The following is a 143,359-nucleotide window of genomic DNA, read 5'->3' as shown; positions in this document are numbered from 1 at the left end:
TGGCTAAGTGAAGAAAGGTAAATAAAAAGTAAAAAAAAAAAATTAAAAAATAAACTATCACTGGATGTAGAGTAGAAAGGAAAAACAATGTTTAAAAAGGTTCTGAGGTTAAACACAAAATATGTTTCCCACCTGCGTTACCCCTCATTCGATGGGATCACCTCTGTCCTCCACTCATTACGTTTCAAAAACGGCAGACGAGCATTGATTTCGTACTTAACATCAAAATCTGGACTGAATTTATAAAAACTGCTGTGAAATCCATGATTCAAAAAAGTCAATCTTCTCTTTAAGTAATCTGGTGCAGTCCCCTGCTGAAAGCCATCCCACAGACTGGAAACTGAATAATGTCACTGGTTAAATGAGGTATCATTATACATCCTGAGTCATTATGTGCGGCACACATCATGTTCAGGTTAGACCCCAGTAACTCAAACCCACTTTGATATGCATTCTATGGCGTGGATTCATGAAGACCAAGCTGGAAGCTTGTTGTCTCAAAGTGCACCACCTGTCTGCCTGGGACAATGTCCACCAGGACACATCCAAAGGGACAGGAGCACAAAGCACATCTGTATGTGGATGCTGCATTGGTTTCAGTGTGTCCTGTTTTTTTTTTATTTTGTTCCACACATCCTTTCGAAAGATACCACTGATAATACATTCCTCCATAACTGCCACCAGACGACAGGTGACACCACATCGGAGCTCAATTATCAGTCCTCATCAGAGAGGAGGTACAAGAAGGGAACAGTGTGGCCAGTATGTGTCAGCAAAAAAATTCCCCTTTTTGTATCACCCGGCCCCAGATAACAGGAGAAAGATTTGTCCATGCTGGATGTGAGTGACAAGGTTTCTAAAGCAAACACATGCACCTAAACATGACAACTACCTGAACAAATGGTTGTTTGGGCACAACAGACAGACCTCCAACACTTGATGACACTAATATTTCCCAGCTTTGAAGAAACGATGCCATGAAAGAGGGATAACTTCCTCCTGGCAACCGCTATCAGGGTACTAAATCTCCCGTTTCTCTTTAAGTGGGAAAGATACATAGCGTGGGAATTGGTATACTCTACTTATATCAGTCGTATGGTTTCTCTCTTCAAATGCAGAGCTAAACAGGTCACTGCTGAGCTGTCATGACTAATCTGATGGTGCAGCAATCACACAAATGTGGAGACCTTAGCTGATACATGGTTTGATCCATTTCTTTCATTTTCATGAATTTAGTTTTTTGTTGTTTTTTTGCTCTGTGTAGAAGGCAAAAATTGATCTGTTTGCTTGGAGGATTTGATCAATAAATTACAGGAGGTCCAACCAAAAATATGCTGCACAAAAAACAACATACACAAAAGCAAAGCCACAGCGTACTGTATGCATACAAATAAGATGAAGGCGCAAAGTGTGCAGGGATTTGGCAGGGATTCATAGGTTTGAAATTAATTTTTTGTCATTTCCTTTGTGGCTTTTTCCATTCAAAATGAACAACTAAATGGAAACTCATTCGCATTTCATTCTAAAGTAGGTTTTAATAAAACTATTATCACCACAACTCTTTCATCCTTCAGTGAAGTTGGATGAAGGTTCTGTGCTCATTCTGTTACATTTGTCTGAAGGAAAATTATGAGGAAAATCATTTTTCCTGGAAAACATCCTGTGATGTTGCTGTTAAAGAAAACTAATCATACATTTTAGTATCACTCTGGCGGGAAAATCCAAGTAAATACCTGTGCAGAATACATCCTAATAAAAAATGGCTAAAAGCCTATTTTTCTGTGCTTCCCACACAGCTTTTCTAATCTTTCAGTACAGGTTCAGCTTCATAGACATGTTCATCTATTTGTAGGACTTTTTGTGGTAAGAATATTAACCCCTTCTATCTGCTTCAGTTAAGAAAACAAAAAAGTGGCAAATGTAAAAGGTCAGTTCTAAAAACCAGAAACCGGGGCTTTTCAAGCCATTTGAACAAACGTATCTCTCTTTTCCAAAGCATTTTTTTAAAGGCACCATCCAGTATTGGGCTTCAAGGAGCAGGTAGGATAATACGTTGTGTTTGGAGTCTGGTATTTTTCAGCTTCCTTCAAGGACGGAGATTTCAAATATCCTGAAAATAACTGCAATTCATGATGTTGTTGAAAATATTAATTAACTTCATAGAATAGCTTTTAAAACATTTGGTCAGGAACAAATATTTAATCTATTTTTAGTGAAAAGTCTCAATATTAAATTTTTTCATTCAGGCTCAAACACTTTCACAGAACAGGATTATCCTTTTATGAGAATAAAGTCTAGATGGTACAATGTCATTGAAGCAAGCTGAAATTATTTTAATATTAGGGCTGTCCTAACAAGTTACTACCACTTGAATGGTATTTAGCTAAAATTATTTCCAAGAAAGCCAAAAGATATTTGGTAGTAATAAGAGAAATGTAGAAAGTTATTAAATTGTCACTTAAAAAGTTAAAATTATGTTATATTTTCCAAGAGAGAGCTGCAAAAAAAGGATATTTATCCTTGCATTATCAAGTGAAATAGCACACAGTGACCCCTTAAACTAGATAGATTTATTTTTTGATTACAGATTAAACATGTGAGATGCATTGGCGGGTGTTTTGAACTTGAGGTCAGTGGTGTCCTTCTGCTACTAGTCTTCATTCTAAGATCATTTTAGCTCCTAAATCAATACTGACTGTAGAAGAAGATGATCTACAGTATTATTGCACCGTTATCTCTGAAAAATGACTTTTGAAAAGCACACAGCTTCATTGTATTAGAAGTATTATACATTTCGTGCATTGTGTGCCATGGATTGCATGTGTTAACGTGTTTACATGACTGGATTACTGGATTTGTAAATTCAGGATAAAATGCTCCTAATTATCCACTTAAAGTAATGACACGCTTGCACTTTACAGTTGTGGAGCTTTTCTTCCAATCAATGCAAAGCAATGAGCTGTGTTACCTCAAAACAAGAGCTATTTACAAAGTTGTGGATCTACCAGTTTCAAAGATGGGGGGCAGATTAATGTTATGTAAATGAGGACACCACATAAATACTGACTTGATCAAAGCAAAACACGTGAGATACATAAAAGAAAGTTGGATTTTGAATGTGAAGTAGTGTTTAGGTTCAATCAGCAGACATTACAATATGTGCTCATACAATTTATTTTGAATATTTCTGACACTAATCATCGACCTTAAAGCGCTCTTGTTGCCTTAACCTACTCAATATACTACACAATAAACAATATTTATCTATATGCCTATGTGAAAAATTAAACAAAATCAGGTCTCTCCACTTTGACCCACATTGACCCATTCAAACACACCAATAGTGGTGGAGGTGCCATGCCATGTGAGATGATGGCCAAGTTTGACGTCCAGTGTCTTATTCAATGACAACCATTGTTCCTTGTGCAACCATTCAAAAGATACAAAACACCATCCTGACAATAGAGCCTGATACGCTTTTTCTTCTGTGGTCAACCAGGAAACAACAATGCTATCACTGGGCAAGCATGTTTTTGTGGTCAAGGATGCTTTTCCTGCAAAAAAAAACAAAAAAAAAAAAAACAGTTGCACGTCATCCCTTGAAGGGTAAGACGAAGCATGCTGCATAGGGGAGCAAAAAAAAAATGTTCAAAAGGCAGCAGAAATCTGAGGAGTAAAATAAGCTGTGTAAAAACCACATTATTTTACTTCTCCAGGTAGAGAAGAAAAAAGAAAAATGAGATTAAGGATCAGAGTAAATATATGAAAATTTGCTGAGTGCCATTATGGATTTTCCATCATTGCTTGTATTAACTTGAACATTTTAAGACTAGACATAGGCAGGCCATTTTCTTTTTAAATCTATTCAAAGCAAAAAAAGTTATACTTGCAGCAAGAGAATATGTTAAAGCTGTTCTGTTCATAAACCTTTCTTTCGTCATATAAGAAGCTAAATCATTATCTTTTCACTGCTATTCTAATACATTTAAGTTTGTTTTTATTCACTCCTGGTCTTCCTGTGATGTTAAAAACTTGCATATCTATATTGTCTCTACCCCAATGATAATTGAAAACAGTGTATCTTTAGCTGAGATTTGGCTGAGATGGATTTAATGAGTGTATATGGCACAGTTGGAAAAGATCATACATAAACCTGTTTAAGACGGACTTGTGCTCTTCCTGCTAAAACTACCATCCCTCCAGGAAAATTAAATATTTGCATGTCCTTCATCTTTTGTGATGCACTTTATTTGGTCCCAGAAGCGAGATATATTCAGCAAACATCTCATTTTCAATATTTACTAAGGTTAAATCACCACGGATATGATATTTGTGAAATTTGCTGTTGCAAACAAACATCTGAGATGTAAGATCCAAACTCTGACATCTCTCCCATGTTGTGATCTGTAAAGTCGGCTCTGCTTTCACTGGCCAAGTCTTGTAAGCAGCCAGCTGGTACCTAAGAGTGGCCCAAAACTTTCTCAGCCAACCAGCTTTCTATGCCATGGCTGAACAGGAGAGCCAAAACAAACATCTGATAACTTCTGCCAACCCAGAAACAAAAAGAGACGAAAAGCTAAACTGCATATTATCATGAAATACAGTCTGCTTGCATGGAAGTGATTTTTTTTCCTATAGATTTTCAGTTTAATGGTCGAGCCTTTTATTGCTCTTTCTGCGATACAGCACCTTTAGCTTCTGTTAGTTTTTCTTGAATTATTATTGGCCTAATAATTTGTCTATGCAGAAGTTTTCCATTATCTTATTTTATGGAAAATTTCACACTTGCGCCTGCTGTGAAATAATCTCAGTAATCTCATGACGACATAAATTTTATCTCACCAAATCCCCATTTGGCTCAGAAAAAAAGACCATAAAATCCATCTCAAACCTGCAAGAGATGCAAAGAATCTGCTTTAATCTCCAGAACATGTTGGGACTCTTTCAAGACAGTGGGTGAGGTGTTAATGTGATTTATAACAAGACAGTGTAATTGGCTGGTAACATGGGTCTTTCAGGAAGCAATCAGTTTCTACCAGGTAACCTGTACTCAATTAGCCCAAATCTACATGTCAATCTCTCCCCTGCAACCTATAAAAATCCTGTTCATCTTTAATGAGACCTGGGGTTCATGTATCGTCTTTGGATATCACCGGCTACTCGCACACACAAGCACACATTGCACTTTTAAAACAGAATGGAAAATTCAAATGGAATCAACCATTTAAAGTCCATTTAAAATTAACATGATTCTTCCACTTTCAGGAGAAGTATTTTCAATGTGAACTTTCGAAAAGTGTAAATATTCATGTCAGGTGTTTTGTCAGTCCATGTATCTTATCTATCCTAATAATCCGGAGCGCAGTGCAGGCAGACAAACAGAGAGTCAAACTTTAATTTTGCATCAGGTCATCATCCGAACCCACGGGCACAGGCATGTTAGAAGATCGAGGACTGTAATCACTGTCTAACTGCAATCTGGGGATGACTCAGGTTGAGTTGAGCATGTGCTGCTTCTATGCCCTCAGCTGAGCTTCCAAGGCAACAGATGAAGAACGAGGAAGTAATGACAAATAGATGAAAACACATTTTTGCAAGTGTTAGATAGACCCTGGGCAGTCACGGTAGATGGTGCAAAGCATTTTAAGACATTATATGATCTGCACATGGTTAGACCTTTGGGAAAAAAAAAGATTCTGGCAGCTTCATCCCTTTTGTAAACTGATCAGGCTGCCTGATCACTATGTTTAGTCCATACTAAATTGGTATTATGTCTAAAACTTTACTTGACTAAAAAGTGACTTGCCACTTTTAATTCTACCATAAAGGCTGCAGAGTTAATGAAGAGGAAAAATGTCCTTTTTCAGACTTAAAACCTTGTCTTATTAAAGTATGATTTGTGGGCTTGTTAGAATCAGAGCTGTCTTTCTCCTCAGTCTAACTTACATTATTCTCCAAGGATTCTGCATCACTTTTCTTATTCCCTTTCAGCTTTCATTCTTTGCACCTTGATAAAAGCTAAACACTAGACTGACTGCATAGGATCACAAAAGCTTAAAGGTACTGCATAGCAGAAAGCAAAAATGAATCCAGCCTTCACCTGGGACTGAGAGAAACAAATGCTCACATAATATGCTCTGCTGTTGATCCCCAATCAAAGCATTTAGATAATCAAACACTCAAATGAAAAAGTAATTGTGTGTAAAGCGCATTCCACTCATTCCATTCATGTAATGAAGGCATTGAGCATGCAGTTTGGAGGTCGACAATCTAAATTGAATCTCGTATTTCCCCTTTAACGCTTTCCTTGCAGCTTTGCTCTCAATGGGGCATTTGATATAGATCAGAATAGAAAAGGATAGAGTTCAGCAATGACACTTTTTTCCCTCTCTAACTCACAATTCATGGTGATTCTCTCATTCATACATGGTTCCAAATAATATATCCTTTTATGTCAACAAAGAGCTGGAAATATAATGGATGAAAACAATAACAGAGGGTTAAATATGAATACAAAGAGAAAACTGAAAAACTCAAATAATCATAAAATAATCAGTTTCTCAACCTAAACCACAACAAAAACTGATATTTCATCTTTTGGCCTCCTGCAAAAATCAATGCATCTTTAAAAAGAATAATCCCCTTTTTTTGGGAGGGATTGTTATTTTGGCCCTTTATGTAACCTTCATAGGGGGAAAAAATATAATTATAACTTAAAAAAAAAAAAGTGACATATTGTCCATTTTAATCAGCTTTACTACTTGGTGTGTCTGTCACAAATGGAAGCACAGAGTGCCAGAAGACAGACAGTGGTTCCCTATTAACGTCCCCTGCAAGCGCTGTGGTCGAGCTCTGAAGCAATGATCCATGACACAAATGATTCATGGGAGCATGACATGTAATGTTTTATATTGCTGCAATGAAACTTTTATAAATGTCACCCAAAAAAAAAAAAGGCGGGGTGGGGGGACAGGATTGCCAAGCCGAGCAGTGCTATTCTTAGATGTAGATACTAGAGCCAGAGCCAATTATTATTGAGTAATTACTATAATCCACAGGGCAATTTGATGTAAAGGAATATTCCCTGTAGCAGCATATTAAGAACAAGACACAGGGTCAAATATCTATTTCAGTGTCATCTGGCAACACATCAGTTACATTTAATTAAAAAAGCGAATCCATGCTGCCCTGTCGGTCTCTCAACTTGGCCTGTTTTCTTTAATGTTGGCACTGAAAACTCAGAAAAGAGAGCAGTGGTGGCGGCTGGGAGGAGCAAGAAGTAATGCCAATCTGGCAAAAGCAAAAATGTGTCACAATCACCTTTTACGATAAAAATCATGCGTATCATCTGTAGATGTAGCACAAATTTGACCCACCATTGACTTTTAAGCACAATTCTAGATTCAACATGAGACAAATTATCACATTCATTTAAACCAAATAGGGAGGTGATAAGAAAAGAAATTTAAAGAACTACACAAATGATGCTGACTCAAAACGCTTCATCCACAAGAACTGATGACTCACAGATTGATGTTCTGTATTCTGAAAGGCTCTTCCATCCAAAATGAGCTTTTCCTTAAATAAACTGCCATCAGGTTTATTTTTATTTAAAAAAAATATGTTGCCTCTAAAATTCTCCTCAGGAAAATTCACTGTATCCTCTAAAGTTGGTTTGCCTTCTTCAGACGCCACAGAAGAGCAGCTCTGTTTTGTTTTGGGGTTTGTTTGTTTGTTTGTTTTTTTGTTGCTGTTGTTTGTTTGTTTGTTTTTGTTTTTTCTTTTGATGATTTCTTGGCTCTGATACTTGTGTTTCCAAATCTAGGCTAAGATTACAAAAAAAAAACAAAAACAAGCACACTAATTCTGCTGTATGACAGCTTTTCTTTCACGCTTATACGCTCTGAAATATATGCATATCGGCATTTATTATTGCTCAAATGTGGAATATGCTTGTGCCAGTTTATCTGTGCGAGAAACTGAAGCTTTATCTGGTGACAATAAACACATTTTGGAATTAAAAAAAAAAAAAAGAAAAGTTTATTATTTTCAGTCAGTCAGTAAGACCCCCTCCCCTCCCTATTTCTAGGCAATTCTTACACTGACTCTGTCCTGTGAACTCAATGTGAGTGTAAAGAGCAGTGCTTGTTTGTGCCACTGCATATCTCCAATTATTTATCATTAGAGTGTCAATGACACTGATTACAATGAAAACTCCTCTTAAAAGAAAAAAATCTCCCAACTACCTCAGTGCTGCAGCTGAGATCAGGCCTTTAAAGCCTCTGCAGAGGTTGGTATTTCTCACACGTCCCACATCCCCACACATTGACTATCTTTCTTTGTTGCTTGATCCAAAGATGAATGAGATTAAATCGAGCAAAACTTAAACTTAAACCAACCAATTATGGATGACACTGAAGCTTTCATGAACTTGATAGAAAGAAAATAGAAAGACCACAAGTCTACGCAAGTCACAGCAATACCCCCAGCAGCTCATCAATCTGTTATCTATATCACTGCTTCATGCATGCAAGAGGGGGGTTGCCAGTCCAGCGCAGGGCCGACATATTGATTCATAACCACTCGGTGACCAATTCACCTGCATGAGTTTGTACTGTGGGATGAAGCCTGAGCTGGAGAGCATGCAACTTCCACAGGCATTGCTGACTGCACAACCCTGCCTACATCTCCTTCAGAGTAAATTCATTTTAGAAATGCTTGACAGCGACTAGTATGAAGGCAATCAGCTAACCTAATTATAATTTGTACAAAAACGTCTAATTATTCCAATTAGGTGAGTGCACATGAGGACTCGTTGATGGAAGAGTGAGGATTTCCTCTGAACATATGGAATCAATGGAAAGAAGCCAATCTGGGGGGATTTTGTCTCTCCTGTAAGCAGTATGGGCTCCCAACAATAACACCATTTAAATAATTCAAAGACATGGGGCATGAAAACACTGTTAAAATATTGAAGTACTCACACAAGTTGGTGTAGTCAAGAATTTTCCTTGGCTCAATTGCCACCACTAACCCATTTAGCTAAAATTCAAGCTTTACTCTTCAAAAACCAACTTAGAGCAATCAAGTAAAGTTCCTCCTCATCATGGGAGAGCTGCGATTGGTGCCAAATTAAACTACTTTAAATCCATCTTCATGTTTTCTCTGTCAGTTTTTCAATCTGACATGCTGCCAATTATCCAAAACTAAGCGATGCTGTAGACTTGTGGGAAAGGGGGGGTGGGCTTCCTACAGATCCCAGCTGACAACTGACATTAAAAGATCATGTCAGCTGCCTTGCTTGTTTTGTTTCACACTGCTCTGCATTAATGATGCAGGAGTTTGTTGTCTTTGTGTTAATAAATGTTGCAAAAAAGTTCTGCACCCCCGCCTTGTCTGGCTGTGCAGCAAGAGGCCAAAAGAGCATGATCGACAAGTTGCCGTGTCCATGTGCCACAGCAGCCTTACTAGGTACAACCCATCTTGTCTCTTTTGTCAATGTTTCTTTCATTTCTTGCCTTTTGAGCAAATTCTATCCCTCATATGTTTGAGTATCTATATGATCTAAGTAGTAGTAGAGTACTGTCGATCTAAGTCTAATCCATACAGAACAAGAAGCAGATGGTGGCTTCTGAAACCTTGTCCACAAACCTCACCTCCAGCTCATACAACACAGCTTCAACCATAGAACCATTGATGAAACAGCAAACTGTCCAATCTGTGAAGCTAGACAAACAGATACAAAGCTAAGAGCTTCTCCTGTTTGAAGAGTCTCCTCGTCTCGGGCAAAAATACCAGCTCTGTAGATGTGGAAGATTCAATGTTGGATTACAATGCACAAGTAACTTGGCAACAGAGGCTGGACTTTTTCACTAAACAGTGCCGTGCCTGTGGATGAGCTGATTCTTACCATGACAAAAGGCTGGTAATGTGTCTTTCTGATTGGCACTGGAACCAAATGAAATAAAAATATCTTTAAAAAAGCAATTTTACCCCAATCAACCCGACACTTGTCATTTAGACAGTGTTGCAGAAGTTCTCACTGGCTCTGAGGGCCTTTGTCAGCATCCTTCTTGCAATCCAAACTGCCAGTCAAGTCAAGGTCACCCTCAGATTGAGTCCTCAACAAGCCTGTGGACTCCCTGCTGGGCTCCACAGCGTCCAGCATTCCTCAGATTACCTCTAAAAGTCAACTTGTTGGAAAAAGAAAAAAGTAAAAAGGAAAAAAAAAATAACCCAAACCAGACCTTTTCTTGCGATGCCATACAGTAGATGATTTAAAGTGAATCCAAAAATCCTCAAACCGATGATTAACTGCTCTGAACATCAGTTGTTTCTGGTAAGCTGCCCTTTGCTGACTCGTCAAAAACATTGCTTATGGCAGTGCCAGTCATTTTACAAGTGCTGATCCTCCTCCTTTTAAGCGGATCCGGGGGATGCTTGGACGTTTTGCCAGCCTTGGTCAGCGATAAAGATGACCCGGTCATCTCACAGCAAGCGTCTACACAACACTGCCTTTTCTTTGGGGAATAAGACAACACACTCTGGATGCCCTCGCACAGAGACCAACAGCATCACGTGACAACTGCGCCAGAGGAGAAGAATATAAAACAATTTTTTCAAGCGTCTTTTGGCTTTTGTCTGGCTGTTGAAAAGTGGAATAAAGTTTAAAGCTCTTTGGCTTTTCTTTGTTACATCAATAAAAGCTACTGGTAGCAGATGAAAGAGGAAGAAGTGAAACCTGTGAAACACATATTCCACCATCCAAAGACAAACTATATACAAGCTGAGAAACCTAAAGTGAACTAGTTTTTTATTTTAGTTTTTTCTAAAGCTTGGCGACTTGCTTAGGGCTTTGAGGTACAGCAAATTGTCAGCCCTGGTCAAATGTCAGGCAGCAGCAAGATTTTTCAACCCTATTTCTGGTAAATTGGTCCTGTTTACAGTCATTTGTTCTTTGGATTAGTATGTGAAACAAAATGGAAGAAAAATTTATGATCTGAAATCAAGCACCAGAGAGCAAGTGCCCTTGTGCTTTCAGATTTTAATAAATAGAAATGTGAACAGAAAAAACAGAGCATTTCAGTGCACATCAGTAAGGTCCGTGACAAAATGACATTAATAACGGGTTTGTGCCATGACGTCTGTCAACCCTGTGTTCTCGGCAATGAAATAAATTCTTGACAAAAGACCACGTCTCCTGCTGTGTGAATGTAGCCAGCAGCATCTAATCTGTTTTTCCCCAATGAAAGGGTACCAATTTGTTAAGCCAGGAGAAGCATTTTGCAGAAATCACAACCAGCGCCAGCCTCAGACACAACGTGGTGACCCCACATCAGGTGAGTGATGCAGACCATGGGATGAAGTAGGAGAAAAACCTGATTCAATTGGGCCAAGTAAATTATGTGAACTTAATATTATCAACAGGAAAAGGTACATCAGCCAGTTTGAGCTTTTTTTTTTTTTTCTTTTTGAAAGTATTTTATTTTTGACCTTAGGAATAATAGTTAGATCAAAAATCGATAAAGAACTTACTACTACAGAGGAAGACTAAAATACAATTGCAAGTTTGTATTGAATCAGATTTTTGGGCTTGCTTTTTTAAAACATAGAGTGAGCCAGAAGTATTTGAAAAGAGAAAAATAATCTTCGCCACTGTTACAGCCTGCAATTTCCACTTGTCTGGTTCAAAAGTCACAATTTTGGCATTTTTAATTCTGACATAACTGGAAGAAGCAGAATAAAATGCTGCTGACTTTACTATTAGTTTTCTGTGCTTTAACTTTTTTATTATTGCTCTATTGTTTGATTATACTTTTTTCAGCCCTTTTGTTGAACTTGACATGGGAATTCAAAAACTCTTTTTAACTCAAAGCTGCAAATGTAGACTGACATTAATAAAACTGGCCTTTTTAACCGTTAAAATTAAACAGTGACTAATCGTAACTCCCCCATCTATGTCAAATAGGTTTTGCAGAGTTAATTTCTGTAAAATGTAACAAATAAATTCACAGGTAAACATGTTTTATTATTCTTCTTTGTGCCGTTAATCCTTCAAACCTTACCTTCGAGGTGCAGAGATGACTTGATCAGACAAGGAAAAAAAGAAAGATAAGAAATGCACTTAAACTTTGCACATGATACTGTCACAATGTAGCTACAGGATCACAGCCTTCATCCATAATAATAAAATAACAAAAGCACGCTCCAAATTCCACACCTTGGCGAATACACATGACCTAGAAAATGCTTTCTTGTTAAAAATAAACAAATATTTGCCTCATGTTCTTGCAATGACTGGTGACTGCAGTCAAGGTAACCTGATAAATGAGTTGAATAGTACAGAGAGCCCATGTCCTTGGTGGGCGCAGCTTGTGTTAGTCTTTCTCGGCGCTGATTGATAGTGGCGGATGCTAATTCCATGGCAAATGATGCTATTATTCAGGGGCTCAAATTGAATTACTTCATCCATTGGATCTGCTTAACATTTTCCCCATGGAGAGTTTAGCGACCAGTGTAATCTCCCTTACTTATTTACAAGTCCCGTTTGTCTTGCACAGTCTGTGTCTATCTGCCCCAAATGGATGTTTTCATTACAGGAGAAAACACATTTTGTTCAATCGCACTCTCCCAGTTAAATATGCTAATACCTGACGTGTGTTTGTAGCCCATCATTTATTCTTTCAGTCAAGATCACCAGGGAAACTGTACCAACCCGTAGCTCTTTGTTATTGGTACCACTGGATGTAGAGAATTTGGCAAAGGTTGGAAAGTTAAGTTGTTTCATTCTTAATTCATTTTCTGAGTTGAGCACCAGAGAAAAACTCTGTCCTAGGGAGGTAATGATGCTTTTTGAGGGATGGCTCTTTATTCTTGAAGGATTATAACAGAAAATAGGGCCATTGCTGTGTAAAGCCAATGTTCCACAAGAGTTTTGAGACTGAGCTCACGGACACAATGTAAATAAAAATTACTTCAACGCAGACCTCATGGTCAGGGCATTTACTTAACATACAACTAACAGATCATTACTATTCATGTTCTGATGAATCACCAACTTCTGAGTTTTGCAGGTTATCCTCGGTTATCACACTTCTTCACTCTGTAGACGAAGATGATGATGATTGAGTATGTAATTCAGTAAATGTTCTGGTTACAAAGTCATGTTAGGGATGAGACTGGTTTGAACTGTATTCAAGCCAATGATCGCAATAATCTAGACATGTTGGAAGGGAAGCTTGTTTGCCTGTCATTCTTGATCCTTGGTAATTCCCAGGCTGTATTAATCCATTAATCACTTTCTGCATCATTTCACCACGTGATGGGGGAGTGTGGCGTTTTTAGAGATGTCTGGAGTAACAGAATTGCCCAAAAGAAGTGCATTTCATGTAGAGAGATCTTAAAGTGAAGCAGTGCATAGCCTGAAAGTTGTCAAGTTGTATAAAAGTCGACATCTCACCAGTACCGCAAACACAGCTACAAACAAAGCAATTCAGTCTACTCTCTTGACTAAACTTGCTGACAGGATTTACCTATAATGCTTGTATTACTGTTACAGTTGCTCTCCACTAGCTCTGTGTCTAAGGGGACTCCAGCTCGCCTACCGCTGACACCTGCAGGGCCTATTTGGGTGCAGAGTATCCGAGAGTGATGAGCTAGGACGGTTGAAAAAAGCCAGAGAAACCAGACGTTTCTGCTCCCAAATGGGAATCCCAGAGCGAAAAGCAGGCTGTCAGCTCCATCAACACCGGGATAACCCCAGAGAGGAGATGCTGGGGTTTTTGTTGGCCTGTGTCTCGCTCCAGCGCCAAAACCACCCGACTAATAAGCCAGTGATGCCTATTTCTTCCTCTCTTCTCATTTTCTCTAGATTTGAAGCATTATTTCCCTTATAAAATTGTTTCTTTTCCTTTTTTGAGGGTTTCTGACCTCAGGCAGAGGTTTTCCTTTATGAACAGAAGTGTCCAGTAAATGACAGATAGGAAATGATGGCAAAAGGCATATCAGCCCCTTGGTATCTGACTGCTCTCAAATGTCACATCCTCACAGGAGGAGAAGAAGTAAATGGCAATAAATGTAATTATTTCTTCAATAATTACATTTTTGTGTCACTGGTGGAGATATAATTGCCTGACATAAGTTTCATTATCATTAGTTTCAAGTCCAGCACTTCATTCCCCTCATCAACATATAGCTAAAAATCCAAAATGGCTAGTATCTATCCCCTGTTGAGAATATTGCTCCAGCTCTCACAACTTGTCCTGGACTGTGGATCCGAGGCCAAGGGAGGAAAAAATAACTAAGCACCAGCAATGAAAAAAGAATGAAAAGGAGTTTCTGCAAACAAGACTAATTAAACATTTTGTGTTCTTTGTTGGTTTTTCCATGTAGGAAACTTCTTCTCACAGAAGTAAATCTGAGAAAGTAGAAAAAAAAACAAGTCAATGCAAGATCGACACTTTGTGTCAATCACTGCAGTCACCAAGTAGATGTGTAATTTCAGGTACTAAAATCAAAACACTGCCAGAAGACTGTAATATTATAAAGTAAGAAAACTGGCGACCAAGACAGAGACAAAGTGCTATTATCCATCTGAATGCTTTGTCACTGGGAACAAATGGCCGACAACATTGTACAGTATATTCACCTGAGTTTGCCACTTTTTCTGCCAGTGTAACAGTGGAAACAAACAATCAGAGTTCCTGCAGGCTTCATTAGCAAGATGTCAGAGTCCAATTAAAACTAATGTCTGAAGAAGAACTGGGAGAAGTGTTAAAAGTTTCAGATCACTGACAGGTGACAGAGCTTCATATTGTGCAACGAAGCAAGAAAAAGACAATAACAAAGAATCCTGCAAAATGATTGATGGGATAAGATCACATTTCATTTCTCCACAAAGATTTAGTCAGGCAAATTACAATATGGGTTTATAAAGTACATTCTAATCGATTAAGATCAATAAGGCTTTGAGATGTGCATGCGTTTATGGTGTAAATAACCCCGGAGGAGGAGCGCGAACATTTGTTCACTTTAACCTGATATGTCCAGGTATGAGGCTTCTATCATACCGTATATTTCTCCAGATGAAAGCAGCTTACACACCCACTTACACAACTTGCTGATCAAAACAAATAAAATCAGCAGCTAAATTAACCTACAAAGTTAAAAATGAAAAGCTGATCATGTGACAGCATTTAATCACCATCTGTGGTTAACGCTTAACAAGGTGTACCTGCTCTTCTGCTTTACAATGATCAGAAAATATTTCATGTGCAAAATGAAAACAAATAAATATATAAAATATTGAAATGAACCACACAAAGGCAAATTGGACCTCTTAATGTTTAACAGCTGGTGCTTCGTTCAGAGTGAACGGTGACTAATTGGTCAGTCACCAAACCACACGCAGGAGGAAGTACCTGGAGTCACCGTGATTTCCAACACCCACTTCGAAATCTCATGACATGAAAAGAGTCTGTTTGGAAACGGCAGAAAAAGTGCCTGACAGACATAATAACCCCAATAAAGCCTTCCATGAAGAAAATAGTGAAATATATTTTCTGTGCTGATTGGTTCACACTTCAGCTTGAGGCTATTGACAAGTATTGTCTATTTATCTTGGCCCACCTGCGCAGGAGAGCTCCAAGGACAACTGACTGGAAGGAAAACTGAACATCTTACACGCTGTCCATCACTTATCCCCATTTCATTAACATCATCTCGATCCTCAGACTTTCATCAGACGAGGTTCATGATGAATTCACTGACATCCCTTGTCTCACGCCACCCACTCTCCGGTATTTGATGCTACACACTTCTCACCAAGACTTTTTTGGGTGTGCAAGATCTCAATTGAAACTGTCTAAAAGCATCACTGCTGCTGAGCTGGCTGACATGCTCCTTCACTATCAGGAGCACGTTCCCACTGTCATTTTACCTTAATGCCATTCGCACCCTGCTGCTGTAAATATTATCATTTGCGACAGATAATAGTCCCTGGCAAATTAACTATTTATTGTTGCTTTGCTGCAAAACAGAGTGATAAGCTGTTCTCAGAAGGTTTTTTTATTTTAGTTTTGACTGTTTTCAAGGACACAGATTTTCATTTGGACCTTTTTTTCTTTTTCTTTTTTTTTTTTTTTTCAAGATTTTGTCCTTGCCTTTTTCTGGCTCTATTTGATGGGACAGCTCAAACAGTGACAGAAAATGGGGAGAGAGAGAGAGAGAGTTGGAAGAGAAATCAGCCGGAACTGGACCAGCGTCCCTGACAAAGACCCCATACCTTCCTGTCCATAGGATGTGCGCTGCACTCACAGCACCACCACAGGAATTGATCCTTTAATTTCCAATGGTACAATGAGGGAAGTCAAGGAACAGCAAGTAATGTTGACAGTATTTTAGGATGCGTGACAAACACAGGATGAGGTCTTTGTATGAACAAAAATGAACTATCTTATCTTGTTTTCATCACTGTTGATGAATTGTGGCTGCAGCTTTTAGTTTTATTAAAGAAATTACAATAAATGCTTGAAAAAAAGTTTCCTTCCAATTTTCCACTGTTGTCTTGATGGATTTTTAACGGGTATTTCACAGGATCGTAGAAAGGTTGTACTCATCTAACTTGAGTCACAGTGAACAGATGGCGTTCAAGGCATGAAAAAGGAAAGAAATCAAAGAGTTCATTGATCCAGAAGCTTAATTTAACAAGACAGTGTCAGCGCTTGGACCTCATGGTGTGTGAACTTCATATATCCATACCAGAGAGAAAGGAGCTGACAAAGAAAGAGCAGCGAGCCACAATAAACCTGAAAAAAGCAATGCTGCTGTAGGTGACCACAAACACATAAACACACAGCTAGCTGTATGGCTCGAGTCTCAGCATAGTTACGATCTGTGCAAAGCAGCTGAGGAGTGGAAGGCAAGTGTAGGAGGAGATTGACAACAATAGCTGTACACACTCCCAGAAGATTGCAGGTCATACGCTGCAGATTTATAACCCAGGTTGCTTTGACATTACTTCTTGCTATGCATGTTGATTTTTGTAGCTTGATTTCCGGCCAAAAAAAAAGTACAAGATGTGAGCACTAAAAGCCAAAATTTTTGCACTAGGACACATCCTTGACAGCACTTTTACAAATGGAGATGTCATTTTCAACTGCATTTGGGGTCAACTTTTCAAAGCAGGTATGTTGTTATGTGCTTTTTAAAAAAATAAGCAAGTCAGTCATTCAAAAGACAGCACACACACAATCCCACACGGACACATGCATGTACACACACAAGCACACACGCACACACGCAGACACAAATACACCTAAGCAGGCCAATATCGAGGCTGGGCTCTATTCAGGGAGGCTGTCGAATGGAGACTGATGGAAGCTGGCAGACAGGCGTTCAGGGAGGAGTCCGTCTGTTCCACAGTTTGGCAGAGCCAGCCACCATCCATCTCCATTATACACATCCACATGCCACTGGGCAGGGGACAATTCTTCTGAGAATGACCAGCATCACAGGGAGGGGGTGGGGGGGTAACTGTCAAACTCCTGTTATGTCGTTGTTCACAGCTCCAGCTTCTACATGTGTAAATCACTGATAGAGAAAGTACAGCAGCCAGTGGAGGGACACTATTTATTTCCCTATATACATTGTCTTTAATAGTTTCTCTCTTTTTATTGATTCATTTAGTCATGCTTGCTTATCCCCACTAAGGTTGACAAAAAAGAAGAATACAACCCCATTGTTATCCTCAGTATATGCAGGCATTTAGCCAAAGACTCACTAATAAAAACCTCATTGGATGCATCATAAAAATAAATAATTAACACTTTTGGCAGATGCCATTTTTGTATTGTATCTGCCACCGGAAGGGAAGGTAGTTAAAGAAAAGTTAAGCAATCACTTTAAGCAGAAGGAGAAAACCACATGCATTTATCATCATCTCTATTCCCTGCAGTAAGCAAAACCTCCAAACTAAACAGAAAAATAAGGAATTGGCCAAAAAGGGTACAAGGTCAGCAAATTATAATTTTTAGGGGTCAATTTTGAAGGCTATCCACAATTATTCACCTCTGAAATGTTACATTTTCACTAAGTTAAATGAGCAAACTATCATATGTTAAAATCATACTCTAGTTCTGGTATCTTCAGTCTCAGCCCATCTGTGCGTGTTATAATCTGAGTTTATCAGTATTCGGCTTCGGCAACTGATCTGAGAAAGCTGTTTGTAATTAAATCTGAAGAAGGCAACCGATCCAACAGGAGGGACTGAAACTCACAAAAGGCACCATCCCCAAGCTGATGGTCCAGCATGCAGACCTTTCAGACTTCCTTCCACTGGAAGACAGACAAAGTGAGACGAGACCAATCGGCAGCAGTGACCACTGGCTCAAATCCCAACAGACATTTGTGCAACGGCGGATAAAACTAAGACAGAATTTATTTCTTAGTCAGACTGCAGTTGAGTCCTGTTGGGCGGTTAAAACATCCACAGTTTTTTAAAGTCAGCCCCATCTCATCTGCACTGATAGATCTAAGGCTGTTGTGCTGCCTGTTCTCTCTCAGTTGGGCTTTTTATTGTGGCAGAAAATTACGATTTACCACTTCAAATCTCAAGTCTAAATCTAAACAAATTATCCCTGGCCTAATGAAGTAAGCAAGCCAGCCAGACATGCTAATAATTAAACCAGTTAAATGACATTTAAGTGATTTCTCACACTTTTTCTCATTTGTAAACCTAAAAAAAAAAGCTTCATAGACGTGATTTGCATGCTTATTGTTGGTAAACAATAATTGAATAATTGCCTTGAGAGGGATCCTGTCCGAGCACAGAGTAAAACAAATTTTTCCCTTCTTTTTCATCCAGCCATCTCACTTTCCCTGTCTCTACAAGTTCCAAGAGACTGAGAGATAGATTTCCCCCCAGACACAGGTGAAGATGGGCTGATTTTAAAAGTGGAGGCATGCCAGCTGGTGTGTAATCACTGTTTTAACCTCCCTCTCGGTCATTAATCACAGTCAACAAACTCAGGCGGCGATGTTATCCTCTAGTCTCAGCCACCTCATCCATACGCAGGGCTGACGTCCAGGAGGTCTGAGACAGGCAGCTAATAAGGTGGCCTGCGGTGGAAAAACCTGCAGACGGGGATAAAGTGCATCTATTTGAATAAATAGCCCATGGGTTATCCTGTTGCATTAGGTTTCAACTCCTTTTTTGTAATATGAGAACAATTACACATTGAACTCCTTTTTAATCATGTCACAGTCTAATCAGATGGTCCATCTTGAAGAAATGTCTGCACGAGTTTCACCAGAGTGACAACAGTAACAACTGTTACTGTTTAGAAACTGCACGTGGGTATCAAACTCAATATGATAGGCAATAAAAATGCCAAAACAAAGCTAATTCATAAAATGACGGTTCCTCTATAGCAAAAACATTTGGGTTACATTAACATGCTGTTTTCGCTATTTCCTTCTTTTGTAAATCATGTTGTATGGGGTTAAATTTAAACAAGACAAGCAGTTTGTGGTTTGGTTAAAGTTGTGTCTTGTGCACTGATCATTTACTCAGGGGACAACAACTCAATGAAAAAAAGCTGTACTGCTGTAAATGTCAATGTAGGATTAATGTGACAGGTATCACTGTATAGGCTTATGGACTACTCTTATTAATTAATTGGATAACCGAAGTAGCAATTAAGCATTTACCAAGAAATTATTGGTATAGCGGTAACACATGGAACACTCCAGCGTTTAACTCATATCTGTCGGGAGATTATCAGATGGTGTTTCTGGAATTATGACAATTTTCAGATGTGGATTATCAGATGGTATTAGGAGCCAGTGTTTGCAATATTTCATAATTTGTTCTTGTTTGTAGCTGTGAACATTGTAAAGATCCAGAGAGAGGAGAGAAACCTCTTTTTTTTTCCTCCAGATGATGATTTACATAATGTCAGCCGCAATATCCCCCGAACATTTATAACTTCCCATCTTTGCTCTGATACTCAACAAGCCCCATTTCCACCCCAGTCAGTTCTGATTTGCATCATATTTCGCTGTAGTATTGGAACCAGAAACTTATTAGCTTCTCTTAAATCTAGAGGATCTGGGTTCAAGAACCTGTGACCTCAGAAAAACATACACTTGATGGTCCTCCATATAATTCAGTTTGGCTCCCAAGTCATCATTTATAATTTATGTTCATTAGGCACAGAACTGCTGTTGTGCAATTCATTCTCCTCAATAAACAGGAGCTGTGAGACGAGATGCAGCTTCATAAAAGGCCACAAGCATCTTTCTTGATTAGCAGCTGTGGGAAACGCAGCTAACGGGCTTCAGCTGTTGTCCTTGCTGCCTCCCTGCTACGGTTCTAAGTATGTAAGTGCATTAGTGAGATAACGCTTCTAGTACTTTTAACAATATTGCTGTTCCTCAGTGAATACCTGCTGTTGGTTGTTAGTCACACATATCAAATCAAAGCAAGCACAACTTCAAAAAGGTGCTTAGATCTGTGCCAAGCAGGCTGCCATTAGAAAAGAAACAACGTATTAGCTTTGCTGTGTTTGGCTTTTTTATCCAGCTTCCAGTTAATTAATGTGAAATTGGACTAAACTGATCTGGAGCCGACCTTGAGAGTTCATCCTCAGTGCAGCGGGTTAGCTTGATATTTTTTTGAACCTTGGTTCAATTGGAATTTATGTTCGACAAATAGACCTGTTTGTTCATTGAAAACAAGAATAGCTCTTTTTTTCCTTTGTATATATTTCTACATTAACCCTTTTACACTCAAATCGACCTTTTCTGGAGTTTTTTTTTTTTTTTTTTCTTTTCCCCAGAATTAGCACAACCTCAGCTAATTACAAGTCACTCAACAAAGGCTCAGGAAGAAACAAACATTGAATTTTTGTGTTTCTTAGAATGATAACCAAAGTAAATTTCAACAGCGAAAGAAACAAACATTTTTTGGTTTTTCAAAAGCTGATTTGAAGTTTTTATCTCTATCTGATTAGGAGTTCTGCTCATTCTTTTGAGCATTAATCATGTAAAATCAGCCCCAAAGCCTCTAATGCGCTAAATATCTCATTATCCATTACTCTGTCTTTTTCCCATCAATACAAACTCAGACAATTTTCTTCATGCTTTGAGATTAGAGAAAAACAGGACTGATCCCATTTACTTTGGGTCTAAGTCTCATGAACACCAAATAAGAAAGATCAACAACAAGTTCAAATAGAAAGGAGCATTTGCATTAACTATGCTTCATCACATTTTTGGCTGCATCAAACTGAGCTGGCATCTCATTTAACTCTCCATCATGTGATCTATTGTTCATTCTCCAAATATCTCCAGGCCTATGACACATATTTACCCCATGTCCATCCAGATCACTACAAAAGGACTGAAAAATAATCAGCCAAACTGGAATTTTGACTATTGTAGATTCACTTTGTAATTGATAATTTGCTGCTTATATTTAGTTTCTTCCAGGTACACAGAGCTAATTTAGAAGTTTCCTGCAGTGTGCTGGATAAGAAACACACACCGTAATGATATGTCAACATGTCCACTGTTTGATTACTTGTCAGGGACCGCGGTTGGAGAAGTTTAGCTCAATGCATTGTTGTGCACCTGAGAAGAGAAGAGCTTGAACTAAGGGAAGCATTCAATATGTAAAATTAAAACTAATGTAACATTTGATTTACTGAGTTCATGTATGACGTTAGCCATATTTTTTCCAGCCATAACTGACGTAAACAAATCTGTCACAGCATCAGACTGTATCAATATTGTAGTCATTTAGTTTTTCTCACCCATCAAGCATCAGGAAAAAAACAGGCACCTCCTGTCTCTGGTCTACGCATTTGTTGCAACTAAGCTGGGTTATTGCACTTCCTGATTATCAGGATAACCCAAAGAGTCTGGGGATCATTTTCCTCCCATGGTAGTTTCTCTGTACAGGGTCCAGAATAGAATTTAAAATGTTCCTCCTTACCAACAAAGCCCTTAATGGCAAACACTATTGTCTCTTCAAAAGCTCATATAACCCTATTATCCCAGTAGAGCACAGCGCTCCCAGAATTGAGACTTACATCACGGTTCCTTCAGGCAGAAAAGGAGACGACGCCTCCAACAATCAGCCAGCTCTCCATTGAAACTATCTTCTGGTCACCTCCATGTCTAAGCTGCCTTAAAACTCTCCTGTTTGAAAAACCTTCCAGTCAAGGTTTGCCTTTGAATATGCTACAGTCAGCATAGACTGCTGTGGGACTTCCCATGATGCACTGAGCGCCTCACTACTCTTTCCCCCCTCCACTTCTGTGCACATTTATATCCTACTACCACATATTGTTAACTTGGCTTTTTCTCTCTCCTGCTCCAGCTTTCTGTAGGTATTTCTGCCTCCAGAGCTGCAGAGCATGAATTTATGGTTGCAGGCTACCCACTGCTACAATTATTATTATTATTATTACCACCATTAATGTCATTACATTCATTATTTTATTTTTTATTGTTATAATGATGATTAGTGTGGTTCTGCTCACTGTTTCTTCCTGTGAAGATGGTAGTGTTTTCTCAAATCAATTCAAATGGCTCAGGAAACATCTGCTATGATGTGGCAATATATAAATAAAACAACCTCACTTGTCTGTAAAAAAAAAATAACTGCAAAACAGTGAGGTAAAGGTCACTGGTGCTTGTTACAAGGCAACAAAAAAAGGCCATGATTCATATCTACAGCATGTCAGTAGTCTATCGTGTGAACAACCTGACAATATTTGGTGTTAGGCAACGTCTCATGTCCCAATTTCTTTTGTGTGACAAGTTTTTTTGGTTGTTGTTCTTTTTAGCAATCACAACAAAACAAAACATTCTCCTGCATCCAATACATACATGCTCTCCTGCTAAGAATCCAAACTGATGTGGACAACTCCAGCCTAAAGCATGCTCGGAAAAACAAGACTCACTCAAACAAATGGTCAAACGAAAGTGACAAAATAAAATAAACTGTGGGTCAAAACAAAATTGAGTTACAATGTGCGTTAGTCATTCAGCCACTCAAAGCAGAAACGCTGTTGTTTTAAGCTTTTTCATTAGACCTTTGACGGCATGTCTGCAGCAGGTAATAGCCCCCCTATTAGAGTTGTTCAATTTTCAACCTTACTTTCAATTTTGTATTCATAAGAGAGATGTTACTCTACATGTCTCCAACTCTCCTGTTCCTTGTCTGTCTTGTCTGTATAACTGGTCCTACTGTGACAGACGAGTTTACCTCCACGAGGCACAAACATCAAAATGTTATGGAGGGCAATATTTGGTGATTGGTTTGTTTGGGTCCTGGGGAGCTAAGAGGAGGACAGGGCTGTCAGAGCAGTGTGGGGCATTTCAAACACAGGTTGTTGTTTTGACAGGATTAAACAATCAATTAGAGGGTTATTTATTTTCTACATTTAACATCTCAAATCAAAGAATACTTGTGTTTTTCTTCTTTTATATAATTGTTATCTATATTACAAAGATGTTAACCTAGGAACAAAAGACAAAGCGTCTCAGACTCAGTCTGTTTTGGCAGCCACAAAGTGAAGTGTTCTCACAGTCTCTCCATCTCCTATGAACTTATTATCACAAATAACCTAATAACCTGATAACCCAAGACAATAATGGGAAAATCTGGCATTAGCTATTGGCAAGTGCTTCTATTAACATTGACCACCAAGATCATCATCCAATAACACAACCCTATAAAGCCGTTAGTGTTATATAGTCTAACCTGAATATTAAATGTTGGTGTTGCTCAGTTTTTGGACCACAAGGAACTCCTGAAATAAGTTTAAGTTCAATCAGTCTTCAAATTCAATTTAAATGGCTGTAGAAATTAAGGTCAACTATATAGAGGGACAACTGACTGAAAATAACAGGACTGAAACTCATTATGAACAATAATGAGTTAGAAACTTCTCAGATGGGCTCTCAAAAGACAACATGCTGATTTTTCAAGAGCTTTTACCACAATTGGCCAGATACCTAGGAGTCATTTCCTAACTAATGACAAATCTCAGTATTTTCACATGGCAGCAATCACGGCTCATCAAAAGAAAAAAAATAATAATAATAAAAATTCAGCGCCCCAGGCAGTCTGGCCTCAGCCCAAGACTTTCCTGGCCGACCCATTTGTTCAGCATTTGGTTGGGTTTTTCCTAGACCACAAATAATTAAATTCATACGTTTTCAGTGGAGTCGATTTATTTTGCTGTTAAATCATTTTACGCACTCACATGTGTACCAATTCAAATGGGAATGTGACTTTTTGCTCTATCCACTGTGGTGCTGCAAAAAAAAGTACAAAAAAAATGTGGAAACTGTACAAATCCTCACTTATAATGGCATTCTTAAGGATTCCTGTGGCTCTGGGAGGCCAAAGCCTCTGCAGAAATAGGCTCTTTTGCACCCAAACCTTCTGCATTAGTCGCCAGAGGGGACTTTTGTGAAGTGACAGTGGAGAAGATGGCCTAGGTCATTATTGTATTTTTCTGTGAAATTGCTACATCAATGAGGGCAGGTAGGTTGGGAGTGGAGAGGCTTATTAAATCTGTTCTAGTATTTCTGATATTAAAATGTGTTTTTGGGATGTTTTTTTGTTTTTGTTTTTTTTTTTTTTTGCTTTCCTCGACTACAATGGTGATGAAAAACAGATGGTGCTTGTTTGATTATGCAGCAGGAGAGTTTAAGTTTGGAGGACAGGATAGACTGGAAGTAAGTCAGTCGAAACAAGCATTAATTTCTTCTGTAGAACTCATATTAGTCCTGCTGATCTTGCTTTCATGCAAGTGGTGAGAAATTAATTCATATTTATGCTCAAACTGCTTGTACTACAACAGAAGAGAAGATTTGTAATGATAAAAATGTGTTCAGTTTTTTGTTGTTTTTTTTTCTGGGAGGGTTAAACACCAAACAAAAGTCTTACCTGTACACTGCACACTGTACACACTGTAGCTACACCACCTAATGCAAGCTTGACAGTCTATTTTGCCTAAAATGAGACCATCTTCTAAAAAAATCATTTTTACTTGGCTAATAAATCAAGTAAGAAATAGGGACATTTACACATGGACTTCAATACAATCTCACTTCTTTCTGGACTCAGCCCCTGACAGTCCTGATGGCCTGAAGCAGGTTCAAGGCACTTAGCCCCCATGTCATCATCCGGTTTAAAACTGACAGTGACAGACTAAATGACCAAAATCGTGCGCACCACTGTGATGAAATTCATTGCTCTCTCAAATCACCACAATTTGTCCAGTCCAACACAGTTTATTTTACTCTGTAATTTTTCTCCTCTTTTGAAGAAAAATATATCTGTAAAAGGCTACGCCCATTCGCTGGATGTATATGGTAGAATGAGGCATCCATTGATCTTTAGCGGAATTACCACAGCATTTACAGCTCTTGGGATTTCACGTTGTCTTTTTTTACACTGCCTTTACAACATCCTTATCCTCAGACTACGGACTGATGATTACCACTCACGCTAAACCATTTCAGGAGACACACGCATTTTCTCCGGTGGATGGTGAACTTAAAAGGACATATTTGTGTGACAAAGGCTCAAAATGAGACAGTGGGAGACAGGTTTTGAATTGTTTTGTTGCTGGCAGCATCTGTGGTTTTGCTGGTAAAAAATTCCTGACTAGATCAAGGATGTTGGAGTCCGTCAGCAATGTCCATTATCTAGGCTTCATCAGGTCAAAATCCTGTTCTCAAGATCAAAACAATCTTTGAAGTCTGTGATGGTCTTTTGATGCTACTAAGAAATTGGGATGACCGAAAGTTAACCACTCAGGTCTTCAATTGAATGGTAGAAGCAGAAAAAGGCTTCTTTTTTGGGGGGGTTTTAGTCTGGGGACAAAGTACGTCTTTGCAGCTTCTTGTTTCATTGAAAGATGTCAAGAAGCTGTCATTCCTCATGAAAAAATAAAACTGACTTAATAAAAAGGACAGCTGAAGGTTGCTGCTTGAGAGTGTTTCTCTTACTTTTCAGTAGGAAATGCCAAAATGCGACAGAATCAACTCAACTCCTGGTATGGCTGAGAAACCAAGTAATTTCTTTCAGTTCAATTGTTAAAAAAATAAAAAATCTCCGGGACACTAATGAACACACTATTAAATGAAATTGATCAATCAGATTTAATCATAGCAAATTATTGATGCCCCAGGTAAAAAATACAGCTCTTACTAGCCTTGGGGCTCAACAACACTTTGATTACAGGGGCACTTTATCTTGAGGATGCTTTTAGTTTGGCGGTATCATGTTTGAAAAGCTTTCGATATCAGCCTGGCATTGTACATTTCCATCCTTCAGCTTCATGTGACCTTCCCGTAACCTTGCAGCAACCAGCTATAATACTGAACACCTTCTTTTTTTTTTTTTTTTCTTATTACATCTGAATTACAGTACAGGATGACAGCTGGCAAGAAGACGAGGCAGTAATGATCCTGCACGCTCAACTTCCTGCGCCCTTTCAACTGATCTGTCCTCTCCACTGCTATCTTATGCAACATGTCTCAAATCCGCAGAGTGTAGACTCAAAAGAAAAGGCTGCAGGGCACATGAATTATCTCGGTCAAAAAGATCAGGCAAAAAATAAAATTGCTTCAACACGGTTTAGCTACCTTTCATGAAAGAACGACAGACCAATTTCAGCTAATTATATATGTCTGACTTTAAACTGTTGCTTAATTTTAACAATGTAAATCACAATGAGCAAATAAAATTTAAACACATGTTTGGTTGTTATAGAGTGAACTGAAGTTTCTATCTCTATCTGATTATCAGTTCTGCCCGCTCGTTTTAGCAGTAATCATGAAAAATCTGATCCAAAGCATCAAATTCTCTAAATATCTTACTGTCCATGTATCTTTGTCTTTATTTCATCACCACAATAAACTCAGACCAAATTCTCCTCAGAGAAGATCAGACAAACCCAGAATTGATCCCATTTACTTTGACTGTTCAAGCAGCTGACAGCTCATTTATTTCATGAGTTATGATACTTGCATGTGTTTGACTTTTTAAGCTTTTGTCCACTTTTTCATCTGTTCTCTCACTATTCTCTGGATTTCCTTTACTTTCATTAAAAGCACATAATCTATAGAATTAGCAGCTGGACTTTCAATGAACCACAAAAGTGTGTCTGCATCATAAATCCAGATAACAGGGACATTTCTCTGCCACATGGGTCCACATAAAAGTTCTACATGACAGACAAACAAAATGAATTGCCCTCTCGCTCTCCTCAAGTTAATTGCCTTTGCGTGTTTCATTCGTCATCTTAGCTCAGTATTTTTTTAATTATTTAATCATATAGTATATTATTCTTGACCCCATTCTTCCCTTCTCTGTGTTTTCCTGGCAAGCTCTCGCAAATTTCCCTATTAAATGTCTCCAACCTTAAAATAAAGTTAAAGAATGTTTCTCATTTATTTAAGATTTATCTGGCTCCTGACTGCACCTCATGCAAAACAAATGGACACTCTTTGCATTCTTGCCATGTAGCAACAATATACAGTCATTTCAAGTTTTTGCTATGCTGGCTTATGGATGTTTCTGTCAGACGCTATGAAAACAACAGCTCAAGGTTTAAAAATAAACCTGGAAGTGAGATGTGATTGTTCATAATTGCTCAAGGAAACGGGTGTGCCTCTTCAATTTTCAGTTTTGGGTTAGGGGTCAAAAAAGCCTTTGAACACGTTTCAAGGCAAAAAAAAAAATGCAGCTTTTGAGCACAGTTCATGGAAAACGTTTTTCAGTGACTATCTATTGTTGCAACCAAACTTGAAGTGGATCAACTTTTCAAGGCAATGATTTTTAAAGTTCAGTGTCAGGGTTTACTTTGTGCCATTCAGGTCTGTTGGGTTTTTGGTTTTCTTTTTTGTTTTTTAAGGCAGAAAACTTTTCCTTTCAGCTGAATTATACTTTATCTGTATTCCTCAAATGCTGCTTCTTCCAGCGGAGGGAGATGAAAAGGCCAGTTAAAGAGAGACATACTGTACACGTGGGAAGATCATAAAAACATTGGGGCTAGTTGTGAGTGGGAAAAATAAAATGAGATTTTACGTTTCTAAACAGAAACCCCTCAAATGAGAAGTAAATAAAGAAACTGCTCATGAGAAACAAGGAAGAGACTGCAATTTTACACACGAATTACAAGACATCTCAATGTAAAAGCCTTTACAGTAACCCCCAACTCCCCTGAAATGTGCCCTGGAAGCCATGTTAATTCCTACTGGCAGATCACTCCAACATGTTGCTGTTGATCTGGTCCTGATATGCTCAATGCCCACAACAGATTCTGGAGATGCTAGAGACCAAACTTCAACTGCATTGGCTTTCATGCATGATGACAGCACAATTACTCATGTTTCTGTCTCTTAATCCCTATAGTTAAAGCCAGTGACAAAGCAGGACAGAGCATGCAGCCAACCTGTGCTTTCAGATCTTAAAACTGTCACACACTTCATTCATCCCTCTGCTTTGAGGAACTCCCATCCGGAATGAATGACTTTAATTTGAATAATCTTTAGAGGCTTAAAGGCAGAAATATCATTTCAGCATTTCACATAAAAAAACACAGGAAGATGTATGTAATCTACTGTAGCTGAAATGCTAAGTGCTCTTTTTTCTTCTCACCCACGATGAATCCATCGATCCCACATATAACGTTCAGGTTACTTGACATGGGGAGTATTATTCACTCAGGCTTTGAAGGGAGGTATCTGAAGTCTAAGAAAATAACCCTGATGGGGGCGTGGGGCTCAGCTTGTAGACTACAAATTTCCAGACAGAAAGCCTGCGTTAATAGCTGGAGGTGTGGAGTTTGTGTGATGTGGCTGTTTACCAGCAGATATTTCAGCCGAAGTTATGTGAAGGACAGAAACCAGAGCTTTGCAGCAGAGATTTTCACAAACACATCTCTTATCACGCACATTTCTTCACACTAAGTTGCTGCAGGGCCTTTTTTCTGCAGTTAATTCAATCCTGCCCATCCAACACTGTGTAGATAAATTAGCTTGTTGTTTCCCAACTTCTTTTTGGTTCACTCTGTTCAACTTTTCATCGAGCATCACTGCAACCTTTAACCAAAGAAGTGGGATTTGCACTCAGATGAAAAAACAAAAAACAACCTGGACTAAATTGAGAAAATGCCCACTACCTACTACCTACCTACTATCTCCGACACGCAAGTGTTCATATATTCACAGTACTTAAACCTCCACTCACCAACCCACCCACCTAGGTTGCATGTGTCAGGATGATTAATGGGTCCTCATTGCACCTCACACTCACCTGCACTCAGCTGTTTGATTGATGGGTCTGTACACGTGACAGATGGGCAGATGTGTCATGGTGGAGCACCCAGGCATGGAGAGACAACTTGGTCCTGGATCATTCTACTTAGTGAGGACAGAGAGAGGAGATCATGAGATAAAGAGAGAGAGAGAGAGAGAGAGAGGGGGAGAGAAAGAGAGTTTTCAAAGCGAAAATGGGCACTATTTTGTTTAGTCTGCTTCGCACTGGTCAAAACAGCAAATGGTTGGCATTTTGGGAAAATGTCATTGAGAAAACATGAAACACAAGTGACAGGTGACCAAATTCACATAGCCTGTGAGGGCATGTGAGGTGTTTTGACTGAAAAAATAAGCAGCACCTCAGGGGGCTTCCTGAGCTGGGTTTTTAAATAAATAGATTAAATACCTTTCATTAGAAATTATACACTTTTTCATGAGTCTCAGTTGGCAGAGATGGGCAATTTAGGGCAAGAAGGTAGCACGTATATGATGCTCATAGACAGAAAGCACTGAAGCTAGAGAACTATGCCACAGCCCTGGGCACAGCGGCGTAGTGGTTAGCGCTGTCACCCCACAATAAGAACGTTGTGGGTTCGGTTCCCGGCCTGGGTCCTTTCTGTGCTTGTGTGTCTGCATGGGTTTGCTCCCAACGTCCAAAAACATGCATGTATAGGTTAACTGGAGACTCTAAATTCACTGTAGAGGTGAATGCAAATTATTTTTCTTTTGTTGGCCCAGCGATGGACTGGCAACCTGTCCAGGGAGTACCCCACCCCGCCCCTCACCCAAAGTGAGCTGGGATTGGCTCCAGCAACCCCATGACCTGTAAATGGAAAAAGCAGTTGAAGATGAATGAATGAATGCCACAGCCCAGATGTGTGCAGGTGAGAAGGTCAGCTGGCACCCACTGGTGGCCATGAGAGGATGCCCACTGGCACCTACAGCTTCATTCTCATCCCTTTGTGCAAATGCAGTATTACATCAATACCTGTTTGTATTTTAGATAAGAAATCAATGCACTTTACTAATTTATACTAAGTGGAAAAGCAGTAGCTCATTTTGCAGCACATACTGGATATAAGGACAAAGGGAATTTGGGAGTAATTCAAATCTGTCTTCATTTCCACAAAGAAAACAAAAGCAAAAACAACAGTAAAAGCACTTTAGAAAACATTTGCATTTATTAAACTATTATCTGGTCCCCGTTTTGGAGTGGGTTTTTTTGTTTTGTTATGTAAGCATATTAAAAGAGAAATAAGTAGGCCTGCAGAAAGCAGAACAAAGTTGGAACTGAGTGACAGGCATCATGATGACACGATAATCTGAGGTCATCATTAATTTCTCACACGTCCCACTTATGACTTGTTTGGGAGTTTAATTCACAGATTATATAACCAAACTCAATTGTGCTGACTGTCACAGAGGTCATGGAGAAATGTTATGATTTTATCACCACATTTTGACTCAATTTTGAGTTATTTCTTTTTCATATTATCTGCTTTGTGATGTTATCTTTGTTGTTGCTCTGGTTTAAAGGAAAGCCTTCTTTTTAAAATGCAGTCAACACATATTTATTATCTTTAAAGAAAAAAGGACATTGAATGAACAGCTTCCTCAGCGGTATAAACTAATACGGGATATTTGCACTATTGTTTTTATTTTCACTGAGGTCTACTTCAGTTACATGCAACACCTTTTCTCTACTGTCCAGCCACATTACTGCTGCATTTGAGCAACAAGGAAGAGGAGGAGGCAGACTGAGACTCTATTCTGGGTGAATGTTGCTCAAGTGAAAGGAGTGGTTTCTGAAAGAGGAGCAGACAGAGCCATAAATCATATGTCTACTAATGGCAGTTCCAAATGAGCCCTCTCATCAGACAAGACAAGTGTCTTGCTTTGTGTGCTACTTCAGGCTCCACTACAACATCTGTGCACTCTCAAGCTACTATGCATGTGATGCGTCTCGCTGTTGTATTCATTAGGAATTGTCTACTGAGCCCTAACAGTTCAATTTAGTGTAATTTAGCCTATATCTGAAAAACAAGCTGTGACGATCACATTCCTCCCTCCCAACTGTGAGTTATTCCTTCTGCAGAAAGTGACACATTTTTAACCAAAATGCAAACATTTCTCCCCTTTCTTGTAATGAAAACAGAGAGTGGGTGCTGCTCTGCTTTCTGCAAGACATGGGAGAATTTGGTTTCGTTTTTTGTTTTTTTAAATAAAAACTAACCTCACAAGCAATGGTAACATAACATGTCACCTAGCCATGCTTTTTATTGAATCTGCAAAACAGCTGCTATAAGACAACCAGAGAGAGAACAGCCACCCTTAAGTGCTGCAGGACTATAAAACTCAAAGTGACCAGTCAGAGCACAATTGAGCGCTTTCAAGTGCACTTGTGCCAAAATGAGGATAATCCAGTGGGTGGTCCAACACCCTGCTCTGAAACCATAAATTAAAAGTCTTAGTCCACAGCCTGGAAGAGCATGACACAGTTTGATGTCTAACCGCAGAGGGGGGGGTCAATGTTTCTTTTTGAGTGCCACAACCATTGAATATTGGGACTTTTGTTCCATTTGGCAAGCATATAATGGAGTTTGAGAGGGGTATGCTGGTGCTGCACAGAGATACGGGCTGAACGGAGGAAAATGTAATTACTATACCTGTCTATGCAACAATGGCTAACCACCTTTGTCGCCCCTCACTCCACTTGAAGAAGCCAGACAGCAAGTGCTGTTGGATTTTGAAAGCACAAAAGCTGCCCTTGCTACAACTTCCAAATCAGTGTCTCACACACGTGCTCACAGAGACTAGACACACACAGACATGTCACAGTCGTCCTTAAAACGTAAATGGGTCCATCTGGATGTAACCGTTCACCTTTCTTCCCATTTTTTTTTATCAGCACTGGCAATGTATGTTTTCTTATTTATTGATGCTTCTTATTTGTGACTGTAACTTGTGATTGTTTGTGATGCGTTCCATTAAATAAAAAACATTTTGAATTTCTAAGATGAGACATAACCCTGAAATGATGCAGACATAAACATAAGACCTTCAAACATAAAAAATAATGTGTGATTAAAAAAAATAATCATATCTACCATTTGGCAGCAAAACTAAAATCAAAACCACTTAACATCCCCTTATTTCTTTAGACTTTAGTAGACTATTTAGTAGACATTTACATTCACTGTCAGTTTGTCTTTATATTCCAATATTTTGTATATTAAATTCATCATTTGCAGAGAATATGATGTTCCAGAGCATAATTTTATCAGACTGATTCGGCAAGTTAAAAACTCATTATTCCCCTGAATGATGGCAGGTGGTTTCCTCTTGTCTTGCCCTGAAGACTTTTGGGAACTTCTACCCCAAAGTAGGAGATACGTTATTCAGTTTCTCTTCAATAAAATCATTCAGCAGAGATGGGCGGAGGTTCTACGTGATCTGTTAATATTGAGGGAGACATTAAACTGTAGCTGACTGTAAGTGAGTCAACAGCAGAAAAAGCAATTAGCAATTTTGAGCCACCATTTATATTTATGTTTAATATTTCTTTTATAAAAATGAGAATATTTTGGCTCTCCATGAGACATTTCAAATAAAGTTGGCTGAACAGGATGAGAACTGATCTACCCATGTGTAAGTCAATGACCCCCCAACCCTTGTCATGCCAGTGAATTCAAGCTGTTTCTCAAATAACTCTTCCATTTCTGTTTTGTCTTGAGAAAAAAGTATTGCCCTCAGGGCTACAGCAACTGTTGCGGTATATTATTAATAATATACAGCATAACAAATGCAAATATTCACCTTAAAAATATAATATTGCATCATTTACGACAACAACAGTCCTCTGACAGATAAGACAAGCTGCTCAGAGTGCAGCAGCCTCCCACGGACTGCAAGCAGCTTGTTTGAAACATCGTCATCTCCTCTGGGTTATCATGTGGCCTGAGCATGCCAATTATTGGGCTTATTCTCTGTCAGTGCAAGATGATGTCACTGAGGGATGAACTAAAATGATGAGGATGAGCAGAAAACATGTTGTTCAAGCTCACTATTTTTTTACCTTCTGTCTTTATGACACTGTACATCATTTAAACTATATATTTCAAGAGTAACAAATGCTCTCTGGAGACTGCAGCATGTTTTCTTCTTTGCTGCTTGGTTTTGAGAATATAAATAGAGCATAGGATGCAAAAGGAGAAACTTGTTGCTTTATGTGTGAGAAGGCAGATCAGAGATCATGATTGGCAGCACATTAGCACCCACGTTCTGGGTGTTATCATAAACAGATGAACACTGTGCCTGTGATAACATCCTAAAGAGATGCACTGAAGGCAGGACAGACAGAGGATGTACCACTTACCACTGATCGTTTTCCAGAGCCAGAAAAACCGCATCTATAGTGGAATCTGGGTGGAAATGAAGAAGGAGGAGTGGAGTAAACACCATCACTACTGAGCTTGGCTGGATGGTTTACCTGGCAATGAAATAAATATATATCATCAACCCTCAAAGATTTTAGAAAAGATTTTAGAAATTCTCATCTTTAAATTTGCACAATACTACATTACTTCAATGCCTTCTTGTGAGAAATATTAAATAAACCCATTTTATGATCTAAAAATACACCAATCTTCCAAAATTCAGACATCTCTGTAATATTGTAATGCTTTGCACATTTCAGTCACGACCAAAAGGATTCTAATGGATGATAATAAACTTTGAGAATAGGAAGAATAAACTAATCGGTTCCAAACTCCTGATGCCAAAAAACTGCTGACTTTCTATATTTGATAGAGTTTCAAGCACCATCTAACAGCCATCTGTAGTTAGATGTAATGATTCTTGCAGCAGCTGGTTATTCAGTTTGTTTCTCAAAGACACTTTAGCAGTGTAGACACTTTCTGATTCTCATATGAAGACGCATGAGTCTGTTTACACATAGGGACACGCTGCCACCCCATTGTTTTTTGGCGTTCTTGCAACTTGAAACATGTCAAAAAAGAGCAGACTCCTTTTCATATTATGGCGTTGCTCACTTTTAGGTGACAGCTGCTGAGTTAGCACATGTGGATCATTCTCTTAACCACAAGCTTAGCAAAGACAGCAGCGCTGACGGTGCACAGGCTCAGAGGTGTGCCGTGGATCTGTGTGACTCTTTGTGATTGGCAAAAGATATCATACGGAGAGACCAAAGCAAAAGTAATTTTCAGGAGCTGGAAGGGTATATATTGAGGTCAAGTGAACTTCATTTCTCCTTCATATTCACTTTACATGAAATCTGCTCTCTAACACATTCATTATGTCTGAACATTGGCCCCGTAACATCTCGTGGCAGTCCTGAATCCTGATTTCCTAATAAATTTTATATAGTAATAGTAATAATAGTTATATAATGTGTGGAAAAAAGCCATTAAGGTATATATTTCCTGATTGTTGTTGTTTTCTGTTCAGGTTTCGAGCTAAATTTAAAGAAAATCTTAAATGGCACATCTGAAGTGTTGGGCTTAGGGTCAATAAAAACAGGTATATTTTAAATGCACATCCCTGCGTGTCTGGAAAATGCTGTGAAGGGGAAAAAAAACTTTCCAACTTTCAAAAAGAAAAACAAAAAAAGGCAGAAAACTGCTCATATTCTGAGCCACAGGAGCTAATTTTAACACAAATGTTGAGCTATCCTTGATGAGCTCTGGAGAGCACTCACACACCCAAACACACTCACACACAGAGTGACAGACCCAGGGCAAAAGGTAAAATGTGTTGTGGTTGCATGGTTTTATGGGGCCTGCTTTAATGTGTGTCTGCAAGAAAAGGCGTCTCACTCTCTGAGTTTATTGAGCGGGTGCTTTCAGCCTCAGCTGCAGTGACCATCAGATCAACCATCCTTTGCTTCACAGTTTATGAACTTCAAAGCCATGTGGCCAGAAGTGAGCACATGACAGAGTACACGGAACTGAGGAGAGATAGCAAAGGAACCAAGGCTCTGCTCCCGGCTGTTTCATTTCACATAAAGGGGAAGGGGGAGCATATGGGTGAGCTGACAGGTAGTAAATAAATCAGAGCAGGAGTAAACAAAGTCACAAGGCCCTGTGACGATTTGCAATTATTAAATAGAAGTTTCAGATCAATACACAAACTGTGTGCTACTTCCCAGCTGTCAGGGAGTCGATACTGGATGCCACTGACAGTCAGTCTGGTGATATTTTTCATTAGTTAGATATATGCCCTCTGCACAAACTTTTACATCTCCAGATTAAAGCTGAATTTGTCTTTATGTATGAACTCTCTTTCACCTTTAAAAACTATTCTCCTCTCTGGCAGCACCCATGTCCAGTTTTGGAGTAGATTGAATTTATTTGACCACATTTATGCTCTCTGTCATTATAAATTAGTTTATATTATTAATATTGTTTTATTATTTAATCTGAAAATGGAGTTTTATGTCCAAGTTAAAACAGCAACAAAATAACTTTTCAACCTTTCCAAATTCTCAAATTTTGAGCAGAGTGCTTTCATAAAAATATGCTGTGATGCATGGGAGATACCGAAAATCCCATCACCTCTAAACCTGATAAAACTGGCATCTCAGCGGGAAAGACTGAAGATAGGGTTTTATAACTATAACACAAATTTCCAGCATACAAAGATCTGAATGTGTAATTTTCTCTTTTATTTTTGCCTGAATGAATGAACTTTGTCTTAAGATCTGCTAATTTCAGTCAGACAATTGGAAGTGGGGGCCTGTTGCCCATGCCTGGACTAAGCCGCTAACAGTTTGTGTCTGTATTATGAATTTAATGAGTTTAGTCTTTGTAAAGAAAGATGACCTTCTGAAATGACACAGCCAGATAAAGAGTTTGTCTCCGCTCAAACAAAATGACAGCAAATGTCCCCCGAGGTCCAGCAGCTGATGCGCAACCCTTTGATTTGGACTGGTTCTGATTAGAGGTGTTATTTGACAACACATCTGCTGTAAAAACACCTAGATGCACCTGATGATGGCAGACAGACACATACAGGTGCAAACAACCAAAGTGATGCTTTTCATGGCTCCTTCACATCTCCATCTCATCAGCAATTTTTTGTTGCATGATTTTTTTAACATGATACACTGACTGCACATGTATTTGAATGCAAAAGAAAAGTCAACGACCCCCACCCATCATGTAAGGTATTGGACTGGACAGTTTACTTTCCAACCTTCACTGTAAAAGCCGATCAGGATAATATTTAGTGAGGAGACACAAGTGATTGCAGTATGTTTAGGGCTAAAAGCCTTTTAAGATGACTTACAACTCTGACAACTAAACTAAGGGACCCAGTGAGCCGGACAAGAGCGTCTGCAAAGCGATACTCTGATGAGAGAACCTTTTCCCAATCCTAATGAATGCCAAATGACAACACTGTCTTGTCTAGATTTCATTCTTTCTACCAGCAGTATGATTGCTGGTCACATAAAAACACATGGAGCAAATGCACTGTCAGATTCCTGGATGAGGAGGACGTTTGATGGGTTGAGATTTCCACCCACGCTGCTTCACTTTCTCCTCTCTCCTCCTGCAGACAACAAAACACACACACACACACAAACAGATGTACACACTTCAGTCTTGCCGCTTCTTCCAAGGCGATGACTCCAGCATGGCATGACCTCTCTCCTCTCCAGATCTTCCCTGCAACACAAGTGGCCCATCACACTTTAGCCTCACTCCCCAGCAAATGTTTGGCTTTTCACAGATCTTAGTCCAGCACCGCTGTTCACTCATAAATTACTTTCGATGTGCTCATTGCACATCTGCCCCTGCAATATAGTTCACAATTGGATTGTTCAGCCTAAGTGGCTTTGTGGATTGTTGACGAGAACAGTTCCCAAAATATCACAACGTGGAACACAGGTACATATTGATCGAGATGAATTCAGCCCCGTGGTTGGAAATCCTGTCTCACTCTAAGGACAGCAGTAACAAATCCAGAACTTAAGGTACAGAATCACTTCCTCAGGAGGACCTATGATCTTCCCATTTATGAGTCTCAGTTTTTACACTGACTTGTATACTTGTGTTAAATTCTGCTGTGTGCTCTTGTTCTGTCCTCCTTTTAGCTCCTCCACAAGGATCATCCAACCAGGAGACTACAAACAAGAGCTGAATAAACACACTGTTTTAGGAAACGGTCTTAAGTTACAGGTGGACTTGCTGATGCTTTAGTGTCGGGGATAGACAGAGAAGATGTTTGCAAGTCTACATCTGTGAAGCGGCTCTATTACCTGCAGTGCCAATAGCAGGTCTGAGAAGGGCAGAAATATCAAGGCAATTCAAACCAAAAAACATGCATTTCAGTAATATTTCGTATGGGGAAATAATAAAAAATATACTACTTCTATTCCTCTATGGGCCATTACAAATCTAACTATACAATGCATTCAAGAAGGGATCCCTGAATGCGGTTTTAAAAATCTGACTCAATAACTTTTGCATAACAATTGAAGAATACCTTGTGTATATTGTATAGGAATACATAATGCAATTATTTTCATAGTGTTATAATTTAAAGGGAGTTTGATATTTAATGTTTGTGCACTGACATATTTTAATCACCCTGCTCAGGAGCCGTTGGTCCTGTTGCTGTTATTGTTTTCCGGCTGCTCCACTGAGGGGCTGCCTCAATCCAACACCATCTGCTTATTTGATTTGGCAGAGGTTTCATGTTGAACTCAGGTTCTGGTACAACCTGGATCTGAAATTGAACTGAGGAACATGAGGCCAACCTGCTCTGCCACCTGAGCCCCCCCCAACGATGATCAGGTACTGCTTCATAACAACGTAATTGAGGTGAAAGAATATTTAAACTAGGGTTTTATGGTACGATTAACTTATTGGTACAAGTTTAGATGCATTTTTTCCCCCTGCCACACTCATTCCTCTCCCTCACTATTTATTTTGCTTTTTACAACCTTGTTCCTGTTGCTGTAAATAAATCCAATTTTCAAGACCTTGAAGTGACTGCGCATCTGTGAACCTGGGAATCCTTAAGATGAAAAGCATGTTTCTTTTTTGGATGTCCTCTCCTCTTCAATGGTTTGTATCCAGGTGCTGTAATTGCTACATGTGGCTTTAATAACTTTTACAGTTCGAGAGCAAACATGGATGGTCAGATGTGAAACCAGTGAACAAGATGAATACTCCTACAGCCCGTCAGCTTTAACAAGCACACAGACAGGGTCAATCTACATGTACAGACCAGCCCTACAAAAACATACATCTCCCCTTCAGACAAAGTCGCTCTCTTCTCCATCCTGATTTTCCCCTTGGGGAGTAATCACTCCTTGGTACTTTCAATATCCTTCCAGAAAGTTGTTTTCCTCTGCACATCAACATCGGCCCTGTTCTATTCCTGGATACGTTTCTGATTTGTCCATAACTCTCCACCTACTGCTCACCAACCCCACCCCAACATGCATTCATCATGCAAAATGATTTCCTGCTTCCGAATAAATTTGCTGTCCAAAGGGGAGTATGGTAGAAATGTGACTCTGCACTGAATATATTTTGTTTCTCTTTTGGCCTGCTTTTCTGCAGTGGAGACTGCCAGCATAACAGAAATTGCTCTAATCAATACAGCAGCCTATCATTATATAAACAACCGATTTGTCTTGGAGAGCGAGGTAAAAAATATAAATAAATAAATGTTGTTTTTAGTCGTGAACTTTTAAAAAACAGACTCCTCCTTAGTTCTTACTTCTGCAGGGCACTTCATTTAATTCTTTCTGGTTTTATGGCCTGACTGAACACAAAGGGGGCGTGGCTTAGTGGTGGAGCGCAGAGGACCCGGATTCAAACCCCAGCAGGTACAAGCACGGCTTAAATTGGCACCACCTGCTAGCAAACAACCCCCCCCCCCCCCCCCCCCCCAAAAAAAAAAAAAAAAACAAAGACGGCCCAACCGGCTCGGGCAAATAAAAAGCCCCACCTAAACCGCCACATACTTCCTAAAGGTGGCGGGTAAGTGTCCGCTAGCGTTGTTAGCATCGTTAGCGCCTCCTTTCGCTCTTCAACCAACCCGAGCGTCATTAGCACGCTAAAAAAAACTCAATTAGCATACGAGTTAACCTGCTAATTAAGGATAAAGGCTCGCGTGCTGGGGGTTAATAAGTGTTGACATGCAAATAAAATAGTGCTTGGTTTCCTCTAACCTCTAAAAAAAAAAAAAAAACACACACACCAGCACTAACGTTTTGAACTTACTGCGGTGTTTCTGTCGGTGAAGCCTCCATTTTGTTAATTTGTCTTCTTCATGTCGGCGCCGCCCCCCAAACCGGAAGAAACCATAATGGGGCTGGGGGGACACGCCCATCTGTCTACGTGTGTCAAGACAGGTGTTGGCAATGTGGCCAAAGATAATCATAGAAAGAGAAACAGTTACCTGTTTTCAGGAACTTTATCTGCACGAACTCGGGACAGTAGACGTGCTGTCTGCTCTCATACATGCATCAAGGCTTCACATCTATCACTGTCTTTGTATTCAAATCCTCTCTCTCATCCTGACTGTCACTCTCTGCTGTCTGCTCTTTGGGAAAGCAGAAACGCTCCTGCCTCGCCGAGCCTGCAGAGGACTGACATTAGTGTTTTAGGTACCTGACAGCTCCCTAATGATTTCTTTTGGCTTTCCGATCTTCCACTGTCTGATAATAAGTAATTATGGCCCAACATAGCACAGATCAATCTTTCAGAATATGTGTCTGCCTGCATGCTTGCACGTTATAATGGCAAGTTGGCCAGTGACGAAAATAAACACTAACCAAAGGAAAACAGCAGGAGATTCCAAATGAGAATAACACTGATAACAAATGTGTTCAAATTCTGGTCAGGCAATAAGACAATAAGATTTTTATTCTTTTTTCCTGACAGGAAGCAGCATGAGGGGAAACAAAATGATCTGTTTTGTATTGCGTCATTTTAGCCTAATGATTAGCACAAACCCAAGTTCCCTCCTTTTCCTTGTCCAGTATTTCTCGGTTGTGCAGTATCAGTAACACATGCACACTTAAAGCGACATACAAAAAGCACCTGTTAACATCCTGCATACACAAAGATAATTCTACCACCCTGTGATAGTGTTTATTCACCTTGATTATCAGTCCTTGAACCTTGATCTGAGAGCTACTTTGAATCGTCCCCTCAAATCAGCAGCTCTGCTGGGCACACAGACCAAAGCTTTATTTCTTTATTGAGTCCAGTGAGTATTGATGCACCCACAGCTGTGCTTTAATTAAACCTGTGTGGAATTGACAACCTGCTGAGCCTCACAGTTAAATTCAGAGATGAGATATATCACATAGGGTTTGCCACCTTTAGACCTCAGGTAACTCACTGTATTATTTCCACCTACATAATATTTCAAACCTCACATCTGCTCTCCCACAGCAGAACGTGTTTTATACCTCAAGAGAAAAGCGACGCATATAATTTTATGTGAAATCTATTTGTATGAAAGGATATTGAAACTAGTCCAGAGGTTAAGTTGCCAATCATCACCATCCTTTCAGTCAAACCAAGAACCTTTGTTGTGTGTTGTTTCAAATTTGTTTTTACTTCACAAATACAGAAAATACATAATAAAAGCATATAGAAATGCTACAGACAGCTTCTCATATCCTGTCAGCGTTTGTGCTGAATCCATTAAAATCTTGCCTGCTTCACAAAGCCAAGCTGGAGAGATTTCCATCTGAGAAACACCTCCAGAAGATCAAGCTGAATTTGAACCACAGCAGCTGGTGACTTCAAAGATGAACTGCATAAATTTGCTTTTTGTTAGGCTGACTGAAGCATTACCTGACATTTGCATGGTGTTTTTCTGACCTGAAATGAAGTTCCTCCAAAGCCCAGATGAAGGACATTGCATAAAGGTAAGAACCTATGGGGAAACTAAGCCCCATGACGAATATGTGCAGGAGGTGGTTCTCTACTTTTCATCAAGATGAGTAGTATTTTCTGAGGGCATCCTGAAACATGTCTGTCTCTGCTCTTCAGCCACCTCAGACCCCTGAAAGCTTGACCAACATATGAGTCGGTATGAAGGTTAGCGATAGATTTTATTGAGTTTTCCAGTCTGTGTCAAAGTGGAAGATCTTGTACTGAATGCTCACATTTTTACTCCTCGGGGTTTCACAAATACAGGCCCTGAAGCAAAACTACTTCTAGTCCACTGAGAACCGTGTTCTTCCAATCAGGTGTAGAGAGGACTCCTGCTGGTGTTTCACCACAGAAGAAACCCCCCCAACCAAAGAAGCTCTGTGTGCTCAACAACACGTTAATGCAAAACACACGCACACTTATTCCCAGCACAACCTTTCTTATCCCCGTATTGCATCATTGTTGGCCCCTGGAGCCACCCTCAGTGGGCCCCTACAACGTCCTGCCACTGAAAGCTTCATCTGTGCCAAGCTAACCCACAGTCCTTTTACGCTCTCAGTGTGGCACCTGTCTATCCTGGCTCAGGCTTTCAGTTGCTGTTTTTCTGAGCCTGGCTGAGCCACAACCTCCCTCCGCTCCTTTCTCACCTTTATCTCCTCTCTCTCTCTTCCTCAAATTCCACTTGCTCATTATTGGTGCTTTTTCCTTTCTTTGCTCTATCACTCCTCCCATGAACACCTCATTATCCCTTATCTGCTTTTCTTATTCTCTCTCCCATCTCTCATTGCCTCCTCCCCTAATCTCCCTCTTTTTACTGCCTCTCTGCATCTCCTTTTGCCATTTGCTAACCTTCACATTTTTTTTATTTTACTGGCCTCAATCAGGCCTTGCATTGTGTTCCTATCAGATGAGCTAATGCAAAAACACAAAAAGATGTAGGAAATGAACTAACAGCAGCGTGCTTCTGGTGCAGTCGTCCATTGTTTTGGATGAGTACTTGAAGCAAGCAATAAGGAAATTGGATCAGAAATGATATTATAATGCGATATTGAAAAACATCCACAATTAACACAGCCAATTGCATTTGCAGATAAGGGCAGTATGTAGCAAAAGCTCCAGTTGAAGTGCTTTGCGGGCAGTTTCTTCGTTTACATTAACTATGTTCATTTCCCCCAGCAGGTGCAATCTAGCAAACTCACGGCGACATTTATGTGCTTTCTGGTAGTTACATGTGAGAACGCCAGCAAGTGGCAACTCTCCATCAAAAAGACAGTTAGCTTGGAAAATACAACAGCTTGATTTGTTACAAAGGCTGAATCTAGGACTGCACAAAAGGAGGATAATGAATGATTACAGTAATAATATGTCAGGCATGTCTACCACAGGCCTAAGGTGGCGTCTTTAAACTGCTTTCTCTGCGCGAGAAGAGAAATGGACCAAGTCTTCCTAATGGAGAAGGAGAATGTTTGATATTTTTACTCCAAAAGGACTTGAAGGAATTCACTGGTTTATTAATTGACATTAATATCAGCACTAGACCGCAGAGTTTTGTAATGACGTTCCAAGAAAAGGTCCTTCTAGTTCACTGTTAGATGTGTCAGTCTAATAAACTGCTGAACTCATATATGTCAAAGGAAATAGATCTCCTGAAAAGGTTTTATGTGGCAACCACTGATGGGTTTATTAATAAACATGTTGCGTCAGTCACACGTCCTTCATGTGTTCGCCTGTTCTGCATGAGCAGCTAAAGGTACAGTCAGCGTGTGGATTCAGCAGCTCCGTCAAAATCCACATCACCTCTCTCCTCTGTCCCGTTTAGACACAAAATGAGCCATTTCACGGTTTCTTTTCCAGCAAAACGTAAAAGCTTCTCAGTTAAGAACCAGCCTCCAGATCTCGGTTGGATATAGGAGTCACATTTTGTTCCTTTCCTGCCATCATGCCTAGGTGAGACATTTAATCAGCTCCACAAATATCCTAAATGACGCCATTCAGCCCAGATGAATAATACTCCCAGTTATTAATGTCAAGGTACTCCCAACTTCCTGTATCACTCTTGTCCAGCAGATCACTGGAGCTGCATTGCCCTCTGCAGTCAGTGCGATATGAGTGCACAGAGGCAACAAAGCAGCAGTGATTCTCTGTGCATTCCTTATAGGATACTGCTGTGAAAACCCCTCCAGCTCACAAGCACACTCAATTACCTATTAACGTTTCCTTCTCACTTTAAAGACAGATGCACAAACCACAAGCCAGAACATAACTTGTTCATTATTTCTCTTTATTTAACCCTCGGGGTATTGTGACAGGTGGAGGCTGGTTGAGCGTACACTGCAGGCGTTTTTTTTTTTTTTTTTTTTAACTCATTACACTGCATCACTGGGATCTACTGACTAATCTGGGTAACACGCACACACACAGAAACTCACATAGACCCACACACAGTGTGTGCCTTGTTTCCTATCCTTCACTCTGCTTTGAGACGCGAGTATGACATGAGATCAGAGGTACAGGATTGTATAGCGATGACTTATCAACATAATATGCCCTCACACTACTCTCTCCCTTCATGTGGATGATTTGTCTTTTTCACTGTCGTCTTTAATGGCGCAGGAGGGAAGAAGGAGCTTCCTGCAGTGACCAACAGCCTGCAGTGAGTATTGTTGCTGCATTAAAAAAGGTACATTATGATAAATAATGAGACGGAAATACGAACTAGCATCCCAACCATTTTAGACAGCATTACAGGGAGGATGATGGTGAATTTAATGGCCACAAGCCTGAGCTCTGCCTGCAATCAGCTGCTTCATATATAAGAGCTTTAGTGCTACTCATTCAAGGAGTGATACTGCACATACAGCCCACTGCAGGCTTCTGCTGCTCACATTTTCCCTCCTCTCCCTCAATTCAAAACAATATATACAGCCAGTGTCTTACCTGAGTGGCCTCGGGGGGGGGGAATGCAAGGGGGGGCAGGGGGCATGTATGATCATTCAAAGCTGTGCAGAAGAAAGAGGAAAAATAAACACAATAACGTCCAATGATCGCACTTAATCCTGGTTCCTCAATCGTGTTTTAGTTTTAAATATTTAATAAAGAGACTTTCAGAAAGAAGGAAAGCTTTGTGCCACCTGCGTTCTTTTGCAAATGCTCCTACAAACAACAAGAGTGTAATAAAGACAAAAACAGCAGCCAACTTGAGCTTTGCACTGACGCTGAATTTTCTTTGCAGGTCCCTATCCACTGTAGCTCTAATTGCTCTGTGGCTCTAGCTGGCACTGGGGATGGTACAGAGGGGAAAACACAGGCCACACTTTCAAGATTATATCTGAAACAAATCTATAATTATATTAATCAAATCAATCTATTTATATGCTTCAAAATCAAAACAGTTACATCAAGGCACTTAACATATAGAACACATCTAGACCAATCTCACCTTTCTCACTTTGGATTCTCTGGTTCTCTCATTTATACAAATGGTGCCATGTATTTATCATTTATACCTGCATACTGGTGGATACAGTAATAAATGACAGGTGAACCTACATATTTACTTACCATTTATTAGTTGGTAATTGATCACAATCACCCCTCAAGGATTAATAGAGGAAAGTAAAACTCATTTCATAACTCTAAAATGTTTTTCGAACCTGACGAAAGCTTTCATAGAAGATAGGACAAAATAAGGTGCTTTATATTCAGCTGAAAGGCCACGGCTAATGCAACTGCTTTGGCTTTTAGTTTAAATGGATTAGATCCATTATTTTGAACAACCTTTCACATAGGAACCTAAAGGGTTTGTCAATGAAATCCTGAAATAATGCAGATGGTGGTCTAATGTACTTATATCAATGGCAGGAAAGAAAGTACTTCCTGTTGGCTGACGATGGAATCGACAAAAGCAGACAAAATCAAGAGAGCGAGCGAGCACCACAGGGTTTATACGTGACCAAGTTCAAACAGACTACGTGTAGCATTTCCAGATGAACGGCAGCCCCTCCTGGAAACAGAATGATTTCTTGTCATGTTCACACTCCCTTTGCTGCTCACTGTAGACACTGAATGAACACAGTGGTGATTGAGCCCATGAGATCGCCTGTGTTTTAAATGTTCAACACCCAAACAAAGAAAAACAACTGTTAGGGAGGCGATGCATTTCATGTGTCTTGCTGGAGTGGTTTCATGTGAAAAAAAAAGGTGATGATTGTAAAATCAACTAAGCATTGTAAGCATCACACATGTATCAGAGGTGAGCTCCTTCAAATTTCCAACGGCGCCTGGCCTCTCATTAAAAGTGATTATTAAACGGGAGAAATCTCCAGTGTGTTCTGGGTGGTGAGGTTTAGTTGAATAAGATGGTTTACTTTCATCCTCCCGGGAGAGACATCTTCTACCACAGAGCGTACCGTACACCTTGCCCCAGTTTACGCCTCGTCTGCGTTATTATTACACTTTACATGTTTCTGCTTTAACAGGAATGAGTCTCTTTGCATGAAAATATAGACTATTAGAAATAAACTAAATAAATAAATCGACTCGGGATTTTATGGGAAGAAAAATGGTTCAAAATCCTTCACTGTTATTTATTGTGGCATGTACTGCATCATTTTTCATCTCAAGGGTTAGAGGATGTGTTGGAGGTTTTAGAAATATCTTTGCAAAAACAATATGTGGATTTTTGAAGTACTGTTTTATTTATTCTTTATTTTTTTCATATATAATCCAAAAGATGCACCCAATAGGGCTCCAAGGACACCCACTCATAAAAAGTTCAAAAACTCAGTGATTAATACGAGAAAATCTGAATTCTGGATGGTAAAATAAAGAAAAATAGACACAAAGGATGTCAGCTTGTTGGCATCCACTCTGGATGTAATCTGGATGCTGTCTGAACCTCTTTTTTCCAAAGATTTCCATTCCGTATGCAATATTTTTCACTTTATTTGTTATTTTGTATCTTCATATTGTAATCCTACTGTTTACGCAGATAATGACTATATTAAAGATGGTAATTTGGGTGAAATAATGACAACAGAATTGGCTTTGCCTGGTAATTGGGCTGCGGCCATCTCCCATTGGCTGATTGTCCCCTTTATTTTGCTTTAACAGTGTGCAGGGGAAAAAACCACAGAGCTTGATTATACTCTTTAGTGTTTTCTGATGGCTTACAGACCAAACTCCTTTTGAGTTTGATTACAGAACTTTTTTTACACTGTCAGACTACATTTGCACGATAATACAGGTAGATATCTATTGTAGAAGAAGCGGTTCCAATTTCTCCACTAACAAAACCCTTAATAGAACGAAACACAATGCAGCCTCATTATATAATCCTGCTGCTTTTGCAACATGGGGGTTTTTTCTCATTTCATCATTACACGAAAACTTTCTCTCTCCTTGCTTAACGCTCACTCTTCTTCAGTCTTTGGGGGTTTGCTGATAGGCATCCAGGGCTATCTGTAGAAAATCACTAACTTAAAGCCCAGCAGAGCACGTGGGGCGACGTGAGGTGAAGGGGGTGGGGAGGGGGAACGGGGAGCACTAAGTGTTGAAGTCATCTGCTTCAGGGCACCGGCACATTTGCCGTGCTACAGGACACAGCACTACCGCAACAATTTTGTGCTCTCTGGCGTCTTGGCATCACTCACTTAAATGAAGCCTGCCTGTGTAATGACAGCAGGGGAGAGCAGTAATGAGACAGCACATTATGGCTCTGCTCTGCTATGTGCTATAGATGCTGCAAACAGATGTCTCACAGTGTCTGAATGAGGGAACCAAAACAACTCTTTTTAAAGGAAAGCAGACAGTTCAAGCTTGTTTCCAAATTCTCACGTCTATAATTATGATTATTCATTCTTTAAAGCAACATTTGCCTTTTCTTTGCTTTAATGCAATCCTCGAGGCTGAACTGAGCTGCGACAGCTGAAGTTTTTGGGTTGTCCATCATTTCGGAGCAGGGGTGCATTTTAGCATGACTTGTTTTATTATACAGCCTAATTCCACAGTGAAAAATGCTTCGCCCTCTAGTAGTTTCATCTGTATTCGTGACAGATCAGCACTGGACTGTGTGATCAGAAACAAAAGAAATGGTGTATCCAGGCTCTGTGTGTTTATAATTGTAATGAGTTCCATCACATCATTGTCTCCAGAAACAGGGAGTCAGAAAATGTGACATTACCTATCACTTCTAGGCCTGTGAAGACAATCTATGGTTTACTAATAGAACAACAAAACAATGCTCATTTAAATGCAAAACCAGTTACCACGTCTTAGTTATTTGTCAAACCCGGCACAAAGTTTCAATATTGTTCTCTTGCGTTTCGATGTCTTGCTTTGATTCATTTTGGTCTTTTGTTCTGTCTGAAGAGCCGCGTAATGAAGCCCCTCATTCAAATATCTTTTTTCGGTTCAGTTCATCCGTCATTGTCTATGATGAAAGTCCAGGTTGGGCAGCTTGATTGTGTCACACATTTGCATATTTTCAGTCACAGCCTTGTTTCCCAATAGAAACAGTTCAAACCACTGCAGATTATCTCCATTATATTTAAACGGAGATAATTTCAGCAGCCCCCTGTAGCAAACAGCTGCTGCCAACTGCTTAAAAACTTGATAATTGTCAGCCATCGTGATTTGAATAGAATGATTGTCAGAGCAATATAATTTGCCCTGAGGTAGCCATATCAATTCCACCTTAAAAGAAAGCAAGATGCAGTGTCATCAGATTGGTTACATGCCATTTGTTTTGCACCTTAAGCCCCTGAGAAGTCTGCATCTATAGCATAAGGAAGGATCAACATTACACTGGGTACTGCAATAGTTATCTCTGGGTTACAGAAAAGATTTTAAAAATACCTGAGAAAAGACATCTGCAGACATTGTATGATTTTAATGAGCGGCGATGACAGTCAACCTGATCCTTTGCCTGTTTCTGGCCCTGGGACGAGAGCAAAAAATGTAATAGCTGACCAAAGTGTGAATAAATAAAGACAAATACATTCCAATCGGTCAAGAATATATTTTAAATATATTTAATTGTGCTGTTATAAAATTCAAACTGGGTAGAAAAAATATTTTTTCAAACATCGAACTCATGAACAAAAGATTGTGTTGCACTGCAGCTCTGAAAAATCTATGTTGTGCTTTTAAAGTGATATTTCGTGTTTGTATTTTTGCTACTGATATTCTCATATGTTCTGACCCAATACTGGCTGTTCCAGGTGTCGGTGTAACGATATTTTCTCCTCCCTCGAGGAGAAACGGCAAACTCCTCCAACACAGAACTTAACTGGGGCAATGGAATGTTCCAACTATATTTAGTTGCTTCTCCAGATTTTTGTTTGTGTTATTTGATATGCAATTTTATCTATTTCTGAAGTGAGAATGGATGCAGAAGTCAGAGTAAAAAAAAAAAAAAGCTGGAACAACAGCAGCAGCAGCAGCAGACGAAGAAGAAACAACAGTGGGGGCTCACACCTCAGGGCCACCTGAGAGGGAGCAAGTCTGACGCTGATTCCCACCTCAAGAGAAATACCACTTTAAAAACACGTGCACAGTGTGAACAGGAGAGTGCATAAAAAGTTTGTAGCCCTGTAGACAAATGTTTTCATATGTTTCCATTTCTGACTCATAAATAAAAACAGAAGATCCTTTATGATGCTGCTGGCAAGATTTTTTTTTGCATTTTTTGACAGTAAAAACTTTAGAAATGAAATTGAAATGTGAAGACATTCGCAAATAAAATTGACCAGTTAACTTTTTCATGCACAGTACACATGTTCACCTCTTTCAGTCAACGTTGACAACTGTTGTGAAAATGTACAAATTTCAGAATTTAAATGATGAAATTTGAATGAAATCCACATTCGGGTACATCCACAATATTACATGGAACTTTGTTTTCACTACAAAACTAAAGACGCAAAAATGTGTGAACGAATCCATTATTCTGGAACAGACACAAACACACATATTGTTACAAGAAACATATCTACATTCTTTGTCAATTAAATGCTTTTCATTTGGATGAACACTGACATTATCAATAAAAAATAAAGTTCACGCTTTTTCCAAGCGAAGATGAAAATCAGTCAAGTTCAGTGTTTCATCTTTGAAGACAAAATGCAGGCTTTGAGCAGGACCTCATTTTCCATGATGCTCCTGTGCCTTGTGTCCGTTGCACTTCCCCCCCCTCGCTGCCGTCCTGGGTCGTCCGTGCCTGTGTGTGTGTGTTTGTGCACGCATGCTCGTGTCAGCTCTCTACACGCCGCCCACTTGAGACAGAAAGCAGAAGGGGAGAGCAGTGATTGGTCGGGAGTCAACCTCATTCAGTAAAAGCGGTTAAAAAATGACGTCATGAGCATCGCCGTTAGGCCGCAGCCTGTTGGCAACAGGAGGGAGAGGCTTCTTGAAAAATTCTGTGGAGGGGATGAGGAAAAAAAAATAAGGTTTCACTGTGTTAGAAAGCTATATCCACTGAAACCTTAAAGAAAAACACTCAATATAAGCAATGTGGGAGGGTGGGGTGGGGGCAACTTGGATGAATGCACGGACAAGCCTCGGAGTTGATTTAGATCTCTGCCACCATGAACGATCCACACACATTCAAACACATGCCTGGTGAGATGCAAGAGAAGAAAAAGGACAGCCATGTGGGTGAGATACTAATTAAAAGTCCACACACGTCTCCAAGGCAGACAGAGTTCAGTGTATCCTCTGCACTCAGAAAACTACCACCGCTGCTGTGATTCCTTCCCAGGAAAACAACAACCTGGCGCATTTTTATGTTATGATGAAGCCGGGGGAGAGAAGACACTGACGCCTGTGCTCCGACTGGATGTGGATCCGAATTACGCTCAGCACATTATGCAGAGAGGAAACACTGATTCACTGCCACAATTGTTAGTAAGATAATCCACACAAAGACCAGGTTAGTGAGGAAAGAAATGGCTGGAGCAAAAAGAAATTATGCATGAAATTAAAAACAGAGAGGGATGAAGCATGACCACAGTTCACAGGGAGCTTTACCAGAATGCTTCGAGTCCCCCAGCGGCTCGAGTTTTGGCAGCCTAGACACTTTGGGTGTTGCCCATCCCACTATACAAAGAAATAATAATAAAAAAAATCAGCCTCCCTAATATCTCAACAGTAGTGTTGGTTGCAAAATGACACACTCGGTTCAACAATAAAAGAAACATCTGTCACCATAATTAATTTTTTCATCTCCTCCCTATGCTAAAATTTCATCATTAGGTGTCAAAATGTTTCCTTGACGTTTTCAGCTCACCGTTGTATCTTTCATGAAACCATTTCTACTGAAGTTCTGCTAACTTCCTCAGCTGCTGGACAATAAAAGCCTCCCTTGGTTTGCACTGGACTGACCTGGAGGAGGTGGAGGGGTGGGGCTCTCTGCTGGGGCGTCCTCCGTCCTCAGCGGGTCCACCCGGTGCTTCCTCTTCAGGTGCAGCTTCCTCGTCTTCTTCTTGCTTTGTTCGCCTGTCGTGGCTGAACCTACGGAAACATTTTATCCTTTACTCCACCTTAATGTTGAATCATCAGATGGAAGCGATGCCTAACAGTGGCTTTATATGGCTTTGTGGAATATGGATTGTTTGAGTCTGTGGATGTTTGTGAGATTTTTGCTTTCAGAGAGAAAACTAATTTGATAACAGGCGTTCTGTTTTTCAACAATCTCAGATTTTTTTTCTATTTGGTACAAAGTGCAAACTGAGTTTTGATTATACTTCAAGAGACGTGTGTGATGGTTTTAAAGGTGCATAACTCACCTGAACTGGAATTTTCTGGTGTTTGTCTGGACTGTTCCGGTTCTTCATCATTGTCCTCCTCGTACTCCAGGCTGTTCGTTGTTCCCTCCTGCAGCCCCTTTTGTCTCTTCCTCTCCTTATCCTCATTCTGAGAATAACATGAAAGACAACACTATCAGCTGTGAGCACTGCAGCATCAACTCCAACCAGATGTCTTAAACAATCCAGAGACATCAATAGTCACACACCACAGAGATCACGTTGCTGATTGGCTGGAATGGGCTGGGCATGTTTTCATCATCAGGGGCTTCTTCCTGGACCGGCCTGCCTTCCCGCTCTGCCTCTTCCCGTTCCTGTCGCTCTCTGCGGACAGAACAAGATCCAAGAAGTTAACCTTTCAGTATTACGACACACAAGTCCTGAGTGGCTGGAATACATTTACAAAAACCGATCTGAAGTCAGATTTAATTATAGTGTGCATTTCTACAAATTGGCTTTTCCACGATCAGCAATGGGTTTGTTCTTCAGTAATAAATGAGATATTCATTGTGCCCTTTACTGTCACTTCAGCACAGAGAAGCAAAAGGAAATGTATATTAGCAGACGGGGGGAGACCACGAATATTGCCAACATTGGCATTTTGACATTTCCATTTCTCCCTCACTTCGTTTATTATTCCACTCTGACCACCTGCTTCCCTCCTTTACATTTCCTCCCTTATCTGTCATTGACTTTTTCTATCTCCCCTACATTGTTCAACCAAAGTCATGTTTTGTTTCAGCTGAACATTTTTCTTCATCGTACAGATGATCATTTTCCGTGGTTTTGGCTCACCTCTCTTCCCGTATCCGCCGTACTCTCTCCGCCCGCTCCTTCTTGTCCTGCTCCTCCAGAGCACGCTGCTCGGCTGTGTCCTTCTGCACACGCTCTGTAATGGCTTCATAGTCTTTGGCAATGTTGCTGAGAAGCCAGTTCAGGCCCTTCTTGATGGACTTGTCAACCTTCTTGCCGTAACCAAGGACAGCAGAACAAGGCTCCTTTGTTTGAAATATAAATTGAGAGATTAGATGCTGACATTGTAAAGATTTTTTTCAGCACTTTTGGATGGAAACAGCTGCCATTTGAGAAGTCGCTGCCTCTCTTTTAGTCTATATATGGAAATAAGTGCAGTTGAATTAGGCATCCTTCATGTCATTGAGCTGCCAAGACCATAGGTGCACAAGCACTTACTATTTGACAGAGACACTTGTTCTCATTCACAAGCTTCTCCAGTGACAAGTTTTCAATGATGTCTGCCTCAGCCAGCGCTCCCTCCTGGTCCTGTTTGTTTGCAAGCCTGGAGGCAGGGAGAAATAGAGATCTATTAGTGATTGCTAAATAAATAGAGAAACTTTGCACTGCCTCTCTCTTGACAAGGCAAAACAGCTTCAAGCACATCTGCTACACTGCCTGACTTTTTTTTTCCACTTTTTGCTTGAATTTAAGTCCGTGTCAAAGCCCTGGGCGAATTCAGACTCACACCAGCACAGGTTTGCCAGCGATGCGCGGGTGCTGAAGGACCTCAGCCATGGTCTCTCGTGTTTCCTGGATCCGCTGGACATCGCTTGAGTCCACCACAAACACCACACCATGTGACTCAGAGTAGTAGTTTTTCCAGATGCCCCGGATTCTCTTCCCGCCTCCGAGATCGAAGATGGTCACCTCAAACTTTCCCTGCTTCAGGTCAACCTTGGAAAAACCTACTGTTGGAGCCACATCATTGGGATTGTCTGAAAGGAGAGAGAAAAACAGAAAGAGAAAGGCATTTCGCAGAGGAAGTCAAAAACTGCAACATTGAACACATTTATAACAGCCCAAACCTCCTTGGATTCCTCGCACTGTGGCGGTTTTCCCTGCGTTATCCAGTCCCACCATGACCAGAGTCACTTTCCTATAAGAGAAGAAAAGAAGAAAATGAAATACCTTTACACAGGCATCACTGCTGTATCAGTCAGGCCTAAAGGTCCAGATTGGAAGTGCAGCTTTAGTTCTGATGTGTCAGAGCTAAAGATGCAACCTGGCATTAGTTCCCATGACGCATATGTGGGCAAAGATAAGCCAATTAATAATGTGAATGACCAACATAAACACAAATCTGCACAGTCGGCTGCAAATAGTCACAGAGTCAGCAAACACAAATTCAACTCAGACATAAAATCAAAGTACATTATACTGGCTTCCTGATTTAAATAGGCTGTTTGTGCTGATGTACAACTAGCTGTGAAATAGCTTTTCCATTAATATATCACTGTACATGCTTTGAAAAGTAACTTTTTTTAGTCTGTTAATGGCAACAAGGCTCACAGTGACAAATAATGGATTTCATATCCACACTGATGCGGCAAAGAAATAAACAGATACACACTCAGCCATTTCTACAGGTATTCAGCAAACGCACAGCTGGGTGGCAAGATGAGAGGGTACCACATTGTATGTGCAAGGGCGACAAAAGAATAAAACAAGATTTGCCGCACAAATTGCTTTGTTTCTGCTTCAACAAAGACATGATCACAGCCTGGCAGTGCAGAAGCTGAAGCACTTTTCCAGCTGATTCTTCTTCTTAAAAAAAAAAAAAAAAAAAAAAAAAGAGCAAAACAGTTGGCACATTTAAAAAACTGTTCAGCAGATGCTTATGCCGCAATAATAACAGTAATCAACCAACACTTTAGATTTGCATTACTCCTCCTGACAGGTAGTTAGAAGAAACAAAATATAATAAGAACCAAATGCCTCAGTAAAGCAAAACTTCTTGGATCATGAAATAGGCTAAGTTGCAGCCAGCTTTGTCTCCTGGCTCTATACTTAACTTAAAAACCTGCGCCGAAAAGACATCAACCGTACAATCCATCTAACTGTCATCTGCAGCCAACTGGCCTTCATCAGGGCAGCCTCTTAATATCACCCTCCAAAAGGTTGCTGGAGCCGCTCTGCTAACCCATAACACTCGCTGAACTCGCTGTAAAACTCCTCACAGCAACACGCCAAAAGGAAAACACCGACTGAACAGACCTGGCTCTGAGATTAGGGGAGGATTTCTGACTAAGTCCAAAGGATCAGTTCCCTCACAGGTACCACGTGGGTTAAATACCATCAATTATATTTTACTGGTCCTGCTGCTCCACACTCAGACTTTTACATGCTTTTTAATCAGTCCCTCAGGAGCTACCAGCTAAAAAACCCAGAATAATGCCAGCAGGCTTATAGGAAGTTCATTAAAAGTCCAGAAGGGACACTCTGGCTGTTCTGAAACAAGCCAACTAACTTATCAGTTCACCTACTTGGAGAACTGTGCTTATGATTGATGAACCTGGAGATTATTTTATTATTTAATTCATTTTCTGGTATTTAAAATGTAATGTTACAGTAAAATATGCCCACTGTAATTGCCAATACCAAGGAAATGCATTTTTATTCAACCAGCAGCCAAAATCCCAAAGTATTTAAAGCAAGATCATTTTCAAGAGCAAATAAACAGAATGACTACACAATGAGTCTGCTGTCAAATGGCCATCATTTCCATCAGTTCAATACACGTTGATGCCCATTGACAGTTCAGCTTTTGTATTTATTTATCGTATAAATTATAATGATAATTAAAAGGCATGACACTGAATCCAACGTGTCGTTTTTTTTATTGCTGGATAATAGTCACTTAGTGACACATTTCAAAATTAAAAGTTGGTTTAAAACTGACGTGTGTGACATTTCACTTCTTTATCATTCGTTCAAATGTCAGCTGATGTGGACAGAAAGTATCCCACAGACACAAACTACTGAAACAGCAGCTGCCCCTCTCATCTCCCTCCAAACTCACCTTGCAGGCTCTCGCCAGCGTTTTAGCCAGTTGCAGCAGTTCGCCATCAGGCTAAACATCACAGTCCGAGTCCGGGTCCGCGGTCCAGCCCTGTTCAAGCCTAAATCCGCTACATACCGAGCTAACTCATGATAACTTCAACCATGGCAGCTTTTAAAACAGCTGTCCTGAACACAGAGGCGATGACTCAAGTGTGTGTCACCATGTGTGACAGATTAACTATTCGCGACAACATCGATGTCCAGATTTCCAAAATCCGTGCCCCGTTCACGGAGGCTAGCTAAAGCTAAAGCAGCTAGCGATAACGGGCTCTGGGCTGCTTGTTTGGTTTCAAACTGAGTAAGAAAGAGGTGTGATCATCGCTGCGATAGAAAAAAAACTGTTTACATGAAATAACCAAATGCTGCTTATTTGGGCATTTTACTCACGGAACATTTGCTACTTGACGCGATCTGATTTGTTGCGCTCTGCTTTTGTTTACGTCGTCTTTTCGGCTGCTAGGCTGCGAGCGCGATGACGTCATCTGGCGTCATCAACAAAGCGACGTCTGTAAAATGAGTTTTTGGATTTACACTGAAATTTAATTCACATAATTTATTTTATTTATTCTTGTGGTAACTAGTTTTCATACTCAGTTTTAAAATAAATACACCTAAAAATACATTGTTGACACATGCAGGCTCATGATTCGTGTTCATGGCCTCAAAAAGAAAGTAGTGGAATAAATCTGGTTGTGAAATCATCAAAACAAAAGTTTTCACAAAGATTTAAACTAATAAATGGATACGGTATCTACATAGAAAGAAATGGATGTCACGCAATTACATTTCACCCCCCTCATCATCCTTTCAATCTTATTTTTTAGCACCTTAGTTAGCAAAGTTTGTTATAACTGGATCTTTTTTGAAAAGATAAATCATCATAGCCTTTGAACTGAAGATTTAGTTTTCTTTTGTTTTGTTTTTAAGAAGGCAGAATCAGTGTTTTCTCTTGGATCTGCCAAAGTCAAGGTTTGTTTTTCCTTTTAACCCAAATGTCAAGTGTCTGTTAAAGCAAAGATGGATGCGCTCTAACTCCCGGCCAAGTTATTTCCCCCTTCACCTCAGGAAGAGCATACAGTTGGAGCTGCAGGGTGAGTCAGGCTGTCTTTAACAGAGTCCATTTGAGGAAACACTCTTGTCCCTTGAGACGACTTCCACTTAATTTTTATGAGATCTCTCCTCTGCTCTGTTAAGCTACAGTAATAACCTTTATGTGTTTACTGGGATCCAGTATGGACACTGAAACTGACTGAAATGGACAGTAATGAGGCGGTTGTCCTTTTGGCTCCAATTCTATCCGGCTATTAAAGAAGTACTGAGCTCAGTAATGAAATTTCAAACCTTTTGCATGATTCTTTTCAATCATTTGCTCGGCTGCAATGGTCTTGCAATATTTCAGTTCTGTTAAGTGAGGTGAGGTGTCGGATGGGAGAATCTCTTTATTCACAGCGGCCCTGCTAACAATGTGGCCAGAGACAAAAGCAAACAGAAGATGACATTCCTTTTTGTACTGAAGACAGGCTCTGTGTGTGCATTGGGAGGGAGGGCTTCATCCTGTTTCCCTGACCATTTGGCCATCACTGCTTCCAAAGAAGGGGAAAAATGTTTCTCAATTTCCCCCGTCTTGAACTCTGACCATGTTGGTTATGCGACACTATGTGTGTGTGGTGTGCTTCACTCTGCTGGTCATTCTGACCTGTTTGGTGCCAGTACAGGTTACCTGGCTCTCGTATTGATGTCTGATCAGGGCCCTTGAACCTGGACCCTGTCACTCCCCTACAAATTCACAGAATCACAGCAAACAGTGAAACAGTCTGATGTCAGTTTTTCTCCATATAATGCCACAGCCATTTTGTCACCTTTGCCTTGGTTGCTCTCAGAAAGGCAGAGCAGTGTTTTATGGAGACGCTGACTGGTGTACTCATCATCAGTTCTCCACAGCTGTGAGCTTTACAGCCAGGAAGGGGAGGAGAGGAGAGAGAACACAACTGGCTCAGACCAAATGCTTACACCAGCATTCAAATCTTTCATTAATTAAAGATTAAAAGAAAGATGCCTAAAACTACTTTGTTTACGACACTCCTTATGAAGGCCATAAAGTGGAGAAATGTTTGCCAAGTTTATGATTGGTAACAGAAATGTGACGATTATATTCCTTTTGATTGTCTGTGTTTTATTGGTCTTTCAGTGTTGAGAAACTCTTATCGGATGGACTTCAGCTCCATCTGTTCTGCAGGAGCTTCACGGTCTGCTTACTGCGCATGCGTGCAGTGATCTGCGCCTTGGAGTGTTTACCTTCCGCAGCTCTTCGCCAAAACACACTTCTCCTTTCGCTGTGCAGAACCCGTCCTGTCTTCTACAGCCTCGTCCTGGTAAGGCTGTTCTCCTCTGATCGCTTTCTGGAGCAGGATCCGGGATGTGGACCCTTTTCCCTGGGACTCTGTTTGACGGGCTCCCTCTCCTCTTCAGACTAAACTGAGCAGCTCGACTGCTTATCGCCGTGAAAACAGACCGACCTTCGTGTCTGCTACATGAGTGACTTAAACCGGAAATCATCCACATTTAGAAACGTGTCAATTCAATTTTCACATAAGAAATTGAATGTTACTAATTTTTGTTGCTGCTTTTTCCTATTTCCCCACGTTTGCTTTTGAAAATTGAGAGCTCCCAAGTTTGCACAAAATTTGCTGAAATAAGAGTAAGACTGGCCTGATCCTCATCCTTAACACCTCTTCCTTGCTTGGCATCACAGATCTGTTCGCCCTCCTGCTTCCACATGTCTCGTATCTTTGTCTATGGCACCCTGAAGAAAGGGCAGCCAAACTACTTTCGCTTGTTGAACGGGACGAACGGGAAGGCGGAGTTTCTCGCCTCAGCTCTCACGGTGGAGAAATACCCACTGGTCATCGCTGGCGAGTACAACATCCCTTTCCTGCTCAACATCCCCGGCCAAGGTCATCGAGTCCACGGGGAGATCTACAAAGTGGACGACAGGATGCTGAACTTCCTGGATGACTTTGAAAGCGTGCCTTCCCTGTATCAGAGGACTGCGGTGAGGGTGGAGGTGATGCGGTGGCTGCGGAGGACGGAGGGAGAGGAGGCGCAGCCACCGGGCAGCATCACCGAGGCCTTCCTCTACAGCACCGACACCCACCCGTCAGACTGGCCCTCCCTGCCCTGCTATGAGAGCTACGACTCATGTGGAGATCACGGCCTGCAGTATGTGGCCAGAGAAGCTCGACGCTGATGAGCTTTCCTGTTTCTCTGGATCAGACATGCAAGCTATTTTCATATAAAAACACAAAACGACAATGTAGAGAGCTTCTATTTTGTGTTTCCCACAATATGGATGACATATTTATTGTTAGAGCACCCTAAAGTGCAAATGCCCTATTTTCCTTTCTTTTAAAAACACAACATACCATTGTTAAGAAATCATCTGCAACTATTTTTTTTCTCACGGTGTTCTTGATTTAAATGAGCTCATTTGTAGTTCCTGACAGTGAAATGATAAACCAACAAAACTGTTTCAAAGAGCATGCAGATATTCATCCTTTTCAGCTGAATGCCATCAGGATCACTTGTCCCTGAACATTTTTGAACTTGTGATAATATGTAAAAAGAAAAAAAAAAACTCAAGTAAAAATGAACAGCATCACTTTCTGAGTTGTCTCATTTTTTTTCTTATGAAAACAATCTTTTTTTTCATCTTTATTTAATAGTAAAATCGAGCAACCTGGAGGGAAAAAAGAAAGACAAAGTTTTTGGCAGTGAACCAGTGAAATGTCTGTTGGCGCTGGAAGCAGTTTGGAGGAAATTCTATTCTTTGACACAAAACTTACAGGAAAACATGAAGAGACAAAGGAACAATTCACAGTGTATCAAAGTACTGTACAAATAGGCACCGTCCAAAAAGGAAAACATGGATGTTTTCTCACATTAACTCATCAAATTATATATAGATACTCACCATGAGTTTGTTCAAATGCACACAGATCTCCACATACATGTATAAATCCTGGTTTATCTTTTATTCAAGTTTATATATGTACATTTTTAAAACCACCCCGAATGGATGACGTTACAGGTTTATTTAGGACATTATCACCAAGGAAACTGAAAAGGTAACACTAAATGGTGCACACACTCATATTTCAGTGTCCCAAAAACTATGTATTTGCATGAGTCTTATGATAAATATAAAATCCTGACTGTAAACAGGGCTGTTCTTGGTGTAAAATCTGTGTGTGTGTGGACATCACTCAAAGGCACAAACATAAACACTTAGTCAGGAAAGGTCTGGCACAGAAAAAAGAAAAATGACATTTATTTCATACACCGTGGGTGACTTCCATCACGGCCTCTGATCACACACTGAGCGTGTAATAGAAGGGTGGGTGGCAACAGGCGCTGAAGTGGAAGGACCTCTGAGTGACGCGTGTGATTCAGCTTTTTAGAGGTATCAATTAGTGTTGATCTGAGTGGGTATAATAAAGAGATTGTGCTGTTTGAAGTCCAGATCCTCACCCAGAGGAGGAGGGCAAAGGGAGATAAAAGGTGCAGATTCATCAGTAAAGGTCTTTCCTGGTGGAGTGGCTGGTGGAGCAGGTTGCACTGCGGATCACCTCCATCCACCTAGAGACACGATCGATTGCACAAAATACAGTCAATGGTGAAATAAATCAAGAGCATGTGCTCATTCCAACCCAGAGAATTCTTCTTACTGAAGGTAAAACAATGTATAAGAAGGAAAGAGACCATTCCCCATCACTGGATACCTTTCAAAGGTGTACTCGCTCTCTGATCTGAAGTAGTAGACGTGGGATTTGAAGTGGAGTTTGAAGACGTAGTCTTTGTGGATGTTCTCTGACTCACACGGGACGGTGACAGAGTAGCCCAGCAGAGGAAGGCTGGCCAGCGGGTAGTCATCCTGCAGGCGGAGCAAAGAGAGCAGCAACAAAATAAAAATTCCCCCCAACACATTTCTACTGTTTACATTTCAGCACATTCCTCGGTGTCTGACCTGATGTGACTTGTAGAAGAAGAGGCTGAAGTTGGTGAAGACCACCCAGAGTTTCTGCCAGCCATTACTGTTCTTGAACTTCCTCAGCAGGTTGCCTGACAGCTGGTTCTGGAAATAAACAAGACAGAGAAGGAAAACCATGTGTCTCATTCCATGCCACAATCACTGATCCTTTGCTTGGTAGGAGGGGAACAATACAGATTTAACAGCCAATACTTCTGTTTACCAGGACTTTGTGCTAAAGTTAAATGGAAATCTATATTTCAGCATATTTTTGCAGTTAAATCTCAGGTTAACTTCCTGACAGGGATCACGAGGCAGCTGCAGTACCTCTCTACTCCAGCAGGTGCCACTAAAGGACAGAGACTCGGGGGACTGACGTCAGCTGAGAGCCTCATCAACTCACTGGCTGGACTAGTGTCCAATGTGGATGGACAGAGGTGGCAATAGAAGATTAAGAGACAGGAAGACAGAGGTAGAAAAGATGGAGGAGAAGAGAAGTCAGACAAAGGACTTTAGGTGATGGTCCTTTGCCTGTAGAGAAGAAGACCAGAGGAGACAACACAAACTGGACAACAAGAGACACGTGGAGTCCACAGCTGCAGGACAAGAGAGGGAGAACGGGACAGTGATGTGTGGAGAGAGGAGTGTGTTCGGAGACACATAGCACACAGGGTGGTACCTCCACGGCCACACTAAAGTCCACCATGGATACGCTCGTGTTGCGATGCCAGCAGACGTGAACGGTAGTGTTGCCACGGTGACCCTGGCGCTCTAGAGATGAGCGAGAGCTGCAGAGCTCCTCCTCCGACTCCTGCTCAGCTCCACTGTCCTCCAGCAGCTCTGGTAATCAAACATGAACACATTGTGGGGTTTTTATGGCATCAGCTCTACAACATTTGGAAATCAACAGGCTAATGCTTTGCATTTTAATTGGCTACAGATGGAAGTGAATATTTCCAGTCTTCTTTGTTGGATAACTTTACTGTAAAGTAAAGAAGGCCTGATTTGCTTGCTTTTTTGCAGCAGATTGCCTTCGGCATTTGTTAGATGAGTATAATCATTTGTACTTGATTAATATTTGCAGTAAAACCTGTTGTGGCATTTTTAGATTTATCATAGCTAAAAATGAAGACGCTATAAAGACGGTGCTGAAAGGTGCAAAATCACCGTTTTGTTGTCACTTGTAAATCGATACTCTTTAACTTCATGAATTAAAAATTTTCATAGCAGGTGATTCAGCAAAGGGACAATAGGGATGTCACAGTGAAAGTCACCTCATTGAACAGTGTGACAGGTATTTAAGATAAAGAATGAGGAAAAAGATGATGAGAAATGTGGGCTGACAGCTAGACAAAGGACCTACATATATCAGGTGACATTAAAAGTAAGATGAAAGACTGGCTGAAATAACTCTGTGACATCATTCATTGGGTGAGCTGAAAGCTGCTGTTTGTAAAAGTGAAAGAAGAGAATTGCGGGAATTGGACATTTATGCCTCTCTGTAGGGATGGGTCCATTTCCCTCCCTGAACAGAGGAAACGTTAGGTTAGTCACCCTCATCTGACAGAGATGAAAGCAAACTTTGGTTATTTCCAGATTATTTTCATGATGAATCCACTAGTCCAATTTCCTGGTTCCCACAGAGTCCCAGGCAATCCTGAAAGGCTCTGTTTATGACTTGGTGTTTGGCAGAATAGAGCAGCAAAACAAAGTCAGTATCCATCCCAAAGAAACAAACGCAGATGGAGAGAGAGGCTGACTTACTGTTGTCAGGGAGGCTGGTGGAGAGCAGGTCAGTGCTGGGACTGCTGCTCTGTTCTGCTAGGTCGATTGCCATCCTGATGTCTTCAACCCACCGCTCCATCTCTGACGCACAGCTGAACACAGAGAAAACAGGCAAAATAATCAATGTTCGTCTTTTCATTAATATCAATCTCATTTTGTCAATTTAATCACACAAACTTGACAGTAAATGAGAGAAATATGTCAACATTATCTCTAAATTTGAATTTTTCCCACAGTCACTGAACCGCTGAATGGAAACTAGGTCACACGGCCCAAATTAATTAGAGAACAAAAAACTGTGGCAGAGTCCTGTGGAAAGGAGATCCATCTTTAATGAGGCTGACCTGCATTAATCTTTAAAACTGTTATTCTGAGAAACATTTGCTCATTATGGATGAGCAAAAGTTTCGACAAAAGAAACAAGCATACTTTGTTGGTTGTTGTTCTTATTTTCACCCATTTCTTTTTCATTAATATCTCTTTGAATTGAGCTGTATCTGTGTTTATGGATACCTGGCTGCCACCACCACAGACTGCCGTTGTCCAAACAAGGTGAAGGAATGAGGGACTCCCCACTCCTCTTCACTTTCCCTGATCTGCAAAAGCACACAGAGCATCATGAAACCCACACACACAATGTTCACACACACATCACTCTTGAGACCTATTTTAACTTTTAAAAACTAACATTCATTTTCTGTTTCTGGGTCATGGGGGGGGTGCTGGAGCCAATCCCAGCTCACACTGGGTGAGGGTGGGGTCACCCTGGACAGGTTGCCAGTCCATCACAGGGCCAATACACACCAACAACCACTCACACTCAGACCTGCAGACAATTTAGAGTCACCAGTTTACCGAAACATGCATGTCTTTGGACGGTGGGAGGAAACTGGAGTACAGGGAGAACATACAAACTCCCCACAGAAAGCCCCCAGGCTGGGAACCAAACCTGCAACCTTCTTATTGTGAAGCAACAGTGCGAACCACTATTCCACTGTGTTGCCAAAAATGAACACAAATCTATTCTATTATAGAGGAGAAGCTGTTAAATCCATCATCGCTTCAAATCTGGAACCACTTTCAATATCAGTGCATCAAAAAGCATTTTACCGTCATGCCATAGAGGGACAGCTGGCCATGAACTTTAAACTGGTTGGATGGAGTCATCCCTCGACTGGTGTACACCAAGGAATCACTGAACTGAGGGGAAGGCAAAAGGAGGGAAGAATAGGCTTAATTTCTCGCCATCACCTATATTATATATTCTTAAATGAAAAGAGCAGCTGTAGGGTCGTACCAGGAAGAACATTCGCTGTTGAAGACCCTTCCCTGAGAGCTTGCTGAGACAGCCGAGCCTGATGAACTCCTGCAACAAAAACACCATAACAAATAATTATATCAACGATGAATACATAATTAAATGTGTCCTTCTTTGTCGGTATTGCAAAAGAACTTTAGCCAAACTTGTAATCTCTCAAAGCACACAAGGGTCCTCTCATCAGAAAATACATTTAACAAGTCTTACCCTGCCGTGGATGGCGAGGTTGTCAATGCCAGTCAGATCTTTCTTCAGCTCTAGAAGCTTCTGGAAGTTCTCCATCTTCATCATGGCACCTTGAAGCTGCAGCACCATCTCTGAGATGTCTGCCAAGGCAGCTGAAGGTGACAGGAGGGCATGAATGTGGAGATGGTGAGAGGGGTAAAACAAAGCGCCATGTTCACCCACAAATGCACCCGAGTACACCCTTTCCTGTACCTCTGCAGTCCCTGAAGTCTTCGTGGGTCGGAGGGTAGTGCTTGCAAAGCCTCTCCAGGATGAGCTTGTAGTGCAGCAGGCGATGAAGAGGACGCAGGAGGAAGATGTTAAAGGGCAGGTAGCAAACCCTCTGCTGCTCAAAGTCTCGACAGACAGTCTCCACCTTCCGACTGGACCTGAAGATCAGAGGTGAATAAGTGATGTTATGACATTTTTGCCTTCAACAACCTGGGCCACTTTTCTTAGCATTTCCACCAGCATTCATCCAAAGTTTTACTCATGAGATATATATTTGACCTTCTGTATCATCCACATACCTACAGGCCCGTTCCAGTTCAACCAGGCACTCTGAATGTTTCTGGAGATGAATTGTTAACTGCTGCAGATCCAAACAAGAGAGGAGGGACAGAGCACAAGAAATATATTAAAACTCCTCTGCCGTTATATTTTAAACTGCTGTTATCTTGAAATGAGGACAAAGCTGAAGAAAACCACAACACAAGGGAGATATTTACCCTCAGACCCTGGATGTTCTTCAGTAAAATGTCTCCAATTCGCTGGTAGTCTCCTTTAATGTGGGCATTGGAGCGACCCTCCCTGCCACACAGACCAGAGAATTTTTTTCTAAATGTTTTCATGTGCAGTAACTTTTATTCACCAGTAGATGTCAGGGCAGGATCATGTTTTGAACACCACACAGAGAACTCTTCCATTAACCCATTTATCTTCCCAGAAAGGACTTAGGCTGTTTCCATGTCACCTTGTTACTCTTGTGGACTTAAAATAGCACATGGTAATCTTGGTATGTGACATAAAATTGATTTGTACTGTTGCAAACATTTCCTGTAGAACAGAAACCTAATCTTCCTCCAGTTTCCAGGGTTTTGGTTCATCCCCAAAGTCTGATTTTGTGTCTTTGTGAAACATGATCCTTCAGATGTCCGATGAGAACAGCTGATTGAACACAATACGACTGAGAGGCCAACCCAACAATGCAGTGAGATTCTTTGTTTTTCACTCAGCCTGTATTTGCTTTTGCTCAACACTAATCAGGTTATTCTTTGTTATTTTGTTTTAGTTTTGCTGTAGAATTTGAATGACATCTGTAAGATTTTTTAAACTGAGACATATAAATTTCATGTTTTTAAAATGACAAACTGAGCTTCAGCTCGTTGTCTAAATTTAAAATGTGCCATTTAACAAATGCAAATGTCTGACGAATGTAAAGGGGCTATCTGAGCCATCAGTTTTCTGAATGGGAATTCCAGACACTGACCATTGTGCAAGCCGCTGTTCCACCTCTTTGAGGAATCCCTGATGAAATTTGTAGACTGGATCATAGTTGGCAGAAATCAGATTCTTCACAGAGTCAGGAAGTACCTCATCTTTCCCCACAAAACTCTGGAAGGACTATAGAGGACACACACAACCAAACAGAGATAGAAATAGACATTCTTAGTAATTTTTCTCATTATGGAATGAATGTTTAGTCCAGGATTATCTCATTTTACAACATATTTCAGCTTTAGGAATCCACAAGTCACTAATTAATGGTGAAGAAGTAAATTACTTGATCAATACAAATCTGCATTTTATGATAACTATTCCAATCAGCCATTTTTCTCAAATTACTAAAGTTATCTGGTTCCAGCTTCATGGTTCTGGCAATTTGCTGCTCTGCTTTGTCTGGGAAAACAAATGGGCCTTTAGAGCTTTTGGAAATTATTATGTGAAACTGTTTTCTTTTATTTATAAACAGTATTATTATTCAAATTACTGAGAATGAAAGTTAGAATAATTTATGAAAATTGTGGAAATAATTGATGGTGCCATCATTTTGAAGATGAGCTACAGTAAAATGAATTATTCCTTTAAAAAAATAAAAAAAAAACTTTAAGACAAGAAATTGTCATCATAGCTATGACGTGAATGGAGCCACACACAGTACTTGTACCTGTTGTGACCCCAGGTATGGATCAGAATGAGTGACTTGAAAGCACAACAATATTTATTTGCACCAAGGCAACCCTATCAGAGAGTACAGACACACCACGATCCTTGTTCCCCCAAGCAGGTAAACCACAACCTCTGACACAGAGGTGTTATATTCTCCTTCAGAGTCATTCCCACACAGTTCTGACGGGGTTGTCCTGCTGTTTCACAGCAGGAGTTGTTGGTAGATATGCAGGGTGACAAAGAGGAGAGGGAGGAGGGGATGGGAGGGGTTGGTGTGGGAGCTCAGGCCTCAGCAGTGCCAGCCAAAGAAAATATTTAAGAGGGTTTTTAAAAAAGTGCAGTGCACGCCTTCCTTCCACATCAAAGAGGGTGGAAACTACTGTTGAGAAGAAAAAGAGCTGAGAGGGAGAAAAAATATATACAAGAGAAAAGGAATATGATATTACTGTCCCCTTCACATTGAGGGTACAAGTTATGGTCGGCTTCAGAATATTATTGTGATGGTGCTTGAATTTTGAAAGACAAAGTCTGAACCACATTAAACTGCTCCATCATACCTGTAGTCAGGACAGCGTGTTTGTGAATGTGTTGATTTAAGAGGTTTAAAAAAAAAGTGTCTGTGGCCTTAAAGAACAAATAAGATACAATCAGAAGTTTGCTAGATTAAACTGAGAAGGGTAACAACATGGGATGCATTCTTGTGAACAAAACAAAACGCAGAACTTTGTTATGTTCAAAGTTGTATTTCCATCAGATATCTGACCAAAGTGAGAAAAATCCTCATAAAGCTTTGGATGGTGAGTCTCAGCCTCGAGTTGTGGTAACTAAACTGGCACAGTGTGCGGAAATGCGTCTAGTAACACAATATAATAATAAAATCAAATGCCAAAAACACCATCAGTTTTTGATTTTCATTTATGAAAAAAATGTAATAAATAAATGAAAAGACAGAACTCAGCTGCTTGTCCTCATGTATTTTGGCTTTTAAAAGATTCAGATGCTGATCTCAGCTCTTTTAAAAAGACCAAAAACTCCAGGCTCTGATATAACCAGTTTTGACTCTGTATTCCCATAAGTGATGCTTTAAAGAGCATAAGCTCAGCTCGCTGTCTCTTTGCGTGCTGTGATGTTCTGGGCTGTGTTCTTCAGGATATGTGTTTACACTTGGCCAGACATGCTCCTTGTCTTCACACAGTTGGAATTACGTCTATTGCACTCTGAGCCAGAGTAGCGTCTGCTGCTGTTTGCACATCTGCACAGGAGGCAGAGATGTTTCGAAAATCCTCACCTCTGTGATGACCTGTAGGTCTTTGAGGTAGGTCCGCTCTGTGGTCAACAGCTCCTTGGCGATGAAGTAGGCCTTATCTGTGGGAAACTTCTGGACACAAACCAAAATATCATCCATCAAATCTAACCTTTAGTTTTCGACAAATAAAAACCCAACATCCCAAAATATAAATCAGGAAACTAATTTGGAATGAACTTTCATGAAATGCTTAATTTTTACAATGAATGTTGGTTGATTTGAACATTTGAAGTGTGAATCAAGAGCATATGTTTTTGATTCATGTGCACAGGACATTAAAAGCTGAGGTTCCAATGCTACAATATTCACCTTTCAGATTTATATGGATAACATCAGAGTTACCAGCATCTATTAAATTCCCCATAAAGATTTGTAGTTAGGATATATGATAGATAGCCTATGAATACGTTTTTCTTGATCTATCATAATTTTTTTAAATCGAGTTTGGTGTTCATGATTAACAGGAAATGGCTCTGACGTGGGATCCTTCAAAGCCTTATACGAGCTGAGACACGGTTGATTGATGATTCACTGCAGGATCACACAAAGGATTAAGATTTCCAACATTTCCCTATCTATATACTCACCTTCCTCCTCGCCTCGTCCTCATCATCATTGCGAACGTATCCGGCCTCAGTGAGCAGCGGGCTGGTGAGTGGTGACAGCTGCCGTCCCTCAGGACTCTGACCTGGACCCAGGACACCTGTGCAACCAATCCCCTGCCCATTTACTGAGCCGCTGCCATTAACAATCACGTGGGGACTTCCCAGTGGCGAGTCGTCTGAAGCAGGGCTTCCTGGGGGCGGGAATGGAGAATAGCAAAATGGAAGGGGGAGGGAGGCGGGGACAGGAACAGAGTGAGATAATAGAGAAGATGGTTGGAGAGGATAAGAGATGGCGTTAATGCAGATTCAGGTTGTACTGTATGAAACTGTTCAGCTACTTTCATGAAATCCACTGCGACTGTGCATCCAGCTTCCTTGTCCTTTAATTCTTTCAGTGACATTTTTATTATTTCTTTGGGAAAATGTTACTCAATTTACCAAGCTGCCTTTTTCAATATTTCAAACATTTAGAGGCTGAAAATACAAGCCAACTCTAATTGTGCTCACCCAATATGGCAGTGAATTTCATGGGTAGAAGATCCTACACAATAAATCATGAACTATGAGTCAGGACCCAAAATGAGCAGCTATTATGTTCCAACAGGTCACCACATGACAAAAATGCTACAACCCCTCAAATTTGAGCAAGGCTACATCATCTATTTGGGTCGACATCTAAAATATGATGAGAGACATGAAAGATATAAGAATAAATGTTAAATACATGGTTAGTAGGGAGCTACAGATGATAAAAGTCCGTTTATTTGTGGATCTGTGTATTGTAAGGGTAGGAAAAACAAATAATGCAGTTACACATACTAAAAGGTTTTTCAATTTTGCTTGAAAAACTACAGCTACTTGATGACCTGAATTCATTTTCTGTCAATACATCTCCCAATATATTTTTCCTAGAATTCTAGACGACAGTTTATGAATGCTTTATGAAATTTTTCCATTTCCCTTGCAATGCACTATAGGCACATTGTTCTTGAGCTAAAAGATAGCTTGGTGAGTAGTGACACCTAAAATCATCTGTTTTTTAACTGGAGTCTGGTCTGTCTGTAGTTGAAATAAATTGATGCAACTTGTTCTTAATCATCTAAACAGAAGAATAAAAAGGGAAAGGGCTACTTCATAGCTAGAGTCACTACAGAGGTCTACTACAAGTTGTGACCGTATACTTGCCCAGGTGCAAAGTTTCCAAAGAGTCCACTGTTATAGACCAAACAGGATCATGGGTAAAACCATGGCAACCACTGAGTGCAGATCTGTGACGGGCGCTATAAAAAGAACTTACCACCACAGAGACAACAACTTCACGCTAAAACCACAAAAAGTGAGCTAACAGAAGCTAAAAAACATGAAACAGACAGAAACGAATGTGTACACTGAATACCAAAACACAAAATCACCACTCTACACTAACACAACACAACACAACTCATGGGTTGCAGCAGGTTCACGGTGTATTGGGTGGATGTGTGAGAGGTGGCTGGACACTGGTTCTATCTACAGAAAATTCTTGAGCCCCCTTTTCATCGAACACATAAGGTTTTTTTTTATTGACACTAGTGCTCACAATCAGTTACAGTGTTAAAAAAGAGAGATGAAGGATAAAGAAAAAACCACCAGAGAAGAAAAAAAAAATCAGTTTGTGTTTTGAGATGAAAATCACAAAGCACAGGTGTGTAGAAATACAAAGTGTTACAAGCATGTCAGAAAACAAGTGAGTGGCTATAAAATGAGTGTGCGTTAGCAGAAAAATGATCATCAGTGCCTTTCTGTTGTAAAGGAATATTAAGACTACTGGCAGTTGTTCATCAGCAGTTTGACCTCTGCATGTCCAGTGTTTAGCATCATTTTCAGCTTTAGGGCTGCTACAAAGCCCATCACACATCAAATGCTGCGTGCAACAGCTTTGGCATGCATCATGGGAAATCGAGTAAATGCTACAGGACATGCAAACCAAAACTGCCACCATTCATGAGAACGGCCGCAATGCCAGTTTATCCCTTCAAAAGAAGGCAGTCAGTCAGTCAGAGGAATGTAAACACAAAGAGAAGCAGATGTGATGCTGAAAAGCCAATGTATAGCATTTTAACAATCTGATTTTAACTGCAGGGGACAGCTGGTTAGCTTCACCTAGCATAAAGACTTAAAATGGGGAAAACAGCCAGCTATTAAAAATAGGTTTTTATTCATTCATTCAATTTCTTGATGCTAGGTGTAACTTCCTGTGGTGAGAAAAATATCTACCTATTACTTCCAGCAGCCCAATAACACCCAAACACGATCACATTTTCACAGAGTGTGTAAAAGAGAAGCAGAAAAGCTTCAGTCATTTTCACTATTTTTATAAATTTTCCAACTTTGGCTGTGAGTAACCGCAAAAACATCCAAATTACAGTACAAAACCACAATTTATAGTATGTTACTGTATGTACAGCTTGTTAACATTACAAAAAAGCCTTAATGTAAGTGACTTGCTGCAAGTGCTATTTGGTGACAGTGAAAGGGAAGACAAGGTAGACTCAAATCCAGTATTCAAGTATGTATCTTTTATGTGTATGTCCATCATCTGACTATACTCAGCCTTTCACACCTTGCAAACACCATGTCTCTCAATTATATCTTTTTTGCACTTACATTTGCATTAAGCTTAACTTTACTTATGTCTGTCTAATTTCGCCATCCCAGTCTGTGTTATATAAGAGCACTGGAGTTGAGTCTGCCATTGTTTTGTACTTGTGCTTGTCAGTGAGAAGACCTGAGGCAGAACACAAATGGACTTTAAATATATATATAAAAAAAGAAGAGTGCAGTTAATTAATCATGAGGGTGCAGCAATGAGAAAAGCGTGAAAACTGTAAGCCATCCCACAAGATGTGGATAGGAGTGTGTGTCTGGAAAAATGTAAGCCTAAACATTTTTTGTTTTACTGCACCTAAAGCCTCTCCAACATTTCAAACCATTTTGAGCGCTATGACAGAAACATTGCATGAAAAAGTGAGAAAAAGCAGAGCAGAATGACAGAAAAGCAGGGACTTGTCTGGTTAACATGCATTCAGAACAGGTAGGAGAAGGTGGTGAGAAAACAGTGTTGGGGAACACCCCTCCCAAAAAACATGCTTCAAAACAGTGCATTTACAAAGAATGAACATTTGTTTCAGGAAGAAGAAACAGCTCTGAGAAAAGATAAGGTTGCTGATGATAAAACCTTGATGACATTATGTCTGAGTTAGGCCACCTCATGACTTGGACCTCTGGGTTTTAGGGCAAAAAGTTCAGATACAGCTCCTGAAATTGGTGCACAATTTGCAGTAATGTTCATGTACAATGACAAGCTATTCAATTCAGTTCACTTAGTCCATCATTTATAAGCATCTTTAGTTTGTAAGCCATTCCAAATATAGAAAGGTGTGGAAGATATCCGCCAGCAACATATTCCTATAGGATAATTACTAAATCATTAACTCATGGCAATGTCTGTATTTCCCAACAACACAGCCAGGAGAAAAGTGAGAGAAGTTTATCGAGCTGATATTAGGATGCTGTTATTCTTATATTATGTTTGTCATAATCACAATCATACTATAGCATGTTAGGATGCCAACATTCACCGTATGAATGCCAAGAGCTTTGGAGGTATGTGCCTATAAGCCAGTGTGAGAAAGATTTTGCCCTGATGATAAAATGTCGAATCACTAGATTAGCACAATTTTACTTATAATCAAAAGGCCGAAAATCATTTCTTTTTGACTTTTGAAAAACTATTTGGAAAATACAGAAAATTCAGTTTTTGTTTTTTGAGGCAGAGCAGCCAACTGAACTTCAGTACAAAAAAAGCATCGTCCTTTCCAGGAGCTTTGTGGCCAAGCCTAAATTTAAATGTCTGTCCTTTCATTTATTTATTTATCATTTATTTTGTTTTGCAGCAAGAACAAAATAGTGTGTTGCGGTGAGTAGACAGCCAGCAAATGACAGTGATGGGAATGAGAGGCCAGCACATCTTCAATAAACAGTGTCGTAACAGAAGAGCAAACAGCTTTCAGAGAACAACAGAGAACAGCACGTTACCTTTTGTAGCTTGGAAGTAGTGCATGCCAAGGGCCAAGCCAAGCATAGCAGAGAACTATGAATGGATCACAGCTTTGTTAGGGACAACAGCTGGGTGAGTTTGATTGATTATCAGTTGTGTGCGAATGTGTAAAAGTGACAAAATCAAGAAGAAAGATAATAGAAAGAAATAAACACCCGCAGACGTGAAGTAAATAATTAATCTGAAGTAGAAATATAGATGCACAAGGAGCATCAGTTATTATCAAAAATACAAATAGAAATGTTGCTTCCCAAATAGTTAAACTTACAAATCTAGTCACCACTAATGGCGAATACAAAAGAGACTAACAGCAAAAGTTTCTACCACAAACATCCAAATTACAGTGCAAGTTGCCCACAACAGACAGACAGAAACTCTAAGTACGAAAAAGTGCTCTGAAGAAAAGGACTTCAGCTTTGCCAAAACCGAATAAAAAGGCAGACTGAACAGTAGCTTCGGTACTCCTCCCTCAACAGATCCAAATAGTTTACACATGAAACACATTGTTCTACACGTCAAGTGTATTATTCTAAGTATAATCCATCCTCTACAAATAGCATTCAATACACTGTACAATCAAAGGGAAGTAGATAATTTTTTATTATCCCTATAGGTCTGAGACAGCCTAAATTGCTTTACAAACTGTGTCCCCGTTTCCCTTTAAAACTCCATCACCTCCCATTGAAATCCCTTAATAAACACCACTTATTATCTTAAAGCCCTTCTATTGCACAAGACAAGTCAAATAATGAGAAAAGTTTGATTTCAGTGAGTATGCTACCTCAGGGAACTAAAAATAGGGAACCTTGTAACGACAAACAGTCTATTCCACAAGGCAGCAGATCCAGATAACAATCCACATCTCACCTAAAATCAATGCCACCTAGAAATCTAATTATGTCTCACTTCAGCATCGTCTAGCTCTGTAAAAGTGAGCTCCTACCTATCTCAATGCTAAACAATTACTGGGAGGAAGAACTCTGGGAATGTCTTCCTCACAAAAACTACATCTACACATTTAAATATCTATGACCAAATTCCCAACAAGAAACTGTTCCATTTCTCTGCTCCTACAGTTTTCATTTATGGCACATCGTAAAGAAGGTTTCCCTTCAAGCATGAGCCCGGCTCATTCCTCTGTCTTTTTACAGAGAGCAGGACAAATTGCCTCAAGGCTTTTAGTTGATTCTCCTTTTGATAGCTTCATCTTTCAGTCAGAAAGTGAATGTGTTTCTATTCACAGTAAACAAAAAAATCCCAAAATATGCTGTTTAATATGTTTCTTAGTGTACCGCAGCTAAATTAGTGTAAAAAGAGTCAATATTCAAATCATAGCAGGAATGGTAGGAGGATAAAACCAGCTTTATCTATTTTATGCTAAATAAAGATGTTACCATTCCTACATAACAGGATTATACTTCAGGCTCAATTAGTTGTGATACCAATCCCTCTCAACAGCTAAAAACACGACCGCCTATATCCTGCTCATTAAAGCGGTAACAACCCTCATCCTCTCCCTCACCGTCTTCCCCCTCCCCCAGCTGCAGATTCCCAAAGGAGAACTTGTGATGAGGCAGCTGGGAAGAAATCACGCCGTTGGAGTTGACTGAATTCAAGGAGCTGACAGCAGCGGGGTTGCCGTACATTAAGGGCTGGCTGTATGCGCTGCTACCAGTGTCTGACTCTGTGTCGCTGGTGTCAGTGCCACTACTGGTGGACCCGTCGATCATCTGGACTGGCTTGTTAAGATTGTTCTGTGAGTTTGGCTTTCCCTCACGGCCAAATAACTGCTGCACTGGACTAGATCTTGCCTGACCTGGTGCCATGAAGTTCCCAACATGATTTCCATTAGTTATGATCATCCTTCGCTCCATGGGAGCAGAACAGGGGGCCTGGGTGTGCAGCCCATGGTGATGAGGCTGATGGATGGGAGTAGATGTAAGCTGGCTGAGAATAAAAGGATCGGTATCAGAACGGTTCCTTATGTTGTTGTTGCTATACGGTTTGGTCATATGTGGTGGCGTGCGGTTCGAGGTGATTGGGGAGTAGCTGCCATAGTGGTTCGTTGGGTGGGATGACGGTGGGACAGTGGGAGTTTCCACTGGAACTGCTCCTGGGCGTTTAGTGAAATAATGCCCGCCGTCATCCCAACGTGAACCTGAGCGAGTCTGGGCATGACTGTTGGTCATCTCGGCGTGACTGAGCGAGTTTGTGCGGGGGTGGAAGCTGCTGATCACTGGGCTGGAGCACTGACTGCGAGTGCCGGTTCCTAATGGTCGACCTATGGCAGAAGCTCGCTGGTCACTACCCTGAAAGATCTCATCCAACAGCGTGCTGTGGAGGGGAAAGCGGCCATGAAACGAACCTCCATTTTTTAAAATTTCATCATCCTTTAGCTCGTGACTCAGATTTAACTTGTTTGCCACTGGAGCCTGATCTACATGGTTCCTGTTTCCCAGAATGCTCTGCTGTTGATGTTGCTGCATCAACCCCTGGTGATTGGTATGGTAAAACCCATTTACAGCCCCAAACAGACTCCCAACTTGTCTGCCGTTGTGAATACTACCCTCATGCTTACTATCATATGCGGCAGGCTCATCCTCATTGCTGTCATTTGCATTGCTGTGGCCCCTGATAGCTCTACCATTCTTTGTCACATCACATTCACTGTCTATATCGCTGCAGTCTATATAAGGAATAGAGGAGCTGCTGCCCTTGTGTGCCCTGCAGGATGGACCTGGGTTGAGGAGCTGCTGCTCTGGCGCTGATCCGCTGACATGGTGGTTCTGTCTGGACTGAATGGGGCCTGAGCCGAGTGCTGCTGGTATATCTTGAAAACCATTGGCGGAGGCTGTGACCAGTGGCAGCTCCTCTATACCATTGGATTCAGCTTGATGGCCTGTTTGGGCTGAATCAGCCTGGTCCACTAATGGAATAGAAATGGCATTCTGCAAATGAGAAATGAGTAAAAAGAGAAGGGAGTAATGGGTTAAGGTGGAGAGAAGGAGAGGGTTGAAGAGAAGCTGTGTGTTTTTTTTTAAAACAGCTCTTTTAACTGACTTACTGACTTTGAATCATTTGTTATTTACGGGAACAGCTTTAAAGAAAGCACACATTCACACACACTTTCTCTCCCCGGAGTTGCTCTGGAGAAAAACAGCTTTGTATTTTTGGCTGCAGAGCAGCTCTAGATTTAAATAGCGAGATAGTGAGCTATTAAAAACAGACCAAAAGTGCCTATAAATGTGTACAAATCTTCCAAGAAAAGAAAAGGGAGCATAATTGCAATAAATAAGTGAAAGAATAAAAGGGGAAACTAAAAATTGTATTACCTCTTTTGGTACTTGAGATCTAAAGGAAGCAGGTTGGGGGGACATGCTGCTGTTGGACAGGATCTTACTGTGCTTCCTGAAAAAGGCAGGGCACAAAACATGATTGCCAGTTCATTTCAATGCTGCAGCAGTAATTGCTGTAAATGTGAAGGATGCTGGCGAAGGTTGCGCCGATCTCCCACAATTGTGCTTTTGTTGCTCGAGCAGCAATTAAACAAAAATGAAGCTTCACCTTTCGAATGGGACTTTCTTGAGCTCTGAGTCTTTCACATAATCAATGATTTGCTTCTGAGTTCGCCCACTGCAGGTAGAAACACAGAAAGACATATACGTATAAAATATCAATTAAGAAGACAAGTCAAGAGTTGTTCCCGATCCTCTGCTTCGATTCTCTGACCTGAACCGGAATGAGGATCCTCTGGTGAAGAGGATGGGCTTGGGCTTGGGCTTGGGCTCCTCAAAGAGCCTGAAGAAGGCATGATACTCAACGCAGATCTTCCAGAAGATCTTACAACAATCCCTGCTGGCCATGGCGAACTCAAGTGTGTCATGGTGGGCGTTCTGCTGCAGGAAGCAAAGGCAGAAATGAACAGAGGTGAAGGGAAGAAGAGACACAAAATTTTATGTAAGGAAAGCAAAGAGAAAAAGAACAGAATACGGAAACTTACAGCTGGGTCTGCTCTCAGCTTGATCAGGAATCTTTTCCGTTTGAAGCTGAGTTTCCGAATTTTGGACCAGTTAAAAGCGTTAATCTTTGTGTACCCCTAAATGAAAGAGACAACATTGTGAAAATATGGTTATTATTCATGAAAAATTCACCATCACACAAAAGTAATGATGAGAGAGTGTGCTTAAACATGGGCCCAAAGCACACAGTTTTACATCAACTCGATTTGGTAACTTCTAATCACAAAATAATACATTCACCACTCCCAAAACAAACCTCCACACGGTACATTCTTCTTCCCTGCTCAGCTGGGTGGAGGCTTACCACAAAACTTCATGAACCAATTAACCAAGTTGTCATATCAGCTAAATTCGCAACATCTTAGCACTCTTGAAAATGCAGGAGAAAAATCAGAGAGACAACCCAAAGAGAGTTTGGGACCATTGGGAGGTAGAAAATATGCAGGTCAAGAATATAAATGTGGCACTAAAATTATTCTTGCAGGCCAAACAACCCCTTGTATAACTTTTCGAAGCAAGGTTTCACCTGGAAAACCAGAACCCCAGTGTGCGCCACAGCCAGGCTGAGTTTTGTTCCCTCTCTGTCCTTGGCCGGGTGCAGACGAACGCCGTACATTTCGAGGCGGCGAGCGATTTCCAGCAGCTGGAAGTCTGACTCTGCCGGTGTCTGCCCACTGTGGAGGAAAAAGATCAATCAGTCCAGTAATTATCCATCAATCGGCATAGTATTCAAGTAGCAACTCATCGCACTCTACCATGTAATAAATCATTCATCTTTGCTCATGTGGCTAATAAGTACCTCTCACCATGTGGTCACATGTCATTGTTTGTAGTGTATGGGCCAGATGGTGGACATGACCTTGTGCAGGACATGAAACAACAAACAGTCTTAAAATACAAGATCAGCTGGAGGTGCCCACTTTGGGAGGGAAGAAATCGACCACCAAAACAATTAGTTTCCTCAAAAAAAATCTTAAAATAGCTTCCTGTTTCCTGTATGAGCTGCTGAATTAGCCACTTCCTTCCTATGTTGGTGAGCGAGGAGGGAAAGGGAGAGCGAGTGCAGAAGCACACAGAAGGAAACGGGATGTGTGGCACAGAGTGTCACTATGAAAAATTATGAGCTTGGTCGTTCTGTGTTCACCCATGGATCTTAGTGGAATTTACAGCTCCGGCAAACATGGAAATGCATTTGACCACAACAAGGAAAACACAGCTATTGTATGAATGAAAATTCGAGTGTGTGTGTCTGTGTGTGGTGCCAGGGGTACGGAGGGAGTGCCCAGCCGTATGTTTGTTGATAGCCACCTCTGTGGGCAAGAGATTAAAAGTGTGTGTATGTGCACATGAACAATTGTTAAAGGGATAAACATCTCTGTGGGCGAGAGATGTATGCATCTGGGTGTAATTTTGTTATGGGTGTGTGTGTGTTTGCAAGTGCACTTTGAATAAACAGATTAATATCTCTCTGGGTCGGACTGGCATTACTTGCATGTACATTGAAAGTATAAAAGAAAAAAAAAGTCTCCTCACACCTTAAATCTTCATGTCACAAGAAACTGATCTCCAGTCAGGTTAAACTGCAGCTCAGTATTGTTGTCTAAGCAGTGATAATCCTGAGCAGCTATTTCCTGGTCCTGATCCTATAACCGTTGACCTGACCTTGATTGTTATTTTACTTTAATATCTATACTAAGATGATGTGAAATTCCCAGAGACATGTTTATCTTGACTGAAGACATGTCTTTGTAATAGAGACACGTGAGCATCACAGCACAGCTTCTCACATCCAAGCATTAGTTGTTTGATTCCGTTAAAATCATTGTAAAAATGTAAAATTAGCCCTTTTTCAGACACATTAAGTGCTAACAAGTGAATACTTCACATGCAAATCAATTCAATGTTTTCATCTGTACATATTCATGTGCCTGTGTCAAGACTCACACATGCTTGCGGTGGCAGTCGGTGATCTTGTCCCTGATGGCGTCCTGGTCGGGCAGGTACTTGTTGTGGAGGAGATGCTGCCAGCTCTGGGTCTCGTCGAAGTCTCCTATCTCCGCTGAAGGAGATACAGACAGAGAGGGAGAAGGAGACGTGAGTGACAGGGGAGGTCAAGAGAAGATGAAATAAAGACAAAGACAATGAGTTTTAGCAAGGAAATTATTTTTCCTCTCTGCATTTTAAGTCTTACATAGCTATTGTGACTATTCTAAGTCTCTTCTACTGTTGATGAGATGAGAAGTGCTGATGCATGCTTCTCCATTTATTCAGTAATATAGCAATAATAACCCCTTATACCAATGGCAGATACAGATGTGAGAACTGATTGTTACCATGGCAACTGGGCAATATCTTTAGCAGGCGGTGCCATAGCACACCTCTGTGTGTGAGACTGAATTTAATCCATGAATTCAATAAGTCCTCCATACACTGTGCTGAACAAGAACAGCCACGGAGGTGAACAAGCAGGTGGGAAACTTCAAATGTCATTATACTGATGATATTGATAAACAATAAGGGCTGCAGAATGGCACATTTTAAAAATATCACTTTTTGGGGCATCACATCTGCTTTACTATCCAAAACAGAAATACAGTACATGATAATTGTGTATTTGGTGATTGAGTGGCAGTCCCTCAATGAAAGCTGTCCTTCATTACACACAAACTTCACTTCAAGTTAATGAAGTGGTTCTACAGATGTATGTGGATTTATTCAAACATGACAAGACATTTAGAAAAAGAGCCATAACTCAAAGAATTGCCTTGATTAATGACTACATCACAAATTAATAAATAAATAAAAGGACTTTGATATATTGGTGCATATTCAGATGATGAGTAAATTATGTAAAATTGTGGTGTATCTGAAGGTCACACTGATGTATGCATGTACCGACCTGTGTGGTTTCCACTTACACTGAATGATGTGGGAGACCATGAGAGCAGCGCTGGTGTCGTTGCAGATGAGACGACCACAGGCAAGGTCGCGTTTAATCTGCAGGGCAAAAAAATACCTGGCAAAAGAAAAAGAGAGGGAGTGAGTGGGAGAGAAAGAAGAGAGCAAGAAGGTATAAAGCGGAAGACAGAATGAGAAAGTTAATAGGTTAATGCATGTTCCATATACCTAACAGCTGACATTGTGAAAAGCGGTTCCATTACCACCAGACTCTTGGCATTTATCCAAACACACGCACACACTGCTGATGCATTGCATTTACTGACTGCAAACAAATCCTTAATTAACAAAATGCCATTTTCTGTTAATCGTTATAAAGTCTGGACCTTAAAACATGACAGGGGCCTCATAAACAGTCACAAATGTTGACACACACACACACCCATTTATGTGTTGCCAGTTCATGCAGCTGCATTTCGATCAAGAAATCGCAGAGACAGCACTGTCGGGTAGAGAGTGTTGAAAAAATGATCCCAAAGCCAGCTATCTACCATGGTGTATAATTCCAACTGAATCCTGTTTTTACTGATGCATATTATTATGTTTTTAGTTTCTGTGTATTTGAAAAAACAAGTATGATCTGTGAGTCTGATTCACCAAGCTTCTATTTACTGAATAGGTACAATATTGGATTGGCTGCCAGAAGTACGTGTCTAGAGCCTGCGTGTGCCTGCGAGTGTGCTTAATGGCCCGCATCAGCTTTTTACGCGATACGCAATTCAGGCCTTTTAAAACTGTGTGATTACTAATAAAGTTAATGAGGCTGTCGTGAGTCTCTTTACCGTTTTATTTTCGCCTTGAGAGAAACATCAGCAGGCAATTTTACTATTTCAGAGTGCCACAACAATTATATACCGAAATATCAGTTGATATGGAGAATGCAACCTCATGATATTAACAGATCAAAGTGCTCTGTTAGTGTATATGAATATCAGAAAATGCAATGCAATGCCAGTTAAGTACACTGCACCTAACCTCCATCATAATGTGGCAGCAGTTATTGCCTAGTGTCCATTTCATAAAAGGGTAATGACAGCCTGATAAATTTCAACTGTTCTACTGTATTTATGTGCAGACACTATCCATCAGAGGAAACACTGACAACACTAAGACACTGCACAAGCCAATCAAAGGAGAAAAAAAGCCTCTGTGCCGGCTTCCTGTTTGATGATGGAGACAGCTGGCACATTTTGAGAAAATATGAGATCAGTGGCATAAACAGGCCAACTGAGAGGCCAAACATTAGAAAATATCCACAGAACTCTGAACTGAATACTGTATATTTGCAGATATTTGTGGTTAATGAGGTTAGGCGTTAACAGCAGGCGTGGTTTGACGGCCGACAGCAGGCGTGGTTTGATGGCCCACTAAACACTGGTTGAACAGCTATGACACAGCAGGAAGAGCTGGTTTATCTGCGAATAAGTCAATCACAGAAACGTGACCTGACGATTCATTTTGTCACCTTGCAGAGGCGTTGGAGGGATGCAATAGCTCTAGCAGCCCACCCTGTTTGCTCTCTCCTATTACATTACATTAAAATACAGCTATCCTGCAGATTTTAAATGCTCTTTTCAGTCCGACAAAATGATTGTATATTACAATAGATATCTTATCCAGCTTTAAGTAAATAAATTACACTCAATCAGACCCAGTGACAGTTTAATATTTCCTGTGAAGCGAAAGAGGAGGTGTGATGTCATGAAAATCTAAACAAGAGATCTAATCAAAGATGAGAGGACAAACACTTCCTGCTTTGCTCTTGTCTCAAGTGAATCCAGCTGGGCAGCTGAAGGGATCCATGGCACTATGGGAAAATGTGGAAGGTCAAAGCTCATATTTATGTTTCAGTTATGTGATTGTGTTTTATTGTCGAGGTCTTGGAAAAGCTTAAACAAAAACAAACAATGCAGTCAACTGTTTATGATCCAGGCCATATTTCATGAAATTAAACCTGAAACTGGTTCCTGAAAATGTAAACCTTGTGAATGTGACAATGTCCAACATCATATAACAGTTTAGTGTTAACAAGCCAAAAGTCCATCTCCAGACGAACCTTGGGGTCTGAGATTCCTTTCAGATTAAACTAAGTCAACCACATGAACAAAAAGTAAAACTGCTTTTTCCCAAATGTGGCCATGGCATTGTCTCCTTTCATCTCACGGATTGGAACAACAAATGTTTTCCTGAGGCTGGTTCCCAGATGAGAGATTAAAGTTTGACATTTTTTAGATGTTGGGGCATGTACATATAAATTTGTAACCGAAGCCAAACTGCTGGACTGAGAACAAGAGAAACAATAAAAAAAAATACAAACATATTGTATAGTAACACAGCGTCATGGATACAGCAGTGAACCATAACTGATATTTAAAACCCACCCTGAAGGTCTGAGAGCCATGTGATCGAAGCTTAACAACACATCTATTAATTTAAGGAGTTCTTCTCCCCAAAGGTGTGGTTTCAGCATTGAGAGGACCTACCGAGTCAGCTCCTCCATGAGCTGTGTGTGGTCAGGGGGGAAAAACTTCACCACAAAGCGAAGGATGGTGTTTTTAGGGCCTGGAGGAGGGAAATGATGGGATATGGTTAAGTAGGGAGAGATTGGGGGAGCGACAAAAATACAGAAGAGAGCCAGACAGAAATAATTTTACTACCACTGTTGTCCTAAATGGTCACACAGAATTGGCAGAGTTTTATTCTCAATAATATCTTTGCATGTGTTTGATGGTTAAAGGATACTTACGTCTGATCTGTTTCAGCGTCGGCTTCAGCAGGTCCAGCCACACCTGTGGACCACAAATGTCGCTATATTAAAGGTTCTGTAAAACATTGGTTAAGAACTGATTCACAATTTGGATAAGTATGACTGCTTTGACCAAAACATGTGGATGGATTTTAGCTGTGTTACTCAGAACGTCATTCATTTTGATGATTGATTTGGTTTCCATGAAAGATTCACTTAAAATCAGCAGCGGTTGATAACAACTGGAAACAATTTCTTCCCATTTGCTAAAGTGCCTATTTTTTTAAATACATAGATGGAATTAGTTAGGACCAATTTACTAAATCTTTCCTGACTGACCTTGTGTTATTCCTAGAAAAAGATTTTTGACAAAATAGTCTGAAACTAGAGAACAATTCAACACTGTTTGTATGAAGACAAAAACCAGTCAGTACAAAACAACCAGGATATTTTACTGAGTGACTTCTGATATATATCTTTATCTAGGTTATTGATAACACATAAAAAGCTCGATGTATTATGCTGAAGTATTTGAATGTGTGTAATGATAGATGAATGGGTAGGCTACACTGGAGCAGCAGAAGAAACAACAGTATTTGCAAATTACACAAAGGCAGGCATTTACACCAAGTGTGTAAACAATGACAACCAGCTCCTCCTTGTACGGGGCAGGTAGGAAAACTGAGTCTCGGTGATGTCTGTACTACACACTTGCAGATGAGAGGAAGATAGGCTCACTACATCAGGCCCTAATCACATCCTCTGAGTGTGGAGTGTGCAGACATGTGATTTGAGCTAAAATAAACTCGTGGGAAGGAGAGAAGGAGACCTTCCTTCAGGCACTTAGCAAAGTGAAGATTATCTCAAGCACAGTGAAAAAGGTTTACTGTAAAAAAAACATTTTAGATATTAAATGTAAAGCTGTGCAAGTCGTGTGGTAAGTCAAATAACCATCCTCTTAAAGTTTCCTTTTGGGTTTGACCTACAGGCTCATGAAACAACTACTATTTATGATTTCAAGTTTAACCATAAAGCAGCAAAATTTGGCTTTTGAGCTAAAGTGACACCACGCTTGCAAAAGAAACCACAACCAGGATAGTGTGCGGGTGTGTGTGTCTCTTACTGTCATCTTTCGTTGGTCCTGGTACTCCAGTCCAAAGTAGTCTCCCTCCGTCAGGTTAAGATGGACACACACAAGGTCAAACAGGACTTTGCCGGGGGATCGTTGCTATGAAAGGTAAAGAGAGGTGCAAAGGAATATATGAAATAAAAATAAAGATTCGAGAATGTCATAAAGCATCTCATCGTAGGAAGTTCTTTTCTTTACCTAAGTTTGTTTTGTTTTTTAATTTAACCTCATGAAAAGAATAGCAAAAAAATCAAAACAACAATGGTGCCATTTTGTCTAATGAGTCTCCTTTCATTTAACAACCTGCTGACCTTTGATGTGATCTGATGTGAGGTCTCGGCTTCAGGTTTGGCTCTAATGAATAGCTGGAGGCCAAGGCTAAGATGGGAGTGTTCAGAAACAACCAAGATGCCTGAGGAAAGGTGTGTGCATGCTTTGCGTGAGTATCAGCTGTGCTCTGTTTAATGATGCTGCTGAAGCTACTGCTGGTATGCTTGCATGTGCACCATTTTTTTCTCCAGCTCTATTCAACAGCAGGGAGATTCTAAACATCAAACAATCGCCTCTCCAGAATCCAGGATTTCTTTGATTTAATCAGCAAATATGAAGACTACAACTGAGGCCAGTCCCGACAAATGCATAGAAGGTAATTTTCCCAGGGCAGTTCAAGCTGAATGGTTAACGCCCTGTATTCTGATGATATACCCTAGTATTACACATTCAGTGAATCTGATGAGAGGTTAGCCTAATGAACATGTAGTTACCAAGACATGCAGTTATACGTTTGTCAGTTTGCTTTGTCTCAGATGTTGGTTTTGTATAAGTGTACTTGTTGGTGCAGAAAAAGGATGGAGGAAGAAGCTTCACAATAGAAGCTCAGACTAGAGAGAGTGCTGAGAGGAATCAGAGCAGAGAAGACCAAGGTGCAAGCCAAGTCTGTCACCATCTGGCTACCGTATGTGTGTGTGTGTCCATCTGTTTCTGTGTGGTCTGACTGTCTGTAGAGACACTCCCACATGCTGCATTCGCACACATACACACGTTGCCCAGTCCTCTAAAACCACTGGTAACTGACCGACTGTCAACCTGCGTGACATCTATGGCTGAGCAACTGAGAGCTTGGCTGACAGATGTCAAGCTTGGGGATCTCTGGAGTTTGGATGAGATCCAGTTCTGGGCCACGTTAATCTTGGTTTAAAGGAGGTCAAGAGGGGAGAGGAGAAGAAGCAGACCGGCTTAAAAGATACGAAGAAGAAAACCAAGAAATCCTTAATAAATCCACATTCCTCATTAACATAAATGGACGGAAACTCCTCCACAAAAAATCTAATTGTCTGCAGGGAAAAACAAGGCCAGGCTTTGAAAAGATATGGGAGTTTTAGATTGTGACCCGCAAAAAGTAATCTTTAATAATCAGACATATTTCTCACAAACTCTGCTTTAAATTATACAGCTATTTTCAAAGTAACTCTCACAAAACACAGAAGACATACAAGTGAGAAGACTTATTTTGTCAATGTAGTCCCTCTCCTTTTGTCAACAATGTTGGTGAAGGTTGGGAACAGGTCTATTGAAAGAGACTCAATCCAAACAGAAGAGAGAAAAGAAGAATTCTGAAATGTTCGGAAACCCTGCACCTCATACAAAACAACTTAATGAGATTGCTGCTGAATTCCAAGAAGGCAAAAGCAATTTCCTTCAATATCAGCAAACCCTTCTCCAATAACTAGAGAAATCCCTGAGTGCATGCATTGGGGAGCTATCCCATATCACATGCAAGTAATGTAAGACACTGGAATGCAGAGGGGAGAGTCACTGAGGGAACGTGGGGACCAGTAATCATAACAAAGGCTTCACATGAGCATGACGTTGCCACATGCTTGTTAAACCTTAAAGCATTTGTTATTTCAGGTAAGACACTTGCAGCAGCTTCCACAGTTTGATACCAAACCCAAACCCTTGTGTTGTGTGATGGAGGGAAAACAGAAAACATGATTGAAGTCAAAAGCTAAATTTAAGCAGCCTAATGATGAGGTGGGAGAAGAAGTACAAGGATGACAATGCATACAAGCCGGAATCTGGTCAAAAGAAACATATGACTCAAATGTCAATGCTAACAATGTCATATTATCTCAGAGAGAGTACATGTTTGGGGTTTATTCCAAATTATAGCTGCAGCACTTTCATTTTGGTTGAAAGAAACGACTGAGGGAAGTGATGATGTGAAAGAAAATATCCTGAGCTGATTATATAGCCTAAAAGCCTGTGTCAACCTTACTGCAGAAAAGCGCTAACTTTCAGTAAGAGGTACAGCTTCCAGTCATCTGAGATAAACATTGTTCTTACCAGCCAGATCATTTGGGTCTATGCCCTTCATTGGCCATGGCCGCAACATAGCACTATACTGATGTGCTGTCCTGTTTTCAGGAGGCTCCTCCCACCACGTCCTTGCAGTAAACAGCAGTACTCCTTACTTAAGGAAAGTGGCACTTAAAAATCAGTCCAGGCCATTCTCAGGATCTGTTCTCATCTTGGCAACAGTTTCAGCAGAGGAAATGGACACCAGGTCGAGGTCAAACATGATATATATAGGTTGTGTTTATCATGAAATAGGAGACTAAAAATAGGCTTAGTGCTGCACTTACTGGGGAGGGGATAAGGATTGAGAAAGTGAAGATATTTATGAGAAAGCTTCTGTGCAAGTTTCACATTTTAGATGTTTGACAGCCTAAAAATACATGATGCATGTGTGTTGAACTCTTTCAGCTGAACAGAGCTGACTGGGCCCTGTGGATCTCAGACTGGGGTCCTTTCAGTTCAAATCACAATCCCTTCATTCAGCAGCTTCCATCAATGAGCCTTTCTTAGTCTGCCAAATACGCACATTCACTTACACACCGGAGACAGATTTTTGGAGCATGATTATTGTCTTATCTCGATGTTTGAAGCTTTAAGAATGCAGTGCTTTTTCTGTTGTATATAGTGAAGCATTCACTGGCGTGTGTGCTGTCATGCAGATGCACAATAAAGAGACTAAAAAAAAGTAGTGAAGTCAGATTTTCCCGCTGCAACTCCAGGCTGTAAAAGTAACCTGCAAAGGCCAAGGTCACATCCTTAAAGGCAGGGTCCAGTTTCACACAGCTGTCCTTTACAGCCGTACACCAAAATATTTTTCTCGCTCTCTCTCTCTTTTTTTTAAAGATAATTAAAAGGCTAGCAGGTTGAGCAGTGAGCCTTAACAACCAATGCTCCATCGGCAGGCTGTGCTGGAATCTGGCTTCAAGCCTGGCAAATATCATCCAAACAGAGAGGACAAGTGGAGTCATCCAAATAGCGCCAGACATGGGAGGGGGAACAAAAAGCTTCTGCTTGCACTGCATCTTTTCCATGTGCTCTTGCAGCATTTCAGCTTTTAAAATTCAATCCTCTCATTTGTGACAAAGCTAATGAGGAAAACAGCACATTTTTATAGATGGGACAGTACTTTTTCCAGCAAATAAGATTCACCAAAATAAGAATTTTTAAAAATCCAAGTAAATGGAGAGAGCTGTCTGCAGCTGTGGCAACTGCTTCCTGTTTCTGTTTGTCTTTCAGAAAATGACTCATGCCCGTTTTTGCTGTGAACCGGACTCAAATTATAGAGGTGGCCCTGATACAAAATGCATGTTAGGGGGTTGTGTGTCACAACCAAGTATAAAAATATCTATTACAGTCATCTGGCAGTTGTTTGTAGTAGATCCCATGTTTTCAGTGTTTCTGGGTTTTGTTACAGACAAGAAACAAGGCTGAAGCAGCTTGTCGCAGCAAAAGCACAAATCAATTATCAACGCACATACAACGCACACTGCTCCATAGATTGGGGAATCTATGGCTTCTCGCTCACACTGTCTTTCTCCAGTAGTCTCCTTTGGACTCCCTCCATCCCTCATGCGGTCCTTTGCCTGTCAGAGACACTTGACATTAAGCTGTCAGCATATCTGATTCTCATCAGACAGCCTTTTCCACCAAACCCATCTCAGTGTTACTCTACAGAATCACCAGCCAGAAAAAATATGCACACACAAACTTCTTTTACTCCTTTAAATCCACTCCTCTCCTGCTGCAAGGTCATGGCCTGGCTAAACTGGGATGTGGTATATCAAAGTAATTGCCCACTATTTTCTGCAGTCCTCCTCGTTTTGATCGTGGAGGCCAATGGCTAAGAAAACTAGTTTATATTTCACTTGGTGGCTTCTCTTTATTCTCTCCCTTTGTTCCTGCTTCACTGCACCCAAAGCTCCATTAAACTTAACGATGAGCAGTTAATGAAAACACATCAATCAATGCATCCCAGCCTCATTTACATCCCAGAAGCCATATTAAAGTCTTCTTCGATATATTTTTACCTTTTAATTTCTTTGTTTATCATCCAGCATGATATCACCACATTTTTTCAGATAACGTCTTCCCCTGCTGCTCGCGGCCAAGTGAAATATTCTCACCATCTGGAGTGATGGTGCTGAGGGTTTAGAGATAGTCCCACAGCATCACTCATGCAAATGTCCGATGAAATCCGAAACAATGAAAGGACATAGCAGCTGAAATGCTCATACCTGGGGTTCAGATGGATTACATTTAGGCGTGGGGCTTTGGACTGATAAGCTTTTTCTGGTCTCTAAAAGCTCCAAATGTGTTAGCTACTTAGTTCTCTTGTTTCTTATATTAAGATCCCCCCCCCACCCCCACCCCAAAATGGCATAACGCATTATTTCAGAAAGAATTAACAAAGATCTGTGAAAGGTACCCCTCCCCTCTATTCCTGCTCTGGTCTGCAGCACTCTTAGTAATGTAAAATGGGATAGAAACCAGATGGAGAACACTGACGATAAGAACGCTTCACAAGGGAAACGACAGGAGAAAGAAAAACACCTCAAAGCTGTTCAGATTCTTTCCTCAGTCCCCTGCTATGCATTCCACCGTGGGTCTTTGCCATGCACAGGGTATCAGTGTGTAACATGGCTTTGAGATATTACATTAAAAATGGTGGTCCTCTCTGGATGCTTTCCGAATGCAGCAATGTCCTGGAAATGTTCTTTTCTCCAGAAAGAAACAAAGGAAATCATGAGCTTGTTAAAATATACAGACACAAATTCCCAAATGTGCGATTTAAGACAGCAAGGTGTATGAAAAAGTGAGGAGATGTGGAGAGATAAGGCCAAACTTATTACATGAGAAAATATCAGAACTTCATACCAGAGAGCATGGTGTGTCCTGTTGTAAAACTTCAGGCCAGTGGGCCAAAAATCAACAGAGGGCCCGGCTTGCATTACTTCACTGTAAGACATCATGTATATTTTGAGTATATTCAGAGTCCGTGCTATGTTCAATCGCCTAAACATAGTAAGTTTTTCTGGAAGGGCCAAGCACAGTTGCCCCATTAAAATGGTGGTGTTGTGTTAAAGTAGTTCTTCAGCTTTAGAGTTAAAGGTACTTCATTCTTTGACCTGATGAAGATCCAAGTAGAATGCAATTTTTCACTTGCAGAAGCTGTATTAATGCAAGACGAATACAGAAGACTAGGTCAAACAGATTGAAGAACAGTTTTTTCCCCAAAGCAATAACCACCCTGAACTGTCACATGCACCGACTCTCATACGCTGTGCAATTGATCAAACCTTCCATGTGCAATATTCCATGTGTGCAATGCATTTATATATTTATATCTAATTACTCATATTCATTATACTTACTTCAAGCTACGTCCTAGGAACTTTGTACCTTACTTCTATGTTTATACTGTATATTGCTTAAATTTCTCATATTTTTTTGCACGGATACTAGTGATGCTCTGATTTCATTGTACTGATGTATAATGACAATAAAGGCATTCTATTCTATTCTATTCTATTCTATAACTTGTGTCACTGAATGAAATGAAGCACGTGTATGGCCCTTTGAATTTAAGCGATTTAGTGCAGTGATTTTGTATGATTTTCTCCTGGGATAAGGTTACAGGATGTCACAACAATCTTCTCTCACGGAGAAAGGGTGAAATAAAATATAACACTCAGCAGCAGGACAGCTTGGTGAGGCCTCCTCCCTCCTCGACTGTCCACCAATCATGTACTCTACTTAGGATTAGGTTAAACAGCTTAGTCCACTGGGCAGACGTCATGGCCAGGTTTCCCTCATGGCCAGAAGGGAAAGGACTCAATTTCCACACAGACACACATATGTCAAACCAGACTGTTGAATAAACAGCAAAATACTGGCGAGCATTGTCTGCAGCCACAGCAAGGCAATGTGGGAAATTAAATTGACAACACCCCTCATGGGGAGGTTGCTGCAAATGCCTACAGGCTGCTATGAAGACAGTGGTGTGTCTTAGTAAGCAATACAAATAAGTGGGTGTGTGTGTGTGTGCATGTTACAGCACACAGTACAGTTGAGGCAGATAATTAAATTGAGCAGCAAAGGGGAATACAAGCACAATGTTGTAGCATTAAAAAAAGCAATTAGTGTCTTGAGCAAGATTGCACTGGGTCGTTTGTGCGGCATCTCGTACAATTACGAGGCCTGTAAATCTCGCAACAGGGCTATTTTGTTTCCTGAAAGCCTCCAGAGCTGCATCTAGAAACAGGATGATAAAATAAAGCCAGTTGGTCCAAGCTTCAGAAGTGAAACAAGCTTCCTCAAAACCAGAGCGTGATTTTTTCTTGGGTTAGGGATACAATGTAGATGAAGGGACTTCACTTCAATGACAACAGCTCAAAAGCATCAATAATGGTGTTTATAATCTTTTAATCTCACAAGAAAGACCCAGCATTAAAAGCAACTCAGATGAAGTATGTGTGTGTGTGTGTGTGTGTGTGTGAGGGCGTGCATGTTTTATTGAAACAGATCATTTGGAATAAAAAAAAAAAGTGTGTGTGTGTTGTGTGTGGTTATGTGACTATGAAAATTTATTAGTGAGGAACAGCAATTTGACAATGCCACAGCTCAAAAACCTTCAATGTAGTTAAAATTGGATTTCACGGTTACATTAAATCTTCACTCTAAATCATAAAGTGCAATTTTTAATCTTAAAAAAAAAGTATCTTTTTCAACTTCGGCAGCCATTTAACTGCAAATCAGGAAGAGGATAATCAATCAAATTAATCAATTATAGTTCATCTGATTTGGGCATTTAAAGGAACAGTCCCTTCAAGTGTGAATTATCTGAGATCAGACACCTCAGTGAAAAAGGAGAGAAAAGCAAAAAGAAGTGACAACCAAAACTAGTTTTTCTCTCCAAACATCACATTTCAGCTTACATTCCTCTGCTAGTCTCCCAGAGAAACAAATGGCTGGAGACTAGGGGACACGGCAGGGGAGACGCCATTGAATTCCACTGGGGCTTCTGGAAAACATCCAAACGGAGATGAGAGCGGGGAGTGAGCGAAGAGATTTAGAAACACATTGCCTACACACTCACTAAACAGCCAAAGACCGGAAGAATGAAGTTGCAGAGCCTGGTCCAGATTTTTGACTGAGATTAAGCGAGGCAACTCTGCAGCCTTTCATCAGGAGCCATGGCTCAAACTTAGCAAGGGGGGAAAATCTCATTTGGGATATTGGAGCTGACACTAGGGGTTTAAACCGGTTGTTAAACTCTTAGCAAGTCCACTTGTGGATTTCTCTTTTAATCGTAAGCACTGATTCCTGTACTAGCTCAACATGCAACCTTGAAAATTAAAAACAAAGCAATCTACAAAAGAGGCTGTGCAATGAAAAATGGTGTGGTGATGGTGTGGTCATGCGGAAAAGTCCCTGTCACAATCTACCTTACCTGAGACTTTATCACTGGTGTCAAGGGAAAACCCTGACACAAGCTAAGTCTTCTTCTATATCATTGAGCGGAGATTTACAGCTTGCCCAACCCTAAAACTACCCACATACATCTGCTGAGTTCACAGAGGAAAAAAGAGGAAAAGGTTCATTTAAGTTGCAGAGATTTCATAAATAAAATTTATATCAGATTAATGAAAGCAGATCTGTTGCCTGAAGCTGTCAGGTCCAGCAGAAACTGTAAAGCCTCTATTTTTCTGCCTCAGCCAGAATAATTTGTCAAACACAACTGGTCTCCAAATGAGCTCTGGCTACCTGCCAGGGGGTCTGGTGGTGACGATAAACCTCCTGGTTAGCAGATGATGTTAATTTTTCCATTGTGTTTAAAACAAAAACACTGAGGTATTACCACGTCAAAAGGGAGCAGTGGCCATGATGACATCGAGGCTGAGATATTATTACGGCATGTTCAGCATCAAAGTACAGCAAGCATTTTCAAATACAGGAAATAATCTACATCCCACTTGCAGCGACAGGATGAACTTGTAGCAACAACAGTGAAAATTTCTCAACAAGCCCACCTCCACAACTACAGCAGCCTGCTCCAAACCAATGGTTGTAATTCATAAACGCTACCAAATTGGTGGTTTTGTGTAGTGGGGGTTTAGTGATTACCCTAAATGGGGCCCAGCTCTTCCACTGTTGGCTTGACTTGCCTCCTCACTGGGGAGCTCATTCACTGCAATTACAAGAGGAAAAAAAAAAAAAACAAGGCAAAGCGGACACTCTTGGCTCATTCGCTGGCTGCCAGGATAATGCAAAAGGCTTCTGTGGGAGACGGATGTATGTCTGTATGCGCTGCTCTCTCCCTCCTGTGCAGCAATCTCTCTTTTTCGTCATCACAGGGAATTGAACACTGTCTTTTTTCTCCCCCCCTCTCCATGAAGCCTTTTCTTTTCTACCCCCATCCTGCTGCCTTTCAGAGACAATCTTTCAATAATTGTCTCTCCATTAGCAATCGTCTTCCACTCAGCGTAATAATCTGTCTTGTTCCCTCATTCCTTCCTTCCTAGCTCTGAGGCAGCTTTGTCTGTAGCCCTGTCTTTGAACTCAGCAGGTCTAAATGCTTCCACGTGGCTCCATCTGCACACACCCACCCAAAAACTAAAATAACAAAATGCACTGTAACTCTTCCTCTGCTGCATGGCACGGGGGGTCAAAGTTTAGGGTCAGCCACAGATGAGAAAATAAGGAAAAGAAGTAGCAGAGAGGAAAGTAGTCCACAGTCAAGTCCCTCTCTGAGGTCTGTGGCCACAGGAATGAGACAGTCAATGCCAAACATTACATAATATAGAACAGTTCTTCTGTGTGCAAGCATGCTGCATCCACATGTTTCTAAAGCTCCTCATCGGGACACCACACAGACTCCCAGAAAATTTTTTATTTCTTTTATTTCTATTTGTTTAATCATACAGTTATTTATAGGAAAGATTGAAATCCTGGTTCTACGAATGATCTTCAGGTCTGTCTATTCATGTTTTTTTATGAAGGCTACACCTGTTAAACTTCCCAATCTTTCACTGCACATAGTCACTTAAACATTATCAGTGTCCAATTTAAAACTCAAAATGTATTTATTTTTTTAAACAATGGCTCAAAAACTTCATCAACATTTTTTTTATATATTTTGAGCTTTCATGTTTTAAAATGACTGTCAAAGTGTTGCAGCATTGCTCTTTTAATGAAAAACTGACCAGTAATGCATTTTACTTTCATTCTCCAAGGATGATATTCACATATTTAAATGATTATCAAAACAATACATTTTTTAGTCATTGAGCATTCCTCGTGAAGGGGGCGATTATTACTGCAACTCTAATGAAATACTTATTTTAATAGGACTGTAATTAACTGGCCCTAAGAGTCTGGCAAACTACCGGACAGGTTTTAGCTGGTACACATGCACCCATTGTATATAGCTTCATGAATGTGGACCTACAAAAAAACAAAAAACAAAAAAACACACACCCATGGAACACAGACTAATGTGGCCCCATGAGCTCTGTAAATAGCATCATATAACTTTGGTGTGTTCTGGTAGTGTATTGAACAGGACTGGTGGGGTTTAACACACAGAACAAGTCTGAATGATGATGAATGCCCTGCCAAAGATACTGTTAGTTCTGTCAGCACAAAAAAGTAGAAAGTTAAAAAAAAAAAAAAAAGAGATTATTTGGGAGAACAGATGGGGGATGAAGAAGAGAAGAGATCAGAAAGCCATAACAGTATTTCAGCCTCACCCTGAAATAAATTACCTTCAAACACCACCTTGATACTGGTCAAACATCCAAATCATAGCAATGTAACTGTCATTTCTGACATCTTTAGATCAGAAACACAATCATAATTTTGCTCCAAGCTTCAAAAGGCAAACCCTCTTATCTCTTAGTACTCTTTACTTGTCTGGCAGAATAATTGAGTCAGCTTCAGTGCAAAACACATCAGTGAATCACATGAAGACATCTCAACCTTATTTGAGGATTCTAACCAAATTAGAGTTTGTTTTTTTTTTTTAAACTTAATGTCTTCTTCTGTTTTTGTAAAGGCCAAACGGACATGGCCTCAGTCACTCAAGTACAACAGTGTCAAGTCAGTGCTGCCTCAGCATTGGAGGAAAGATGAGTGTTTTCAGAATAGCAGAGGGCTCAGTCAGGAAGCATTTGGGCTTCACGATGAGGAGACTCTGCAATTAAAATGCTAATTAAATGCATTCAGACTATCAGACAGCACAATGAAAACGTCATTGAGAAAAAAATGGATGATAATATATCTTTCTATGACTTAATTGCTCCTGTTGTCCTTTGAGACACTTCTTAAAGGTGTGACTGACTCACTGTCTTTCTGAGTCCTTTCTTATCTACTCCTGAGGTAGCTGACAGCTCAAAGGCCATCCATTTGAAATGTCAACTGCACCAGATAGAAGGTAAGGAGTGAGCATGTGTGTATTTGTGCATAACGTGGCATGGGAATTGTAGCTCATTTATCAAAGGCCTTGGGGGAATGCTAGTCGATCAAATTATGTCTATAAAGCAGATCTGTCATCTTAATCCTCATCATCCTCCCCTCTGTAGTCTTGTATCTTTCCTCAGCTCTCTTTCAGACAAAAGATCAGGAACCATGCAGATGATAATGCTGCAATTATGAAGCCAAAATGTGATCTTGTTGCACCCAGGCATGCTCAACTCCCACACACAAACACACACCCCAGTCTGACCTTAGATATCAGACAAAATGGTTTCAAAGATTCTGCCATCCACAGTGAGTCTATCTTGATGTGGATATGTTTTGTGGACCTGCATGGATTAAGGTCAATGTGCAAGACAAGACAAGAAAAGGAAAACTATGAACCAATCTGAAAGGAGGAACAAAAAGATTACAGGTTTTTTTTTTTTGCATTATGCCACCTTTATGAAAAGCAGAAGATGGAGATGAGAAATGGGAAGTTGGAGTGAAAGGGCACACGTTCCTTCATATGCAGTCCTTAATCACATGTATTATATGCACCATCTGATATTTCAAGCGACAGCAGGCCTATGGGGGACAGACTTCACTTGCCAGAGGAATGGAGCTGCATGTGCCATCAATTAGGCTGCACAGGAGTATAACATTATGACAAATCAGGGATAAATGGGAAAAACAAGACAATGGATGCTGTTTCAAATATTTCCAGAGCTGAAAGTATCAAAACATTCCTTGTTTTCACTCTGTTACTGGCGTCCCTCTATCTATTTATTTTGTTCCGCTTCAGATCCAGTCCAAGGATTCGTGGAGTAGTATTCAAAACCATTGATGCATTAGGCCATCAATCTGAACTTTAAAAATTTCAGAACATCCATCACGTCTGATGAAGGAAGTAAACCCTTACCAACAGCAACATGATGTCAATGTCAAAAGGGCAAAATATTTCCGTAAAACCACAGGGGGACTATTTTCAGCTGTGTCTTGGTCTTTCATGGGATCTGTCTACGAAAAGAAAAACAAAGATGTCATCTGCTTTATCGTTTAATATGGTGGGAAAAGTCTGACACATAAGTGGACAAGCTAATTCCTTCGCATTTACCTTAGATTGCAAGATTTCTTAAGATATTGTTTTACTTTGCTCACTGTATTTAATCCAGTTCTTTGTTGGACATACTTCGGAGAAAGGGAAATTTCTGTTGTTCTATGCTAAGTTCCATTTCTGTGCATAAAATGAAAATGAATGCTGAACATGTTAGCCCTTACTTCCATTTAGAAACAGGTGAGGTCAGAGAAAGTCTGATCACCTTTTGCTTGTTTCCATTAATCTCCACCATACAAACCAAAATGGTTTCCCTTTGGAAAATCCTGCTGTGCTGTGACCTGACAGTAAACTTGATGCTTGGGGGCAATGTTCTGAGCAATAGCCAGCACACAGTGAACACTAATGTCTGACTTTTTGTCTGACTTAGAGATTACCTGATACTCAATTAGATGAAAACTAACTCAAAGCAAATTATCAACAAGGTTCCTACATTATTCACCAGGCATGCAAATATGCACATGGATAAAACCACATACAGAGCACATCCGCCGCACCTTCAATTATTTACCAAAGGGGAGTGACTGACAATATTCTGCACTCACACTCCTCCTCCATGTTGATTTCACTCCAAATTAATAATGAATCCTCTTGGTGAGTGTGTGTTGCCATACGGGGTACTACTGCAGTATGTGCTAATTTCTTGTGATGGTTTACTCATAAAATGTACACTCAAACAATGTACACTAGTTCAGATGGAAAAATGATAATGACAGAAAACAAAGAAAAATATTAGCTTGGAATAAACAAATATTTTACCCTGTGCCATAAGCCGAACGTGACATGACTAGTGTAAGTCTGGGAGGAAAAAGCTGCATCAGATATAAAAGGCATTCAGGCTGAATGCACCGAAGAACAGAGTGCAGTTAAAAGTCTGGAGGACCTCGTTCTGATTGAACGTGTTTCACGTTACTCCACAGGAGAATCTGGATAATAGAAACTTTTCATGGCGCCGAGGGGTGGGTGGCACATTCCCAGCCAAAAGCCTGAGGACACAGCTGATTTTATTAGTGCTAGAAACATCAATAGGGCTTTTAAGATGAAGGCCTGAGCTCTCAATGTCAAACAAAAAAATGTAACCCATTGAAGATGCATGCTGCACTACACTCTTTTTTTTAATGATAGATAATTAAATATTGTGTTTGACGCTGAGTGTGTACTAAACCTATTAAAGCTCTGAAGAAGCTCATGAAGTTTTCTTTGCCATGTCATAGAAATTTTCTTAATGACCCTGTTAGAGATGAAAGTCAAATATTAAGTACTAGAACCTCAAGTTATTGTGATAACAGTACCACAGAGTGCCAAGAGTCTTTGACATTTATTGCTCTTATTCTGCAGAATCCCAGCTGATGTTTACGACTATTTCATTCCCAACATTAGTGTAAGCTGCAGGCTGTATTGATTTACATGTCAGTGCACACTGACTACACAAACACACTGTAAGAGGAAAAAAATGTGTTAGGTAGGTCAAGCTTAAACAACAATGCCTCCCTTATTTCACTCAACCTGTGATAAGCTGTTAAACCAACTGTTGCTCACTTCTCTTGCGTTTCCTCTTTCTCATGGTCTGTTGTCTCTTCCATCCATCCTCATTTTCCCTTTATTATTATTTCCAGTCCTTTGTTGTGCTGCTGCTGTCAGCTGATGCGTTCTGTCCTGCTGTGGTCTGTGACGTCCACATGTTCCACAGTGACAAAACATTTCCTCTATATTTGAAAGATTTAGAATAGAGGGGTAGATCCCTTTCTGAGCATCCTGGACTGCTGCTGCAGAACCACAAGCTCTGAGTTCATGCAAAAACAAAAAATTGCAGACGACATCCCCTTACACAGACAGAGATTTCTGTCAAACAGTCCACCCAGCCAGAGACACGTCCTCAGGCACTGACACACTAAACAACCACATACATTCTTGGCATTTTTGCAAGAGCCAATTACGGCTCCCTGAACCGGCAGCTCTGGATGTTCAACAAGCCAGCTGAGACAGTGACTCTTTTCTGGATTCTTTCTTAATTATAATCATAAAAAACTCCCTGAATCTTAAGCTGATAATACAGCAGCTTGGGGCTTTTCCAATGGCACACAAATCAATGCTGAGGGCATGAAACTAAGCTCCATGTCAGATTGCAATAAGCATTAATTCAGAAACCGCGACAACACCAACCCAGAGGATGACATACCAGAGCACCATGGCATGGATGTCATTAAAGCTGCTGGCAATGCAGCCTCTCAGAGGATCTCTCTCTAAACAGCATTAGGAAGTCTGAGGGCCGCTGCGGACAGACTCACAGTTTATATGCAAGCACACACTCTTGAAATGCTTGAGCTCATAGACAAATTCTCATTGATTCAAAACGAATACACTTTAGTTTCCTGATCAGGGTGAAAAACAACTGGAATGATGGAAGTACATGAATGGGCACAAGTATATAATGATGGGAAAGACAAAAGTTGGTGACAACAAATATTGTCAGATAAAGAGAGAAAGACAGCAAAGGCTGCTGTGCGTTTCTGTCTATGAGGAATAATCTGGGGTCTGTAGGGGTGGTGTGCTTAGACAGGAAGTTGGCTTCTAACCTTCTTCCTGTGTATCTCCAGGAAGTAGAGACAGGAGATAACAATCAAAGTAAAGGGAAGATATTGTGCCTTTGTCTTCCAATCATAAAAAGCTGGTGGATGCCATAGAGGGAGAAAGGAAAGTATTTGAATATTCCCCTTGATAAACCACAACTGAACAGAAAGAGGTCCGGGTTTGAGTTCTTTCCAGGGTGTACCCCGCCCTTGCCCAGAGTGAGCTGGGATTGGCTCCAGCACTCCCCGCGACCCGGAAACGGAAAAGCGGTTGAAGATCAACGGATGGATGGAACATGGCCACTGATATATTAATTGCTATTAAAAGAGACTAATTCCTTTCCCATCATGAGGAACACAGTGATCAGACACTGAATGCCTCTTACATAGTCACTTCAAATAATTCATTGGGAAACTCCCCAAATTATGTCTTCAATCATCTAATGACTCAGAACCAGATGCTCAAAAAGCATTCCTTACCGATATCTGGAAGACTTCCTGTGTGTCATCGAGCATCTGCACCCGAATGGAGACCTGTCTCCCTGGAGGCTGAGCAGGAGGGCGTAGACCTGGCTCCAGGGTGGACACCCCAAAACTTTCGGGGGCACCAAGCCTTTGTCCGGCTGTAGATGGCCTGTCGGCTGGTTCGACCATGGTGGCAGACACACGGTGAGGTGCTCTTGTGCTGTAGGGGCCTCTGTTCACGTCTGGATTTGAAAAAGAAAATTTCAGGTTGCAGTTTTTGTCTTTTTATGAGCAAAGCCAACAATCTTTTCAGCCTGTGATTTGGGGCATTTTTGAGGGCTAAAAAGGGGTTAATTCATACCTCATGAGATGTTTCAGTGTTCAATAAAGTTAAAAGTTGCTTTCTGCAATAAATGTAAAAAAATAAAGATTTTAAAGAAAGTAAGAGATTGTGGCAATGGATGGACACTGTGTCAAATTACTTTAAGTAATGTCTGTAAAAGTCTTGCCACATTTATTGAGTCTAGGTTTAATTGGCCTGACACAAAAAACACAGAAGGGATTTAGTCAATGAGAGCAAAGAAACAGACAGACATGTCTCACACATTGCTAGACACTCACAATTCCCTCAATGGTTCCAACTACAGCACATGCAGGTGGGATTTAGTGTATTTTCCTACAAACCAAACGCATCGTTCTGTTTAAGACCAGTTCAGACTTGAATCAAAGCTCCACAAGTGGGACAGATGAGATACAGTCTGAAAACACTCAAGACACCCCCCTCCCCCACTCTTCTTTCACGCTCAAACAGTGCACCCCTCCTCCCTGCCACCTACACTTGATAAAATTCAGCCTCAGACAAGAAATATCCTCTCAGACACTTGGTGACATCAGGGGTGAGGAATGTTTTAGAGGATAGTCAGGGGGGTAAAGTGTGGATGAGCGTTACACCAATGCAGCTGAACTAGGCTGACACACATACAGTCTTATTTAGAAATCAATAAACCAATATTTTCAACCTTCCTCAACAGCTCCCATTGTCTTACTGCAATGGTCATGTATGAGACAAGAGCAAGGGTCAGCTGCTGCTTCTCCTTGACGGACTTACCATATCCTCCAAACATAATTTCTGAACAATAAATCAACAGATACACTTTCCATTGGGACCTATAGGCCCAATGATTGTTGATGAACAAGTCCTTAGGTAACATCTTCATTGAATAGGGCCACCTCAGGAATACTACATTTATAAACATACAGTGTTGGTATGTCAAACATTGGATATGAAGTTTCATATTTGTTTATCTTGTATGTTTAAATAAAAAGAAAACTTTAGCCTGAGCAGTCATGATCACAAAACTGAATGTTTAGGAGCAGACGGGTGGAGTGGTGAACTGGGATGAACCACATGATGGCAAACATCCACTCTGCATAAGAGCCGTCAGCATGGCATTCACTGAGTCCATATTTCAAGAACATTTAGTATATTACCAGTTTGATGGGGTTGTCAGAGTCCATTGCCTGAGAAACACGACTTTCTTTTGCCCAAATTTGGAGAACAAGCCCAGTGTATAATTTGTGGTCTTCTGCAGACTAAATCCACCAACTCTGGACAACTTTCTCTTTAAGGCTAAGATGGGAAGATTGTGGGAATGTAGATGCACACCATCTACTGCAGGAAGTAGATGCTGAAACATTTCAAAACTGATATGCTGCTCTTAATGCGATGATACATTAACTAAAAAAAAATAATAATAATAATAAAAAAAAGAAAAGAACAACAAACAATCATTAGCTGGTTTTATATAATCAAATTGACCACCAGAGAGGAGGATGATGACATTTCACAACTCAAATGTCTTCTTGATTGATTAATAAAGAAAAAATTTATGCAACATTCTGAACTTGCATCTTATTGGTTCCCTTCTCACTGCTAATCAGATCTTTCACAGGAAGGTTATAGAAGACACATAGAAAAAACATTATCTTTTACTAATCTTTCCACCTGCGCACACAAATGAGCAGCTCACTTTACCCCAGTGACAAAAGCTGAAGCTGGAAACTGGATCACAGCCAAGGAAGTGATCTGACAATAAAGGGATCTGACCATCAGGTTACTCATTACACCTGTGGGAGCATTTACTTCTCTGCTGCTCTGAAATGAAAGCTCTGCTCGGTTGTTTATTAGCACCTATGTTTACTAAGTTTAGGAACTTCGATGCTTGAATGGGTTCTTCAAAGCCTACAATCATTAACTGAAATACTTGTCTCACCCTGTGCCACACTGCACACACAAGCAAAACCAGTGACAATTCAGAGCCTGCATTTCAGCTCTACCTAATTGTCCACTAACAGGCAGGTGCCATGGACCCAGACAAACATTAGTTCGATCAATTTTGTAACAACATAAATCTAAGGAAAGGAAGCAGAAGTTTCCTCATGTACTCCATCGGGGCTGAGGCAGATTAAACACGGGGTTAGCTGAACAAGAGAGGAATACTGAACGAACTGCTCGCCCAGACACAAAGAAGGCTACTGTGGGAGCTTCCAGTAGTGGGAACCAAGGCCTCTAAAGCAGCCTTTGAACTGGTGCTAGTTGAAAGTTTCCCAAGAGTTTGTGAGGGGGAGGCCGGGGACTGGGAATCGGATGTGAACGTGTGTGCATTTATCGAGAAAACAGTCTGGTCTGTTGAACTATAGGTTACATAGGTTTTGTTTTGTTTTTTTTTTGGATAAATATGTTAGAGTGCAAATGACCCACATTAATCAACATAACATGAAAAGCTAAGGATTGAAATGTATGTATGGCTTTCACAGCTTCTTTTATGCTGTAATGTTGCAAAGAAATGTATTTTTCAGCATTTATCTGCTGATTATTTTGCCAATTGATCAATGAGTCAATGAAATATTGGAAACACGTCACAATCAATAATAATTTATCTCCTGAATTAGTTGCTGCTACACATTGCAATCTTTGAAAATTACACTCGGACATGTTTTATCATGAAAGATATGATGAAGCCAAAATTGCTGGTATGCATTTAATCCCTGATGCTATGTTGTACAATGAAACCAATGCTATTCAGTCGTATAGCCCACCATAACAAAAGACAAAATAATCTAAGACCATCCAAGACCAGATTGTGTTTCCTGTTGCCATTTTTACAACAGGAGGATTTGGACTGACCTACGCCCTGTCAATAACCTGACGAACACAGGTGAGGGCTAGATCAAAGCTACAACAAAGCACACTTACAGCCGTAGTCCTTGTCAGATCAATGGCTGTGCCTGGAACCATGTTTTATCAAGGTGACACTCACGACTGGTGAAACCATTAAGCTGGTCTACTGGCCTCAGGAGAATTTCCACTATGAGGCCGTGTATCCGTGCAAAAAGAGAGCGTAAAACCAATTCTAGTGGCATTGTGGGTGCGATATTGATTGTAAAAGTGAATAGACAGCAGGGCAGGTGTCGCTCTGACCTCAACACCCAAGCTGCACCAAACCATTAGCAAAATGCATGAAGACAACACTGATCACGGCTGCTGCTTCCACACTGACCCCACGCTCTGAACTTTGACCAATGGGAGGAGGTGCAGTGAGAACATGTACTCCCCAGAGATCTATAGAGGATGGCAATTTGTTTTTCAATTGATGCTGACACCCAAGAGATGCCATGCATATATTCTCCAGAGGATGGGTGGTGGGTCCAGGTTTGCCTCTGACAATACAAAGCAGTGGGTGCAACATATTGCAGGAAATGCACTGAGCTTTTTTTCAGTGAAACTCCATGATAAGCCACATTTAAAGACGCACACACGAAGAGTACAGTTGGCAAAGTGCATACGCCTAAATGTAGGTTAGCAGAGTAATCCTTCAGGCCACTGTTAAGGTGTCAGTAGGCTAAGGCAAACTGCCAATACTCAAGCTACTGCATTGGTTGTGTTTAAATATTTGTGCAATGCCCAATATGAATGTGCGGGGACAGGCCACAGCAGGGTTTGGTGAATGAAGACGCAGTACTACTACAAAACACAAGGGAGTAACTGAGGGCAGAAGCTGGAAAACACACGAACACACACACACACACACACAATATTAACATTACACTAAAGTCTTTGCCTGTTAGAAGAATAAAAAATGTAAACAATGGGAAACATCAAAACAAAGATGCAGTATATGAAGCACTTCATGGTGAAGACTATTCCTGTCTTACATTGAGCTTACAGTCAGAGAAGCTCTGCTGGACCTCCTGAAGCTCAGCCGATTAGGAAAATGAACAGACTGCTTGCAGGCGAAGCTCTCACATAAAATATCTGCTCATGCTTCCCGTGGAAGCCGATGCGTTGTGGCTTTCATCTGGAAGTCGCAAATCTGTTTATTCGTCTACACATATGATCACTATGTACGGAATACCAGAGAGGCTACGCGTAAGTCGCTTTTATAATCCGGATAGCGTGATTTCCTTACCCCCTGTTTCCTCGGGATCCACAGATTGTCCGTCAACAAGATCTTTTATTTGCAGGTCAGACGGTAAATCCCACACAGTGCGGCGCTGTGGTTAACTTTGGAGACGGGGGTCCCTCTCTCTGTCTCTCTCTCTCCTCCAAAACCGCTCCCTCTCAGGTGGGACGCGCTTTCTGTGTGGCAGCCATTGAAACAAATGTGGGAAATCGAGCAGTGATCTTTCCACTCAAACAATGAAGAGCGAAACACACCGCCTCCAGTCTCCGCAGGCAGCCCGGCTCTGCGGGCAGGCGGAGAGAAAGCGTGGCCGCGGCGCAGCGAGAGCGCCATCACACGGCCAGAGGGGTGTGAGTCCGTTACACATCTCCAGCCCTGCCATTGACTGACAGTGTTAGACTGGGACATTTCATGATGCTTTGTTTTTACTGAAAAAACAAGGACCACAAGATGCTGCTTTATTTCCAGGCTTCCATACTAAAAGACTCACTGCTTTTGCGAATTCAAGTCTCTTATCTATTATCTGGTTTAATACAAATAACACTTTTCATTCTGATTATAGAAGTTGTAGAAATATCAACAGGCTGAAAGTGGAAACAAATAAAGCTTCACATATTTTGTGCTACCTACCTAACCACGCAATTTAGCATCGCATATATATTTATCATGTATATCAGGAGAAAAATGCAGAAAAAGAAAATTTGCTGGCCCGTACGGGGATCGAACCCGCGACCTTGGCGTTATTAGCACCACGCTCTAACCAACTGAGCTAACCGGCCATGTTGTACGAAAAAAACCCCGTCCATTTTATACAAAAACACACCTGCTCATTTTCATTCAAATTCGGCATTTCGTCGATTTACCTTACCTGAGTGACGTCCATTTTCTTTGAGCCGAAGCTGTCAAACGACGCCTCTTCCTTTGTCGCTTTGTATTTTTTTCTATATTTCGGTTAAATGTCTAACAATTAGCAACAAAACTTTAAACCCAAAATAACCAACAATGTCGAGCGGGCAGCAGCAAGGTCCGGTTGCCATAGCTACCCAGGAGAGAGGGCGAGACGGCTCACGTGACCCAGCAAGATGGCGACCACAATGCAGAATGGATGTGACTGTGAGTTCTGCGTATTATTAGCTCACCGTTAGATTAATAAACCAGTGCATGATTTCACATTGTTATAAATCGGTCGTATTCGCTTTTTCATAGCGTCACTGTGCATATGGTTTCCTTTCTCTTTTTTTCTATTTTTTTTTTTTACAGTGTTGGGTCGGTTCCGTTTTATCCTCGGCTCAACCTGGCAACTAAAGTGCCGCTGAGCGACTTCGTTAACGCTAGCTCTCCTAATCTGATCTGAAGCTTGCATTGTTTATCGTTACTCAGCAGTTTTTTTCCCCCGTCAGGCCCCTCATCACTGCCAGCGACTGGGTCGTTGAACCTTCATCAGTTTTTGGGTGTATGTGTTTTCTCTCACAGGACTTAAGCTAGCCTGGAAATCTGGATCTGGTGGTTCATCATCATCATCACATCAGCGAGTCAAGATGGCCCTAAATGTCTTTGGTAAGCAGCATCAGATACCGTCCACTGATCACCTATATAACTCTATTAACTGCTTTTTTTATTACTGTTTTCTAATTATATCAATTTCTCACACATAAATGCCTTATTACCTGGATATAATACTGTATATCCAGTAGTCATTGAGCGTAGTTAGAAGTCCACGAATTCAAATACTCTGCACAGGTTCATTTGAATAATTTCCACATTGTGAAACTTCATCCTTCTGCCCCACCTCATGTTAAAAGCCTGGTGTGGTTCTTTCTCCACTCTCCTTATGATGAGATGATCAAATACAGTGCATTTTATAAATAAAACAAGAAAACACTGAAGTGTTTAGACAGTAATATGAAAGTAATAATAACTGATTACATATTAAATAACATCACAAACATTAAAACATCAGAACCACTGTACATTGCTCTGGTTATAATTGCTGACTTTTACTTAAGTAAGTGATCTTAGACATTTTAGTTGTGATAGAGGGTATATAGGGATTATAGTATTGCATATAATAAAGTTCTTGGCACTAGGTCTTCAGCAGGTCTTCATTCTTGATTAATTATTCTGAAGAATGACACTATATTTTATGCTTTTATTGTTGAACCTCAATCTGCACAGTAACTACGAAATGAATGAGCGAGAAGTCCAATTTTGTTGTTGTCTCACCATATAAGAAAAGCCCTAAAGTGAAGCACCAATGTAAAATGGAATGTCGCGATGCTGATGCAGCCAGTGAGTGTCAGTAGTCAATATGTTGTGTCTGGTTTCTCATTGGTGTGTCTATCAGTGAAGCTGTGTTGAGGGTAAGACACTTGCCCGGGGAGAACTTTGAGCTATTTTCATGACAGGATACCAGGAGGATGAGTGTTGAATAGATAAGGCTGGTGTGGTGACCATACAGTACACCAAGACAGGAAGCAGTCTGTTAGTTTTATGCGTATGGACAGCAGAGAAGGTGGAAGACGGCCTATTCCTGAATTTGCAAGACTCTGGCAAAATGACAAGTCTTAACATCGTTGTCTCTATTACATAATATCTCTAATTCTTGTTGTATTCCGAGACACGAGTAAAGATATTAGATATCCTGGTCTAAGTTGATCTTTCAATGTAGCAATGGCTGCAGACATTCCCAGTAAAAGTTATTGCATTATTATTTAGTCAATGAGGAGAATTCCTATTTTTCATGCAAAAATAAGCAAAAATGGTGTACTTTCTCAGTACATGCATGGCCAAGCCTATTTAATAGTTTTTAAAAGAAAAAAAAAAGTTTTACATGATGTAAATACAGCCATAAATAGTAACTCAATATTAAAGGAATTTAATATCAAAAAGGAGATGAGTTCTCTTGTCTGGATGAAGATTCATCTCAAAAATAAGATACAAACACTGATCACTGCCACATTTTCTCCACTTGGGGGCAGTGTCGTAATGGGCCAGGGACAAGTTTGATTGGCCTTGCAACTATTAAATCTACTGTACTTTTTCTTTTCCCAGATCACGATGAATACAGACCACCCGTGTGGAAGTCTTACTGTAAGTAAGAGGGATAAATGTCTTAGTATCCTCATTGTAACTTCAAGTAATTGAACCTTTAACATGATTTTCTCAGCAGAATTATGTGACTAGGATTTTTATACCCACATGTCATGCCTTGAGTGTTTCTTTCTGCTTTTTGTTGATGTATTACTCTTTATTTCCTACCTCAGTGTACCAGCTCCAACAGGAGGCACCTCACCCACGCAGAGTCACCTGCACCTGTGAGGTGAGAACGCTATTGCTCTCCAGTGGTTACATTTGTTTTGTCCAATACAGAAAAGAAAGGCCTTAACTTAACACCTTTTCCAGAACTGGATTGCTTTTGAAAATTTCAGCATACAGTTATACAAAAATGAATGAACTGACATAGATGACAAATTATGAATCCAACATTGACCAATTTTAGCTGTGCTGTCACTTTGTGCATCAAAAATCCTTTGTGCTGTTTTAGCACAATCTACATAAAAATGTAGATTGGATGACAGTTATATATCAGCTGAAATAAACCCAGAGGTCAAACATTCACATGAGCATATTCTGCATTTCACAAAACATACATTTTCTGATCTGATCTGAGCGAATAAATGAGACAAAAAACCAACCAAAACAATGCTGGTGTGGATCAAGCCTCAAGCAAGCTGAGGATTTCATTTTCTTTTTGTGCGTTTGTATTTCTGCCTGCTCTGGGAGCATGTTTGCTGACTCAGCTTGTTGTAGAGCTGATTGTTTTTGCTTTTTGTCTTAATCTTTAAAAGACAGTACTGGATTTTAGGATGTGTATGAGCATGGATACTAAATGAACAGCTGTTGCGTTTGATGCCCTGGCCTGGTCAGGTAGTCGGTGAAGTGCTGACCCAGTTAAAAGCAGCAGACTGGTGGACAGACGGGATGCTCTCGACCCCTCCCCTGGTACCACCAGCCCTGTGTTGTCTGCTGGGAGTTCATCCGTATGTGATTTAATGATGCACCAATAAGCACCTATCTGTGGCTGGGACTCCCAATGAGTGCAGAGACTTGAAAGACAAAGAAATGCTTCAGTTTTTTCATCAAGCTCTCGTTTTTAAACAGAATTAATTTGGGTTTTGGACTCTCTGTCCAAAATGAGCAAAATTTCCATGGGCTCTGAAAAATTGCAACAAGGATTAGTAAAGATGTGTGTCTATTGTTCCAGCCTCAAGGCGTAACAACCTTTGATAAGTTTCTACCAGTTTCAACATTTGCTTCATGTTATTTTGAATTATCTGTACATAATCCTGAGTAACAATAGTTTGCTTGGTCTTTGTTGTGAGCTCACATTTTCCACCATGAACAACTGTTGAGTGAGCCACAGCAGACATACCTTTTAACACACAGAAAAGCTGCAGTGATGTTTTGACACGGCTTGCATTTGTTCTTTGCTACCACCAGCCTGTATGGTCTAATATGGGTTGTCCAAGAATTTGCCTAATTCGATGCAGCAAAATCAGGTATAAACTATTTGAATTAAAGTATAAGATTTGCCTCCAGGTTTTTCAGTGCTCAAAGTTTCACAGTGTACTGATTTATTTCATCATTCCATTTGAATAACACCAGAAATGCTGTGTGGCTGAAAATATGTCCTTTTTTCAAACAGTTGTTCCCCTCCAGCTCAGCACTCTGTAATGTGCAGTCAAGGATGTGTGCTGAGCATTAGTAATGGGCATGAGGCCTCAGAGTAGTTTTGGTCGGTGTCCAGAGGGGTACATGCATGGCTGAGGTAGGATTCGCCTCCCTCCTTCCTCCTCTGCTCTGAAACCTGGCTGAAAATCGGCGAAAAATAGACTGGTCCTCTACCACACACAGAGCATCCAAATTAATATTCACCGCTGTCTGTTGCGTCTTTGTTGATTTATTGGCTCGACAGCAGTTTTGCTGTGACCAACACAATGCTCTGCTTTTTATCTGACTCGTGCAATATCCTGTGCACCCACACACTCATGAAGTCAGACACATGCTGGGAGCCAAGTGAGTTTTACATTCATGTCCTGAAAATGAGCCAAAGTCTGCGAAAATATTTAGCATTTCACACACAGTACTGTTGTTTGTTTGTACAGTTTACGGTTTATCTGCCATTATATTGTGCGATATGACACTGTCTGTCATTTTCTCAGTGTGTTGAGAATCATATTGAAAAAAAGCCCTGATTTCATTGGAGTTCAATCAATAAACCGAATAAAATAGTTCATACAGACATGATAAACCCTCACATGTTCATCGGGTGTCGCTTGAAGCTTGTATGCCTCTATATAAATCCCAAATTTACCTTTGGGCTTTCATGACATTAAAAACATTGTGCATTATAAATATTCACTCTTTATATTTTCCTTTTCCTGCAGGTGGATAACCGGCCTAAATACTATGGGAGAGAGTGAGTTGGATTTGTCTTCAATAGTCATTAAGATGATCAACTTAATGCCAGATGTCAATAATAAGCCATCAATATGTTGATCCTCTTTCATCCAGGTACCATGGGATGATCTCAAGAGAAGAGGCCGACCAGCTATTGAGTCAGGCTGAAGGCAGCTACCTCATCAGAGAGAGTCAGAGACAGCCAGGAACATACACACTGGCTCTGAGGTAGGTTTGCACCTGCTGCCTGGGTAATTTAGGGACTATCAAGCGCAAATGTGAGCTCAGTTGTGCCACTGGACATATCAAGGCTTAAGTTGTCAAACAGGGGTTGTAAGCCTTTATTAGAGAATGAACTCTGACATTGGGGAAAAATGTACAGTAATATGAAATCCACTAAAGTTGGGAGAGATATGGATCAACTGGATTCATTGTGTTCGAAATGTGTTGTGTTTCTGCACTTCCTGTGACTCCTGTTTGCAGGAACTGACCTCTAATACTTTTGCTCTCCCTCACTTCAGTGTGTGTGCTGCGAGAAACTTGTGAATGTAGAGCACGCCCAGTCGTGTGTGTGTGCACTTGCCCCTGGTGTTGTCGGGTGTTAGTATTTATTATCCCCCACCTCCCTCCAGTAAAGGCAGCAGTCAGACTTAAAGCCGCTCAGAGGTGCTCTTCTCTAAGCTCACATGGCTCCACACACCACCTTCCAGGGAGCGTTTCCTTGTGAGGAGACAGGGAAGTATTGGAGCAGTGTGACATGCCCAAAGCAATCTTTCTGAATCCTTCACACCGCTCCTGTTCACTCACTCTCGTTACCTTGTGAGCAAATAGCATTCTGTTATATTAGTCAGTGACTCTCAGAGTAGGTGTAACACTTTTAAATGGGTGCATGGCTTAATTTGAATTTAGTTTTGGGTCAGTTTGGTCTATTCATAGTCGACTCATTCTTCTACCTGCACAAGTTTCTCTCTCACATCCCCGTGGTTATAATGAACTTCCATAAATAAACTAGGGTCCCAGTCTGGGTTGGCAGAAAAGGAAAGGTTGGATTTTGGGTTAATGATCTACTGGTGCTGTTTTATCACGCTATGGTTTCATTGCAGTCCACTGAGGAGCAGATAGTGTGTTGGCCCAGTTCAGGGTCTGTCTGTTACAGAGTGTGTTCCCTTTTTTTTGACTCTTTTATAGTAAAACACTGCAGTATTTACTGTTTTTGTAAAGTGATTCTCTATATTGAACAGGAAACAAATTAAACAAATGCATTGAGCCTCAAACCAAATCTTTTTGTGCATTCTTACATTTATTGACTCTCCTACACGATGGCCTTAAACCAGCCAATGTTGTCTGTCAGTTGCATAAGCAGCTGATGAATTTATGTGGTTTGATTTAAACCTTTTGGACATATCCAATGTGAAAAAAACAAAACAAAACACAGAAAGGATGTCTTTTGTTCCTTGACTTTATAGGTTTGGGAACCAGACAAGAAACTTCCGTCTCTACCATGACGGGAAGCACTTTGTGGGGGAGAAGAGGTTTGAGTCCATCCATGACCTTGTCACAGACGGCCTCATCACGCTCTACATCGAGACAAAGGTGATTGAGTTTGTATCTGCCTGAACATCACTCCCATGTAACCCTTTATATAATTATAAGATAGGAGAATATTACGACAGTAATACGGCCACTGATCAGGGCTTAACCTCTGAATGTAAAGTCAGGTTATGAATGATTGCCAGAGCATTCAGCCCATGTTGACAAGGTGAAAAAAATTGCTCAGCTTGACACTAATAGCCCCTGATCACGACGGGTTTATTTCATCACGGGTCCCTAGAGTCCTAAAAAAACCCTGAAGAGGTAAGGCAATTTTTTTCCTTGTTAAAGGACAAAACAGCATCATTCAGTGGAATAAAATAGTGCTAAGTCCAGACATATTCCCGTCAAATGTATGCTGTCAGGGTAGGCCAAAGCCTTACAACGGTCAATGTTGATCTTAAGGGCTACCGAAAAAACTATATCAAATTGTTTGATGTCTTCCTTCAGGCAGCAGAGTACATCGCTAAGATGACCATAAACCCTATTTACGAACACGTGGGCTACACTACCCTGAACCAGGAGCCCACCCTGAAGAAACATCTGCCACACAGCCCCGAGGCCCCTGATGGACCTGTTCCCGCCAAAGGCGAACGCAACACGGAGGAGCGGGTAAGGAGAATCCCCTTTGTACGTATCAAATACATCTGTGAAAATAAACAGTCGGTCTTGTTGTCTGTTATGAGTTTGCAAAGCTTAGAAGGGTTGAAATTCAACATGCAAACATGTAGAGAGTCAAAATCTAAAGAAAGTGTACACGGAGTATTGGCTCTGAGTTAGAAATTAGCTTCATAGGACAAATGAAATCATTCATGAATTATCGCAGTAGGCTGCTCATACTGTAAGCTTTCAAGTCAATGAGCTATCATAATTGTCTCTGAACTGAATGATGTGATTTATTGGATGAGTTGATAACTGAGTGGTAATAGGATGAGCGAGGATGAGCGGAAGACATCAGACTAAAATGTAATAAAGTTTCAGTTCAGCAGAAAAAGGAATCAGTATTATCCAAATGGATTTATGCAAAATGCTGCAATCTTAAAATTAATCGTAAAATTAATTTACGACATAAATTAAGGTTACATAAACCATACTGCAGTAGTAGCATGATTTTGTGTGTAGAATATCGCAAAAAGTATAAAATAATAATATTTCAATGTATTATATGTGAAACTTGTGAAGCATTGATTTTTGAAACTGAACTGTTAAAAAGCCTGCAGATAGAGTAGAAATAAGGGTAAAGGTGAGAGATAGTTTCTGCATGTACGCTACAAGGATGGAAGGATGAAAGTTGAGGAATGTGGTGGAAGAAGGAGGAGGAGGATGGATGCAGAGGAGAAATGGCCTCCAGCCAAGGGCTCTGCAGCAAAATTACATAACAGTAGTTTGCCTGCAGAAAGCTGCTCTGTCCAGAAACCTGTCTGCTGGGTTTTCAGGAACAGAGTTAGTTGCTTGCTGGTTAGTTGCATTAAGCTGTAAAGAAGTTTGTTTGTTTCTTTGATTGGGGCCTTTATCACTTTTTATGTGAGTAGAATTTGGAGATGTGAGTCTTGCTGATGACACAGGTGCTTGGCAACCTGAAATGTAAATTTTAGTCCTGCAGCTGGGTGGTTGTGCAGGTGGGTGCACGGACACAAAAAAGGAAGGAGATGCAGATCTGTTCAGGGAACTGATGCAGAACCCAGAAACTGGTGCGTGCAAACACACATCACTGTAATACAGTCCTGACCAACAGGCTCACAACAACGAAGGGATAGTGTGTACAATGTGTTTATCTGCCACACCAGTGCTGAGCCTCCTGAGGCCTTGTACGACCTGCAGTGCATGACCACCTACACTGCACCTCATACATCACTGTCCATGGGTTTGTGTGTATATAATGGGGGGTGGTCCTGTGTACGTGTGTGCTTTATAATTGGGTGGATTTGCAGACAAAGCAGTATGGCTGTGACATTGAGACCGGAGGTGGAGGGAAGATGTTCAAGAAATACAGATATCATATGTTCACGCAGCTAATTTGCGTTTATTGAGAGATCAATGCAGTTTGACTGTCCCCATGGGGGCATTAAAGCCAGGGCTCCGGTGATGACTCCTGAAAATACATTTTTAACACGTTTGTCTGAGTTCTTATTCACTAGATGGTGAAGGGAAAATTTCAGGAATTTGATTTTAAAGCATTGTTAATGGGGAAATAAACAACAGAAAAATACGTGAAGGGCCACAGATGATATTTCTGTTTGTCTATGAGCATGCCCTTCTCTGTTCTTTGTCTTTATTTCTATATCTGTGTGTAATGGGGGTGCTCTTTTGTTCAAGCCCCCACAATCTCGCCATTCCCATGCACTGAAAATAATCATTAAATAACCATGAACGGCATCAATACTCGCTGTGTTGTGTTTATGAGCTGAGGATCAGGGACTTTTGGATGTGATTTTAAAAGCTTTTTTCGGTGACATCCTCTTAGTATGTCACAAAACAATGTTCGTGTCAAAGATCAGATCACGAAGATAAAAGCCTGTAAATCTCTGCTCCAGTAACAGGATTTAATGCACCCCCGCTGCTTGTTTGTTGACAGTTTACTCAGCCCAATAATGTCAAAGCAGGCAAGACTAACCATCGTCCCATGAGAGGCAGCACTTAACCAGAAAGCTCTAAAGTGAAAATTTAGCCTTAAATTGTTTTTGTATGATCTAAAAGCAGGGTCAGGGATTTAAGAGCCAGGCAAGGAGCAGGAACGTTGTATATTCTGTTTTAGTGAGGTCGAGACAGGACACAAACACACAAACAGTTACAGTTGCCTGTTTGCATTGGAGGGGATTTGGAGAAATCTGGAAATGTCAGAAGGAAATGGGATGGATGTTGAGGGGAGAATGGCAAAAGGATGGAGTGAGCGAAACAAAGAGGGACAAAAAGTGTGAGTGAATAAATAAAATAACGGCTCATTCTTTCACTCCCTCGCTTTTCTTTTTCTCTCCTGGGACAATTGAGGTGGCAGAATTGGTGGCGAACAACAAGAATCCCTGCTTTCTGATTGGTTCCTTCCCATCTCAATGTGACCTGTTAAATTCATCCATTACCGCTTCGTAGCTCAGCCTCCCCCCTCCTCCTCGTCTGTCTTTCTCCGCCTCTATCCCTCCCTCCTCCACCGGTTCTGCCTGGTGAGTGTGTGGAGGGAAAGCGGATTAACGCACACACTCAGCCATGTGGGCTGAAACGCTCACCTACACGAGACCGAAAGACGGGAATGGTGCTCTGCCGCATCAGTCTGGTCTGAGGGATTTTGCAAGCACCTTCGAAGCAGCGGAGATTTAATGAATTCTCTTGATTTAACTTTTTTTGTATCTCAAGACAGATTTATCATTAAGCTGCCTGGCTTTTGTTTTTTTGTTATGAACTGGAATTACACCATGCAGCCCCGTCAGTATGCAGAGCTAATCTGATTGGCTGATCTTTGTGGTACTAAGACTGCAGGATTGGTCCTGTGTCAACCCCTCGGTTTGGGATGTTGTTGTCGGATGGAGCTTGGACGTGATCTAAGAGTCCAGTTGTTGTGGCATATTTATTTGTTCCTGTTTTGTTTGAATATTTTGAAATTTTTTTAAGTATATTGATTTTAAAAGTTTCATATTCCTTGACTGCTGATTGTTCTGTTTGTAATTAATGGCATTCAGGTTGTTGTTTGAGAGACTGTATTTGATTTAAACACCCACACTAAAACTGCAGGTCCCACAATGCCGAGCCGAGAGTCGCACATCATTAAACGGGGGAAAAAGCAATCACGCAGGAGAGCTGAGAAAGAAACAAGTCAGAAGGGCTCTTTGTTTACGGCTGCTCTCGGTTTAAATGTCAGTGCTGGTTCAATTCCCTCGCTGCCGGTTTCTGGCATCACACCGGACCCCAGCACCGGCTCTGGAACCCATCTTCACCGGGCACCAGCCCCCTCCAAACCCACATCCCCTGCTTCCACCTTCTGGCAACCAATCAGATCCTTTGCCCTTTCGCAGCTCACATCGCTCGTGCGGCGGGCCACCCTGAGGGAGAGCGACTTGGCGCCCAAGTATGAGAAGGTCCACAACTTCAAGGTGAGGCCCTCCCGTCCATCTCTCTCTTTCTCTCTCTCTCTCTCTCTCTCTGTGTATGTGTGTGTGTGTCTGTGTCTGTGTGCGTGTGCGTGTGCAGAGGTGCTGATTCAGCTCATGGGGTCTTATTCAAATTTACTTCAGAGTGTTAACACACATGCATGCACACATGCATATTTAGGCATTTACATTTTGTCGGATTTTCATGTTGGAAGCAGCCATTAGTACAGAGCACAAAGGTCAGTGCCACAGTGAACTGAGCTCAAGGGAACTCTGGATTAACACTCACAAATATATGCAAAGAGCATAACGATGTGATGGAGGTCATTAGCATTTCATTATATAGAAGCAATTTGTGCACTAAATGGGCAGATTAAAACTCTGTTCTCGCTATATTTTTCTAAGTGCCCTTCCAGCACTTACTATTGTGTCTCCATCATTCTTTTGTCTGTGCTGTTATTGCTGCTATTCAGATTTTAGATGAGCCTGTCTGGGTTATATGAACATTTTTCTCACTATGCTCTCAGTGTGTGTGCCATTTTGGCACATTTAGCTTCTGAGTTTATTATTTTGTTTGAATGCATCTGCTCATTTTAAGGTCAAAAATTGATCCACTTAACATCACATTTAAATTTACTCTCAATCTCTTCTACCAGGTTCATACGTTTAGGGGCCCCCACTGGTGTGAGTACTGTGCCAACTTCATGTGGGGTCTCATCGCTCAGGGAGTAAAGTGTGCAGGTAAAACACAAACACAAGTCATTTTGGATCCATTAAACCAAAAAAGATCCAATTTTTGCTCCCTCTTGCCTCCTCCACTGTGGTCGACATGTTCTACCTCCTCTCTCTTCAATCGTGACTCAAAAGTGGGACAGCAGGCTAAAGTTAGTCACTCTTGGTATTGACTCATCTGCAGTTTATCATGGATTTTAAATGTTAACAGATTCAATATAGTGCCAAAGAACAGACTGGCTGTGGGATTTTAATGTGCGTGGGGGATGAACTGTGCCTCTGTTTTAATGTTGTAACGCAGCAATCAGTCTATTCTTTGTATCAGTTGCGCTGGCTCCAGAGCTAAAGGACAGGTGCACTCTGATGTAAATACATAAAACAGTGATGTTTAGGTGTGACATCTGTTTTTCTCTCTGTCAGACTGTGGGCTGAATGTCCATAAGCAGTGCTCCAAAGTGGTGCCAAACGACTGCCAGCCAGACTTACGCCATGTCAAGAAGGTGTACAGCTGCGATCTGACCACACTTGTCAAAGCCCACAACACCAAGAGACCAATGGTGGTTGATATGTGCATACAGGAAATAGAAGCGAGAGGTGTGTGCGTTTTCATTTGTGTGAGTCAGTGATTATATAATGTAGAAAAAAGAAAAGCTATTAAGTATTGTTTGCTGCGACACCTACATATAGAAGATGTGATTTTATTGACAATGACATCAGACCCAAGTGAAGCTCATGTATGAAATCAATGAAGACACCTGACTTGAAGAGATTGAATTTGACTGGGACATGAGAGACAGCTGGATACACCCACTCCTCCCTCCTGTCTCTGCTTTCTTCACGTCAATATTCCCTCTGTGTCTCTGTCACCTTTACATTTTCTTTCCTGAATAACCGATTTATTGTAAAAACATTTATGCCCTCAATGAAATTTGACTTCACATTACATTCATAATAGCACCCATTCAACTGTGTTTGTCTCCCTGCAGGTCTTCAGTCAGAGGGATTGTACAGAATATCAGGCTTCAGTGAGCTGATTGAAGATGTGAAACTGGCCTTTGACAGAGGTGAGTGTTGCCCCCTGTTGTTTGTTTTGTCCCTCTTCATGTATTGAACACAACCACCCTGAAAAGCCGACACATTGAAATGACTGAGGGGAATCCCTGCAAAAATTGCAGAACTTACATTTTACTATCATGTCAGCACAGTCCTGTGGATGGATTCTGTAAGGACAGATATTACACCATAATCCCAAGGTTTTCTTTTCACAGAGTGATTGTTTGTGTTTTCCCCTGCAGATGGAGAAAAGGCTGATATTTCTTCAAGTGCTTACGAGGACATCAACATCATCACTGGAGCCCTAAAACTGTATTTCAGAGAGCTGCCTATCCCCCTCATCACATATGATGCCTACCCACGCTTCATAGAAACTGCAAGTAGGTCTCACATATTCAAGCTTTTCTGTACCTTATTATATAAGATGCAAGAATTAATAAAGGAAAAGCCAAGCTGAGCTTTATTGGCGCTTGGCAATGAGGACACTGTGCATTATGTTCTAAATCTCTCAAAGACATGTCAGATGTGTTTTGTCGCTTTTGTATGAAAGTGGATAATAGAAACGCATCACCTTTAATAAGCGTTTGTGCATCACAGAGATTACAGACCCAGAAAAACGTCTGGAGTCTCTCCACGAGGCTTTGAAGCTTCTGCCGCCAGCTCACTGCGAGACGCTGCGATACCTCATGGCTCACCTCAAGAGGTCTGTTTGCACTTTCTGACAAACATGAATGAAAGTTATTTTTTGGGTTAATTCCAAGGACTTGATTCCTTGATTTTGATATTTTTTAGCTCTTGAGGTCTCACATTTGTTCCCTGGCTTTTCTCCATCTCAGGGTGACCCAGTACGAGAAAGAGAACCTCATGTCCAGTGAGAACCTGGGCATTGTCTTTGGCCCAACACTAATGAGGGCCCCGGAGCTGGACGCCATGACGGCGCTCAATGACATCCGATACCAGAGACTCGTGGTGGAAACGCTCATTACTAACGAAGATGTGTTATTCTGAAAGGAGGGGAGGGAAACTATCCTTTGAAGGGGTACGGATGGATGGTGATCGAAAAGATGGAAGAAAAAGTAGCCTGTTGACTTTTGACAAGAAAATGAAGGAGAAACATCAACATCAACATCAAGATACATGAAACAGGTGTATTGTTCAATAAGGACACAACCTGTTTACTGTGGCGATAAAAGGAGCAATGAAGGAAGTTATGTGGAAAGAAGAAATTAAAATGGAGACTGAACACATTATGACCTTGAGGGAAGAATTGGATGGAATTGTTGGGAAGATGCAGTGTTTCCTCACATTCTTCTTTATTTTTCTGTAAAATGAGCAAAATTTTTGCCAAACAAACTTGAAGGATTCAGAGTTTGTCTAGTCAAAAGTGAACAAAACTAATTACTGGAATGCTGACTGCTGGGAAGAACAATTTTCTCACATCACACAGTAGAAATATATTGAGTTTCACAAACACTGCTTTGTTTATGTCAGGAAACACTGCAATCCATATATGTGTTGGTCACGCTTAAATGGATCCCTTGACATTTTTTTTTTTTTTTTTACATTTAGTGTTTTTCATTTTCCTTATTTAAGCCACACTTTTGGGCATTCAAAGAACCTTTGGTCACCAGTATTTGCTTTTATCATAGAAACCGTAAGAACTCTGTAAAGCCAGCGAGCTAATGAGGCAGTGTCAATCAGCTGAATGGCCAATGTTCTGCTCAAATTTGGGCTTTTTTCCTTTTCTCTGGTGTTGAGGTATCCATTTAGTCCTGCTCAAGAGAAAAGAAGCATGGGTGTCACAGCAGTAGACAGCGAGATGAATGAATGAAACAATGAATGAAAAAAGTGAATCACAGTCATTCCTCTCAGTGGAACTTAAGTGGCTCGGACCTATGTGTTGCGTTTTGTGTTCCTTCACAAAAAATGTTTACTTTACAGTTTCCTCTTCTGCCCCATTGACTGGTGTGTAATTATACAGTAATCCTACACTAACACAATAGTTTTTTAGTTACTAATATAGAAAATTTGTGTCATCTTACTTTTATTTTGAGTCAGCTTTTGTTCCAGAAATGTTTTCCAGTTTTGTTGCCGTGTAATTACACCCAGTGATGGAGGTGTAAATGATTCCAATGTCTCTCTCCTCCACCTGCCTGCTTTGCTTCTGAAGGTGCAAATTAAAATTCACTGTCATGCACTCCATTTATATGGCCCTCTGAAAATTTATCCTGCAAACCATCTCCACAATAAATTTTTGCGACTACGCGAGAGATATTCCACAGTTTTCACCAGAATCCATCTGGCAGCTTGTTTTCATTTAATTTCTGTTTTACATCACACAACTATAGACAGTGACGAGAGGGAATGTAACAGACTTGAAATGATTATGTGAAATAGTGCTTTCAGTAGTGTTTGGTTTGTTGTTTTTTATGAAGCTGTATTATAACTGAGCAGTGTTATGAAACAGATTTTGCGCTCAAAATACGAACTGAAATTCGTAATTGCTTGACCAGATACAGATGAAAACAATTAATTTGCCTGCGTGGAGTAATTCAAAGACACCAAGTGGGGAAGCACCAGCACTATCAGTGGTGGACTTGAAGACCAGAAGTTTCATTTCATGTCTGATCCCTAAAATTAAAGCAAAGTCAGAAACTCATCAAGCTAATTGCTCAACATGTGATTTAAAGAGGTGTTGGCGCCCTCTTTCCTCAGCGTGCTGGTTGACAGTGTGGCCACACTGTGACCCAAAATGTCTGATATCCAGCTGCAGCTATGTAACTGTGACTGTGAAATTGTGAGAAATAATAATGCTGGCACATCAGTAAAGAAGGCCAGTTCTGGTTGTTCTAGTTGATAAATTCACTTGTTCTCCTGTTTTATATCTCCCCTCTACTGAGTGTGATTTTACTGAAGTATGCCAGATGTATAAAGATCAGGAAATGGCCTAACTAAGAGACCTAAAATGTGGGATGATCATGATGGAAATCATGTCATATGAGGGAGTGTACTTGGCAGATTTGTTTTTCTTTTTTGGATCTAGTGCCATTTGAAAGGGTGGAGGTGGAGACCTGCCTCCCACCAACTCTCACTCTCTCTTCATTCCTTTCTACCCCCATTTCTGTCGGGGGTCACTGAATAACCATTCCTAATGTTTCATTTGCAAAGCAGTGACAACCCACCAGAGTTCAAAACCAATTCCACAAAAAAAAGACAAATAAATAAATAAGTAAATAAACATAAAACAAGCACACCCAAATTGAGTTGGGTGTGATATAAAGTGATATCAGCATTTTTCTAACAGATCTTGTTTATGGCCTGTTCTTTATTTTTGCTGTTGTGCTGACATTTTGCTGTTCATTCTTGCCAGAGTTAAATGTAACCTCCATGAAATCCGAAGAACCATCAGACTAATCCATTTCAACATGTGAGCCTTCAGTGATCTGTGATGCTTTTTCTTTCTTTTTTGTTGTCACGATGAACCATTTTTTATCTTTATTATTGTCATTGCTGTTAAGTATTTTCTATATGTTTAATGCATGGTGTAATTAAATTATTAAATATGGCTTTCTGTTTGAAAATGTCTGAATTGATTCTTATTTTTTTTATATTTACAGTTTTAAACGAGGACATATAATAACACTCTTCCTAGATGCTTGGGGGGAAAAACGTGATGTTATGTTAGAAAATAATGTTTTAATGTGTGGAATTAGTTGGTCGCGACCTAAAATCACGTGATCCTGGTTCCTCCGGTTATTGGCTATTCAGGCCAAAGGACGGGATTGTTTATGTTTCCAATGTTGGAATGGACGTCAAAGCTAATTTCTGGTCAGATAAAGATGATCCAGTCGCAGGACGACACTGTCTGTCTCTCTCTGGTGGACATTAAGTTAAACTACAGCTGACAGATTGTTGGACGCAGCCATAGTTGTAGTTCCAATATAAACCCACCCTGTAGAGAGCGTCTGCAGGCCTCGTTGGCGCAGTAGGCAGCGCGTCAGTCTCATAATCTGAAGGTCGTGAGTTCGAGCCTCACACGGGGCAGAAATTTTCTTTTTTTTTTTTTTAATCCTCACGGATTAATGTTGGATTATTTACATACATGACTGAACTGTGCTCTGACAACATCTCCATTTTGTCAGTGTAAATATAACACATGCCTCTCTCCAGTCTACCTCCGTGGTGGACAACAACATAAACACGTATTTTGTTGTCATTTTCAGGTTGATATTTAAAGCCGTCCTCAGAACAGCCGTGTGGAGCCTCGTTGGCGCAGTAGGCAGCGCGTCAGTCTCATAATCTGAAGGTCGTGAGTTCGAGCCTCACACGGGGCAGACCTTTTCTTTTTTTTTTTTTTTTTTTCGTAGATTTTTTTTCGACAGGGAGCTGTCAAGTGATTGAAAGCATGAGTTGACTATAGTTCTGAAGAACCATTTAAAAATCATGCTTTTTTAGCCATCCAAAGGCCCGGCTAGCTCAGTCGGTAGAGCATGAGACTCTTAATCTCAGGGTCGTGGGTTCGAGCCCCACGTTGGGCGCAGCTTTTTTTTTTTTTTTTTAATTGTTGTCTGATCTGGATCAATGCTGCGAAATTTCCGGTTTCGTCTACATAATTTTTGATTGTTTTTAAGAAGACTGCCCATTAACTTTTTTTGTACCCAAGCATTGGTGGTTCAGTGGTAGAATTCTCGCCTGCCACGCGGGAGGCCCGGGTTCGATTCCCGGCCAATGCAGGAGGTCTTTTTCACGTTTCCTTTTGTTTTTTTGTTTTTTTTAAACTCCACCATCAATAAACATAAATTGTGCTTTTATTTCACTTGTTAATACTTAATACTGACTTAATACTGACTTGTGACCGCCGTCACGCTCTATATAAAAAAAGAAAAAAAAAAAAAAGAAAAAGCATGTGTACTCCCCGTCGGGGAATCGAACCCCGGTCTCCCGCGTGACAGGCGGGGATACTCACCACTATACTAACGAGGAGATGTTTATGTTTTTCCACCTCCTTCCTTTATCAATAATGATACCTCATTTAAATTATGTTCAGATCTCTTCTCGTGAAGATAACAACTGTCCCGGTGCAAAGCAAGGACAAGCGAGTGTATTTTGCAACAGGCTGCAAGCATGAAAGAAAACAGAGTGCTTTAACTCATGGGGATAACATTATCAACACAAAAAAAAAAAAAAAAAAAAAAAGTGTGCTGCATTGGCCGGGAATCGAACCCGGGCCTCCCGCGTGGCAGGCGAGAATTCTACCACTGAACCACCAATGCTCACATGTTAACACTTTTGTGCACTCGAATGTGTGCAGACAAACACATGAACAGCGGTGACAGCGGTCACCCTCTGGCGTCACGTATTCGAATGAGTTAGTAAAACATGTTAAATATGAAAAAAGGAAGCTGCATTGGCCGGGAATCGAACCCGGGCCTCCCGCGTGGCAGGCGAGAATTCTACCACTGAACCACCAATGCTTGCGCAATCACCGTGTTCTCTACTATCTGAATGATTTAACACAGGAAATACAAACATCACTAGCTGTAATTTTTCCTTGTGTTATACATCTGCAGGCACATGGTTCAAGCCTCGTTGGCGCAGTAGGCAGCGCGTCAGTCTCATAATCTGAAGGTCGTGAGTTCGAGCCTCACACGGGGCAGAGATTTTGTTTTAAGTGTGGAGTGTGCCCAAGAATTGACTCAGACCAGATGTACTTAAATGTTGCCAGAATTACTTGCACTGCTTCTGACGAAGCAACTGGACTCATCTAGTATGAGCTTCCTCAGAAACACTGCAAGTTTAATTCTTCACTCTGTTTCACCTCTCAGCCAAAAGGCAGTTCTGAAGGTCAGTGTGGAAAACCCAGGAGTGTTGGGACAATTAAAAGTTATGCCATGATTGAGGACACCCACCTTGGCGATAAGTCGTTTAGGTCACATGTGCATCACCTGAGTGTCCACCCTTTACCCCAGTTCCAGGTGTGTGAGGGTTGAACCACTTGGGTTCCAAGACGCATGGCATCTTAAACTTTCTCAAAACAGTGGAGCAGTGTGGAATGTGAACGGTGCCTTTTGAAATGAGGCACAGAATTGACTGACCATTATGTACTTCAGGAATGTCGCCAGAGACGTCAGGGTGAATAATTACTTAAACTTGCAGCATTTCTGGCAAAGCACCTGGACTCATCTTGTATGAAGATGTTTCACCTCTCAGCCAAAAGGCAGTGCTGCGGGTCAGTGTGGGAAACCCAGGAGTGTTGGGGCAATTAAAAATTATGCCATGATTGAGGACACCCACCTTGGCTGATAAGTCGTTTAGGTCACATGTGAATCACCTGAGTGTCCACCCTTTACCCCAGTTCCAGGTGTGTGAGGGTTACACAATTGCACAAGAGCTGAACCACCGCCTATTGCAAATTGCATCTTAAACTTTCTCTGAACGGTGGAGCGGTGGACTAAGTGGCCATAGATGGCTTCTTTTCCTCCATCTGTCGTCTGTCCAGAACATGGACATTGGCGTCCTCAGGCCACAGATGACCGTCAAATAATGGTCAAGGACAAGTAGTGCACCCCAAGATTACAGTCTTTATTACAATAAGCAGCATGATTACAATAACCAACCTTCGGTTATCCTAACCTATTTACAATACAGACAATCTCTACAAAATGGCTGGGCGTAGCTGTAGTCAGGGAGAAGTTAAATGGGGACAGTATTTAGCATTACCACTACACACAATTAAGGGGGTGTGAAGTTGGGGTGCTAAACACCAGTCCCTCCACCATCAGGCACCAAGGGCTAACATGAAAGCATGAAAGAGCTAAAGAAGCTAACAGAAACTACCAAACATTGAAAGACAAAATAATTAAATAATTCAAAAATAGAATGTTTGGAGCAACAATGAACCTAACTAAATTAGCAAACAAAATAAACTAAACAGCAGTGACAATCGGTCTCTTCGGGATCTCAAATGCCCTACCTGGGATTCAACATGCAGCAGCAGACAGGTAGCCAAGGAACAGGACCTAAGGTATGCAAGACAGAGTCAGCAAACATGAATAAAACATACACGACACCTAAAATAAATCAAACCAACACCTTACCACAGCACGTGAGGGAATCCATCACGACAGAGACCAAAGGAGAAAGCAGCAGCAAATGGAAGACCTTCACCTTGCTGCCCTATTTATATGGACTGACTAATGAGTAGTGGGTGGAGCTGACTGCTGTCAAACCCTACGGTGGCCTTGGAGGGACACTCACAACAGGTCACAGGTGTGAGTGAGGAAATTGACTTGCATAAAGAGCATTTCCCTGGTGTTTTCTGGTGCAGAAATATTTATGGAAATAAAGATTTAATTGTGCACAGTGACTCCTGAGTTCACTATGACGTCCATTGTACCATGCTGTTTTTTTTTTTTTTTTTTTTTTTTTTTTTTTAATGTGAGCTTGTTAATATTCCTGTAACTATAGTGTTTGCTGAGTAGATAACTGGAAATCCACATGAATGCAGACCACCTCTGGTTATCAGATGCCAAGGCTGTCTTGGAGCAGTCTTGAAATTCAGGTTGAATGATTACAGAGAATTATAGGTGAGAAGTCAGATAATGTGCTTTCTGTGGTTTCATACTTGTGTAACATTTGGGTTACACAAGAGCTGAACCACCACCTATTGCACACTCCCACCCTGCAGGTACATGTGATGCTGATATGTTGGACGTTTGATGACAGGTGTCAAAACTCCTTCATGCTAATTTGCCTTCACTCTGGCAGCACATCAGTCATACCTGGTGTCCCGTAATAATACACTCAATGTGAGAATCTATTGCCAAAGGCAGGATGCTCGAAATCTGTAAAATCTCCGTGGAAGAATTTCTCATCATTTATACAGAGCTGCTCACCTCTGGCTTGGCAAAACAAGATGATCCGACAAGAGTGTAATGAATGTAAAAATGTTAAAACTTCTGAAATGTCAACCAAGTCATAGAAAAAGAAACAGCAAAATGAAAAAAAAAAAACCAAAACAACAATGTTTGACGCACCTTTAAAGATAGCTATTGAGAGGAGAGGCCTGTGCTGGCAGAATCTGGGTGAATTCTGTCAAATGGATATTATGACATTATTTTGAAGTGAGGAGTTCAATTTATTAAAAATATTAAACCAGTAACTGGTTAATATTGGGGGGAAACCGTGGTAGATAAAAACAAGTCATACCTGAATTCTTGCGTTACGTAAATTTCGATCTGACATGTGATAGTGAACGCAACACCGGGCTGGGGGAATGGGCAGAGACACGCATGCGCATTGGCTGTGTTTGCATTCCTCCTCCCTCCTCTGAGACTGACAGCCCGTTAGCCGCTGCTGCTCACCGGCAATGAGACAGCAAACACGGACTCCGTGAGGGCTCGGGATGGACATGGCGAGCAGTGTTCACCTCTGATTTAACGGATATAACCCAGACACCGCTGCCTGCTGACCAAGGACGAAGTTTATCCACCGCCACACTGATCTCGGTGTCCGGGGGAGCGAAAGGAGACTCGACGTCCGATAGAGGAATTGATGTGACGGCTGCTGTCCTGCGACATTCACCGGCCAAATAGGAAGCTCCTTTTTTGTCTTTAAAGGCCAACCGAGAGCACCCAAACTTGTGAAGGCCAGACCGACTGTGTTGTGCTTTGTGTTGAACACTATTGTCAGCAAAATAATCACAATCAGCAGTGAAACGGGACATCAGGACTAGCTAATCGCCTCTGGCGATCAACAGCTTTAAGCTAACCAACGACTAGCCAAATATCGCATTCTTTGTTTATTTTATTGCTCAAGTGAATACAGTGTTTCTATTCAGATATTTGATTTTGTAGCAAGAGAGAGAATCTGCTCACGAGCTGTTGTTTAGTCCAACTATAGCTCGTAACATTTCACTTGTTTTTCAAAGGACGTAAATTTTCTGACTTCTCACTTATGGCTTGTTAGTATCGCGGGATTGCAGCTGACCCAGCTAGCTAGCATCGGTGTTAGCTGGTAGGTAGCACAAGCAGACGTCTGCCACCTTCTTGGTCTTCATTGACTCTTTTACGACGAGGATGCACCACCAGGATTTTGCTGGAGACTCGCCTGGGACCGGGGGCAGGAAAGCGGCTTACCACTATAGGAGGGGCAGCAGCGGTGCGTCCGCCTCCTCCGCTGCCGGGGGAAGTGGAGGCAACCCGGTCGACGAAAATCCAAACCAGGCTGGATCCTCTTCTCCCGCAGTCCATCACCAGCCCCAGTCCCAGGTGGGTGGTGCCCAGGTTAAGAAGAAAAGTGGCTTCCAGATTACAAGTGTCACCTCAGCTCAGATCAATGTCAGCGGCAACAACAGTTTGGCAGATGACACTGAGAGTTATGATGACATGGATGAGTCGCACACTGAGGACCTCTCCTCCTCTGAGATGCTGGATGTTTCGATGCCCAAGGCCACAGACACAGGTGTGCCAGACAGAAGTTCCTCTGATGAGACACTGAACAGTCTCCATGGAGTCGATACACCAGGACTAGTGTCACCCAACGAGCCCCTTCACCCTCATTCCATCCCTCAGGGCTCTCAGCAGCACGCGTCAATGGTAAATGGGACCATGCATCATCATTATCAGCAACACAGCCAGCCCCACCATCATCATTCTGACAGCTTGAGTCGGAGTGAACCCCCATTACCTCCTCTTCCCGTTGCTCCCGTGGCTACCTCCAGCCCAGTTATAGTTTCTAAGGCTGGGCCCAGCCAGTTCCCAATGCTTCCAGTTTTGGAAAGCACTAAAACTCAAGGTGGGACAGCCCAAGCACATTCTATTGTCGGTGAGACAGCCAGTGATCCACATCTGCAAGCCAGTGTGAGTTCTTCGAATGTGTCAGCTGTCACTGCTGCTGCAGCTCCTCCTCCTGGGCCTGTGGGTTTTGACAACACTAGTGTGAGTGGGCAAGTAGCATCTGTTGGAGGAGGAATAGTCCTGTCTCCCGCTGCCCACAGCATTCAAAACCAACAAACCCAAACACAGACGGGCTCTCGCTTTCGGGTGGTCAAGCTAGACACCAACTCTGAGCCTTTCCGCAAGGGAAGATGGACATGTACAGAGTATTATGAAAAGGAGATATCCCATCCAGTTACATCTGAGACGCCTAAAGGCACAGAGTTGGCTGCAGAGAGTGAGACAGGTAATGCTGGGATTAGTCTGGCTATACCTTCTGTACAGCCACCTCACACTCTGCAGCCCTATCCGCCACCAAGCCAGGATTTCACAAGTCCACAAGCCATGCAGAGCCCGCCACAGGGACTGGCTCAGAACGCTCCTCTGACCTATGTTTCACCCCCGGGAGTTGTTGGCGCTCACATGCAGACTCCACTGGCTTCTGTCACTCAAACTTCTGCAACACCACAGGTCAGTGTAAATCCACCTCTGGCTGTCATACCCCAGCAGTTGCCCTATGCTGTAGATCCCCACCAGGCTCAAGCCCAAGGAGGTTACCCTGCACAACAGCTCCAAGCAGGCGTCATGACACAAGGAAGTGTCCGTCAGCCAGACTTCATCCAGCCCACAGCCCCGTTCCAGACTCAGGTCCAGCCTCCGCTTCCACACGTTGCAACGGGAGTCTCCATAACACAGCCACCAGCCAGCGTTACTCAGCAGCTTCCCCATCAAGGTCAGGTTGTAACAGCGGCCCCAGCAACCTTTTCTGCAGGACAGCCACAGACCCACCCATCACAACCCCAACCCCAACAGCAACCTCAGCCACAGTCCCAAGTCCAGCCTCCCTCTACTACCACAGTCCCAGGAGCATCCACCCATGGGACCCCCTACATGCCTCTGACTGCACTACAAGCTGACCTCCAGCCCCTCCTCACCCCAGGCATGACCCTCACTCAGGTTCCTGGTGGTGGGAGCTCCACAAAAACATCCCAGCTTGAGGACGCCCAGAAGCTTTTGTTCCAGCACCAAGGCCTGCTGGGGCTGCCCAGATTAGGCGTGGCAGCAGGTGGACAGGGGGCCGTGGAGGCTGGTGGTACTGCTGGGACACTTGCCCACATGGGGATGTCAGCTGAGGCAAGTGCTTTCATGGCAGCTGCTGCGGGCCTCAGGACTCAGCATGTTGAAGGAGAGGAAGACAGGTGAGGATAGGCAGCCAGTGCTGCCATATAAACTTTATTTTTCAGGTGACACTTTCTCAAACAATTAAGATCTGGATTGCTTCATATGCTGTAAATAAGACAGCAAAGTGTGGCTTTCCATGTAAAAGTATACTGCACTTGGTTTTCTGTCATTTGGATCTTGTGTCATTAAGTCCAATGTCACATTTCCTTGACCCCCATCATGAAATCACTCTGTTCAGCCTGGAGAAAACACAGAGAAAAACAATGTACTGGAAATTGCCATTGCAAAATATTAGTGGTTGAAATAGAAGCAGTGGCGCTGCTGAGTCATTGATGGAGCTAGTGACTCAGCAGATCCACTGCCCTGGTTGACTCCCCACCATCACAAATGCACCTCTATTAGCTCTGGTCTCTTTCTGACAGTAAGGCGACATCTTGCCCATCCCCTTCTCCCCTTAGGTTAGCTTTTTTATTAGACAGTGACTCTGTCGATGTGTTCCACCTCAGGGGAACTGAATGGTTTATGTTAATGTGCAATTAGTCAACCCCATGTTTATGTTAGTTCTGCTGCTCAAAAGTGACAACAGTTGCAGCTATTAATAAAACAAGGTTGCTCTAAATAGAATCCATGTCCTGAAAAAAATAACTCTCATCTGTCCATTTGAAGATGAAGTGTTTGATGTCCAGTCTTTACTGGAGAGGGGCCTGATCTGTGTTGCGTAAATGAAATAAACTGGCTGGAGAGAAATGGAGCAGTGTTGTGGCAGCACTCAAGTATTCCCACTCTGCTGTTCTGTGTTCCGGTTAAACGGGACACTCGTGTTGTAAGTAAAACAATAATGTCTGCAGGGCATCCAGAGGGAGTTTACTGACTCTGGTCAGCCTCACCCACGAAATCAAAAGTAAACTTGGATATTGTGGTTTTATTTAGCTGTGAGCAGCATGTACAGACTGATCCAGATGATATATGAATGCACGCAAATTCAATTATTTATCAGCACAGCATTAACTATGTCTGTAAAATCAGCTGTTCAGGTTGTGTGCGAGTTCAAGAAGCAGAGAGACGGAGGGTGTAATAACAGTTCAATGTTGACATAGTTTTGGTTATACTCAGCTGCAAACAGAGCCAGGCTGTACTTTATGTGGAGGCTTTTGTCAGTAATTTGTGGCATCCCTTCAAGACTGTGTGTGTTTGTGTGTGTTTTTCTGTGAGTGCGTTTCTGTGTCCATGTCTGGCCCGTTTTCTTCTCATGAATCAGCCACTGTCCTGCAGCCACAGATAGGCCTGGTGTGTTTGTCTGCTTCGTTAATAGCCGTGGTTATGTCATGCTGTTATAAAGTTCTCTGTCACTGCTTCCTTTCTTGTTTGTATTCTCATTTTTACACCCTCTTTCTCTCTCAGGTGAACTGTCCAAACTCTTCTACCCTTTTTTTTTTCTCATGCCGCTGTCTAGTCTTCTCTGTCTGCTCTTAAAATTTGTCCTCTCCCTGCACATACAGTGCATACAATCAGGTAAACATAGTCAGCACCACTGAATAAGCTGTCTTTTAACTGGGAAAGTCGCTGCAGAAGATACTCTGTTTTAACATGATGGAAAGCAGAAAACTGAGCAACTGACAAAGGAGAATCTTGTTGATTTTGTCTTCGTGGTGTGACTTGAATCATTAATTCATTAAAACAGTCACTCTAAATCAGTATTAACTAGCTGTCAGGACAATGAACGTGCTTAATCTAACATGGTTGTGTGGATGACATTTTAATTTAAGGGTGTGTCTGAGTTCTGTTTTTTTCTTCCCACCTGCATGCTGTCAGTTTCTGTTGGTGTCAGAAAAACAGTGAGATTAATTTCTGCTTTCATTCGGTCCTCGTGCTTCCCTGGATGAAATTTCAGCCTGTGGGTAACTGGTAATATAATTTGAATTGGGTAGCTGCCAGTATCTGCCCAGTGTGTGTGTCTTTACTCTCAGGAGGATAGGAGGATAATCTGACTTGCATTCAGGACAAATATTTCTGTATGTTAAATACAGGCTCATAATATATTTTTAATTTAACAGAATAAATTTTGTGCTTCAGTTCCCATTAATGTTAGAAAACGTCCCACAGGCAATACACATTTCATTGCAAAAAAACATGACAAATATACACAAGCTGTCACGATTGATTTTGTGCATTTTGATGTGTATGACCTCATCCTGCAATTTCCCAGTCTGGGATAAATAAAGTATCTATCTATCTATCTATCTATCTATCTATCTATCCTGTACAGCCATAAAGTTTGATACAACCTAGTGATTATTTGTCCATAAAGCCCGCTCGACAGCTTTATGTAAAATCACACTATTTTTACATTTGAATTTTTATTTCCTCGCATTTTACAACTTCTTCTTAAGGAAGTAAACACATTCTGCAGCAGGTGAGGCAATGCGAGTTCAAACATAACTTTATTTTGCAGTTTAAGTAATGACCTTCTGCCAAAGACGCCTCTTTATCAATAAAGGGGTCTTCCTTTAAACTGTTGTTAGCTTTGACTTTGTTTTTCCTTTGGCAATGACTTTTTAAACTAGAGTTTTCTTTCTGTTGATTCCCACATTGACTCTTCGTTGGACTTGATAATGCTGTCTGCTAATTCTGTCTTCTTCCTCGTTCTCTATTTTAACTGGAAAGTTAATAAATTAGGTCCCATTCAAAGATTATACCTCACTGAACTGTTTCTGGTTTTGTGTGTAAGTATGAAACTGAAAGTTTTAACTGTGGCTGGAGGCTCTTTGATCTTTATTATCTTTGAGTGAGAATAAGCTGCCTGATGAGCCCTGTGGAAATACTGGCTTTGACAAATGTCCCAGTGTTTCGAAAGCTGCTGTCAGGACAAATGAACTGAGAACATGTCAGGTTCTGAGGCAAAGAAGGGTTGTCAGTAAATTGATGCAAAGATTGCAGTCATGGTGTCCAATCATATACTTTTAAAAAATGTATCAATGAGTCATCCAAAGATAAAAATGTTAGATGTGCTACTGCGTGCTTGAAACGAACTCAGATGACTGAACCTTGGACTATGTCGGCTTTTCTTTTTAAAATTAGAACTGTGCATATTCAGTGTTATGGGTCTCCATCTAGGTTGCAGACCAACAACACTGCATCCACCTCTGATATCCTGTCTGAGCAATATATAATATTCAGTTATCATTGGTTTATATGTCTGAGCTCATCGTTTGAACCAACACCATAGAAACTGAGTAGAAGCTTCAGTGCACACAGTAGATGTCTTTTATGGTGTTGTTATTCCTGTCTGGATCAGTTGGAAGCAGCATTGTGAACAAATTCTTCTTCTGTTTTCTGGGTTTGCCTCCTCTGTGTGTCAGCAGCGGTTAATCACACCTAAAGACTGTTTAGTCATGTGTCTGTTAATGAGACATGACACCAGCTTATGCTTCAGGAGAGACATTACATTCTCTGTCCTTCTCCCCTGTCTGGTTGTTGGACTGCTATCCCACCACAAGGTGGCAGCTTCGGTCCATAAATCCTCCCTGGCAGCTCCACAGTTTTTTATATGACCTTGTCATGCCCTGAGAATCACTGGCCTAAAACGTGCCTCTCAGCTAAGTGGGGATATACTTCCTGCACGCAATAAATGAGCCACAAAAAAATGAATCATTTTGGATATTCTCTGTAAATCCGCTCATGGCGGATGTGTGCTCACTGTCAGTGGTGGGCATATGATGCCTCATCTGTGTAGCTGCTGGCTGCAGATGGAGAAGTCCAGTGGAGCCTTTTGATATCATATATCCTTTGTCAGTGTTTATAACACAGCAGGTGAGCTTATTTTAGGAACGAACTGATTCACTCCTCCCATGGACCATCTTATATGAGTATGTCTGAATGACTAACAAATGAGTCAGATGGTGAAACAGAAAAGCTTTTTCTTGACATGTCCTTCATATTTGTGGCATTAGTAGATAATTCATTTTAAGAGATCACATGGTGTTTGGTCTTTTGGTCTTCTATTTTTAAATGAGAAATGATCAATCTCTCGACTACGTGCAAAACCCAGCTCACAAGTGGAAATGTGCTCTATCCGTAATTCATCTTAAAGCTGGAGCTGTTATTTTCTTTCTAAATTATTCTGCTTAATTTTGTTAATAACTTTGGCTGTCAAGTGTAGATTTAAAACATGTTTTCATTCATGGATACAAGCCAATAGTTGATTAATTAATCAGGATATTGACTAAATTGAATTGGCAGGTCTTATCTTTGAATCATGCTGGTATCATGCACATCTTTCTGACCAGGCACCATATTTTTGGTTGGTCATTGTTGTCAGTTTGGCTGTGTTTGCAATTTGTGTGAAGATCTTAATGCAGCCAGATCAGCTCATCATCTGGCTCTGACAGATTCAGTTGCAGGCAGCATGGGTTTGAGGTTTCTAGTGCCAAGAAGACATGTGTCACGTTTGCCCGCCTTGTGCCTTTCTGCAGGGCTGTGGATTTCTGAAGGGAGTCACCGGCCTGAGGGTGTGCGTGTGTGTGTGTGTGTGTTTGTGCCTGTCTGTCTGTCTATCATGTCTGCCTGCTTGGGGTGTGTTTGAGATCATCCCTCAGGGTGGTTTATAGTGCTGTGAAGTGGATTATGTATACAGGACAGAAAGCTTTAATGGCACAGAGCTTTATTTTTCTTTTGTGGCTTTTGAAAAAAATGAGGAAGGTTGAAATGTGAGTTCCTAACTGGATGTGCCTCCAATAACTCTTTGACATATGCAAATTTATTGTCTCTGTCATTTGTCTCTCATTTGTATTTCTCATCATTTTGCCCTCCAGCTTTTCTCAATCATGTGTTTCCACCTGCAATTCACATACCAGGAAAGTCATATCAGTGTTCAGTGCTAAAACTCCAGCTGAGAGAATAGACTGTTATTCACAATTGAAATGTTCTTTATGAAATTTCTATCCTGTATGGTTAAGTTACATATCTCATCATTGTCAGCAATATTTTGTGCTTTTAAATGTACAAAGTATCTGCAGGCTTTGAAAGGAACGTGAATTAATTTCCATTGGTTCTTAGAAGATACTAAAAATCCCGTCACCTGGTAACTTTCCACAAATCATCAAATTAGATCTGTTTATTTATCAGTCTTCTGAGCGTAATTTTCTGCACAGTAACATGAGTACTCTCCCCAGCTGTGACCTTTGTCAAGAGAAATGATAATTCTGTGTAAAGCCTGGTCTGATTGTTTAGTGTAAGAGCCTCGGCCCCTCCAATTGAGAGAACACACTCGGATCACCACGTGAAGTCTGAATCCTGCAGAGAGTCTTGAGTAAAGCTTTTCAACCACTGCTGAGATGATTCTCACTGCTGCAGCACTGATGGTTAGCCTTCTGTGTTTACATCCACAGAGCTTTTTACCGTAGGGAAGTGACTGTGTTTGGTTTCTGTGCTGCTGTTCAAAATGTTAACGCTAAAGTGTCCTGTTTTTTTTTTTTTTTTTGTCTGTCTGCCCTGAAAGGGAAACAGTTTTGAAAGCGAATGCCTCAGCCATTAGAAAAAGACAGCACGTCTTTACTGTCCCTGATATAGTAGAGATGTTGTGTTTCAGTTTCCTGTCCTCGTTCTTTCATTGCCCACATAGTACAGAGATTGGTTATGTAAGGCATTGCGTGCATGGCAGAGAGCAATTCTCTTACGCTCCAAAGAATTGCTGCCTTGAAGCTGTTCTGCCATGGGAGCTGTTTGAGCTTTGGGGCGTTCCTGCTCCCGGTTTTGTCTGTATTTGGACAAAGATCAAGGCAGATTATCCTCCTTTACATACAAGTGGCGGGCCAAATTCGATTGCTACCTTGGTACGCTTCACTCACGGACGAATTATACCTTAAACAGAAGAATGATTTCATGTTGCACTTCCAGATTTAATTATATAATTTAACAAAACTTGTCCTTAGATGCTTTCCAGAAAAGATATTTCCTTCGTTTAAGAGTAGTTCTGTTAGAGTGAGTGTACGTGTGGTTGATTTTTCTGTAGGCTTTGATGTATAAATGTCAGCTTTAAAAGCCTCCCAAACCGGATTTTGCCAGTCAGCATACATCATACATAAAGAGCGTCACACATACACATGCACAGACACACAAGTGCAATCTGCTGCACTGTACAGGCGCACACAAGCTCACGCTTCCCAACTGCTTGATGGATGTGAGTAGGAAGATCTATTTTCTATTTGGTGTTGAAATAAGCCAATGCCTTCCAGTTGTGTGCCTTTCATGAACTGTGTTCCCGATCACATCCCTAATTGCTGTGGCCTGGAGCCCTTTCATATTTTGCTATGGGTTGAAGGGTAACAAGGTTGAATTTTTGTCAAGACCTCACACAGCAGCCCGAGAGAGCCTGGCTCTGCTCTCACTCCAACGACACAATAAAATGCTCTCTTGCTCTCAGATAGATGCTTTTGTGAGAGAGAATGTGGATGACAGGAGGTATCAGGGCAAGAGGAGGAGGGATGGAGACCATCACATTAAAGCAAGTCCACCAGACGGTATTTAGGTTGCTGTTAGCACGATTGATTTTCCGCTTGTCTTGGAAGTAAGATATTATGTCCTCTTCTTGTTTTGGGTTTTCCTAATTTTGGTTTCTTATCTCCTTTCGTTTGGTGTCGAACAGGATTTAGCATGCCTTAAATGTCGTCCATCTGAGCTAACAGAGTTAAGATTTAAAAATGGGTGCCTTTTTTTTTTTCAAATATAGTTCACTTCTTGTTTGCAATGAAACTTTATATTTCTAACTATGTGACCAATGTAAGCACTATCTGGTGCTTATTTTTCCCTTAATCCACATCTTTTGCTTCCACACTGTGGTTAATCATTCACCCTTATGTAAGCTCCACAGGGTGTGGTTAAGATGAACAGTGCCACTTTTTTTTCCTGTTCAGATGTGCTCTGTTTATAGAGTGGGACAGGACAGAGAAGAAAAGAATGAATGTCTGATGTGCACAGTTGAAAGTGTTTTGCAGGGGTTGAGGCTCCGGTACTCCATGTTGTATTGTTATGTTAAAATGAGCTGTGTCTGTTATTTGTTTTATCATCACTTAGGTAAATTCAAGAGCTCATTCCCCAACCAATGAAGATTAATAGGTTGGTGGAACATCAACAAAGTAGCCTGGCCAATTGGATTTTGATGAGTCTTTCAAGACTCGTAGCATTTTTTTTGTGTGTCTTTTCCAACTTATTCAAAGTAGACAAAGAGTTGTGTGAGTATACATTAACCTTTAAGTAGGGGTTGGGCAATATTTGGGTCAGCCAACTGTACATCTGAGCTATCTGTGATGTTATGACGTCAAGGGCTCTTGCCATTGGCAGAGCTGAGTTGTCTGCGCCGTCAGTGATTGGCTGGAAAAAAACTGTCTCCACATCAGCGAACGCTTGATATCAGACCAGTATTGAGCCTTTTGTTCTGAGAGAGCATGCGTACACTGACCCCAAACCTGAAAGTACACAATGTACCGATATAAAGCATGAAGTTTTGGTGTTATCGGATGAGAAGCATTTTGTTGCACGAACGTAAGAAAAACTATTTGAACTAATCAGTCATGGTGCTTCTGAATGTCTGCTCAATCTTAAAATGACAGCAGCGGTTTTCTTTATGTGCTGGACGATCCAACTTCGGCGGGTCAGGCTGCCAGTTGTTCTGTGGATTAGTGACACATACAGTTGAGGGTAGAAAAGAAGATGTGGCATTAACCTAATGAGGTGAATAATTTCACTGCACATGCTGAGCTGAATCCCACCAATAAACTCCCTTAAACACGCCCCTTGCCACCATTTTGAGCGCTCCCCAAAAGTGCACGCCATCTTCAGCCAGAGTGGCCTCTCCTCTTTGTTCTCTAGGACTCCTGTGCTCAACAACTAATGCCGTTTCTCTCCCCACGATCAGGATCCAGGGTCAGCTCTTGGAAGTTCTGTTACTTTTCTCAGCATCACCTCTTTGATCCGCCGTCTAGCTCACCATCTTGTTTTGATTGTCTTTGTTCAGGGTGCAGGCTGTGCGCGCTCTTGTGTGGGAACTAGCATGGTAGTACATGTGAGGTGTGCTCCACTGAACACCCATACTGTGACTGTGTGCGTCCAGTGTGCATTCAGTAATGTGGACTGACAGCACAACTAAAAACATACTGGGCTTAACATACACATGCTCCTTGAGGGAACATTTTCGCCGTGTGAGAAAATGTGACATGTAGGAGGTGGATGCTTGCTATTTAAGCATAAGTGCAAATGCTCTCACTCTTGACTGTAAGCTCATACAAGGAGCTGTGAAGTAGGGCATCACTCCTGCATCCACCACCATCACAGAGGATGTGGTAGGAAACAAAAAGACAAGATGTAAAGGATGTAAAGGCTGCAGGCTGAAGGGAGAAGCTTATTGGTGGCTGTCAGCAAGCAAACAGGGTGAGTGGTCAAAAGTAGCTAATCCTATTGGATGGATCACCTTAATCTTTACTGACAGTTTACATAATAACAGAAGAGGAGGTGGCATGACTCCTTATGCAGTGACGTCACGGCCCATCCTCCTATCTCCCACCGCCATACACCCAATCATATGAGCCTGTGTATGTGATTCAGGCTTAGCAAGTGGGCTATAGGGAAGACTTAACATAGAAATGCGCGCTCCCGCTGTACACACACACTTCAACTCCCATCCTACACACAGCCCTGTCCTGGTCGACTACTGTTGGTTAGGCTTCCCTATGTGAACCTCTCACAGCTGAGGGGAGCAGGGGATCGGGGCCAAAGGGCTCGGGTCGGGAGGACGGGAGGTGTGGATGTGGTAGTGGTGGTGGTTATTTTTGGGTGGTGGGTGAGGGTGCCTGGTGTCTGGTTGTGTGTTTCTGGCGTGAGAGCATCAATGAGAGAGAAGGGGCTTGCTGGGTCAGGACGAGCACAGGGCAGGGACACCATGGCCCTAAAGCTGCTCTTCTGGGAGCTGGAGAAGCATCTGACGAGGTAACGATGACTGTAGTGTTGTCATGTTGTCAGGGGGTCACGTAAGAGCAGTGGTGCTGCTACTGCTGCAGCCCGGGGGGCTAAACAAGGGCTTGTGTCTGTCTAATTGTTGTTGGTGGTGTCCTGGTGTTGGGCTGGCTAAATCCTTTCTGGGCAATGTTTTCAGTTTGCATAAAAAAAAAAAAAAAAACACAGCTCGGGCCTTCGGTTGGAAAGCATTTTCAAAATCCACCAGGACATAAGCTCGACCTGCAGAGAGAGTCATCAGGCCACATGACCTTGGGACATACACACTCCTGCTCAGCTGCCCAGAAGCCCAGAAGGACACAGTGTTCTTCCTTCTGCACATGCATGTTGCTGAGTGTGAAAACGAGACAGTGCTTGGTTTTGCTGTTGATACACTCTTGCATGGTTCTGGCCAAATTAAGTCAAAACAAGACTATCATAACCTTTCTTTCAGTTTTGCATTTCTCTCTAATTCTGATAGCCAGATACGCTTCATGTTCCAGTTCCTCTTTTGATTCAGTCAACGCACATATTTGCTTCCCTTTACTCAGGTATCAGGTCACTGATGGAAACCACACGAAAACAATAAGATCCCACCAGCAAAAACACATTTTCCTAGAGCTGTTTTACGTTTATTTTGCCCCCAGCACCCAGTTGTATCTTTTCTTGCAGTGTTTGATTGCAGTATTTATTTCTTTCAAACATTATTTGCAGCGTATAGATAGTTTCAACAAGATTGCATACCGATGGATGATCCTCATCTTTTGGAGTTAAATCAGTAGAAGCAAAGGAACTGGAAAATAATGTTTATGGCAACAAATGTTGTTTTCCAGTTCTCTAAAATAACTCAATCCTCCCAAATGTTTCCATGACTTAACAGTTAAAGGCACTCATTTATGGACTCTAAACATGCACTTTGAAGTACCAATCAGTGAATGCTCGAGCCAGAAACAGATATAACACAGCTAAGGTGCTTAAAGCTTTTAGACTCCTGCTGAAAACGTATCTCCTTGTCCAGTCAGTGTGAGTGAATGTGTGAATGAGCAGCAGTCAGATGTCATTTAGCTTATACTGATTAAATTAAACTGGTATCTTTGAATCTCTTTATTTTGACCACGCCTGATTTATTCTAAATCAACTTCCTCTTCCTAGTTTGCTTTTCAAACTGTTGTTCTCAATAGTGACCACATAAGCCCACACCAACATCTCCCACACATCACTGAACAGTCATTTACTCACAGTGATGAACTCAAGTGACATACTGATCTCATCAGCTGCTCAAATAATCAACACCCAAGGATTCAATCAAAAGGAATTGAAAATGCCCCAGTTAGTTGTCGTTGTCAAGGCTTTTTGTTGCCCGTGCTTGATTATACCATCAATACCATTGAATTCTGATATTACATTATGGCCTGCAACTAGCTATTGCTTTTAGGATCCATTAATCAACCGATGATGTGATCTTGATGATTGTAATCTCTTGACTCTGACCAAATGTTCGGGTTGATTAAATATTCAGGTTCAACAATCTTAAGAAAGCTTAAGAAATCTCACTTCCCAGGAGAAAAGCTAAGCAGTGAAGCACAAAGTGGTTCCATTTTAGTCCACCCGATCTGAAGAGGACAAAGAAAAGTCAGTTTCTATGATTCTGCCATCTGACCCCTTCCCTTTATTGACACTCCTTGGACTTCCGGGTGTTTTGTTTTGTTTCGTATTGTTTTTTGCCCCGGTGACAGCTGGACAGTGCTGGAGTCAGCGTGTAGTCTCCTTTACCTCAGGGTTGGCCCCTGGATTGGATAGATGGTGACTCAAATTACATAGAGCTTGCCTTTGAGAGTGTGGGAACCGTTTTAATATACCAATAGGTGGAGACATTGTTTCCCCTTGCAGAGCAAAGTTTCCATCATCCAGATGTGAGCTGTTATCCCAGTTCATGACATTTTGGTGAAATTTTGATGTTTATCTTTGTTGTATTGAAGTCCCCTCTCGTCCTTCAGTGCTGTTTTTAGGCGCTGTCTTTTATAGTGCAGATAGAGAGCCGCGCTCGATGAGCGCCCCTCTTATCCAATCAGCGGCGCCGCAGCGGCAGCGTCGCTCATAAATTATGCTAATGAGCTGCCCTCTCCGCCAATCGGGAGGCCGCTGGCGCCGCTCGGCTCCGTCCATTATCCGGAGAGGGAGCAGCGCCGAGCGGAGCCGCAGCTCGCCGCCCTTCAGTCTTTGTGTGCGGCTGCGAGCGCTGCGGGCTCCCGGAGAGCCGACCCCCACAGCCCTGCCGTCAATAATGTGCTATTTTTCTACTTTTGTACCGCCGGACGCCCGCTTTGTCCCGCCGGTCATGGCTTTTTAACGGAGGGGGGGGGGCTATCATGAACTCCCAGTGTTACACGGTGGCGATGGACCTCGGCGTTTGTCAACTGAGGAATTTCTCCATATCGTTTCTGTCTTCGGTGCTGGGGAAGGACAGCGCATCAGTCCGGCTCGACAATAGGTAAATGTCGGCCAGGAGGGAGACAGTCAAAACCTGCCACCTCCACCTCGAGTCCCATCATGATTTATCTTTAATTTTTATTATTACGGGTATTTGTTTTTTTTTTTCCTTTTAGGCTCGCCCCCCCCCCCCCCCCCCCCCCCCCCCCCTGCCAAAACAAATCCCGATCGCTGTCTGTTTGTCCTTGATGGAGACATTTTCAGCATCTCTCTGCAGTATCCAGCTGATATTACATGTTAACCCACCAGCTTCCCTCCTTGTCTTTCAGCTCCTCTGGTGCAAGCGTGGTGGCCATTGACAACAAGATTGAACAAGCAATGGTAAGCTGCCGTTTTTTTTAGTCATCACATCAGGCTCCCTGTGTGTGTAAATATATTTTACATGTATGTGCAGGCACTGCTGTTACATAACCAAAGCACCAGTGTGGACGGCTCCAGCTATTTCACCCCCTTCTCCTTTACTACACTATTCAGTTATATTTACACGATAATGTGTGTGAGGTTTTTTTTTGTTTTTTTTTCTCTGTTAATGAAAAGGGTAATAAAAAATGCCCCCCAGCAATGAACGAATACGCAAATGAATCAACAGCACCTATTTCCTCGGGTAATTTTTATTTGAAGTTAATGTGCAGATGAAAAGAAGGAAGCATAAAAAAATATGCACCTGCTGGTATGTGAAATTGGAGGCGACAGGAGCTTCCTGCTTTTTAACAAATTGGACAGATGACCTTCTGCTTGTTGGCAACTCGATGTGGGCCAGGCTAAGGTTCACACGCTACCCCCCCACCACCACCACCACAAAATCCCTCTGTGCCTCCCCCCTCTTTCTCTCTCAAACACATCCACAGTCCCTTGCCCCCTCTCTCCCCCGCCTTATCCCGTGTTGCTAGGCAAGCAGCAGCCTCGACTTGGCTCAGTATAAATAACTTGTCCAGTGATTGGCTCCTCCCACCCCGGCGCAGGAACATTTTGTTCCCTGGGCAGGGAGGAGTGAGGGAGGAGGGGCGGGCCCACAGCAGAGGGGATGCTCCGATTATTAAACTCAAATCCCTCTTCAGCAGCAGGCTGGCACAACACATTGCACAAGATGCATCATGGGAGTGCACCACAAAGCAGTTTCACTCCAGCATCTTTTTTTCTTTCTAACACGTCATTCTGAGCAATCCAATTTGTGTCTCCTCTTTCACGCTGACAGCTGACATGTGCCGCGCAAGACTCAAGTGATTTATGATGCTAATTTGGCCTTTGGACTCTCCTGTAACAGCATGTTTCTGTTTTCACTTTTTCCTCCAGCTATTTTTACGCTTGTCGTCTCTTCCATTGCAAGATTTATAAACTCAGAAAATGCAAATATAGATTAGCAAAACTGCATTCAAGAGAAAATGTGGAGTTTTTGCATCTGCAACCAAAAAAATATTTTTATTGTGAAATTTGCCTTTTACACTCTCGAAGAACAAACAGACATTTCAAATATTGAGATATTTCTAATGCTTGTGATGCATTCAGTTCAACAAAAATCAATGAATCTGTTTCATAAAATTGATCAATTCAGTCATTTTTGAACCTAACGAATGAGAAGATTATTTCAGGATTGCTTTCAAATGTCTTCTTTACCTCAAATCTTCAAATATTCAGCAAATCTCCGAATTAGAGATTAGCAGATTTCCTTTAAAATTGAGACATAATGAATATTTTCATATTATAATTAACGCAAGGCAAATTTTTTAGATAATAAATAATTTTATTTTGAGTGTGGTTTACCTTTAAGAAAAAAGTGACGTGTCCGAAGGTTCAGTTTTATACAGGAATGTAGTTTGGATAACAGCTTTCTTGCCTCGTGTGAGGAACATGGATGAAGTGATGTGATGATAAATTTAGTTCTCCTTCTCTCCTCTCTCCCTCCATCCTCAGGACCTGGTGAAGAGTCACCTGATGTACGCCGTGCGTGAGGAGGTGGAGGTGTTGAAGGAGCAGATCAAAGAGCTGATAGAGCGCAACACTCAGCTCGAGCAGGAGAACAACCTGCTCAAGACCCTGGCCAGCCCCGAGCAGATGGCCCAGTTCCAGGCGCAGGTCCAGACCGGTGGCTCCCCCACCAGCACCACCCAGCCTCCGGTCCCGGTCCCGAACCCGGTCCCTGCTGGGTCCACGCAAGTCCTCCCTGCAACACAGAACTCGTCTGCGTAACACAGAAGCTGCACACTGGAGAGTCTTCTAAAGATGAGCGACAGCAGGGGTGGATGGAGGAAGAGGATGAGGAGGAGGAAGGAGTCTTGCCATACTGTGAAGTACCGAGCATCAAGACCCGACTACGCCACCGTCTCAAGGACACTTTGACTTAACTGGAGGCTGAAACAACTTCCCTTTGTTGCACATTTTATTTAATTGAAAGACTTTGGAGTTGCACTGGCGCGTGTCCGCTTTGTTTCCTACTTTTATTACCTGCTTCAGACAATCGTTGTCGTCATACTGGTTGTCGTGGTGATGAAAAGGAGAAGAACGGCACTGACAGGAAGTGACGGCCAACGCCATGGCTGAAAGGGGAACTAGTCCAGGGCTCGGTCACTCGGGGCAGTGAACTGCACACTCTGGACAGTGCCGTTGAATCCCTCGCAGAGTGAGCTGTGGAATGTGTGCCATTGTCTTACCCCCCATCTCCACCTCAACTCATCGCTGGCCACGCACACTGCTTTTTATTCAGCATCTGCTTCTTCCTCTTGCTTTTTTGTCCCCCCCCCCATTTGCACTTTTTTCCCAAATGATGCCGACAGTGGACGAAGTTCAGAAAGATTCACTCGACCCATCTGGAATGGGTGCCAAAAAAATATCTAGCAGACTTCACTGGGTCTTGATCCTTACAGTATCTGAAGACAAGACTTTCTGGATTGAGGTGGGGTCATTTTAAAAGGAGATATATATGTATATATATATATCTATATACATATATATAGATATATATATATATATATATATTATAACTTCTCTCATTGTTCACTTTGCGAGCTCTGTGTCCTTTGAGGTTCATGTCCCCGTCCCACCCTAAGGGCACCCCCCTCCTTGTTGGATGGAGCATCAAAGATTTATGCAGGGAAATAATGTTTTTTAGGGAGGGCTGGGAAAGGATCAGGATTTGGTTTTGTCTGTTTATGTTATTGCGCTTATTGATGTAATAAATGTCTGTAAAAATAAATAATGGAAAAGTGTTTAAGTAAGACAAGACTGTTTCTCGGTGGTGAACTTTGTACATAGATGAATTTCCAATGAAACGCCAAGTGCCTGGTTTCTAACCATAGATACATATATAGAAGCTTTTTTAAGTTGTTTTATTGATATTTGTGTATATATATATCTATGGTTCTGCCAGGTTTTGAACTACCTGTGATACTCAGGGTGGGACCACATGAGGATTATTTACCTCCACACTAAGATGCTGTCTCTCCTGCAGTGACACATGGCCTCGTACTGTACGTGAACTCTCCTCTGCCGCCGCTTAAAGCTCACTCACTCAAATGATCTGGACTGTCTTGCCATTTGGGGATGTGTTTAGTTGTTTTTTTGTGTGTGTGTGTGTGTTCTGTTTTGTTTTTTTTTTTTTAATGAATTACTTTTTCTTTTTGTCTTTTTGTACAGCCAAGTGTTTTGAGTTGCTCATAATGCAACTGGAGCTCTGAACATAATACTAAAACACTTGGCCAAAAAAAAAAAAAAAAAAAAAAGGAAATGCCTAGAAGAAATATGTCGATGTTTGTGCATGTTCCTCGGCCCATCACAAATGTGACGTTAAAATTGCACTAGACAGTTGCACCTCAAATAAAAACGAAAAGCAAAAAGTTGACTGTTGGGTTTTCTTTCTGCATAATTGGATTCGATTCACTTCATCTGGACAAAAAAAATTGACATTCTTTCTCAAATGTAACCAGATTTCTGTCATGCCTTTGTATTTGTCGTTCCAGAAATCCTCAAAAACAGCAGGTTTCTTTTGATAAAAATAAACTTTCACTCTGCTCCACATTTCAGCCTCCTACTGGCCCAGACTTCCCAGTTCAAGCATGAACGGCTTCCTCTTCTGAATCTCATTGTAAACGCAGGCAGCCCTCATCTATATGTGGGCCTGTCATTGGTCACAGATGACCGAGCCCCCTGCCCCCTCTCCCCCCTCGGTGTCAGACCCCTATTTGCCCCACCCACCAGCTCCCTCACGTGGATCTGCATGCAGTAAAGGAGGGCGCACAAGCGGGAACATGCAGAGATTTCGCCAACTGTCTGAGCTTCAAACTGGTGTTGGTGAGTTTTATGTATAAAACAACCAATTTAAAAATATGTATTTGTTGAAGATGGCTCATAATTCATGATATGCTCATATATATGAGCAAAGCACATGGGATCGTTTAAACGTCATTTTATATTGCATGTATATTTAATCCAATCTGCATTCCTAAACATAGAAGAATACATCTTTAAAGTCCCGTTTCTGATGGGATTATGTTCAACTCTTTTTTCCATATCATAGGACATAAATGCTACACTGTCGGCTACATCTATAGAAGCCCTTAGATTTTTTTAATTTATGACAGTAAAGCTGATAAATCCAGCTATGGAAACAGTGTTTATATGTGTTGTGTAACACAACAATATGCAGGTTTATTTGGTGAATTAAAACCAAAATAGATCATACAATAAAAGAAAAGAGGAGAAATATGTACTGAAGCCTCCAAATTGAGCGTAAAGTTCAATCGTAGAAGAAAGATGCATTTCAGTGAAAAAGTCAACAAAAAGTAGAAGTTAGCAATGATGATGTACATGCAGCCTTATATGTGATCCACTCTATTACTAATTACCAAATACAACCCACTTGTGAATGTGTGTTGTGGCAGAAGGTTCTGGGAAATTTCCAGGTAGTCGGACTTTGTGCTAAAAATGGACCCAATCCAAACTCAATCAGGAAACTTGAGGCTCATCCGAGATAATAGTTCGGTACGTTTCATTTCAAGGCCAGATTTTGACCTGAAGGTAAAGCAGCTCAGTATGTCTGTGATATTTTTAGTCATGTTTTCTAGGTTTTCGAGGCTCTTCCTGTTTTTGGCAGCAGAGTCGAGTTTCTTTCAAGTTCAGCCACTCGAGTGAAGCTTCTACAGCCGCTCACCGTAGTTGTTTTAGCCTAATGTGATTTTCATCCATTTAAATGCGTACTCAGAAAATACAAACAAAATCTGTGGGGAAAATCGAATTAAGCGTGATCTGAAGTATATGTGTCTTCATTTAAAGGGCCCCTCTCAGGCCAGTCTGATCCAGATCCTGACCTCAGACCTGCTGGCTGTCTGAGTGGATCAGACGCCGCACCGAGACTCATCTCTTCCTCTTGTGTCCAGATGGCACTTTCGCAAATCCCATTTCATTGACAATAGGTGTTTTCTTAAACCTTGCCGCTGCGAGTGCAGGATGTTCTCGGAGGCTGAGTTAATCACACGTGGATTAACTTTATCTATTTGTACCACTGGCGATGTTTGAAGGCACAAATATAGATCCCGCTATTTACAATGCGTGCTCTCAATGGCATGAGAGGGCATATTAAGGTTGTTACCTACTGTACCTCCACACACTTTGTAAGAAAGTCAGCCTTTTTTAAAAGTGATTTCCTGTTTAAAAAAGCGTTTAAAGCAATATACAAAACACACTGTTCCCAGACACAGAGAAGTTTTTGCCCCAAAGTCGACCCTGAAAAAATCCTCTTTACACCCCCTGAAGTGGACGTCCATCTGTGCTGTTGTTGTAGTCGTATTGGTGAGAAAGCAGGTGGCCTGCTGCTTAAACCCTGAACCTCCAGACTGTTGGGAAGTGGGAAGGAACCCCCCCCCCATCTATCCAGGCAGATTAACTAGTCCAGTGTCCTGGCGTCAGAAATAAACCATGTTTGTGCGCATTCGGACAGAAACCTGTTAACAAAGCTCTCCCAGGTGGGTCGTGTGTTCTGTTGGTGTTCTGTCCAAATGATAAACCCACACTGACATACAGGTGGACTCACTATCAGCCGAATCTGAAGTCTATTTGCACACAAAATACGGACCAACGGCGCGTCATTTGATGTGCCGTGTGACGCCAATAAGAAATAACCCCCG

At 41.2% G+C, this 143,359-nt stretch overlaps 5 protein-coding genes and 9 non-coding genes across 20 annotated transcripts; 8 read left to right on the top strand and 6 right to left on the bottom strand.

The window, feature by feature from the left end:
- Positions 1–48,278: 48,278 nt before the first annotated feature.
- On the bottom strand, positions 48,279–55,381 carry arl13b (ADP-ribosylation factor-like 13b). 3 transcript variants are annotated; one of them, XM_029518465.1, is made up of 10 exons: positions 54,888–55,381; positions 52,894–52,964; positions 52,554–52,803; positions 52,265–52,370; positions 51,869–52,071; positions 51,283–51,397; positions 51,056–51,182; positions 50,652–50,780; positions 50,298–50,366; positions 48,279–49,687 (listed from the first exon to the last, which is right to left on the bottom strand). In XM_029518465.1, the coding sequence occupies exons 1-10, from the start codon at positions 54,944–54,946 to the stop codon at positions 49,611–49,613; spliced, it is 1,206 nt and encodes a 401-aa protein (XP_029374325.1). In that variant the 5' UTR covers positions 54,947–55,381; the 3' UTR covers positions 48,279–49,610. The 3 variants fall into 3 exon arrangements, with proteins under 3 accessions (XP_029374325.1, XP_029374334.1, XP_029374341.1); XM_029518474.1 differs by having other exon boundaries at positions 48,279–49,543; XM_029518481.1 differs by having other exon boundaries at positions 55,316–55,363.
- Positions 55,382–57,209: 1,828 nt separating this feature from the next.
- LOC115056545 (gamma-glutamylaminecyclotransferase B-like) lies at positions 57,210–58,586 on the top strand. The gene is made up of 2 exons (XM_029523070.1): positions 57,210–57,300; positions 57,681–58,586. Exon 2 carries the CDS (start codon positions 57,705–57,707, stop codon positions 58,173–58,175), a length of 471 nt encoding a protein of 156 aa, XP_029378930.1. The 5' UTR covers positions 57,210–57,300; positions 57,681–57,704; the 3' UTR covers positions 58,176–58,586.
- A 640-nt stretch (positions 58,587–59,226) lies between these two features.
- Positions 59,227–101,969, bottom strand: LOC115056520 (FERM, ARHGEF and pleckstrin domain-containing protein 1-like). 2 transcript variants are annotated; one of them, XM_029523026.1, is made up of 28 exons: positions 101,744–101,969; positions 97,290–97,516; positions 82,308–82,412; positions 81,185–81,227; positions 80,922–81,000; positions 78,399–78,496; positions 77,425–77,539; positions 76,007–76,154; positions 75,462–75,557; positions 75,191–75,357; positions 75,026–75,094; positions 74,794–74,869; positions 74,199–74,409; positions 67,345–67,553; positions 66,740–66,829; positions 64,772–64,905; positions 64,011–64,092; positions 63,813–63,874; positions 63,496–63,671; positions 63,265–63,395; positions 63,037–63,105; positions 62,850–62,939; positions 62,253–62,335; positions 61,719–61,831; positions 60,634–60,794; positions 59,952–60,059; positions 59,707–59,858; positions 59,227–59,563 (listed from the first exon to the last, which is right to left on the bottom strand). In XM_029523026.1, exons 2-28 carry the CDS (start codon positions 97,461–97,463, stop codon positions 59,497–59,499), a joined length of 3,108 nt encoding a protein of 1,035 aa, XP_029378886.1. In that variant the 5' UTR covers positions 97,464–97,516; positions 101,744–101,969; the 3' UTR covers positions 59,227–59,496. The 2 variants fall into 2 exon arrangements, with proteins under 2 accessions (XP_029378886.1, XP_029378894.1); XM_029523034.1 differs by having other exon boundaries at positions 75,191–75,354.
- A 473-nt stretch (positions 101,970–102,442) lies between these two features.
- Positions 102,443–102,516, bottom strand: trnai-aau (transfer RNA isoleucine (anticodon AAU)). The gene has a single exon. It is a non-coding gene; the product is annotated as a tRNA-Ile (tRNA).
- Positions 102,517–102,814: 298 nt separating this feature from the next.
- On the top strand, positions 102,815–117,918 carry LOC115056534 (N-chimaerin). 2 transcript variants are annotated; one of them, XM_029523047.1, is made up of 15 exons: positions 102,815–102,850; positions 103,211–103,294; positions 104,789–104,827; positions 105,001–105,056; positions 107,185–107,216; positions 107,312–107,425; positions 108,664–108,790; positions 109,238–109,399; positions 112,792–112,869; positions 113,523–113,607; positions 114,019–114,192; positions 114,585–114,662; positions 114,894–115,031; positions 115,249–115,354; positions 115,488–117,918. In XM_029523047.1, exons 2-15 carry the CDS (start codon positions 103,276–103,278, stop codon positions 115,657–115,659), a joined length of 1,380 nt encoding a protein of 459 aa, XP_029378907.1. In that variant the 5' UTR covers positions 102,815–102,850; positions 103,211–103,275; the 3' UTR covers positions 115,660–117,918. The 2 variants fall into 2 exon arrangements, with proteins under 2 accessions (XP_029378907.1, XP_029378916.1); XM_029523056.1 differs by lacking the exons at positions 102,815–102,850; positions 103,211–103,294; positions 104,789–104,827; ... (3 more) ...; positions 108,664–108,790; positions 109,238–109,399 and adding an exon at positions 112,519–112,636 and having other exon boundaries at positions 112,724–112,869.
- A 704-nt stretch (positions 117,919–118,622) lies between these two features.
- trnam-cau (transfer RNA methionine (anticodon CAU)) lies at positions 118,623–118,695 on the top strand. Its single transcript has one exon. It is a non-coding gene; the product is annotated as a tRNA-Met (tRNA).
- A 217-nt stretch (positions 118,696–118,912) lies between these two features.
- On the top strand, positions 118,913–118,985 carry trnam-cau (transfer RNA methionine (anticodon CAU)). Its single transcript has one exon. It is a non-coding gene; the product is annotated as a tRNA-Met (tRNA).
- A 131-nt stretch (positions 118,986–119,116) lies between these two features.
- trnak-cuu (transfer RNA lysine (anticodon CUU)) lies at positions 119,117–119,189 on the top strand. The gene has a single exon. It is a non-coding gene; the product is annotated as a tRNA-Lys (tRNA).
- A 124-nt stretch (positions 119,190–119,313) lies between these two features.
- Positions 119,314–119,384, top strand: trnag-gcc (transfer RNA glycine (anticodon GCC)). Its single transcript has one exon. It is a non-coding gene; the product is annotated as a tRNA-Gly (tRNA).
- A 178-nt stretch (positions 119,385–119,562) lies between these two features.
- trnad-guc (transfer RNA aspartic acid (anticodon GUC)) lies at positions 119,563–119,634 on the bottom strand. The gene has a single exon. It is a non-coding gene; the product is annotated as a tRNA-Asp (tRNA).
- Positions 119,635–119,853: 219 nt separating this feature from the next.
- Positions 119,854–119,924, bottom strand: trnag-gcc (transfer RNA glycine (anticodon GCC)). The gene has a single exon. It is a non-coding gene; the product is annotated as a tRNA-Gly (tRNA).
- A 130-nt stretch (positions 119,925–120,054) lies between these two features.
- Positions 120,055–120,125, bottom strand: trnag-gcc (transfer RNA glycine (anticodon GCC)). The gene has a single exon. It is a non-coding gene; the product is annotated as a tRNA-Gly (tRNA).
- A 109-nt stretch (positions 120,126–120,234) lies between these two features.
- On the top strand, positions 120,235–120,307 carry trnam-cau (transfer RNA methionine (anticodon CAU)). Its single transcript has one exon. It is a non-coding gene; the product is annotated as a tRNA-Met (tRNA).
- A 2,688-nt stretch (positions 120,308–122,995) lies between these two features.
- LOC115054975 (TSC22 domain family protein 1) lies at positions 122,996–140,977 on the top strand. 3 transcript variants are annotated; one of them, XM_029520304.1, is made up of 3 exons: positions 122,996–125,785; positions 137,513–137,564; positions 139,155–140,977. In XM_029520304.1, the coding sequence occupies exons 1-3, from the start codon at positions 123,729–123,731 to the stop codon at positions 139,428–139,430; spliced, it is 2,385 nt and encodes a 794-aa protein (XP_029376164.1). In that variant the 5' UTR covers positions 122,996–123,728; the 3' UTR covers positions 139,431–140,977. The 3 variants fall into 3 exon arrangements, with proteins under 3 accessions (XP_029376164.1, XP_029376183.1, XP_029376173.1); XM_029520323.1 differs by lacking the exon at positions 122,996–125,785 and adding an exon at positions 136,902–137,227 and having other exon boundaries at positions 137,493–137,564; XM_029520313.1 differs by lacking the exon at positions 122,996–125,785 and adding an exon at positions 136,912–137,244.
- The last annotated feature ends 2,382 nt before the right edge of the window (positions 140,978–143,359 follow it).

This window comes from Echeneis naucrates, chromosome 2 (assembly GCF_900963305.1).
Source record: "Echeneis naucrates chromosome 2, fEcheNa1.1, whole genome shotgun sequence".
Classification (NCBI taxonomy): domain Eukaryota; kingdom Metazoa; phylum Chordata; class Actinopteri; order Carangiformes; family Echeneidae; genus Echeneis; species Echeneis naucrates.
The sequence above is the reverse complement of the archived record's forward strand: the minus strand, read 5'-3'. Positions and strand labels throughout refer to the sequence as shown.

Coding starts and splice junctions, on each gene's coding strand:
- arl13b (XM_029518465.1), bottom strand. CDS start 54,946: ATGTTTAGCCTGATGGCGAACTGCTGCAACTGGCTAAAACGCTGGCGA. Junction 52,371..52,553: donor GCTGGCAAACCTGTGCTGGT/GTGAGTCTGAAT, acceptor CCCTGCCTCCAG/GCTTGCAAACAAACAGGACC. Junction 50,781..51,055: donor ACCAGAAAATTCCAGTTCAG/GTGAGTTATGCA, acceptor ATGTTTCCGTAG/GTTCAGCCACGACAGGCGAA.
- LOC115056545 (XM_029523070.1), top strand. CDS start 57,705: ATGTCTCGTATCTTTGTCTATGGCACCCTGAAGAAAGGGCAGCCAAAC.
- LOC115056520 (XM_029523026.1), bottom strand. CDS start 97,463: ATGGTCGAACCAGCCGACAGGCCATCTACAGCCGGACAAAGGCTTGGT. Junction 75,558..76,006: donor CTGGGGTTCTGGTTTTCCAG/GTGAAACCTTGC, acceptor TCTTTCATTTAG/GGGTACACAAAGATTAACGC. Junction 62,336..62,849: donor TGTCCCTCTATGGCATGACG/GTAAAATGCTTT, acceptor GTGCTTTTGCAG/ATCAGGGAAAGTGAAGAGGA.
- LOC115056534 (XM_029523047.1), top strand. Junction 108,791..109,237: donor CGCTCTACATCGAGACAAAG/GTGATTGAGTTT, acceptor GTCTTCCTTCAG/GCAGCAGAGTACATCGCTAA. Junction 115,355..115,487: donor CTCATGGCTCACCTCAAGAG/GTCTGTTTGCAC, acceptor TCTCCATCTCAG/GGTGACCCAGTACGAGAAAG.
- LOC115054975 (XM_029520304.1), top strand. CDS start 123,729: ATGCACCACCAGGATTTTGCTGGAGACTCGCCTGGGACCGGGGGCAGG. Junction 125,786..137,512: donor GTTGAAGGAGAGGAAGACAG/GTGAGGATAGGC, acceptor CTTGTCTTTCAG/CTCCTCTGGTGCAAGCGTGG. Junction 137,565..139,154: donor ACAAGATTGAACAAGCAATG/GTAAGCTGCCGT, acceptor CTCCATCCTCAG/GACCTGGTGAAGAGTCACCT.